Source organism: Mustela erminea, chromosome 14 (assembly GCF_009829155.1).
Source record: "Mustela erminea isolate mMusErm1 chromosome 14, mMusErm1.Pri, whole genome shotgun sequence".
NCBI classification, from domain to species: Eukaryota; Metazoa; Chordata; class Mammalia; order Carnivora; family Mustelidae; genus Mustela; species Mustela erminea.
The window spans coordinates 84407225-84528604 of record NC_045627.1 but is presented as its reverse complement, the minus strand read 5'-3'; the positions used below and the strand labels follow the sequence as shown (position 1 = coordinate 84528604).

Below are 121380 nucleotides of genomic sequence, written 5' to 3'. Positions count from 1 at the left end.
TACCCTTCCCCCCTGCTCATGATCTCTCTCTCTCACTCTCTCTCTCAAATAAGTAAATGAAATCTTGAAAGAAAGAAAGAAAGAGAGAGAGAGAAAGAAAGAAAGAGAAAGAAAGAAAGAGAAAGGAAGGCAGGCAGGCAGGCAGGCAGACAGACACAGGGCAGGGTCTGGCACCCTGAGGACCCAGCTAGGGCTGGCTAAGCATGTCTTACCTAGGATCTAAGAACTATTCGAGAGTTGTGAGCTGAGCAAAGCAGGAAAATGAATCTCTGCCCAAGTCTGAGCTGGGGCTTCTGTCTTTGTCACCATTCAATGTTATAAAAGCCACGTTCTCAAAGCCCTCCTGTTGGGCAATCATCTAAAGGTCCTGGTGTTCTATATTTAAACTTCAAAACAGAAGTCAGCTCAAGATGAATTTTCTAGAAGCTCCTTTGCAAGACTGGGATCTTATAGTTGGTCTTGTGTGGCCCCGTTTGTCTCTTCACACTCAGAGAAACTCTAGGTTGGAGTCTGCAAAAGGGAAGACTCATAACAGAAAAGGTGCATCTGTTTGTGGGCGATGTCTCTAGAGGGACATAGGACACTCTTGATGGGCATAATCTCTGCAGAAGGGGACTGGTGACCCAGGGTGAGAGGGATCCTCTCCTCGTTGGCAAACCCTTTCATGCTCTGGAGTGATCCTCCTCATTTACAGGAGTTTATTGCTGTTATTATTATTATTATATGTTGTATGCTGAACAAAAGAAAGAACTTTGGGCCAAGATGATGCAGTAAGATTCTGCTTCCAATACCCTGACAGCTTCACTTCTGCATATGTTTGGAGCTGAACAAAAATAAGGGTGCCTGGGTGGCTCAGTCAGTTAAGCATCTGTCTTAAGCTTAGATCATGATCCCAGGGTCCTGGGATAGAGCCCTGTGTTGGGTTCCCTGCTCAGTGGGGAGTCTGTTTCTCCTTCTCCCTCTGCCTCTCCCCAGGCTTGTGCTCCCTCTCTCTCTTTCTCACTCTCTCTCTCTGTTTCAAATAAAGAAATAAAGTCTTTTTTTAAAGAAGAACTGAACAAAAATAAAAGAATAATACATCACCGCTTGTAGGGTGTAGCAAAGGCAGCATGCGGAGGAAAACTTATAGCCTTAGCTACAAATTAGTTCAGGGTTCAACTCAAGTGTCTAGAAAGAACTTTGGAGTAAACCTTTTTAAGAAAGAAGAGAATCACACACATAAGAACAGAGTTAACAAAATAGTGAACAAAATATTTTATTGTTATACTTGAGAAATACATGAATAGGGTTTTGAACTTCATTACAATTTTTTACTGCCATAAATAATTTCTTCACTAAATGTGTCATACACGCTTTGTTAATAATTGTGTGGTTATCTGTTTAATATCTGTCTTCCCTGAGACACTATGTATTCTATGCTTGTCTATCCCCACAGTCTGACCCTTGATAGGTGTTCATTAAATATTGCGACTTGGATTAGCGAGTGGAATTCCAGCCCTGCCATCGACGGTGTCCCTGAGCAAGTTATTTTGCTGACCTGAACTTCCTCTTCATGATCTGTCAAATGGGGAGAACAAAGCCCCCCTCACAGAGCTGTGGGGAGAAACAAATTATGTAATGTACTTGAAGTTCCAGTGCCATTGCCGGCACAGGGTGAATAGCCAATAAATGGAGGGAGGTATAATTATGAGTCAGAGAACTGGCTCAGTCATAAGAGTGTAATCAGCCTGCCCTACAGCCCCCAGATCTCCGAAGGGCGTACTCTGCATTGCTGGAAAGGACCAAAGAGGCAGGCTTGAGTGGGAAGGGAAAATCTGGCAAAAGGGAATCCTGAGAAGGGGTCAACCAGATGACCAGTGCCTGGGACAAGCCTGGACCATGATGAGGAGGATGGTACACCCATCCCTGCCTGGCTCGCTCTGAACTCTTTGCTAGAATTCTCTTCCCCCAGACTTTAGCATGGTTCTATTCTTTTAACATATGGGTCCTGACTTGATGTTGCCTCCTGCTCTGGCCATTTGCCTGTTTGCACTGAGATCCAGCCCCTTCCCTCCCCTGCCCTGCTATATATCACAGAGCCCTGGGGGAAAATGAGTTTTCCAGGCTTGCTTGCCCACTGGCTCATGGTTAGGTTCGGCTACTGGGAGGTGTTGGCAAGGGATTGGAAGGCAGGAGAAAAGGAGAAGCCAGCATCGTTCTAGTCTTTGTTCCTTGGTTCTGCTTCATGGTTGATCTCCAGCGGCTGTTTAGCTCCCTGCAGTTCAGCCCTTCCCAGATTTGTGTCCACAGGCTCTGGGACATCCCTTCTCATTGTCTCCACTGGGGTTGGTAGTAGCTGCGTGTTACTGCTCGTCTCTGGTTAGCCTCATCATCGTGTCTGTGCTTGCTGCCTACCCAGCACCTTTGTAACTAGTTGTCCATAGTAAAATCCTTCTCTTGGGCTCTCTGATGGGGAATCTGCTTTCTCAATGGGCTTGCTGTTAAATATCTAGTGTTAAATACCTGGGATTCTGTGACTTTGCTTTGCAATTACTATTGTAATTCAGCCAACTTGGAAATAACCCCAATTTTTGAATTTCCTTGTCCAGAGTCATCAGATGGGTTAATAAAGGTCAGAAATCACTAATCCCTTAGAGTGCTCTGTTCTGCTCAAAGGCAGTCAGTCCTGGGAGGTCACTGCTCTCTATTAAGTGTTCAAGTGTGTGTAGTCCTCAGGAAGAAATGGAACCGAGAGGCCATCTCCCAGATTCAACAACGGCCAGAGAACACGGGCAGTGTAGAATCCATCCCAAATACCAATAAACACATAATTACAGTGTCAGAGGTGAGCAGAACTCAGCCAAGCTGGTGGGAACCTACAGTTCTAGACTGTCTCTAGGAAGACGTAAGAGACCTTTATTCATGGGTGCTGGTACCGGTATTACAGTAGAGGACTAAACCAACAAATCTAGTTCTTGCTTCTATGTTTCTATTTTAGTGGGAGACAGGCAGTAAATAAGTAAAAATCAACTCAACATTATAGCTATTGATGGAAATCAGCAGGTGCGTTGATAGAGTAGGGGAAGCCTTTCTTGAACAGGGTGTTTAGGGAAGACCCTTTGAGGGGGTGGCCTTGAAGCGGGCATCTGATGGAGAGTGACAGGCAGTGGTGCCCAGAGCCCTCCTCAGATGGCCTGGTCACCTCCAGTCTCTTCCACTGGACTATGAGCTCCCTGAGGGAAGATAGGAATTATTCGTGTGGGTATCCCGACCTAGCACAGGGCTTGGCACAGGGTAGCTGCCCAACAAATGTGAGCTGACTGTTAGGTATAGGAGATCTAGGATAAACATTTGAAAACTTCTATAAACCAGCTAGAAGAATCCCTTTATAAAGGAAATAGCCATCCTCTACTCCACAAAGGCTAGTAGTTAGCCTTTGATGGCACGGGGTTACCATCCTAAAAGCACTCGCTTCCTTGTCTCAGGAACCTTGGCAGAACCCATGGGCTGATTTGCACTCCGAGAAGAAGAATGCCCTTCTCTGAGATGCGCCATCAAAACCGTGACAGCAGCCGGAATCAGCGGGACAGCTCCGTGTTTATTGGTTTGGTAGCAACGTCCCAGCGGCATTTTCCGCCAGCTGGCTTCATGCAGCTGTCCTCAGATGGGTCAGAAGTGTGTTTACGTGCCTGGGCAATTCCATCATTTGGCTAATGCCTCGTGAGGGAAGTGGACATTTGGAGGAGTCAGGAAAACAAGCTTTTAAAATACGCAAATAATAACAATGTCTTGTTTCCGTATTTACTTACGCTTTGTCAGCATGGGTTTCCGAGAATTTAGAAACTGCTCATTTCTCCCGTGTGTTCTTCAGGAGGTCTTATCTCCACTGGGCATAACAGAACTCTCCTCTGCTACAGCAAAAACTAGAAAGTAATCTCTAGCTGCTGTTAGTAAAGAAAGTCATGGACAGTTTAGGACAGAATATAAAGAATTACAAACGTGCAGGATCAAACAGGTCCCTTCTCAAAACACGCCCATTATCAACCGGCACTGTTTGGTCAAACCCAATCTTTGCACGCCAGCCATTTCCTGATTCCTACAGGAGCCCCTGCTGGCCACGCGGGTGCCCCGGTGCTGGGGTGAGAGCCCTGGTCAGCAGCACATGGCCCATCGGGGATCCTCCTGCAGGAGGGACCGTTGCTGCCCACCTCGCGGTGGGCGACCGTAGCCGTCCACACTGGCCCCCCAGCATCTAACACTCTCTGGGCTTGTCCACTAGAGCAGCAAGTGAACCTGACCTTGTTAGGTCATAGAAGAGGCTGTCTTTGTAAAAACTAAAAAGAGAGAATCTGGGACAGTTGCTTTTCTTACTTTTCCCCAGTTTCCTCTTTTTTGCCTTGAAACCACCACCAAACAATCTCTTGGCGAGACTTGCAACCTGCCTTTTCTTGTCCCTAAACTTAGCTGGAGTTTCTCTCCTTCAAGAGCTTTATGAACAAGGCCCTACGCATGAAAGTTAAGCAAAATCTGTCCTTCTAGGCAGAGTCAGGAATTCCCTTCACTTCCACACTGAGCTTGGCCATTGCTGTGTGCTCAGTATTTTGCAAAACCGTCTTTGCTTCTCAGTGTTCTTCAGCAGGTGTCCTGGTTAGGGCTTCCCAGCTACTGTGACTCCATTGCTGTCACAGAGAAACTGAGGCCCAGCAAGTCTGATTCCTCATCCAGTCCTGCTCCCCCCCTTCTTCATCCCCTACGGCCATAGATACATGTCACCGTGTTGTTATTGCACTTCAAGTCCCTAGTGAGCCCAGCGCTCTGGGCTTCCAGCTTTACCTGTCCCAGTTCCTCTGTGGCCCAGGACCGCTGTGGAGCTGCTGGCACGGTGGCAGATGGGCCCGTGTGCTGCCATCACCCAGGGCCATGGGAGGCCAGGGACCGGGTGCCCATTGTCTGTACCAGCTGACACGGAGTAATCGGCGCTATGAATGGCTTTGAGCTCCTGTGTAAGAAAATGCAGGGGGAAAAAAATCTAAAATTGAAACGAGGGTCTCAAGTTTATGTGGTTAGTTGGGAACAGAGCTGAGGGGAGAGGCCAGGACCCCACCTCTGGGTTTAGGGTCGCTCCCGTGCGTCAGGACACCTCTTGGAGTTCCCTTCAAGCTGCCTTCTGCCATCTTGCTTTACTTTGCATGAAAAAGCGTTGGTCACATATATGCTTTCTTCATTTTGCTTTTGAAACTCGAAGGTAGAATTATTAAAAAATTTTTTTTTTACAGCCATCGATTTACAGAAGAGTGTTTAAAAAGTAATCACTGGTGAGATCATGATGTTCAGGGTGAAGAGAAAAACCCAGTGCCCCTCAGAATTTGCTTTTACCTGCAGCTGGCTGACGCCCCGGTGTGTGTGTTTGGGGGTGCGGGCTTTCTTCTTGCAGAAAAGCTCTCCACGCAGCTTCTGGAGGGTACCCCACTGGGAGCCCACCTGTCATAGAAGCCAGACCCTCCCTGGGACATCCCGTACCCAGGCCCCAGTCTCTGGGGTCTTCTGATGGTTTTCCCGGCATGCAGCCCCTGTCCCACGGCCCTGAGATCCGACATCCGTAACTGCAGGCGACCACACCCCCCTTCTCCTTTCCAGGCAACACTTTTGTTTCGTTTTCTGAGATGGCAAATTGTGGGATTAAGCGGACTGCTGGTTTGGGAAGCAAAGGAAGGTTAAGAATATGTTAAAAACACTGAACCAAGTTCAAATGGTGCCACCAACTTCAAAACCAAGCCAGGGGTGCAGTGGGCGCATCATAAACGTTTGTGCAGTGTATGAATGAAAATACCCAATCCTTGAACTACAGGCAGGAAAAATGATCACACGACAGCTGAATTCAGAATTCTCTATTGGAACTTGTTCTTGCTCTAAGAAAAGTGCATGTGCCAATGTTAATGTTTAATATCTAGGAACCTCCAAGTTTCAGCCCGAGGCTAACTAGAAATATCAGTGACTCTGGAGAGATTTGTTGAAGTGACAGCAGAAAAAGGATAGGAAGGGCTTCTGCCCGCGGGTTTGAGAGGAAATCCCAAGACGCTTCGTGAAATGCTATTAGTGATGTTATTTCAAAAGACTTTTTTTCCTTATTTAATTTTTGGTGCCATTTTGTTTCCTTCTTTATCTTGTCAGGCTGCTGCTCCCGTCTCCCATCGTTCCTTCCTGTATTCTGAGTCTGTTTCAGTCCTCCAGGAGCTAAACCATACGGCGCGTCTCCCGCTGGGACCTGAAACCTGGGGGTGGGGTGGGGGCGCACCAGGGAGGTTGAAGGAGGAGAGCAAGAGAGACCGGAAAACCCCAGAGGGGAAGGAGAAAAGGAAGAGGCTCTTCCTACTTGCTCCACTCACTCTCCCGCCCCACCACTTGGGTCACGGGGTCCCTAGCCATGCACAGAGTCACATGACCTTTCCACACCCTAAGGCACTGGTGCGCGCTGCATTCCTGGGTGGCTGCCTCAGTTTCCCTGCTCAGCACTCCAGGTCTTAGCTCAGTCCCAAAACGTGTCCGGAGCTGCTGGAACCCTGACGGGTGACTTGGCATCACTTAGGTCCTTCCCACTGCCCCTGGCCAGCCTGGACAAAGCAGCCTCCTGCATTGCAGAGTTCTTTCCTAAAGTCCCTTTAATTGCCTTTTCGACCCCAGCAGGCTATCCTTGAGTTCTGAGGTCCTGTGCATCTCAAAGCTTGGCCCATTGTGTGTGTGTGTGTGTGTGTGCACGTGTGCACGTGTGCATGGCTCCCAACCAGTCTGGGGCTCACATGCACACCCGGAAAACCACAGCACCGCTCAAACCTGCTTCTCAGAGCTTCTGGGAGCTGCGAACAGCACTGGGTCAGTGTCTGCCTCGGAGGCTAAGCTCAGACCCCCAAAACCAGCCTGCAGCTCCTCTGCCCTCTGGATCAGGCCATCTAGCTCCCAGCGGGCTCTCCTTGGGAGAGTGAGAATAGCCGTTCATGAACGGGTTGGTGGCCGGTCCTCTGAGACGGAGGCTACAACAGGTGTATCCCACACTTTATGCCCTGGCACAAGGCCTGGAACCCAGCGATGGGGGCCTCTTCCTTTAACAACAAAAGGACCAGGTGCAAGTGGATAGAACTCCTTGGAGTGGACGGATACTAGAGGCCTAGGTGCTTCTGGAAACATCTAGGGAGGAACTGTAGGGGGTCCAAGCCAGAATCCGAATCGGAAAGCCCTGTGCTACATTAATTACCCCACTTGGAGATGAGAGCTGTGCTTCCCAGGAAGCTTTTAACATCATGGTCCCAGCCGACTCGGGGCTGCACACAGGGGAGTGGAGCTCGTCAATTATACATGGCCCAGACCTGCGGGTCGGGGGGGTCAGCTCAGCCCTGAGTGGTCGGGAGTGGAGGCTGAGCCTCGGACCACGATCCCCTGGGAGAGGGAATGGGAAGTGGCTCATCCCCAGGCTGCCCCTCCCCGCTTCGCCCCACCTTGGCTGTGCCTCCCCTCCCCCTCGGGAATGACTCAGAGTGAAGAAGAAATCATTTGAGTGGTTGAAGGTTAAAAGGGAAAATAACCGTTGGGAGATCTGTGCATAACGGGGCTGGTTAACGCGAGAGAGCGGAGCGGGGAGTGCTGGTTTCTCCGGGTTTGCTGGTCCCCCCTGCAGGGGCTGGACCCCAGGGTTGGATGTGCACAAGGCTCGTGCTGGAAAAGCCACAGAGGTCTCCTCTATGCTGTCAGTTTGTGGACCAGGTTGCAGGGAAGGGGAATGTGACACCCCCCACCGCCACAGGTCACACGACCGGAGCGTGGAGGGGCAAAACATGTGGAAGAGAGGCGGGGCCCAGAGGAGCTGCTTCCGGACAGCCGGGTGGCCAGGGGGCGGGGGTTGGGTGGAGAGAGAAAACACTTGCTCCTCCACATTTCGTGGCATCGCAAAACCCGGGGGCCTGAGCGGCTGCTGCTTGCTCCCTGCCAGCCAGACCGTTAAGAGCAATGAAGCCCCCAGGCCTTGCCTCCCGTTCCCCCCACACCTCCCAGTCTGCCTTGAGGGTTTGGAGAAGGAAAGAGGCAGCAGAGAAGTGAGCGAGGAAGCAGACAGGTTGAGGGCAGCAGGGAGTGGAGTTGGGCAAGGGGACCGGATGGGACAGGCCTCAGCAGAGAGGGACAGGCAGCCTCAGCAAGGGGCAGGCTCCGACAGGTCTCAGCGATTTTCTCTCCCTGGGCTGGGCTGCCGCATCCAGACAATGAAGGGTGTCGGGCCCCCTGGCGTCTCAGACTTGCCTGGGGCAGATGCTCATGGACTCTGTCTTCTCTGGTGGGTTCCAGGTGGTTCTTAGTCACCAATCCCAACGCACCCTGCCCCTGGGAACTGGGGAGCTCAGTCCCGACCCTATTCCCAACCTCAAGTCCCCCAGCCCCAAGAGGAGAAAAAGGGGCCCCACATCAGGTCTCTAGACCAGCATCAGAATGGTGATGTGCTTTCCGTCCACTCTGGGGATTGGTCTCAATTTTATGTATTTTTATTGTTATGTATTTTTATTTGTTTATTTGACAGGGATTGAGCGAGAGAGAACAAGCAGGGGAGGGACAGGCAGAGGGAGAAGCAGGCTCCCCACTGAACAGGGAGCCCAACCAGGGCTCCATCCTAGGATCCCAGGATCATGACCTGAGCCAAAGGCAGATGCTTAACCCACTGAGCCTCTCTTCTCCTCTCCGGCCCAGCCCTCTGCGCCTCGCTGGGGGCAGGGACAGAGCCCAGCAAAGCAGCACTCAGCTGAGGAGACTGAGGACCCCCAGGACCCGCCTGGCCGCCGTGGTCCTGAGGCCGCCCCTGTAGGAGTTTCCTCCTGGTCCTGCATGAGGCCAGGGTCCATGCCCTTGCATGCCCCAACCATATGCCAAGGCCACAGCCAAATCCCAGGCACAGGAGCCCTGCCTGGTGAGGGGACGAGGAAGGTGGCTAGGGGCAGGTAGGCTAGAGGAGGGCGCAGGCTGATGGCTGGTCAGCGCTAGAAGGAGCAGAGGCTTGGGGGCTGACTGTCGGGGAATATCCCGGGGTCGCACAGGGACAGGGAACACTGGGGCAGTTGATCATTCCAGGGCCGGAGCAGCTCGGGCGGGCTGTTGAACACGCACGGTGAACGTGGTGCCGCATGGGTGAAAAGGCGGTGGGGAAAGAGCTCCGAAGCCCAGTGTGGGCTTTGCATCCAGTTCACCCTCCGAGGCTGCCTCTGGGGCTCCAAATCCTCATACTCTGGAAACTGAACAAGGAGTTTTCTCAGGCTCCTTCTGGAGGTTCTAACCGGGGCTGGCCGGCATCCCCTGCCCTCCTCGAGCACGTGCTGGTGGAGGAGGCTCCCTCTTGGACGCTGGCCCGAGGGCTGGGAGGGCATGCCTCGCCCCACGAGCTCACTCCAGGGGAGAGGGAAGACCGTGACCATGACGGTGCTCAGCTCAGAGGTGGGAGAAAGCCAGGGCCTCTAGCTAGGAGATCACACAGCCAAGCTCAAAACTAGGATAGATTTGGTGTCTGGCAAGAATACTGTCTTAAGGGGTAATTTTTCTCCTGTTATAAATCCATTAGGAAATTAAAAATCTAGGCTGTGACTTTAAAATACGGAATGCAATTTTCGTCGGAGCCCCCAGGTATATATATATTTTTCTGTAAATGCAGAAATCGAATGACTCTAAATCTCCTCACTGGGGTAACGTTCCCAGAGCCGGCCACCACGCCGTCCCCATCCACGCACTTGAAGCTGGGTCACGTGCTCAGAAACGTTGACGGAAAATCTGACAGCATTTGCCCTGGGCCGGAACGGATACCTGGGCTCATGAGTGTTGCAGAAAACCTACTGCGTGCCAGGACCCCCCACCTGCAGAGCCGGGGGCAAGGAGGAGGGGACGGAAGTGAGGGCGGCCAGCAGGTGGCTGAGGTGGGCTCACGTCCCACAGCTCACAGCTGGTCTGCGAGACGGAGACCCTTTGACAAAGGTGCGGGTCCAACATTCAAAGTCGGGTTCAACCAGGTCTAGTTAGTCTCCGACGAGCGGAGTTAATGTGCAACCAGGTTGAGTTAGTGTCCAACCAGGGAAGAGGGTGTATAACCAGGTCAAGCTAGTGTAGGAAAAGGGCGAGTTAAGGTGTCATACGATGTAAATGTCACAATATTCCACCATCTAGGGACTGGACTTGTAGCGAAGCTGGGTCTTGGACAAACTTGAGGCCGGAGCTCCTAAGTGAAGTAGCATCTGCCCAGCCAAGCACCTTGCTCTGTGGTTCTTCCCTTGACGTCCGCACACCTCCGGAGGCCTTGGGTGACAAGCGGGAGCACATGTGCCATCAGACAGTGGCCGGAAGAGCCAGAGAAAGTGCCCTGGAGGGGCCCGCAGCCAGGGAGCTGAGAGCCCCCCAGACCAGCTCAGACACCAGATGGAGCAGACATGGCCGTGTGGACAGGGGCTCATAATGATGATCTTAAATCAAGACAACTATAGTTGTCACACTGGAAGACTCCAAGAAGCACATAAAAGTGGTATCACGGCTTTTGACCAAAGTGGTTGAAATTCTAAAAACTTATGTCCTGAGGATGAATATCGTTGACCTGGAAATTTTCGATTCAATTTCACACACATTTTCTAAGAATGCTGGGTGGGTGTGGCTGTGTGGTATGTGTGGTGCATGTGAAGTCTGTGTCTGGTGTGCATGTACTGTGTGTGATGTGTGTGTGTGGTATGTGTGCACAATGTGTGTATATGGTACATGTGTAGTACATATGAGATATGTGTGGTGTGCATGTGGTGTGTGTGGCATGTATGAAACATGTGGGCGTGTGTGATATGTGTGTGGTATATGTGGTGTGTGATGTATGCATATGGTATGTGTGTGGTACATATGAGATGTGTGTGGTATGTGAGGTGTGTGTGCTATGTGTGTGTGATGTGTGCCTATGCTATGAGTGTGGTATATCATGCATGTGTATGGTGTGTGAAATGTGTGCAAAGTATGCATATGGTATGTGTAGTATATGTGGTGTGTGAGGTATGCATAGGTTGTGTGTGGTGTGTGTGTGATATGTGAATATGGTGTGTGTGTTGTGTGTGTCGTGTCTGAGGTTTGTGGTATGTTTGTGATGTGTGAGGTGTTCATATGGTATGTGTGGTGTGTTTGTGGTGTGTGAGGTGTCTGTGGTGTGTGAGGTGTGTGTGGTGTGCATATGGTTTGTGTGGTGTGTGTGGTATGTGGTATGTATGTGGTATCTGAGGTGAGTGGGGGTGTGTGAAGTGTGTGTTCCGTGTGTAGTATGTGGTGTGGCATCTGAGGTGTGTGAGACGTGTGTGGGGGTGTGAAGTGTGTGTGCTGTGTGAGTTGTGTATATGGTGTGAGTGTGCTGTGTGTGTGGTTGCCGACCTCAGAGAAGGGACAAGGGCCCTGGAAACAGGAAAGGCAGAAGCAATTGAACCTGCTGTTTCGACTCTCCTCAGATCAGATAACAGTTTCCTCAAAATATTTTCACACAACTTGGTTGCATTTAAACCCTATCAACAAAGAGACAGCTCCTTGGCAAAGATCCCAACATGGCATTGGAGGTTTAAGAGCGTTAGAAGGAGCTTGTAGATGTGGTTCCCGAACAGAAAGATCTGTCATATAATCAATGAGGCATTAGGAGACTGAATTCTTGGTCCCAGCTCTGCCCCTGACTAGCTTTGTGACCTTGTACAACAACCTCACTGGTTTTCATTTTCTGCAAAATCTGCAAGGTTTGGGGCTCTGAAGCCAAGTCTGCAACAGAATCGTCCAGAATGCCTTCTCCTAACATGCAGGGCGAAGTCACCCGGCAGATCTACGGATTCAGAGCCCTTGGGAACCAGATGCTTAGATTTTTCTAGCTCCTGAAACAAACAAGCCCCCAGGTCCCTCTGGGTCAGCGCGATCATGTCTGTTCTCAGTCATGTCACGTCTGCGCATGTGCCCCACCCGCAACCCTCCAGCGGTAAGTCGGCCACTCTGACTCCTATCTAGTTGCCTCTGCCATGGTCACTGTCATCTTCAGGCTCACTGGGGCATCGTCTCCATCACGGTGAGCGGGAAGGCAGAGAGCCCGGAGGATCCATGGAGTGTGGATCCCTCTCACGGGGCCACAGTCCCAGCAGCCACATGGCCCCCCTTCTGCAGGGAGCGGAGGAGCCTGGTCCGGTCATCAGCGGCAGGGGCCGCCACAGCGGGCAGCATCCTGACATTCCTTCCAGCAGCCAGCTCCTGAGCGGTGGTCCCTTTGGCTCCCGCAGTCATCGGGACAGACCTCTCCGCAGCGCGGGTCCAATCCGCCTCCTGTCACCTTTGCATCAGTGTCCCCCCGCCCCGCCCACCCCCGATGCCACACGCTCCCTGCAGCGATGCTACACTGTATGCATCATTCTTGTTGTCCCCCAAAGCACCCCACTCACTGTTTTGTGAAGATTAGGTGCTCAAATGCTAACTGACTACATGACTTATAGATATGATTTTTAACAAACCCGTTAGCCCTGGGCAGGGAAAGCGGGAGCCCTGGGATCTGCAGACCCGCATTCCATCTCATTCTCTCTCTCTCGAAATGGCAGTCCCTCCCCAAGCCCCGGTTTCAGTGAAATCGGCCCACAGTGGGACCAAGCTCGTAAAGCCATGGCAAGGACACACGAGGGACTGCTTGTGACGTGCTGAGTGGACTGTCTGGGTGAACAACGCTGTTCATCTTGGGTTCGTGCCTTCTCGAGACGGGCTCAGCAGAGGTCACAGCCACAGGCAGCCGGGACCTGGACAGATGGGCTCCATTTACAACGGCCTGGAAGTTTGGCACCAAGGAAAATAATACCTAGAATGTTCGATACTTTATCCGGGCAGTCCTGCTGACTCTTGAAGTCCGGGTGGTATAATGTCACTTTGTAATTCCTTACATTTATACGGTACTTTGTGGCACTCATCGGCTTTTGACTTCCGTGGTCCTGATTCAGGGCTCTGCTAACTCCTCTGCAAAGGGCCAGACAATATGTAAAGAAATGAATGCACCCACGCTCCAGGAAAACCTTATTTCCAAGACAGGCAGCAGGCCGGATAGGGCTGCTCGGGGCTCCACGGCAGGTTCAAGCCCAGGCATCATTCTGGTATCATGGGACTCTTCTTGCTGGAGCTGATTGGACTGGATGACCGTCATCTAAGACCAGGGACCAGTCCGATTATTTCCCTGGAGAGATGGGATGACACGATGGACCCCCGAGGCTCAATCTTCTTGTTCGCCCGGTCCCAGCGCCTCACGGCGCCTGGCAGACAAACGGTGGGCACTTTAGAGAAATTTATGAAACAAAGAGATAGACCAAGCGACCTAGAGGCTAGTCCGTATGTGGTGGAAATTGCAAGATCACAGACACTTACAGCAGATCAAAAAAAATAAAAAATAAAAAGAGAGAGAGAGAGAGAGAGAGAATGGGAGAGAAAGAATGGGAGAGAAAGAAGAGAGAAGGGGAGGGCAGAGAGATCGCATGGTCCAGGGAAGTGAGGGAGAGAGAGCGAGAGAGAGAGACCATGATTGCTAACGACTTCCCAGCCTCACCTGAGTTCTGCTCACCCATACGTCCGCTCTCCCTCTGAGCTCTGTGTGGGTTTGTGCTCCAGACAAGGCACTGGTACGGCGAGGATTAGGATTCCGGCCTCTCGAGCTGTCCCAGGACATGGTCTACTAATCAACAGTTCCCAACCCCTTTTATCCACCAAAAGCCATACTGAAAACCCGGGGTCCCCCAGGAGAGAAAAAGAAGCCGGGCTTCTTGAGAGCGCGTTGCTGAGTCCCGGGTGTCCCCGTGCTCTGCTGGGCTCCTCGCCCCACCTCTCCCCTGCATTCACTTTCCTGTCCTTAGGGGTTGCCCCTTCTGCCTGGAGAACTCCTGGGGGTCAGAAAGCACCCCAGGCTGCCGTGGGCTTGGTTTCCTCTGCATCTGTGAATGGAGTGTCTTGCACAGGCAGTACATTAGCACACACGTATGCACGCACACACATACACCCACGCACACGCACACATACCCCACCACCATCGTTTCCTGTTTTTCTCACTCTCGAGCCTATGCACTCCCGGGTCTCCTCCTCACACCCCTAACATCTCCAATGCAAGTCTTCTGGATAATTCCGCAATAGTCCGGCAACGGTCCCAGTTCCCCTCATTTCCTCCTATTGTTTGAAGGGAAGGCATTTGATGCTGGGTGTGTGTGTGTGTGTGTGTGTGTGTGTGTGTGTGTGTGTGGAAACGGCTGCAAGTTTCTCCGTTTGCAGGGTTATCGGTGACAGGAAGGCGATTTTAAATTCTAATTCCTGGGGAAGAAACAGGGATGGGAAGCAATCCCGTGTCTTTTCCTGCTGCCATTTGTAACACACGGAGCACGTATTTGCCAAATGCCCACCGTATTCAGCCCTTTACTGGGCACCGAGAAATCCTCAGGAGACAACAAAGGCAACGAGACCTGGACCCAAGTCCGGGGGGCAGCTGCCCGTCTGCAGGTGTCAGGGGAGAGGAAGGAAAAACAAGCCACATTTGTCAAGTCCTTGCAGCGTGTGTGGGACTGCCCCAGTGAGCCCCTTCCTCCACGCCACCTGGACGGTGGGTTCCATCTTACAGATGAGGCCGTCGCAGCTCTGTCAGAACCTGACGCAGTGGGGAAGCTCAGATCCGGGTCCAGGTCTGCCATGACTGGCTCACCCGACCAGGCTGACTTTGGAAATAAATAAAACCAGCAAAGGAAATAACCCCGCGCACTGGACAGGAGCTGGGAGAGGGGCAGCAGCGGGACCCGCGGGCACACGGAAGGAGTCAGCGTCGCCGAGAGAGAGGACAGGGCTTCGGGGCAGAGGAAGCCCCTGGGCGAGAAGTGTCTGGGTGGGAGGCACTCATCCCCACCCAGTGGCTTCCAAAGAGACGTCCCAGCACGGGGGTGGGGGAGGCTGAGCAGATCCCAACTTGAATTGGGGGCCTTCTCTATGGCCTGAAGGGGTCCTTGACCCAATACACGCAGCTCCCTCTCCCCAGCCCTCCCCACCCCGAGCCTCACCCTCCCTCCTTCCCCCTTCAGGCAAAGCTGGTAGAGTCTGTGTGATGCTGGGCCTCCCTGTGTCTGGAATGACCTTGTAGGTGAATCTGTTTCCCCAGGAGCAAAAAATTACATCTTTTACAATGTGACAAGGGGAGAGTTCTCTCTCTCAAATATGTGGGGCCCTGAATAATATATCCCAATGGGAAAGGGCTGTTAAAACGTCTCAGGTGGCTGGAATCCCAGCTTGGACCACACACAGCTCAGATAGCGGGAGGAGGCAGGGGGTAGCTCGTCTCCGTGGGCACCGTGCCCTGGTCCCACCAGCCCTGCATCAGGGCCTGCCTGGACCAGGAATTTGGGGACCTGGGGTCCAGCTCAGGCTCTAACATGAACTGTGTGTGCAGGACCAGCTGCCTCTACTGCCCTCTGTTTCCCTCTGGTTTAGCGGGGCCACGGGCAGGACAGCGGTTGCCTGTTAGAGTCACTGACGCTCCAGGCCCCGAGACTCAGACTCAGTTTGCTGGAGGTGGGACCTGGTGTCGGCGCATCTAAAAATCTCTGCCAGCAGATTCTGATGCCCAACCTGGGACTACAGGACCCTAGGAGTGTCCACCGGGTCTCACATGGGGTCATGGGTCTTAGCCTCTGAAAAGAGAAACCAACGTCTCTGAAAATCAGGATTGTTTTCACGTCTGACCGTCTGTTTCTTTATCTTTTTTTTTTGTTTGTTTGTTTGTTTCTTTATCTTGATGATAACGATAATCAGAGAATCTGTAGGCAGATTCCTGAGATCATGGCTAATGCTTGCCTATAATTACGGAGTACCTGAGACAGAAGCGCAGGGCAGAGAGTTATGCTGTCCCATGCAGTAGCCACTAGCCATGGGGGCCAATTTAAATTCAAACTGATAAAAATGAACTAAAATGAAAAATTCTATTCCTCAAGTGTCCAATACCCACATGTGACTGGTGACTGCTGCTTTGAACAGGGTGGGTTACGGATGTGTCTGTCGTCACAGAAAGTTCTACTGGCCAGTGCCGATCGACAGACAAGACTGTGGCCCCACCTTGTCACTTTATTGATGGGGACACTGAGGCCCACTGAGGCTCAGGGCTTCCTCATGGTCGCAGAGCTGAGTGAGGCGGGGGCCCTGGGATCCTGACATTCAGGGCGGCCTCCTCCCCTTGAAGAGAATTCGGGAAAGCCTCAAGGCTTTTGAGACTGAATGTTTCCAGACTCACATCTTTTCTTTCCGACTCCCTGCCTCACCCACTAAAATATAACGCTCAATGTCTGGCCACCTCTGCCAACGTCTAGCACACACTGAGAGCTCACATGTTTGTGACTGACTACCTGAAGACCAGGAAGGTGGCCGGAACTGGGCAGGGAGCAGGCACAGAAGGCGCTGCAGGAGAAATCTTTTAAAAAGCAGGTGGTGGCTGAGCAGGAGGAAAAGAACGGCGGGAGCTGTAGGAGGCGAACCAGGACGGGAACCACAAGTGCCTGATGCTGCCAAGAGCCCCAGATAGGGACCAGAGTGTAAGGGGACGCTGTGGGACAGTCCGTGGCAGGGAGCCTGTGAGGCCAAAGCTCTTGGCTTGGTTCGGGTGGGCCGTGTTTGCTCAGACAACCAGACAGTGCTGGGCTGCATTCTGTCCTTCAGGACCTGCTATGCCACGGTGTGTCCCAGAGGACATCTGTGCCCTTGTCCTGGGCCCTGGCGGCCAGCAGCCCACCCAGCAGCTGAAGGATGCCCACTGTGCCGGGTGTGGGAAACCGTGCTCCCCTGCGGCTTCTTTCTCTGCAGAGCCGGGGTCTCAGACGGCAGAGGGCACCGGCTCCTTCTGGAGCCCCGGCCCCTCGGTCAGCAGACTGGCCTCCCTGGGGCAGCAGACTGGTGTCTGGGGCTACTTCGGAAGCTGCTGCCATCAGGGGGACTAGGAAAATCATTCTTCCTCTGTGGCTTCCAGCTCTTGGCCACAGGACGTCAGTGCTCTGAAGTATCTTTTCAGGAGGTGTTGATTTTATGAAATATGGATCAGAGCCAGGTCTGTTATCTGAAGAGATGCCTGGTCTGGGTTGCTCAGAAGCAACGGGGCCCTGGGGGTACATCCTCCTCCTCAAGGCCCGGCCAGCCCTCCTCCCGGGGCCCCATGTCCTGAGCCCCGTCTGTCTGCAGGTGGAGGTTAAAGTTCAAATAGAAGACATTTTGAGGTTAATGCTGAAAGGTTCTTAAGAAATATTCTGTTTTCTTTTTTGCAAATTCTGCGTGGAACGCGTGACTATTAGGGTTTTGTAACTGGGGGCTGAGGTAGGGACAATTAAAACAGTCACTTAAAATATTCCGGTTGTCCCCCAGGGCGCTGACAGTGGTGTGCTGATGCCATTAGTGGGGAAGTCAGGGTTTCAGCTGGGAGAGAGAAGGCACAACTTCGTGTGCTGTGCTCTGGTCTGCAAGGTGGCCCAGAAGATCTCATGGTGGCAGGAAGTTGTCTTCACCCCTGCGACACCATTGCGATGTTACAAAATGTGTCTACTCCCCATCTATCCCTAGAGGTAGGTGGGAAGAGGGGATCACGTTGCTCTCTGAGAAGCAAGCCCTCTCCGTCCTCAGGAACATAGCCCCAAGTGCTGGCACGTGACAGAGGGACTAGGATTTGGACCTGGACATCTGGCTCTCAATCGCACGGGGTTCTGCTCCAACATGCCACAGAAGTCATTCTTTGGGAAGCCTTCCACCTCTTTGAGACTGTTTTCCTATCTGGCAACTGGGTTTGTTGGGGTAGATGAGTAGTCCGTCAACGTGGGTCATTGCCTCAAAGCTGGACGGGGGTCCCCAGGGGTGGAGAGGGGATTGGGGGGCACGTAAGAGTCTGGTACTGGGGTCACACTGTCTGGCCACAAGCCCGGCTCCGAAAACCCTCTGTGCTGGCAGTGCTGGTGGTGGAAAATTGCTAAAGCTCCCCCAACCATAGCACCATAGAATCTGCGGAATGGGAGTGATGGCATTCTCTTCCTGCCCAGCCCCCCTCCGATGGCTAGAATGGAGAAGGAGCATCCGTATACAGGATTTAGACCAGTGCCTGGTATGAGCAAATAGGAGCATAATCCCCAAGCACTACTTGTCAGACTCTCCAGGAGCTGAGTGGATATGAAAACATGCCCCGAGATTTCTTCTAGAGAGACCGCAGGAATCTGGAGGGTGCGGCGGCCCACCATGTTCTGTGTTTTGCCAATTTAGCTGGGATGGTTGATTTTTAATTCCCCTGGGCCACAGGGTGCCCAGCTACCTGATTAAACACGATTTCTGGGTATGTCTGTGCGGTGTTTCTAGAAGAGATTAGCGTTTGAATCTGTAGACTGGGCAGAGCAGGTGACCCGCGCCGGGGCTGGCGGGCATCATCCCAACCATTGAGGACCTGAATAGAACCAAGATGTGGAGAAAGGCTGCGTTTTGTTTCTCTGCCTGACTGCTGAGCTGGGAAATTAATCTCCTGCCCTTGGACGAGGACATACGGCATTGGCATTCCTTGTTCTCGGGCCTTCGGACTTGGACTGGAATTTACACCACCGGCTTCCCTGGGTCTCCAGCGGGCAGATGACAGATCGTGGGACTTCTCAGCCTCCATCACGAGCCAGATGCTCATAATAAATCACAGTGTCTCTCTTCCTGTATCTGTACCTCTACCTGCACCTGTATCCAGCCTTTTACTCTGTCCTCCCCTGGTTTGTTTCTCCTGGCACCTGTCACCAGTGCGCTACACGCTTACATGTTTCTCTGCTTGTTGCCTGCAGTGGCCCTAGAATTACTCTCTCTGAGGGCAGGGTTCGGTCTTCTTCACTTACCCAGCTGTCACTTGAGGTCCTCGGTCTGTGCTGGTTTAGAGCAGGGGCTAAGTATTTTTTTAAATGAGTGAACGGCTACATTCACAGATGACAGAATGCTTCCTCATCAGTGAGTTCTACTGGTTTTCACCAGCCTCCCTGAGGCTGCTCTCAGTCAGCCTGATTCTGTAGAAGAGAGAGACAGAAACACAGGAAGTTGATTGGTTCCCCAAGGTCGCTGGGTCCGGATGCTGGCAGGTGCAGCTAATGGCTGGCTCGTAGTTCAGGGCTCTATCCTTGACCCCACGCTGGTGTCCTGGTGGGAGGGCTTCCTGTTCACCAGCTTTGCAAACGGGCCAGAGCCAGGACTCAAGGAGCAGATGACCTGCTCTAACCCCATAGCCCAGGGCGCTAGCTGTTCTTCCCCACCCCCGTCCGGGGCTGACTTTCCATTGCTTCTCGAATCTCCCTGGTCTAGCACAGCATCGATTGTACGATGCGTTGGTTAAGATATTACATTTGGGGGGTGTAATTATTTCAAAGGCAATTAGGTATTCGATATTTCTTATTCTGCCTGCCAGTAAGAATTAATAGAAAACCTTTCAATCAGGAACAACTGCAAAACATTTTCTGACCCCAAAGATAATCAATATTACCCAGCAGAGCATTCTTCTGTCTTCAGGAGGTACTTTTAAAACCAGAGGGGACTGTTCTATTTCTATCTTTCAAAAGAAACAGAAATCTATATGGCTTTTTCTTACTGCCCATCTCCATGTCAGCTCCAGGGTGCTGGGCAGGGTCCTTGAGGACTCTGGGTGGGACAGTGGGTGATGTTCATGTGGTTGGGAACACTAGTTACCACTTTATCCTGAGCCTCTGACCAGGTTTTCTGGGGTCTGTGGTGGGAATGAGACCTTGAACCTTGCCACTATGTGGTGTGTCCTGCAAGTCCCCGCGGAGCCCGGGCACCTGGCGCCCTCTCAGGAGGCGAAGGGAGTTGAGGGAACTTGGAAGGGGAGATGAACCATGAGAGACTATGGACTCTGAAAAACAATCTGAGGGTTTTGAAAGGGTGGGGGGTGGGAGGTTGGGGGAGCCAGGTGGTGGGTATTATGGAGGGCATGTATGGTATGGAGCACTGGGTGTGGTGCATAAACAAGGAATTCTGTTACGCTGAAAATAAATTAATTAAAAAAAAGGGGGTACCTCTGGAGCAGTTGGTGGGATCTTTACTCCCCTTTGCCACTCAAGTTCAGTTCCAGGGCTGGCCTCGGCCTCAGTTTCCCTGCTGTCACAAGGACTGATGTTCTGCCTGCTCGGTAAGGGCCCTGATGTCCTATTCAGCTCTTGCTAGGCTCCTCTCCAGGGTGGGAGCTGTAGATAGGGACACTCAGAACAAAGGTTTGTTATTGGCTCCTGTGCCCTCTATCCCCTCACCCCCCATTTCTCTGTGTTCTGCTCTCATCTGCAGGAATTATGAAGGGGACTCAAATGATGGCAATCAGTAGAACAGGACAATTTTTCATATGCTAATAGGAACAGCTGATCTCAGACCTCCATTTCCATACAACAGGGTAAGGAACACTACAGGGCAATGAGGTCATGGGGGTGATGTAGAGAATGTTCTAGAACAAAGACATCCTTTGCATTGGATTCTTGGATATGAAGAGCCCATTTTCACTGGAACCAATGTAATATCTACACTTGGGAGCCTCTACCCTTTGAGAGAGGGTGACTGTCCCATGCCTTGGATTCATTTGCAATGCTGGCCGCATAGGCTGCTGTCTTGGGGACACTGTGGGAGTTCTGAAAGCTGATGGAAACATTAACACACAAATCCTCTCAGGAAGGGAGAGGAGGGACCTCAGATCTTTGCAGGTTTGATGTCAGGGACAGATGGCGAGAATGTCTCTATGACCAGCTGAACACGGGGCTGCTGGGAATCTAACCGATCGCTCCCAGTTTCAGTTTGTGAAACTGGGACTCGAGAGGGCTGCAGCTCAGCTGAGCCAGCACAGAAATCCTTGGAGAAACAACCCAGCTGAGCAGAACCCAAAGGCGTCCTAGTGAATCCGTGGAAGAGAAAAATGCGAGGAAGCTGCAAGGGACGGGGAGCGAACGTTCATCTCTAATGACAGACCCAAGTCCCCTCCTCCGGCGCCCCCCCCCCATCTGAATGCTCTGCTTCCGATTCCTCTGAAGAACCAGGTTCCTCCTGCCTGCCTGCCGCCATCTCACAGCAACCCCCCCACCCACCGCCATGTTACAGTTGGGGAAACTGAGGTGCAGAGCCATAAGGTGACCCTGTCACGGTCATCCAGTCAGGGAACGGCAGAACCACAGCATCAGCTCAGGTACAGGTGATTCCATGGCCTTCCCCGGGCAGAGACGCCAAAGAGATCTTGGCAGGACTCCACCCAGGTCTCCGTGAGGGCCTGGAACATTCGGTGGTCCGTTTGGCAAACATTTAATGAGCATTCAGGGTATGGTAGGTGGCCGCCTCGGGCTGCGAGGCTCCTCTGAGTAGCACGCATGGGACCAAATGTCCCAGTTTTGTGATCTGTTCTATCCTCAGTAGTCCCCACACTGGTCCTTCGTGGACTTCAAGCTTCTGAGCTCTCCCCTGTTGATCATTGGTGACGAGGATAAGGAAGGGATGGCTGGAGGACGTGGTCCTGTTTCTAATCAAGCAAGTTCTCCAATGACCACGTGTTGACAAATCAGGCGTGGTGTCATCTCCGAGGGCAGAGAGGGGATGGCGCTGTGCTTCTGGTGGGTGCCCTAATGTGTTGGATGTCTGATGGCCTTCCAGCCTGTGACAGCTCTCAGTGGCTGGACGGACAGACTGAACCATGGGTGGTTTCCCATACCTGTTGAAGGATCTTTGAAAGGGTGAGGGGTGGCCTGGACAGGAGAGTCCTCAATTCCTACCAGACTCTAGTCCTGCCTGCTCCTGACTCCGGAAGACCCCTTCTGGAGAGCCCTTCAGAGTAACCTCACGCTTTTCCACCAGGCCACATCTCTCTGTCTCACCATCCATCTGTCCATCCATCTCTCCATCCATCCACCCATCTACCAGCACATTTTCTATTTGTTCTCCACTGGCCCCAGCTCTGGGCAGGCACAGACAAGATACTGTCCCAAAGAAGAAGAGGGGCCCACTCTTCTGTCTCCCTTGACAGCCTTTAGTTGTGAATTTTCCAAACCCGAGATTGGGAGCCACGAACCAATCATAAAAAGTGAATTCAAACTCAACTGGCTGTCTCAGGGGATCTAAAATCAGGCCAGAGACAAATGCTACCTTCAGCTGATTCTTGGAGGCCGTGACTGGTCAGCTGAGCAGTCATTACAACACAGTGGACAGCACTGTCCTTCTCTCTTCTCCCTGGAGCCTGGCACCACACAGCCGGCCATTAAAGGACAAAATCCAGACTGTCTGCTCACCTGGCACCTCTCCTCTCCGCATCCGAGCCCCTCCTGGAACTGGCCCCCCCAGTCTTTCACACAGTCTTCCCACTTGTTACTTCGGGGTTGCTTTTCTTTTTGCCCAGGAAGGAAGACAATCAGCATAATGGCTCCCTTGTGCTGAATGTGACACCAGAAAGAGGCCACCAGAGCCGCTTGCAAGCTCCCCTCTTTGCTCTCAGCCCGGTGTTTGTAACGAGAGGCCCAGCTCACCTCTTCGGCCCCCCAGCACAGACGGGTTTGGGGCGGGGAGACCATGTCTGCTCTGATGCCAGACAACCTGTAGCTCAGCCTCCTGTGGGCTGGCTGCGCAGGGCACATGGCCAACATCTCAGGCCCCGGATGCTCTCATCTAGGAGGGGGATCACCCCATATCTCAGAATCAAATAAGATAAGGAACTTGAAAAGTGCTTTGCTCCCAGGGGAGTGCAGGAAGCTATTCTAGGCCTGGAGGGACCAAGCCTTGAAATCTTCAGGTCAGGAGGAAGCATCGGGTGAGGACTCTGACCATCCATTCTTCTTTAGTTTTCTTAAAATAAAGGCTCATCACAAAAATCTTCTGCAAAATGAATCGAGAGGAAATATCTAGCTCCAACTGCCCTGGAGGGAGAGTGGCCTGAGGGGCATCTTTCTGGCCACAACTTGTCCCTTGTCCCTAGTGCCCCGTGTGCAGCGTGCGGGCCCACCTTTCCCCCTGAGGCTCTCCTGCATAAAAGGAAGGTCAGAAAGCAAGCACGATTTGTGCAGACGTTCAGCAAACTTCCCTGAGCACCTACTGTGCTGTTGCCTGTGCTCGGGGCTGGGGGTGTGACCGTGGATGCGGGAGGGGCCAGCGGGGGGCGGGCACCTGGGCTACGGGCTGGCGCAGACCACCCCTCAGCAGCTGGGCCACCAAAAGAGCCTTGTAACCTCTCTGAGCCTCAGTTTCTTGGTCTGCGAAATGGGAACAATGAAGAGTACATATTAAGACGGCGATTCTGAGGGCGAGAGATGTGGAATGTGTGTAGAGCGTTTAGACAGCAGTCAAGAAACGACAGATGCCGATGATGGGAATGGCAGTGACCATGGTGAAGATGAAGACAAAGGTCCTCCCCTCGGGGAAATCCTCGGACACTCCAGAAGCACAGAGGGGGGCCCTGAATTTCACTAGGGGCCCGGGGAGCAGGCCCCCGGGGGAGGGGGCTCTTGGTTGTGTGATGGGAAGAGAACCGCCAGCCTGCCATTGCTGTAGTTGCCACAACCCTCAGATCTCAGGGGTTTAACATGTATGATTTATTCTTGTTCACACACAGGACTTGGATGTCCAGACTCAAGCTGTCCTCAGTCCCTGGGGCTGCTGTCACTCGGGGTCCACCAGCCCAGCAGCAAGTACATGGAGCGCCCACCGCTCTTCCAGGCTTCAGCCAGAAATTCTATCCTGCTGCCTGTGCCTTGGCCAGAAACTCATCCTGTGCCCAGTCTAACTGCAAGGGGTGCTGGGAGACGCGGGGGGGCACGTGCACACTCAGTTAACAATGAATGTTTGGCTCCCAAAGGGTGGGGATGGAGAGAGCCTCCTCGACTGGAGGGGCAATATATTCAAAGGCCCAGGGACCAGAGGGAGAGGGTGTCTGGGAAACTGTGAGCCCCTCAGAGGTGCTGCAGTAACGAGAGCCAGAAAGGAAGGAGGGGTTGGGGGCGGGGTGGTGGTCAGGGTGGGATTGTGGGTCAGGCTAGAGAGGTCTGGCTGCAGAGATCAGAGGGCTAGAGACCTGAGCAGGAATCTGCACGAGGGGAGTAGAGGCCTGAGTCGGGAGGCAGGGCGACGGGGCTAAAGAGGAGGGGACCGATCCTTGGGCTGTCAACAAGTGGAATCCAGAGACCAGCTAAAACTTGGGGAGAGGGGCAGGAGTCCGGGCAATTCCCTGGGCGCTTGGGTGATTGCCATTCCCCGAGATGGGTATCAGGGAGGCAGCTTTGCGGGGAGATGAGGGGCTCAGTGGTGCATCTGCCCAGGATGCAGTGGGAGACATCATTCTAGGGTTTGGGAGAGAGACCGGGGCTCAAGAGTGGATGACACACAGAACAGCCCTCCCCAGCAGAGCCCTGCTAGGCACGGCTCGGAGGGGGCTGAGCAGCCAGCCAGTCCTGCGAGAACGGAGGGAGGCTGACAGATGAGAAAGCACCGTCTGTTATCTCAGCCCCTGACGTTCTGATCAATTTCCAGTCTGCAAATTTCCAATGGGGGGGGGGCACTGGCTGGAGGGAGGACAAAAAGTTGAGGTGCCAATTATGGCAAGGGGAAGTACACTCTTAAAGCAGGGGATAACTGGGGGGCGCAAGCCCAGCCCCCACGTCAGTATCCGGCTTTGTCATTGGTGAGGTAATTGACACATGATTAACCCCCCTGGCCTCTGGTCCTTGGGATGCGGACTGCAGTGTATGATGAAGGACTCCCTCCCGAAAGTGGCTGTCTCCGCCTGTCCTCCTCAGCAAACGGGAGCTATTCACAGAAGCATCATAAAAAGCCTCGTGCATTATTAAGTAGCCGAGGTACTTTTCCTGTGCCCTGAAGTCCTCTGCCGATTTCTTGCTTGCACTCCAGCATTTCAAAGGCTCTTTTCAAGTCAGCAGACACCCACCCTTTGGCCTCTAGGGCTGAAGTCCTGCAGCCCTGAACAGGGAGGCTGCTTCAGGACGGCTCAGAGGTGGGCGTTTACAACGCAATCAGAGCTTGCATTTGATTCTAGCCATTTTGCAGGTGGGTTAATGGAGGCGGAGAGGCCTTAAGCCAATTGCCTGGTTCACAGAGCAGAGGGAAGCTTGGGACAAAGTGCTGCTCTGGCTTCTGTAAATCGTGGCTGCAGGTCCTCTGCGAAGGGAAGGAGGGAAGATAGAAGCCTTGCTAGAGGACTCCACCAGAATAATCCCGGCCAGACGTGGGAAATACAGCCACACTTGTCTGAGCCTCTCTGCCCGGTAGAAAGGCCTGGGTGCCTTTTATGAAACAGAGGACTATTCAACAATAAATATTTCTCACACGGGGCCAGAGAAGTTACCCGGTTGGCTCCTGCTCAGCCTGGCTGAGTCAGCAGGAAATTAGCCAAGGTGTAGAAAGCCTTGTGTTCTGTGGTTTGGGGGTGTTATTTTTAAAATAGCAGGCTGAAAAGCAACAACAACTGAAAAACACACAGGAACGCCACCACCTCTGTGGGTCCCAGATCCCGGAGAAAACGGGTCAGGACCCTGAGGTGCCGGGAATGTGCTGTGGGTGGAAGGCTGGGGGCCTGAGGGGGGCAAGCTAGGGACTTGGAAAGGTGTCCAAGATAGAGCTTCCTCAACCTCAGTTTCTTATCTGTGGAATGGGTTGAAGAATATCTACTCCTCGGGGCTGGAGGGAGGCTGAGATTTTCTGGGAAGTAAGGAGGGTTTTAAGGGGCGGGCATTAGCCTGGGATTCACTCCTCCTGGTTCCACTTTCTAGCTGAGTCTAAACAAGGCCTGTCCCCTTTCGGAGGTCATGGCTTCACTTGTAAATGGTGCGTTAGTACTTCCCATAGGGATCTTACTATTTTTTTAAAAAACTATTTATTCATTTACTAGAGAGAGAGAGAGAGAGAGAGTCCATGAGGCGGGAGGAGCAAACAGAGAGGGAGAAGCAGGCTTCCCGCTGAGCAGGGAGCCCAATGTGGGGCTCGATCCCAGGACCCGGAGATCATGACCTGAGCCGAGGGAGACGCTTAACACACTGAGCCAGCAAGGGATGGGGCTCAAAGAACTGGACCAACATGAAAGCCGGTAAATTGCAAAGCCCTAGGCATAATCACGGCAGTGGTTTTGGTGCTGCCCAGACGGTAAGCTCTTTGCCCCGAGCAGGTCCTGACCGGGTGTGCAGCTGCAGCTGGGACCTTGCCTATCTGTGGGGGACTTTTACCTCAGACTGGGGACAGTTTCTCGGTTGGGGCTTCACAGAAAGGGATTGGTTCTGTCGGTCCCTTCACATAATTAACATTCCAAATGAGAATGATACAGTCATTTCTATAAATATTTGATTCCTCGAATCTTCAAATATCAGCTCAGTTCTCCGGCTGAAGTGAAAGAAGGAATAATTGTTTTTACAATGTCCCAAGCCAGGGAGGCAGCTCTGGGTCCCAGTCACAGCCTGAAAATGAATGCCTCAGTTTGGTCGCCGAGATGTGTGATGTAAACATCCGTGTCAGTGTCCGTGGCTCGTGGGGAGACTCGTGGGGAGAGGAGAGGCTCAGCTCCTTTGGGGGCAGACATTGAAGGCACTGGCTCCTCAGCCCTGAGCCCCTGAGAGACAGGAGGGAAGCCTCATGCAAAGGTTTGCTTCTAGGTGAGCTCCCCATCTAGGACTCGTGGAGGCCCAGCCCCCCAGTGTTGGAAGAGGATGACTCTAGGCTTCATGGCCAGTGCAGCCCCGCTGGTGGTCACCTGTGGGGGGCAGGCAAGGACCAGGACTCAGGATGCGTGGCACCCCCTTCTCTTGGTGCAAAGACAGTGGGTCTTCCTGGCTCTGGAATGAGGGGTATCAGGCCTGGAGGCCTCTTGGCCCAGGAGAAGTTCCTTCTTGCTTCTTGGCTTGGGTCCCAGGCTCCTCCCTCCTAGATCTCCCTTCCGAGGGGCCAACCGGAGGCCAGATCCATCACATTTACCGTGGGGCGGCTGGTGGGGACCAGGTAATAAAAGGAATAAACAAGAGATGGCGAATGGCTCAGAACATGGTCATCTGTAAAGGCTCACAGCCCTGGTCGGCTGTGCTGACGGTGTGTAAGTGTGTGAATCAGGAGCAGAGTGACTGGTGGTCCCTCAGGCTCCTGGAAGAGACCCCCATCTGAGCGCTCTAGCCCTTCCACTGCTTATCTGCTACGGTAGGACTCTTGGGTGACATCAGACCCATTTCTGGGTTGGGGACACCTCGAACAGAGCACTGATTCCAGGGGCAAAGGGCCTTACCTTATCTCCTGCTCTGCCACTGGCAAAGCTGTGTGCCTTTGGCCAACTACATGAGCCTTAGTGCTCTCACCTGTGAAATGGGGCAATATCCTCTTACCTCACCCAGACTGTCACAGCTTAGCTGGTGTCTGGAAGTCACTGGCACAGAGTTAGATAGGTGGTGGTCCACGGACATCAAGTAAATAAAATCTAAAAAAAAAAAAAAAAAAGAGGAAGAAGAAGTAGGTGACAAAGCCACCTGCTGTCTCTTCTTCGATCTGGGAGGGGAGAGGTGGGCCAGGAGGAAGAAGGCTTTCACTGGTCATTCAGTGAAGGTAGAGGCCCCTGGGGCCCTTCCCAGGGCCAGCTTGCAGCTGAGGGGGAGGTGTGAGCAACATGTGGGGTCTTGAGTCTTGAGGGGGTGGTGGGAGGGCAATTCAGAGAAGAAGGTCAGGTAGGTGCCCAGGTAAGGGGTACCATCAAGGTAGACTTAGAACCCAAGCTTTTTCAGGGGCTCTCGTAGCTGCTCTGGGCTGTCTTTCCTTACCCCCAGCCCCTCCCCAACCCGAGACAGCACACCCACAGTCACAGATGGGGACACTGCGGGGTTGGAAGGTGACTCAGAGCTCCTCTGTCTGACCACAGGGGCTGTTAGGGATGCATGGATTTGGCCTTAAATACAGCTTACTGAGTTGCTTCTGCTTTGTGCTTACTGAGAAAGATTTAAAATTTATGCCAGTGAGGGGCGCTTGGGTGGCTCAGCAGGTTAAGCATCTGCCTTGGGCTCAGGTCATGATCTCTGGGTCTGGGATGGAGCCCCCGAATTGGGCTTCCTGCTCAGCAGGGAGTCTGCTTCTCCGGTTCCCTCTGCCTCCCCTCCCCCACCCTTGTTTGTGTGCACTTATGCCTCTCTCTCTCCCTCCCTCTCAAATAAATAAATAAAATCTTAAAAAACAAAAAACTTACACCAGTAAGAAAGCCCACTGAGCCCTGTCCTTAATTCTGATACTTGCTAACCTCCTTGTTAACAAAGACAAAAACCCATCAGTACCGGGCTGGGATTGAACCACTTTGTTTTCTTTTAATTATATTTGCCTTTTCCTGGGTGGCTCAGACGTTAAGTGGCTGCCTTCAGCTCAGGTCATGATCCCAGGGTCCTGGGATGGAGCCTTGCCTGGGCTCCCTACTCAGCAGGAAGCCTGCTTCTCCCTCTCCCACTCCCCCTGCTTGTGTTCTGTCTCTCACTCTCTCTGTGTCAAATAAATAAATAAAATCTTTTAAAAAATAAAGAAAAATAATTATATTTACTTTTTGATAATTTTGTATGGCAAATGATAGCGGCTTTTCCATTTATGAGGAAACGAAATCAGCCCTTTAAAACATGCATTTTAAAACTCTTTTTATTGTGGACATTTCCAAACTCAGACCGGAAGCTGAGATGGGTGCCTGACGTCTCAGCTGCCGGCATCAGTCATCGTGGGCCCGTGGCCAATGTCATTTCTCTATTCCCCCGACTCTCCCCTCACTTCATTATCAAAGCAACTCCCAACTTGGTCTGTATATGTTTCGGGATGAAAATTGCTTCTCAGGGAGTGTATTGAAAGAGCGCAATAAGTAAATCATCGAACAGGGAGATCCAGATAAAGCGGAAACTGAGAGTGGTCAGAATACCCAGGGGCTGGGACCCTTGTTGGGCCAACTTCTTCCTGAGCGCATGAGACACGTGGCCCCCATGGGCCCCGGACCCAGGCCAGGCCCAGGCATGGCACCTGGTTCTTCCCAGCTGTTTCCTTTCTGACTGGGGGCTTCCAGAGTGCAGGGCTGTGGTTCCCGGACCCACTCAGGAAGTGTTTGCTGAAGAAATGGTGCCCAGGAGAAACCAGATGGGTGGTTGGCTGAATTTAAAATAACCCCCATCACCTTTGGCCCCAGTGTCCTGCTTATGACTATGTAGGTCACATGGCCAAAACGACCTTGCAGATGTAGTTAAAGTCAGCCTTAAGATAGGGATATTATCCAGCATTACTACCCTCCTGGATTCTCCGTGGACACAGTGTAACCACAGGCACCCTTAAAAGAAAGCAGAAGAGAAAGGCAGGGGAGTCCAAGAGAGAGTAGGAGGTGTTGTTGCTGTTTTGAAGGGCACAGGATGCCCTGTGAGAAGACAAGCTGGTGGCCCCAAAAGGAGAGAGAGAAGGCCCGTTGATACCCATCAAGGAAATGGGCACCTCCGTGACCACAAAGAAATGAGTCCTGCCAACAACCGGAATGAGCTTGGAGGTGGTTTCTTCCCCGGGACCTCTGCACGAGAGCCCGGCCGCCCTGCGTCTTGGCTTCATTCTCACGAGACCCGTAGCAGGCAGCCCGCTCGACTCTGACCTCTAGAGCTCCGAGGCAACAGACGAATGTTGTCTTAAACTGTTAAGTGTGGGGTAATTTGTTCCACAGCAGAAGACTGATAACAGGTAGGGAACCCTTTCCGTCACTTCTCATGGATGCGTCATCAAGATTTGTATGACCCTTTGGTGAGGGTCCAAGTCCACAGTCCCAAGAGATAATCCCGTTCCACCCTCTGTGTCAGGAGCAGGGATGTGAGGCCCAGAGAGGGGAAGAAGGGCCCCCCCAGGGTCTCAGAGCAAACCAGGAGGGTCACCCGAAGCGCAGGACCTAAGCCTGGGGACTTGCAGCCCATCTACCAAGTACCCGAGCGCACCACAGTGCTCACACCCTCCTAGCAACCCAGACCACCACAGCTGCAGACACACGCTCTCTGGGCTGTGAGCAGGGCTTTGATTTTGCGAAGACGACAGAAGTTCGTTTTCTCCCAGTGCTGGAGGCTGGAAAGTCGAAGATCAACGTGCCCGTCGGGTGGATTTCACACGGAGGACTCTTCTCGTGGCTTGTGTGTGGTTGCGTTTCTGCTGGGTGCTCACATGACCTCTTCTCTGCACTTGGAGAGGGAGAGCTCTCCCTTTTCTTATCAAGCCACCAACCCCATAGGATTAAAGCAACAGGAAAAGCAAGTCTAACTGGTCACCCCTGGAGGATGCTGGAGAAGGAAGCCATGCTTTGACAACGGTCACTGAAAGAATTATGCGTTTATTAAAATTGCCTTCTCTTTGCAAACTGCACCACAAGCTGAAACAGTTACAGACAAGGAAAACTTCACTTTTTACAGAAGTATTCCATCCGGCCAATGAAGACAGAATCGTGGGTTTTGAATATTATAATTTTGGATTTAGAAGCATTGTTAGCTATTAACATCACAAGAAGAAAGACAACCACAAGTCATGTGCTCCTGGCCACCACCATCCGGCAAGCCTTCTTGCCAAAAATATCTATCCTGAGTCTGACCAAGCCTGTATGATATCTTCTTTTATTTTTTTAATATTTATTTATTTATTTAAGAGAGAGAGAGAGTGTGTGTGTATGTGCACAGGGATGGGAGTGGGTGGGGAGAGGGAGTCTAGGGGGAGGGGCAGAGGGAGAGGGAGAGAGAGAATCCCCAGCAGGCTTGCCACTGAGCACGGAACCTGATGCAGGGTTCGATCTCACGACACTGAGATCATGAGCTGAGCTGAAATCAAGAGTTGGATGCTTCGGGCACCTGCGTGGCTTAGTCAGTTAAGCATCTACCTATGGCTCAGGTCATGATCCCAGGGTCCTGGGATTGAGCCCCGTGTTGGGTTCCCTGCTCAGCGAGAAGCCCATTTCTTCCGCTCCCTTTGCTTGCTCTCTCTCTCTCTCCTTCTCTATCAAAATAAGTAAATAAGATCTTTAAAAAACAAACAGTTGACAATCACCCAGGCACCCCTGTACCTTGTCTTCTTTACCCATTCATCCATCAGTGGCCACTTGGCTTGCTCCCATGTCTTGCCTGTTGTAAATACTGTTGCAATGAACATGGGGAGACCACACCTTTTCAAATTAGAGTTTACACTGGTTTTCAAATAAATACTCAGAAGTGGAATTGCTGGATGGCAGGGCGGATCTATTTTTAATTCTTTGAAGAACCTCCATACTGTTTTCCACAGTGGCTACACCAATTTCCATTCCCACCGACAGTGCAAGAGGGTTCCCCATTCTCCACATCCTCCCCAACCCTTGTTATTTCTGGTCATTTTGATACTAGCCATCCTGACAGGTGTGAGGCGATATCTCATTGTGTTTTGATTTGCCTTTCTCCAGTGATTAGGGATGTTGAGCATCTGTATGTCTTCGTTGAGAAATATATTTATTCAGAACTTTTGCCCATTTTAAAATCACATCGGCTTTTTCTCCTCTGCTATTGAGTTGTATGAGTTCTTCATATGTTTTGAATATGAATCCCTTATCAGATATATGATTTGCAAATATTTTCTTCCATTCAGTAGGTTGCCTTTCATTTTGTTGATGATTTCTCTCATTGTGCAGAAGCTTTTTAGTTTGACATAGTCCCACTTGCTTATTTCTTGTCTTTGGAGTCAGATCCAACAAGTCATCACCAAGACCAATGCTCAGGAGCTTACCATCTTTATTTTCTTCTGGGAATTTTGTGGTTTCAGGTCTTCCATTCAAGTCTATAATTCATTTTGAGTTCATTTTTGGGTAGGGTGGAAGATAGTGGTCTAGTTCCATTCTTTCACGTGTGGCTGTGCAGTTTCCCCCACACCATTTACTCAAGTGACACATTGGGTTCTAATGTCATCGGAGCAACTTCTAAGGAGCTGCCTTCTCTCTAGTTTCCACCCAAGACCATATATGGCCCTAGAAATGGCCACTGGTGTTTTCTGATGCTGGCATGACAGAGCCGCTATGTCTGTAGTCCATGGGAAGCCACTTTGGGGAGCAGTGTGTGCATGGAGCCCATGGGTGTGCAAGAGCCAGGAGGGGAGGTGGGCCTGGAGAAGAAGCAGGACTACAACTGCATGGCCTTGGACCATGGCCTTAGACCCTGACGGACCATGAGGCCATGAGCCACCTTGCAGGTGGAATGGAGGCATCGCAGCTACGTGACCATGGGGCTGGCCTGATCAGATTTGTGTGTTGGAAAGGTCCTGGCTGCATATACAGAAAGAGCCAGTTATTGGAGGGCAGGGAGAGTAGCTAGAGGCTACGGCAGTGGTCCCAAGGGAGAGATGAGATGGGTCCAGACTAGCAGTTCTCAAATTTCAAGGGGTGGAGGTTGGGGGGAGCATGTTAAATATACAGATTCCTAGATACCATGCCAGAGATGCAGATTTCTGGACCCTACTTAGACCGATGGAAATGGAGTATCTGGTATTGAAGCCCAGGAATCTGACTTTTTAAAAATATGTATTTAATTGCGAGGGAGAGAGAGATAGAGTGTGCACACACGAGTAGTGGGGAGGGGCAGAGGGAGAGAATCTCAAGCAGACTCCCCACTGAGTGCAGAGCCTGATGCACGGCTTGATCCCACAGCCCATGAGATCACAACCCCCTCAGGAATCACGAGTTATATTCTTAACCGACTGAGCCACAGATGTGCCCCAGGATTTTGAAATTTTTAAACCTCCCAGGCTTCTAAGATGAGCCAGGCTCAAGAAGAGGAGGGTGGCTAATCAGAGGTAAAAGAGCTAAGGATGACACTGGGGCTTCTGCATCAGGCATCTGGGCAGGTGTGTGGTAGGGACATTCACAGAAATGGCTGTTGCAGAGCTTGGAGTGGGTCTGGGCTGGACCCGGCAGGGAAGCTGGGCAGGGAGGGAGTGCAAATCACGATCAGCCGCTCAGAGCCTCCGCATGTGGGTGTCATTCCCATTATCCTCCCCAGCACTGCTTTGTAACATTTGACTGCATTAAATGCTCAGCCAGGAAAATGAAATTTATTTAGAAGGTGCAGGTATTTCACATCTAGGGCAGGCAACGCTGCTCTAAATTTACCAAGTCAACAGCTCATTTTTGCTGTTGGGTGCATTGTAGATCTTGTGACAGGAACAAGTGAACATGCTGCCGGCTATAAACTTTCACCTTATTGGCAAAATGTCTATTATGCAGCTAAAAACATCTAGCTAATAGGCGCTGCCCTTCAACAATTGGTAGCAACAGAGTCTCAGGAGGTGATAGCAATGACATTATGTCTCTTTCATCACGAGCATGTTCTTTGTATCGCCAATTACTGGCCCTACCTTCGCTCCTGGCCCCAGATACTGCCGAATAAAGAGGCACTTCCCGTGGTGCTGTCGTCGCTCAAATCACCTGGGGTCCTCAACTGATTTTCCTTCCCAGGTTTCTGCCTATGCTTTTAGGATTTCCAGTCTTCATTGTGGGGAAGACATCTGATTCTAGGAAATAGTGAAAATCAGAGGAAGTTAAGTCTGGGGGGACTAGGCACTACCAAGCCGGGAGATTCCAGCTGGGTCATTCACCAGACATTTTCTGGGTGTGTCTGCCAGGCCAGGCTCTGAGCCGGGGAGCTGGGAATGTTGACACTCATAAGACCTTGTTCCTGTCCTCCCAGGACGTATAACCCTCTGGATCAGGCTTCTCAGGTGGGAACTCGGAGACAGAGCTGTAATGCCTTCAGGCTGCGGAAGCATCTTAGGAGTAAGGGAGATGCCCCGGGGGGAACTGAGGGGCAGTCGGCAGTTCTCAGGTGCATTCACAGGTTCCAGTATTTGTTTCAAGCCGACCATGTTCTTCTCTTCATGCAGGTTTCAATGCAGAGCTGAAGTCTGCAGCTTTAAGAGAACCACAATTTATTATTACTCTAAATCCGGTAGAGGTTTTGGATCGCGTGTAGGAAATTTTCACGAGAACCTAAATTTCACGTCGATTTGTGATGGATTAGCATACCAAAATTGGCGTAAAGTGCACTTAATGGCTGCATTACTGCAGAAGGGATCTGTCTAACCAGAGCATTTCTAAATTTATGAAATTGAAATGCACTTCAGGTTACCGAGCAGTCTAAATTTGTCAAAGTCATGGGGCTAGAGGCTGGTCGTGGCTGGTGGCAGAGATCCGAAGCCAGGTCTACTGAAACACATTCGAAGGGCCTATGCACTGGTCCCCCTGGGTCCCTCGCACCCAGGTGCAGCCCCTCCCCTCACAGGCAATTCCCAGCAGCTCTCCACGCCCATACAGTCAGTACCCTTGGAAACCACCTCAAATGTGGGAACAAGGTGAAATTGAATTGAAACTTCTTCCCCATCTCTGCTCAAGTGCTAATTGAAAATGAAGGCATTACCTGGTATCTAGGGCTTTAGGCAGCTGACATGGGTTTTCTTTCAGGAGCTTTGGTGTCCTAGTAGGAGGCACTGGGGAGACCCCACATGCTCCAGTCTTGGTGCTCTGACAGTGGGATGACCAGTGGCCAGCTTGCTGTTGTTGAGCCAGGGCCTAGAATGAGCAGGGCTCAAGGCCCGGCCTTGTCTCCTTTCCTCCCGAGTGGTCTGCTGTCCCCACTTTGAAATTACTGGGCCGGTTCCCAGAACGGTGATTCGCATTCCTCCGTCCCCAGACAAGGGACTTCCTACAGCAGTTCCTCTTGAATCCATAGCTCTGGAAAATACCAGGCTGCAGCTCTCGAGGTCTTTCTCCCTCCATCTGGAGACACCGGAGGCCAGAGAAGGGCTCCAGATCTCATGGACAGCTGGTGGCAGGAGCAGACGCTGAGTCTTCGGAGCCTCAGTATTTCCCAAGTGCTTACTTAGCACATCCCTGGCGCAGAGAGGGACCCAAGCTGTGTTCCCCCCTCCGCTTGGTTCTCACTTCACTTTCCCATCGGGCGTGCCTTCCAGTAACTTGAATTCCTCGGCATTAGCTCACACTCATGGTAGAGGAGGAGACTGTGGTCCTTTTCCCATGTTGTTTGGTTTCTGAGCCTCTGTTTCCTTGCCTGAGAAAAGAGGAGAAGTGATATTGGCTCATGAGGCTGTTGTGAGGGTCACGTGATACGGTCTGGGAGCGTGCTGAGCAGAGTGTTTTCACACGGTGGGGCTCCGTAGGTCCCCACCCAGAGGAGGGGATGGAGACTCAGTGGCTCCAACATTCACTCCGGTGTGTGGCACAGAGCAGGTGTTCGTGGGACGCCCACTGAATGAGTGAGGGAATGAATGGATGTGACTTGGTCACCATGGCAGGTGACCATGGCCTTCCGGTTCCTGATGCCTCTGGGCTGTCTTGTACATACAGAGAGAGTCTTTATTTTAGAAATACTTTTTCACTGATTCAGTTTATCAGTTAAAACAATTACTATGTGATTCTTAGGCACAAAATTATTTTAAATAATGTAGATTTCTAATCACAATGAATATTTTGGAGCTCTTACGATGTCCCAAGAATTGTGCTTAGTGTTTTTCAAACATTTTGTCATAAATTTTCCCACTTGCCCACCGAGGGAGTGTGTCAGTCAGCTACTGTTGTGGTAAGGCAGCGTAACATCCTCTGGCATTCAACGGCTTACAATGAGTGTGTCCCTGCCCTTGCTCATGTGTGTGTAGGTTGGTGGAGGCCATTCGGTGTCCGGCTGTAGGTGGGGTGAATTCAGGTCTGCTCTATGTATGCTCGTCCTGGAGCCATGCTGGAAGAGTCAGCAGCTTCTTGGGACATTTTCTCATTATGAGCCCCCAGAGCACAAGACAGCAAGCCCAGCCCCATAACATGTTTCAGTCCCCTTACTCAGTAACATTCTCTAAAATCTCATTGACTATATAGCAATTCATATGGCCGAGCCCCAATTCAAGGAATGGGGAAATACTCTGCGTGCTCTTTTGAGGCTATGACAAGGGTATAGAAGTGTTAATACCCCCACGGGATCAGTAATGTGACTGACCACTAGTAGGTGCTATCATCAGTCCCAACTCCAGCCCTGAAAGGGACATGCACTCAGCTAGTAAGTGTCAAGGTATGGTTTGAACCAGGGCAATTTAACTCCTGAATTATGGAGGGGTGTGCGCATGAGGGAGGGGATATTTGTTTTCTAAAATGATCTTCATTTTTCCACCCATTGGTTGCCGGTGTCACGTTGGCACCAGCCTCTCTCACACATCCGGCTGTCTATCCATCCGCTCATTCACACACGTCTGGCATTTGGGTGCTCTCTCAACCCTCCAGAATAACTGGCGACGTGCAATTCTTGGGTAATTTTGTGAAATGAACGTTAAGGGCGAAAATTGCCCTCCAGTTAATCTCAGGCACATGTATAAATACCTTTGGAAAGTCCCTGGTGGAATGCGTATCAAAGCGGTACCGTGATTTTATTTCAAAACAATTTGCTCCGTGTCAACCGTGATTTCTGACACCCGAATTTGAAAGGGATCCGGTGGGCCCAGCGCCATCTCCATAACGGGGTCATGTGTTCAGTTGGAAGGAGGAGAGGAAAGACCGAGGTATGTGTGGCCGTGGAATAATGTTCCACACAGCCTTACAGGAGGGGATTTCCTCCTCCGTGTTTCCATAGAACCTTCCCTGTGTTTGTTTAAACCCATTGCACACTCTGGTCTGACAGCTGCCTGGCCCAGGGCCTCCCTGTATAACTAACCCTCTTTAACAGCACCCTGCACTGTGTCCCCTGATGCAATTACTTGAGTATATAAACTTCACTGAAAGGCAGGCTTTTCTTGGGAGCTAATAAATAAGCCCCAAAGCCACAACGTGTATAAGACCTTGAAAAATGGCATCATCATCTATTGGGAATTGTGAACCCTGCAAAAAGCACCTCATTGTATTTTCAGAAAAAGGTTTTTGTTTAAAAAAATAATAACGAACACAAGTCACCAAGCGGAGTCTATATGGAGAAACCAATGCCCTCGGAGATTCGGAGGTTGGTCTCTTGCATCAATCTTTCTTCGTAGATTTTATGTGAGGGGCATTTATTTTGCAGGAAAACAAGACACAGTTTTGAAGAACTCCCTTCTCATCCAGCTTCCCATCTGCAGTTATAATCCTCTGATTGTGACCTCTGCATTAGTTGCCATGGCTGCTGAGCACAAGTTTACGACCTCAGGGCACGCTATGGTTTCTGGGGAGTGAGATGAATCCTCGGGCAGTATAGATCAGATTTTCAGAATCAGAGGAAAGTGGGAAAAGGCAGGCTCAGAAAGCCCCCTCGGCAGAGGGCCACCACTCTGCAGCACTTAGGAAACACTTTCAGCTTCACTTCTGGCTGCGCTAAGCACGAGGATGCTGGACCGTGGCCATGGGGACATGGGCAGGCAAAAGGCTGTGTGATTGAAGACAAAGATTTTTTTTTCTGTCCCTTGGACCCGTTTCCTGAGAGGCTGGGCTTGGTGCTCCAAGCGCCCCTCGAGCTGAGTTTTCCAAAATCCAGTGTCTTTTCTTTAACTGGTGGTATCTTCGGTCAAGCGGCAGGGAGTGGACCACGGTGCCATTTCCTTAGCCTCGGACAGCCCAGGTGGTTTTCGGGAGCGGGCGCCTCCGGGCCACTGCGGCAGGGCTCCCGGTCCCGTGGAGCCCCCCCCCCCCCCCCCCCCCCCCCCCCCCCGCAGAAGCAAACAGGCTGGGCCAAAGAGCCCGGCAGAGCCTTCGCGGGCTGCAAAAACACAACAGAGGGCGCAGAACCCACCAGCGCCGTGGCCTTGCATATCAATGTATGGGCTGGCTGCAGACCGCCAAGTTCGCTAAAAATGTCTCTGGCAGAGCGTCACTGGCGGACTTTAGGGGTTTCGGTTTGCTTCCCATTTAGAATCACCGCATCGCTCAAACCTTGTTTACTTGGAAGGGGAGGGGGCGGGGACCAAACCCACCGCGCGGCGCACACGCCTTGATCTCACATTCCAGACTCGAGCTGATGTGTGTCAGCGCGACATGGGGCGGGGGGAGGGTTCTCCTCGGAGGTTTCATTCGCCATCTGCACGTCACTCCCAAACTTTTCCTCCCTGCGCTCGGGGAGTCAGGTTGACGCGCCCTGGATGCGGGGCTCGAGGCGCGGGGCTGAGCGCGCTCCCGCGGAGCCGGAGCCGCAGAGGTTCCGGGGTTGGACTCGGGTTTCTCAGGTACAAGTTGGGTGCCAGGCGCCGGGGTGGGGGCGGCAAGGAGCGGCGGGTGGAGGTCTGGCTCCGGGCTCCGGCGCCCCTCCGCGTTCCGGCCGGGCAGCGCGGGCGGCGGCGGGGCTGGGCGTAGGGAGTCCGGGCCGGCGGAGGCTGCGCGCAGCCTCACTCCCCGCGGCGCTCCAGGCGCGGAGGCGGCGGCGGCGGCCCAGGCAGACAATGAACTTGCGAGCGCGCCGAGCCGAGGCAGGTTTGAGCCCCGCGTCCCTCGGCCAAGCCTCCCCTCGGCCCTCCGCCGTCAGCAGCGGGGACGGCCCCTCGCCGCCGGTCCCGACCACCTCCGGGCGCCCCATGCGCCGGGGACCCCGCAGAAAGGGCTGCCCGGAGGCGGCGCCGGGGCTCGAATGCCCCCTCTCTGGCTCGAGAGAATGCAGCCGGAGCGCGGGGACAGGGGACCAGGAGAAGGGGTGGTGGCGCTGCGGACAGCCGGACGCCGGCGGGGGGCGCACGCCGCGGGGCACGCGCGGGCCGGCTGCCCAGAGGAACAGCCCCAGGAGTCGGAATCTGGGCGTCCCCACGCCGCCCCGCTCTGGAAGCTGCAGGCGGAGGACGGACGGACAGACACACCAGTGCTTTCACCGTGTGAGCGCGCGCTGGGGGGAGGTGGAGGGGGTCGGGAATTCCCCCAGCCAGATGCTTAGCTCCCCCGCGCACTTCGGGGAAGTTTCCAGGCGTAGCCCCGGGCAGGTAAGCGGGCATCCGCTTCTCTCTCCCCGAGTCCGGCTGGGAGCCGCCTGCCGACCTCCCGCTCCAGTCCCGCGACCGCGTTGGATGGCGGAGCCGGGGTGGGGGCGGCGGGGGCAGGCACCGACGCCTGTGGGACCCGGTTCCGGGAGGGGACACCTCGGGGGCGGGCGTGGGAGGAGACGGGGGCGCGGCCGGGCCCGGAGCGGCCTGAACTTTTGCTCCCCGCCCCCTCCTCCTTCCTCTCGGCCCTCCGCCCCTGCTCCCGCCCAGCTGCGGGCCGTGGCTCCGGAGGCGGCGGGACTCGGGAGTTGCCGGCGCTTCTCGGCGGTGGCGTCCCCCGCCGGCTGGGCGCGACGAGCGGAGCGCGGCAGGTCTGAGCGGCGCTGCGCGGCGGCGGCTGCGGGGAGCCGGGGAGGCAGCGGCCGCGGTGCGGGGGCGACGCTGGCGATCGTGCTGGAGCGCAAGGGGGTCGGGGTGTGTGTGCGGGAGGCGAGGACGCGTGGCGCAATTGACCCTCGTGGAGGCCCCGGGGATGGCGGGATGGAGGCATCCGGGTGAAGGAAACCTCGCCTTTGGGTAATGAATGAAGAGCTGTGAAAGCGCCTTCCGACTCCTCCGGGCGAATGGATTGGCCAGCGTGCGCGCGCGTGTGTGCGTGTGTGTTTAGGATTCGGAGCCGCCTGGGTCCTGGGCGCGGCTGCTGGGCCGCCCCGTCGCGGCCCTGGTGCCCACGTTGCCCGCCCGCCCCGCGCCCCGGCTCGGCCCTTCCGACTGGAGAGGCCCGCGGAGACACGGAAGGCTGGGCTCGGTTGCCGGCCGTTGGCGGCTGGACGTCTGCGCCTCGCGGAGGGAGGTTCGAGAAGCAGGCAGCAAGACTGAGGCTGAGGCTGGCTCCTGGGGGCAGGGGGCATTTTCCCGTTCCCGGCGTACCCTGGGTGAGCTAAGGGCACGGAGTTTGGGGAATGAAGTGGTATTCTCAGGAAGCCCCAGGACGCCCCGCGAAGGCATTTGGCGCGCCGTTCAGTGAAATTGAGCAGGGGGGCTGTGGTTCTAGGCTCCTCCGTAGTGCCCCCAGCCCCTCTTTCTTTATCAGCTGCGGTTGCTGTGAGGGCAGCCACCCAGCAACCGAGCAGAAAGCCACCTTGAGGGCATCTGCATCCCCTGCGGGGCCCGGGAGAAAACTGAGGTCTGGAGATTGGCCTGAAGTTCCTCTAGGACCTTCCCACACGGCTCTCCATCCCAGCTTTCCTGCCCCCAACCCCTTGCAGAATCGTCCCTTACAGAACATGGTACTTATTAATTTTACAAACTGTATGTTGAATCAGGATGTTTTAATTGGTACCTAAATGTGTACCAGTCATAGATGATCTTGCTTAAAATACCATGTGAATAAAAAAATCTTTTTATTAGGTAGTTGTTGTTGTTTTTTATCAAGTAAGTTTTTCTCTACAATGCTCGTGGAAGATTGGCAGGAAAATGTTCTTCTTGCTTCTTCCTGGTCTCCTTCTCAGTGTGTATTCGAGCCAGAAGTGGAGCTGCAAGTCTGGCCTTCCCTTCAAGGTCTAGCTCCCCAGGAGAACCTTCTCTAAGGGCCCTGGGAAGGAAATTCAACACTGTCTGTCTTTTCAGATCATTGCATGACTGCAGTGAGCTGGCTTGTGGCTGAAGCAAGCAGCATTAATTCATCCAGGATGGGGGGTGGTGGGTAAGGGGAGCAGGTCTGTCCAGAGTGGGTTACATCTAGGCCTTGCTTTTCTTTGATAACTAGAGCTTGTGACGCCTGAACCGCGGTCTTGGCCGGGGATCCTAGCACTGTCACTGTGGCGTCTTTCTGGGCTGCTTTCTGTACCCTTCTCTCCTCTGTTGCTGCTGGCCCTGGCCAGAAGAGAGGCTTTTGGTTTTCCAGTGCCAGAAAGAGAGAAGATTAATCTCTGCATCTGGAAGAGGCAGTGTTTGCAGGAGAGGTTGGGAAGGGAATTGTGATTATTTGGTGTTGGGAGAAGAGCATTAAAAAAACTCTTAAGTTAACCGGCTGGGCCATGGGAACCCCACGCCCTTTGAAACTGCGCTGTCAGAAGCTTTAGATTAGTACTGGGTTGTGATTAGACTGTGGCTGTCCAAGGCCATCTAGGGCCCAGCCAGAAATTGCCCTTGCAAGGGTAGGGGGAGAGGGGGAGGGGAGGGAAATTCTGGAGGTACCCTGAATAGGTGAACCCATGCCCCACATACAAGGGGAAACTGACTCAGGCTCAGCCCATCAGAGAAAAACAGACTTGCAGGTCTTGTAAATTTTCAAGAGAATTCTCAAGCATGGATATTCAAGTGTGGGCTCCAATTCTAGAAGTGGAGTAAAAGGTTTGGGGGGTGCAGTGCCAGGAGGCTTGAAGCTTGACATCTGGCCCTGTGTCTGTATTAATGGGAGGAGTGCCCCATGGTCAGGGCGATGGGATACATGATAGGACACACGGCTCACACCTCCAAGGGCTCAGGGACTAAGAATTGGCAGGTGCCCACATGCCTGCAGCCACATGCCAGGCTCCTTCCTGTGCTTGTGGGTCGTGCATTCAGTCAGTAGCTACTTGATGCATTCCCTTCACGTGGAAGGAGACCCTGTGCTCCAACTTCTCGTATAATTTCACTGACCAAACAGATCCTGCAGCGGAGCATCTGGGGTTGGTACAGTGATAAGACAGGCCTAGTCCCAGCCCTCGCAGGAGGGGAGCAGACAAATGCCTGCACCAGCTTGTCAGATGCTTGTCAAGTGCTGGAGGGATTGGGTTGTTGGGGATGAGTCTTCTCTTAGCAGATGTGGAAATTGAGGCTCAGGGTAGTTGGGTGACTTGCCCAAGGTCACACAGCCTGCAAGTAGAAAGTCCGCCTGGGTCACTGAACCGCAGCCGTTGGGGCCTGTCCTCTTCTCCCACGTGCTGTGCTGGAGACTCTCGGAGGCTCCCAGGGGCACGTACAGTCCTTGTAGGCAGCTCTCACTTTTCCTGCCCTCTTGTTTGGACCCCAACCCGTTGGGGCCTCAGTAGGTCCAGGATGGCAAAGATGCCGTTGGCAACCATGTGTCGGAGAGAGGAATTTGCTTAAATTCTCTTAAGTGGAAACTGTGTTTAAAAGTAGTAGCTGGCCCGGGAGTGTCACTTACGTGAGCAGCCAACCAGCGGGCACCTCTTTAGCCGTGTGTCATTTAGAAGTGATGCTTTCAGTCATTGTTGAGAATAATGCCACTGGTCCTCCCTTCCGGTCTGTGTGCTGGGAGGCTCGGGAGTGAGGTTCGCTGACTTCCACGAGTGTTTTGTTCTGTCGTGTGAAGCAGGGGATTGTGTTCTCACTTAGCCGGCCAGGTGTTTGGGAGACGGAATGTTTTGACGCGCACGGTGTATTTATTGTTCTCAAGTGCTAAGGTCTGGTTTCCTTCCTTTACAGTAGGGCCTGGGGAGAAGATGACCCGTGTTTTCACAGCATGAAACAAAGCCTAAAGGTGGCTTTTACCTAGTTAGTGTATCCCATCTAGATAGCTGGGAAGAAGAGTAAAGGTTTTGTGTTAATTTGGGCCAATACAGATTTTTTTCTTTTTAACCTGTGGGGGTTGGGGAGGGAGACATTTGGCCATGACAGCTGTCATTTGCTGGGTCCCTACTGGTTCCCAGCTGGCCCTGTGCCAGGCAGGTCAGGCAGGTGTCCCCCTTTGTGTCAATTAGAGGGCGGGGAGGCCGTCGGAGGTCACCCAGACCGAGTTTTCAGGCATCCAGGTGTATGGGAGGAAGGAGGAGAAAATGATAGGGAGGAGGGAGGGAACGGAGGGCGGGTGGAGACCAACAATTGTGGCTTCCCCAGAAGGGGAGGCGGGTGTGAATCAGTAGGCGGTTAAGTTACGGGGAGGTGGCCGTGGAAAGCAGGTTCTCGGTCTCTGCTTGTTTCAAAGGGGCACAAGGGAACCTGGAGCCGCATCCCTTTCATCCGTGACAGCGATGTGCAGCTTGGAGGCATGACCTCAGGTGTGGGCCCCGGGCCAGGTGCACGGGGCGGAGAGGCAGCGCTCGGCCCCAAGGCAGCACCCAGTTACGGGGCGAGGCAGCCCTTACACAAGTCGGTTACGTAACGCTGCTGAGAGCGAGGCAGGACCTGGGTAGCGGCTCTGAGCTTGGCCTTCATGCCCCAGCCCGATGGCTGCCGTCCTGTGCGTACGTTGACACCTGCCACGAGCTTGGAGCAGCGCCCAGCACGCAGGAGGCACTCAGAGACGTTGGCTCCTGGGGCATTCTCAAGCTCTAGAGCTCCTAACCCGGCGCAGAGAGTGTGTCCGTCTCCCTCAAGCTGCACGTACAGCTCTGCATGAAGACTGTAGATCTGTCTCATTCTGGGGTCGGGGCATGATTTCTAGCAAATTCTACCTCAGAGGGCTTCTCTGACGCCTTGTAAGGCCAGGAGCCCCGGGACAGCTAGATCCTATTTGGCAGGTTGCTTCCCCTCCTGGGGCTGTTTCTTCATGTGTGTGAGGACGGGCCGGATAAACAGCTGCTTTGCGACCCTTTGAGCTCACATCATGGGCAGGCCGCGGGTCCGTTCGGCTGTGTTCCCACTTGTCACAATGAAGCAGGGGGCAGGTCGGGCGGGTGTCGCCAGAAACGTGCTGGGGTAGCTTGCTCTTCAGTGTTAACATCTTGAGCCCCCCTCTAAGCTTGAAAGAGTCCTGAGCAGTCTTGCTGGGGCCCCCTTGCTGGGGCAGGCTCTCCCCGACACCCGTGTTACATTTCTAGAAGCCGTTCTGGTCCAGGCCTTTCGGGTCTCAGAAGAAAATGTGTTGGCAGATCCTCAGAAGCGGAAGCAGGGTGTCATTATAGTGGAAACCTGGACGCTTTCCAGAATTGTGTTTGGGATGAAAATATTGAAGCAGGCAGCCTAGTCACCCAGGTGCCTGGAAAATACCCCAACGTGGGCAAATGATTAGATGCAGACCAGGCGCAATTATTTTCTCCTGCAAATGTGCTGGAACTCGGTTGTTCCACATTTTCTCTTGAAATGAAGTGTGCTCCTACCCATCTGCTTGCTCCTTGCGGCAGGAATGTCAGTGGTGATCTGGGTGCAGGTAGGCAAGGCCCCCAGGGGTAGTGGTTTGGTCTCTCCCGAGGCAGCCCTGGGTCTCCCTTGTAGGGACCAAGAGCCTGGGCCTGTGGCAACTTTGCAGTGAGCTTGGGACCTGCATTCCAGACTCCGAGAGGTCTGGGAAGGTGGATTATTGTGTCCTCCCCTTGCTGAAAGGGGCTGGTGGCTCTGTCTGCTCCCCGTGAGACGTTCAGCCAGCTCCTTCATATTTGCAGTGAACCAAGAGTTTGGTGCCTCCGCGCTGACGTTCTCTTAGCCTGGGTGTTGAATCCCTTGGAGACCCTAGGAGGGGGACAGTGCAGGTGGTGGGCAAGCCCTGGCACCACCCTGACCAGGGCAGTAGTCCCTCCTCTATTTCTTTGTTCCATTACTGTGACCCCGGGCAAGGGGCTTAAACTCCTTGTGCCTCAGTTTGCTCATCAACTAAAAGGGATTAATAATTTCTACGTTGTGTTGTGTTTTGAGTATTAGGAGTCGTACAACTTAGGGCTCAAGGGGTCTCCCCAAGTTGAGCCCCTCTTCCTGGCATGAAAGAATCCCCAGGTCGGCAGCATATTACAGGAGCTCTGAGACCTCTGGGGAGAGAGGGGGAGGAGGAAGATGGGTGGAGTTAAAAATGTGGCATTTGTCTCCGAGTGAAGCAGGTGTTGGAGAAGGTGGCCAGACTGGTGGGCAAGTGGGCGACAGTCCTGAACTGGAGAGCACTGGGCACTTGGGCCCACGGCCCCCCAACCCCCTCGCCTCCCTAGGCACAGGCAGAGCTGGAAAAGTGCAGCTTTCCTCCTGCACGGGAAGCCAGCAGGTGCAGTGCCTCCTCTGGGTGGGAGAAGGTGTGACTGGGCTCCTCACGTCCGGGTCCTCCTTCCACACTTCTGGGACGGTGTGGACACCACCAGGCGGAGACCCACGGGCAGAGAGCCCCCCACGTGGAAGGAGACCTCAGGAGCGGCCGGAAGAGTCCCTTGCTGCCGGCAAATAGTAAGCGCTGAGCCCGGGGCCTGGCCCTTGGTGGGGGGGGCATATGGGGCCCATGAGGACAGGGTGGGGGGCATTGAGGTTAGACAGCAAGGCCTGTCAGCTCTGTGTCGTTTTCTGCAGCGTCTGGGACTGATCGCCACAGTGAGATAAAGATTAGCCATGGATTCCACGGCTGCGTCTAACTGGAAGGTCGTTCACCTGGAGTGGAGGTGTGGGCTGACCAAGCGCCCGGCCACGAGAACCTTGTCTGCCTCCTCTTGGTACCCCCGTGGGGCCCCATGGCCCCAGTCACCTTCAGGAAACCTTTGCTAGTAACACGTCCCGTGTCTGCCTCATCTCCCCTGTGTCCCTCTCTCCCCCATCCAAGTGTTTCTTTCCTCCTCTGAGCTTCTGCATTCTACTCTGCTGAGCTCAGGCTTGAACTCTTCCCACTCGTGTCCTGGGTGCGGTCTGCCTGCCCCAGCCCGGTGAGCCTCTCAAGGGGGGTGTCTGGGAGGCCCCGCTCCTAGCCAGGCCCGCGCAGAGTCGGGAGAGACTGCCGTTCCTTGAAGGGATGCATCAATCTAAAAGGATTCTTTCAAAAGCCCATTTTTTCCTGGACTGTTATGGACGTTACGTGGGCCCCTGGGTGTGCACCCAGAAGACATAAAAGAATCCCCCCAGTTTGGTAGCAAGGTAACAGGAGTTAATGCTTGCCACTAAATTTTTGAAGGTGTCAAGGCCTAATGTAATAACCTTGGATTTCCTGGCATTAGGTTTTGGGCCATTAAACACTTTGTGTGTGTGTGTGTGTGTGTGTGTGTGTGTGTGTGTGTGTGTGTTGAGAGTCTTGGGGAGAAGTGTTATGGAAATTCGGTTGGTGTTTCAGAAATATAAACAGGAGCCATCTACTCAGGGAAGAAATGTGGGGGCTGTTAGTGTTTCTTATAGCTGGCATAAATAGCTTCATTTTACGTTCCATGTGCCTTTGTTTGGAATGTAAATATTTGCATTAAAAATATAAAGTATATCCTGGCGTATATTTATTGGGACCATAATTTCCAAACCCCAGATCAGACTATTGGTCTACAGAGAATTATTTCCTCTGATTTGTGAACCTGTTTGTATAAAAAGTCTTCTAAACGCACGTACAGAAGACCATATTTGCTCGTGCACGTAAGGGATCTCCAGGATTTTAAGAGAGCGGGGTTGCCCTGGGGAACAGGGACACAGTACTGGTGCTTCCCAGTGCCCATTTCAGATCATGCTGTCTGTTCCGCTGCCGCCACACTGAGGATGGCCGAGTGTTGGCTCAGGTCCCATGAGATCGTCTGTGGCTGCTCTGTCCTCAGGTTCCCCGACATCCAGGTCGGGGGTGGCTGCAGCTGGCTCACTCTGGGTCCCATAATCGGATGCTGGAATTCAGAACTGCTGTTGCTTTAGGACGATGTGGAGAAGAATGGGAGCTTGGTGTCTCTTCTGTGGTCTGGTGGAGGAAGTGGGAAGTTCTCATTTCTGGTTCACGGTTGAACTCTGAAGAATGTTATCTTCTACTAGATTCTTGGGGACAGTTTGACTTCCTCATTTGACTGGGAAGACCAGCTGTGCTTTGTCAGAGTCTTGCTGGAGACGGAGTATTACCACTTAGCTGGTCTCTGCCCTCTTCTCCCGGGTGAGAGGGTCGGGGCTGCAGTTGGACTGGGCCAGGACCTGTGTTCCTCCTGGTGGTGTGTATGTGTGTGTGTGTTGGACGGTGAGGGGAGTTCTCCAAACCCTCTGTGGCAGCCCTGGATGGAAACCCTGTCTCCCAGAGTCTCAAGAAATTGAGAAGTGGAGGTCAGATGGCCTGTTAGCAACAGCCGGCTGGGCAATAGGCCAGCCCAAATCGAGGTTTGACCCCCACTATTCCACTGTCACGGGGTGGCGGATGGAGGAGAAGGGGGCATAGGCATTCCTGGCCCCGGTTCCCTGGCACCAGGGTCCGTTTCTGTCTGCTTCCCAGCCATCCAGGGTCTTTCCCTTGGGTGAGGCCCCCTCCTTCTTGGACACGGCACCTGTTACCTTAGCTCTGGACTTGGCTGAGGGAGCAGGAATCCTCTGTCTTGCCTTCCCCATCTCCACCTTGACTATTCCTATAGTCAGGCTTAGCGTCCTGACTATAGGAATGTCAGGCATCCCTGTGGAGGGGAACTTTTCCTTTCTTGGGCTCCCTGGATGCTGAGCCCCATGTGAGGGAGGAGTGAGGGCGGGAGGTAGTCTGAGGGGAGAGGCGGGCAGAGCTGGGATTCAAGCCCCCACACTGCCCCGATGGGCCGTCCGGTTGGCTCTTAACTCTGACCCATCCGTGAACATTCTTGATCCTTTTATCCCATTACTTATTGTCCGGGCTTAGAAACAGTGAGCCTGTAGGAAGGACCCCTTCCTGTGTGTCTGGGTGTTCTTGTACTGTGGGAAGCTCATGGTGGCCTTTTCTGCGGTCCTCTTTAGCCTGACCCACCGTGATGCGACCCTCCTGGTCCTCTGTTGCAGTTCTTAATAAAGATCATGTGATCCTGGGATGGCCCTGTGCAGCTCCATTGTGGGCCAGTAATCCAAGGGCACTGTTCCGAAAGTCAGAGGAAATAGTTGCTTTTAGGACATGTTGAACTTGCCTCGGCACGTTATCAGTTGGGATAAATAAGAGAAAGAGGGACGCTCTGATTAACGAGAGCGGGGGCAGCCCGGCATTTGTGTCGCCTTAACTTTAGAGAGCTATTTGCACTCACTGTCGCTGTCTCTGCGAGAAGTGAAATGCGAGGGCTGGACGGGAGGCAAGAGTGGGTGCTCGATGTGACCTCCTCAGAAGTCCCTTCCAGGCAGAGCAACCCACCCCCGCCCCCACCCCCGCCACCTGCCCACAGGTAGACTGTGGCAAACCCAAGGATCCTTTACGTGGGACAAAATTTGGCTCCGAGAATAAAAATGCTGTACTAAAAGCTAGGTGAAATTTGGGTTGCCATTTGGGTGGCAGAAAGGAAATTTGCTCTTGGCCGTTAAAACTGAAACAAATTGGTAAAGAGAAATGCAGGCCTGCCCACGTTTGAGTCAGCAGTGTTTTCGGTTTGTGGAGGCTGCCCACTGAAAATCAGCTCTGTACCTTTGGGAGCAGCCGCAAAGCTGCAGAACTCCTTCGGGAGGGGGGTGTGTGTTTGCACGTGCGTGTGGAAGTGTGTGCATGCGTGCGCGGGCGTGTATATTTATCTTACAAGGTTCTCATCTGATTTATTTTTAAAAATTACGCAACAGACTCTTTTCTGGTCCATTCAACCTATTCTTTTTTTAAATGGCTTTATTGAGATGTTGTTCGCATACCACACGTTTAAATTAAATCCGCCCATTCAAAGTATATAATTCAGTAGTTTTGAGTATATTTACAGATATGTGCAAGCAGCACCACATTTAGTTTCGGAACATTTTATCAACTCAGATGGAAAGCCTGGACCCGTTAGCTCACAGCCCCCTCCAAGCTCAGGCTCAGCGCCCCGCCCCGCCCCGCAGCCCCGAGCAGGGAGGAATCTACTTTCTGTCTCTGTCAGTTTCTGTCTTCTGGACTTATTATGACTGGAATTGGATAACGTGTGTTTTTGGTGGCTGGCTTCTTGCACTCAACATCGTTGACCCATGTGATGGTGTATCCCTCCGTACTGCCGTCCTTTTGATGGCTGAATCGTATTTGTCCTTTTGATGGTCGGATCGTATTCCATTGTTTCGATTGAGCACATTCTACAGACATTTTTATGGACATTGTCTCCATCTTTGGCACCTTTGACTAATGCTGCTGTGTTATATAGAGCTCTCAATATATTCACAAGAAGGTGTTTGTGTGGACACGCATCCATTTCTAGGGTTATAGTTTATGAGTTATTTTTACTTTTTTTTTTTTTTTAATTTGCTCTTACTAATAAGATTCCTTTACTTTTTAAATTTTTTCCCCTGGCTTTCATGAAGGCTTTGTTCTCAGGTGGGTTTCAGCTGCATCACTCTGCCCCCTCTGAATTGTCTGAATTGTACAGCTTGGAAGGGCCTTCAGGGAATAGCCCCACTTTGTAGATGGGAAACTGAGGCCCCCAAGAGACTGCACAGGGTCAGGATCGAATCCTGGTTTTCAGAGTCTGTCCACTTGCCCTGAGCGTTCTTCCTAAGCTCTTAGTAAAGCCCCGGGGTGTCCTCTTGCCTGGTTTGGGACGGACCCTTGGTGACCACCTTACCCGAGCCCGCTGTTGTGACCCCTACAGACCTGACAGGGGCCGGAGAGTGGCTCATCCCCCCACAGCTGCCAGACCAGAACCACAGCTGGTGGTGCCAGTGCCTTCTCGTTCTTTTTCCCTGCGGCAACAGGAGGCCGACGCTTATCCGGGGAATAATTAAATTAGGAACCAATTCGGAGAATGAAATTTTATCTGATCTGGCTGAGCCCATAAACAAGGGGCTGTGGCTGTGACTTCAGGGTACATTATGAAGTTGTTTTTAAAGCATTACATTGGGCCAGAGCATTGCCTGCACCGTGCGGGCCTGTGGGGGCACCTCCTGGGGCCTGAGGGCGGCTGGCGCAGCTGGGGTTTCATCCTGGAGTGTCTAGCCATGTTACCAGACCGGGTTTTCATGTTCTTGATTCCAGGTGCCATTTTAGTTCTGATGCCTTGGTGGAAGTGCGTTAGGGCTGCGGAAAGTCCATCTGTCGAGATCCTCGTGGACACATTTCATGTCGGTGTCACTGACACTGTCAGGCACCTCTACCCTGTAGTGAGAAGTGAACTTTGCAGGCAGCTCATGGGCTCTAAAGCAGGGTGCTCCATCAGAACCCCCTTTTCAAAAGCTTTTTGAAAGAAAGACAGTCTCTGGTCCTCTATCAGGCCTTTGAGGGTGGGCCCTGGGCATCTGTGCGTGTGCATGTGTGTGTCTGCGTGTGCCTGTATGTGTGGGTGACAAGGTAAGCTCATTAGCTGAGAACCATTGATGGGACTTAGCAGTGATTGTAATCATTCTTCTAAGGAGAATTTTGAGCTCTTCCGTGGCAAAGGGGTGGACAGATAATCTGCACCGTGATCCTCCGGAATGAGCCTTTTTGGTCCTCAGTCTGTGTTGGGACTTGGGTAGTGACTGTCTTTGAGTTTCTTGACCAGATTTCCCGGATGTGACCACCTTACGTTTTCCATCACTCTGCGGCTCTGTGGGATTGTAGGTCCACTTTCCTTCCTTGTGAACTGACCCCCCACCACCTCCACAGCGGCCCAGCCCGAGACCCCGTGGTCTCCCGTGGTGCTTAGCTTCCTTTCCATCTGCGGCTAAAGGTTGTTTATCCCTCTAAGACAGGAAGTGTGTCTTACTCAAGGTTATCTCTCCAGGGCCTAGCCTCTAAGAAGGATGGTTGGATGGATGGATGGATGGATGGACAGACACATGGGTGAAGGGAAGAAAGGCAGGAGTACATCGGATAATCGAAAACCTTGACCCATAGCGTGGGGATGGCAAAGGTCTTACGGGTTCCCTCGTTCGTTTTCCTGTCTCGCCCACAGCCCTTTTACAGCTGGGGAAGCCGAAACCCGCGGGGCTGAAGCGACTTGGCCCCTGATCTCTCAGTGCCATTAGTGAATATTTGGGAGTCTGACCGTTCACCTTCTCCAGTTCTTCTGACTCAAGCTCTGTACCTCCTCTTTTAGAGTCACTCTCCTGGCTGAGGACTTGCTTTGTGCCTGACACTGTCCTAGGAGCTGGGAATGCAGCAGGAGCTGGACAGATTGGGCCCATGTGCTCATGGAGCCTGTATTCTCCTGGGGATAGACAGACAGTGGACAGGTTCACAAGTATCAGAGCACAGAGAGTAGGAAGTGCCCGCGCAGGACAGTGGCTGACTGGGAGATCAGGGAAGGCCTTTCCAAAGAGGGGACATCTAGGTTGATCCTTGAATAAGAAGGCACGGTCAGCTGAAGTGTCAGAAGATTGTCCCAGGCAGAGGGAGCAGCGAGTGCTAAGACCCCAGGAGGGGACCAGTTGTTGGGACCGGAGAGCTGGTCAGAGGACCTGGTTTCTAGCATGCTTGGGTTGACATGCATGTGTTCCTCCAAATTACCATCTACAGCTGGACCTTCTCACTCACTGTGCATCTCGGGGTGAACATTTGTCTGATGCTGGCTGGCCCCAGCTGCTAGAGAGTTTCAGAAACACGGCTAGCAGAAAACCGGGAGAAACCCCATCCTCCTAATCCTCTCACTTAGGGTTTGGCTTGTGAGCAGAGGTTTTTTTTTAAGATTTTATTTATTTATTTGATAGAGCAAGAGACACAAGCAGGTAGAGCAGCAGAGGGAGCGGGAGAAGCAGGCTCCCCACTGAGCAGGGAGCCTGATGTGGGGCTTGATCCCAGGACCCTGGGATCATGACCCGAGCTGAAGGCAAATGCTTAACCAACTGAGCCACCCAGGCGCCCCAACAGAGGTTATTTTTATGTAAACATATGCTCGAGGCTTCGGTGGGATGACCACAGTCATCCACACAAGATGAAAATAGTACCATGATATCCCCAAGGTGCCCGTGTAGCTGATGACTTGTATATGTGACAGCTCTAAGCAGCCCTCTTGTGGGAGGTGTGGGGGGAGACCCTTTGGTGGGACAATGGGGCAGAGCAAATTCCTGGGCTGGTGCGGCCCCTTCCTTGAGCGTTGCTTTCCTGCCTGGCCTTGACCGAGACCCAGGCCTCCCTCAGGACTTGACTTCCGTCTTCCACTCTCAGATGGAGGCTCTGCCTCCCTTCCTGTGCTGCCCTCCTGAGGTCCCTTCCCATCACCGGTTGCAACTTTGTCCCTTGGGGAGCCCTGCCATTCTTTGTCCCTTTCTTGCAGTCCTCTCCGTCCCCAGCCCAGGTCCTGCCATCATCCAGGTGCCCGTGAGCTCCGTGAATGGCCTCTTTGGTGCTCTGGCCCCAGATCTCCTGCTTCCTCTCTTTCAGGATGCTCTGGGCCTCGCGCACACCCGGAGCCCTCCATGCAGCCTGTGGTCAGTCCCTGCTAGCGACAGGTGGATGACAGTTTTTCTTTTGTGGGAACCATGCCCGAGACCCCACGGGCCACCCTGATACGTAGTAAGGCCTCAACAGACGATTTCTATCAAGTATTTTCACAGACTTTACATCTCTCTCTGGTCCTCCCTGGACATCTTTAAGGGTGTCACGTTGCAAAGTTTTCCTATAAATGTTTACGAGTAGTTGTAGTAGATGTCCAGCTGCATTTTATATTGTTTGTGATTAGTTTTTAAACTCTGGAAAAAACCTATATTTCCCTGAGTTTTAGTAAATGGAAAAATAACAGAAATGATTTTTTTCCCCTGAAGAGCTTGATTTAGAATCATTCCAGATGTGCACTCAGCGTCTCTTCCCAAGTCCGCGTGGGGCTGTCCCGCCTGGAAACTGACTGTATTGACATGCTGAAAACTTGCCAAGAATCCTCCTCATCTTTTGGCATTCCTAGATGCTACCTCATAACTTTGTTGTAGCTTTTTATTTTGAAATAATTTTAGACTCACGAGAAGTTGCAAAAAATAGCACCGAGTTCCTGTGTACCCTTGACCCAGCTTCCCGTAACGCTACTGTCTTGTGTAACCATGTCATCAAATCAGTGTTATCAAACCCAGGGGATCGATGTTGGTAAAACACTGTCACTAAGCTGCAGACGAATTCTGCTGCCACTTACTTTTATTAGATGTAGGGATCCACTGCACTTGAGGATTTCATAAACTTCAGTGTTACCATTCATCTTTTAGACCGTTCTTGGATCTCTTCCAACTGGCCATCAATTAATAATATTTTCCATCGGTCGGCTGATACCAGAAAACCCACGATGTGTGCATTTCACGTCTGCCATGTGCCCACACGGTGCTCTGTGGGACCATCACCCACCTGTAGGCAGGCTTCGTTCCTAGATCTGAGAGATTCTCAGCTCTAAGGGGCCCTAATAAACAGGGTGTGATAGAGCAAGGAATCAGGAAGCTTGAGTTCAGATAACAGTAACCAGTCGTTGGGTGCTTGTGCTAGCCTTTGTCTACACTGTGTTTACTCTCAGCAGCCTTTGATATAGACACGCCTAACTCCCCCACTTACAGATGGAAAAACTGAGGCCCGAGAGGTTCACCCTGCCCACGTGCTGGCAGCTGGTGAAAGGTAGAGTGGAACTCGAACCCAGCTAGTGTGACTTAAGAGGTTGCATGCTCTTACCTTACAGTGGGGCCTTCCTTGTTCAGACTTTGACACTTCTGGTCCCAGTTCTCACTGAGTGCTCTGTGTTTTGGGGCTTGACCTCTCTGAACCTCTTTTAACTGAGGTTCAGGTATGAAGCATGGCGTGTGGCTGAGAACTTGCGTCATGGCCCTTCAGTCCCTCCCTCTCTCCCTCCCTCCCTTCCATGTCTGTTCAGTTTCCGAGTCCAGTCGGTTTTACCAGTAAAGAACCAGGAGGTACTTTTAAGCTTGGGAAGATTCCCGCTGCCTAGTTTGGTTTGATGGGAGCCTCAATTCCAACTGAATTATGCTCTAGTGTATTTTAATTAAACCGTCTACAAGCCAATCTCTTAAAAATGCGAAATCCCCGCGCAGCACGCTGTGTGTGAGCCCCGCACGCTCAGCTGTGGGTCAGAGTGATGCTCGTAATAACCAGAAGGCGTGTGTGAGGCTGCTCACTGTCAGCCTCTCGGGCCGCATTAATTGTGAAGTGCCACCAACACGAGATAACGGGGGCATTATCAGCAGATACGTAATTGATTTTGCATTCTCCACCAAGGAAGGTTAAAATGAAGCTTGTTTGTAAATGTGTTTAAACCTCGCCGTCCTGAGGATGGCTGTGGAAACTGCCGGAGCGGGGCCGTTGGCGGAGGCCTTCGTTTCCTTTGCAGGCTATGGAAGGAGCCCACCGCTCAGCTAAGGCGGAGATTTTCCCATTTAAAGGGGCCAAGAGAGTGTAAGCTCCGGCCGCAAATTTCTCAGAAGGAGCCTCCCGTTGAGTGCCCGGTGGCTGGACTGTGGGATGAGTGTGTGATCGCATTCGTGTGATGAATTAAAGGGCCCGTATTGTTTAAAGCGTCGGGCAAAGCTGGATGAGGAGCAGGGGCGGCCGCAGATCGGAGTTATGACCAACGGGCTCCTGGAAGTGCCTCGGGATGACCTCACTGCTGCTGGGGACATCCAGGTGCCAATTCCCAGCACCCTGGGAAAGGTCCTTGCTCAGACCCACGATGAGCTTAAACCCGGGACATAAGGCTGTTTCCAGGTATTTGCTCTTTTGTGGTTACTTGAACCAGGGATAAGAGTAGCTCTCTGGTGTGATTTCTCTTTCCTTTGAATCCTCATTCCAGAACTCGTGAGAGATCTCCGCAAGCAGGCGTATAATTTGCAGGGCCCAGTGGCCCAGCGCGACATGAAACTGTGGGCGCATTTCTTAACGATTGCTGAGAATTTCAGAATGGAGACAGCAGAGCATTAAAGCCAGTGCAAGGCCCTTCTGGGCCTGAGGCCTGGGGGACCGCATGGGTTGCAGCCTGGGGAGCTGGCCCTGGGTTTCTTGTAGGGTGTGCACCCTAGACCCACTCAACTTAGAGCCACTGATGTATGAACGGCCGGTTGGGAGCGGCTGGAGGGCCCGGTCGTGGCTGCATCACCTCCGTGGGCTCTGTGGGGTCTGGCGGGGTGCCCGACCCCTGTGCATGCTTGGGAGGGACTTGCTGAGCTGGGCTGGTTCCCCGAGCGATTGTTCTGGTCTGCGGGTGGGATCTCCTGTGGCTTTCCTGGGTTCCAAGTGTCCGAATCTGGAAACATCTACTGCTGTGCTTTTCAGAAGAGACAGGCACACGGAGCCAAAGTCCTCTAAGGAAACTTACGGTCAGCTTACGGAATGGAAAACCTCAATGTAAAGTCCTTCTAGATTGTGTGTGTGTGCATGTGTGTGTGTGTGTGCGTGCACGTGTGTGTGTGTGTGAGAGAGTGTGTGTCTAAAGCCAAGATCCTGCTAATTTTTCACCGCACAGTATAAAAGCCTGACAAACGGTGATTAGCCAGTGAGGCTTAATGGATAAAATGTCTTTGTGGCCCTGTGTCTCAGTCCCTAGAGGGGCCTATCTATTCCCTTTTCATCTCTGGTCTCCACTGCTTGGGCCCTGCCCTCCTGGCTGTGGGGGAGGCCCCTGGAGAGAGGCCGGGCTTTCAGGGCCACCAGGACCAGTCACTCTGGTCGCTCCTCCATATGTGAAGGAGGGGGTCGGCCCGGTGCACCTCAGCTAGGGAACTCCAGCACTCGGGGACGGGGACGGAGTGTCGTCCCCGGCAGCAGCAGCAGTGAGGGCTTGGATGGGCCAGCTCTCCTTTGTGTGAAGTCTTTGTTCTCTCCCAGCACAGCCAGCCTGGACTCGCGCGCGCTCAGTGGGTGCCTTTTTCTCTTAGGAGCCGGTAGAGACGCAGAAAGTAGCATCCCGGGGCTGGCTGCCAAAGAGAGCTCTAGCAAAGGGGAAGCTGGCCTTCGCAGGTTTTAAATTGGAACCGGGGCTCTGGGATGAGGGTTAAAGTGATTTTGTACCGGGAGGGAGCGTAGGAGTTGGTGCTGGGCTCAGAGTATGTAGGGATAGCTACAGGATAGCTGCCCAGGTCACTCTTTAGAGCCTTATCCTGGGGAGGTGCTGTGTGCTGGGTTTTCCTCCTTTTGTCCTCGAGCTGTACAGAGGTCGTTGGAGACGTGAGCTCAGAGCAGCTGGAGCTGTGCTGTCCTTTGTCATTACAAGGCCACGGGTCTGAGTGGGGCTGTGAGCTCAAGGAAAGAAGAAGGAACCGTCTCTCCTGCCTCCTGGCTGGGGAGAGGTAGCAAAGCCAGGAGTCCCGTCCTTCTGGAGCCATAGCTGCCCTGGTCCAGCCCGAGAACCTGTGTTGTGCCCGAGGCTCTGGGATCAGGTCCTCCTGCCCAAGGGAGCCCTTGGCCTGCGTGTAACTTCTTCAGTCAGTAACAAGAAGAGCGCCTTCGTTTGAGAGCAAAAGCTGGTTTTCTTTCTTTTCCCTGTGAAGACATCCATGGTCATTGTTTTTATTTCGAAAAGAAAAATAATTAGAGAAAAACCCACAATATTTTTATTTCCTGGTGTGGGAGTCTGAGATCACTTCAGCCATACTTCTGGGTTAAAGCTGTTGGGGAAGGAGATCTCAGTGCACAAAGTAAAAAATGTGAGAGAGAGAGAGAGGGAGAGAGAGAGGAAAAGATGGCTGTGCTAGGTTCGTCTTTCCCCTCTGCACACCCTATAACTTCCACAGGGTGGGGACCTTACTTGTCCCGGCCCGGGGCCCACTCCACACTTAGCGCCACACTTGCTTAGTGGAACCTGATAATGGATGAATGAACCAGAGACTGGGTTCCTGTTAGGCCTTTCTTGGACCGTGGCTTCAAATGGAAGGAAATTGTCAAGATACAAGAAAATCATCCTGTCCTGTTGGAGACATCATGGTCAGTACTTCACAGAACTCAGTCAGTCTGCCCGTTGGCTCCAAGAGGTAGACGACATGAGACTTGTTTCATGGAGGGGCAGGCCAAGCACAGAGAGGTTCAGTAACTTGCCTGGGGTCCATCAGCTGGGAGGGGCTGGGCTGAGAGTTGGTTCTAGGACGTGCGCATGGCTGGGCTGCAGAAGATGGGAGGGAGGGAGAGAAGTAACGTTCATGCCCAGCCAGATGCTGGGGACGCCTTGGTGTTCCCACTCCGTGAGCCCTAACCCACAGGACACAGGCAAGGACGTGGACGTTGGCTGCTGGCGGATCAGAGGTGGCTCGGATACGTCCGGGCCCTGCAGACTTGGAGCTCAGAGTCTAGTGGACGGACTAGACATAAACACGTAGTCAAATGGTCGTTGAACTGCAGTGGTGATGAGTGTGTCACAGGGGAGACCTTGGGGCGGAAGTGGTGCATGAGCACGCTTGTTGATGTATTGGGTCTTCTAGCCCCGGGTACAGGGGGTGTCGGAGACTTCCAGGCCATGATGGGTGAAGCTGGAGGGGAGTGGGCAGAAGGAAGTTTGGGGCCCAGAGCGGAGGGAGGGGAGGCCCCAGCGGGCCCCTGGAGGGGCAGAGTCTGCAGTTGGCGAGTGTGAGGGCAGGGGGGCACACAGACCCCAGTGAGGTGCTGGGACGTGTGGTTCTCTCTGTAAGGTTCAGAGAGCGTGGAGCCCTTGTGCCTGGAGAGAGCAGCCACTCCGGGCTTGAGTCCCTGTTGGGGGGGTGGTCCGCGCTGCGCAGCGCCTCCTGCCTCCTGCCGAGAGGGAAGCTGGCCTTCCTTCGGGGATAGTTAGGTTTCCTGGGAACTCCTTGTCTTCTTGCTCCATTGGGAGATTTCAGAAACTCTCTGGACGTAACTTGCAGACAGGAAAATTTCCAAGGCCAAGGTGAGGACTCCGTGTCTTCCCTCCCTGGGAGGCACTGGCCCCCTTAGCCATGAAGTGGGATGGGAGACTGGGGACCCAGTGGCGAGGTCCCTGCCCTGACGGTGCGGTGGGAAGGCTTGGGCCTGCTGTGGACGGTGCAGCCTCTGCCCCAAAAAGTCTTCTATGGAAAGAGGCTGAAAAAACATGTGAGCCAGCCCTTCCGAAGCTCGCACCTCGGACCTCACCCCTCCCGTGTGCCTGGCCGGGCCACCGAGCTGAGCAGGCCCCCGGTGCGGCCGAGGAGGGCCCAGGGCTTGAGGCCTCCTGGCCACGTCCACCCCGGAGGAGCGATTTAAGTCCCTGGAAACCCATCAGACCTGGCAACGGGAGGTCATTAGCCATCTGACTGCGAGCTGGATCATAAAATAAACCCTAAGTGGTTACGAGCGCTGTTGACCCTTCTAAGATGCCAGCAGAACAGGCCTTGGTTTGGCGCCTCTGAAAGGAAGTGGGGTCCCTGTGACGGGAGCACAGTCCCCTTCCTCGGGGCAACAGGGCTGGAGTGCCTTGGGGCGTCTGCACCGTGTCTGGCTGCCTGCGGGCCCGTGGCTTCTCTCCTGGTTCGGTACGGGGCAGAGACTGAACACCACCCACCCTAACTTTCTTTCTCTATGAACTCTTTCTTCCTTGGAGTGTGATACACACTAGCGAGACCCCCCAGACACATGTAGCCCTAGGGAGTTGCACGAACAGAACAGAACTCACCGGGGCACCCTTAGCCGAGGGCAAAAATAAGAGCAGCGCTCCAAGCCCCGGCTTCATTCTGCTCCCTAACCAAGCCCCCAGCCGGGGGATCCACTGTCCTGACCTCCGCAGCCTCGGCTGGTCTCCCCTCTTCTCGGGCTGGCCATGAACAGGGTCCTGTGGTGCATTCTCCTCCTTCTGAACTCGTGTGCACAACACCGTGTGTGAGCTTCTTTCCGGGTGTGGCTCGAGCTGTCATTGGTTCTGTTTTGCGGCTGAGTCAGATTTACCCCCTAGACTGTGGGGAGACACTGCCCTTTCCGGTCTGGGGCTTTACATCTAGCTCTACGAGCTTTCTAGCGCATCTTCGATGAGCCTCTGGACATGGAGCTGTGGGCCATCTCCCTGGTGGTAGGATTGTGGGTTTTTGGGAATGAGCATGCTCGGCCGTCGCAGACGCTGCCAGTTTTCCAGATGATCGTACGGAATACTACTCTCACCCAAGTGCGCACAAGTTTCCTGAAGGAAGGGCCTGGAACAAGCATACCATGAGACCCACTCCCCTGTGCCCCCTGCCCCAAACAGGAAGGCCCTGGGACAGTAGCCGCTGGTCCTTCTGCAGGACTGTGTGACCTGGAGGAATGGGAACCGGTAGTGAGAAGGTCTCTCTGATGCCTGCAGAGACACCCCTGTCCCTCCGGGGTGCTGCTTCCCACAGTCACGTGCCACGGGAAGCCTGTCTTTGTACCTGAACTTGGGGATGGGGATTTGTTGGTCCCTGAAAAGAGCACAGAATCCAGCATTTTAGTTGGCACCCTTTGGCTGTCTGCTTGCCTTGGGATAAAGCCTGGGAGGTCTGTCTCCTTAGGAGTGCGGGTGGGCATGGTTTATTTGCCCATCCATCCGGTCCCAGAACCGGCTGGTTCCGTGCAGGCCCTTCTTTTGTGCAGCTTGAACCAGCGGAATCTTCCCGTCCCGTGTTCAGGGTGGGCAAGGACCTCTTCCTTTCCCCATGGCTGCTGTTCAGTGTGACCTGGGGTCCAAGCAGGGGGTAGAGGCAGCTGGCGTTTCCTGAGGGTCCCCGTGTGTTGACAAGAACTCTGAGCACGAGTGGGCCGGTCTCCTGTTGCTGATTGAAAACTGAAGGGGAGAGGAGATACGGCAGGGTCCCCAAGGCACCGTCCCCGATGCAGAGCCCTGCTGGGGCCCTGGGTGAGTTCTGAGGGTTGTGCTCTGTCCTGGTTCCACCCGTTCCTGATTTACAACAGCGATGGCTGGATGTGGGAGGCGCGGAAGGAAGCAAAGTCTGTGGCTGTTATAGCTTGAGGCCTCAAAGTCCCCTGGGCTATGGGGCGCCGGGGTGGCTCAGGGGTGAAAGCCTCTGTCTTCGGCTCAGGTCATGATCCCATGTGCGATCGAGCCCCACATCTGGCTCTCTGCTCAGGGGAGCCTGCCTCTCTCTCTCTCTGCCTGCCTCTCTGCCTACTTGTCATCTCTGTCTATCTAATAAAATCTTAAAAAAAAAAATCCCTTGGGGTGACTGCCTGCCTGCCTCCCCCTGTCCCCAGTATATCTACCCAGTAGTAGATCTGGGGCAGGGCTGGGCACCTGTGTTTTTATCTAGTGCCGTAGGTGAGTCTGAAGACCTGTTGTGGGGAACAGTGGCTTCCCAGTGCCTTGCTGGGAGGCCGGGTAAGGCACAGACTGAAGGAGGTCTGAAACAGCCTCATATTAAGGAGCTCAGGGTCCTGGACAGCCCTGTACAGTAGAACTTTCTGTGATGATAGAGATACACTGTATCTGCTCTGCTCACACGGTTATACAGCCACACATGGCCAGTGGGCACAGGATAGGTGGCCAGTGTCACCAAGAAGCTGTTTTTAATTTTAATTAATTTAAATTTTAAAAGGGATTCAGTTCAGTTATTGGAAAACCTTTTTAGGAATGTTTGGAGCAACTCGGGCATGTAACGCTCCTTTTTAACTGTACGTTTTATGAACTCTGAATATAGAGCAGGTCCTTCTGGGGAAAAGTTAGCATCCAAATTGAGATGTGACTTAAGTGTAAAATACACACTGATTCTGAAGACTTGGTATGAGAAATACCGCAAACAGTTTGGTTAATTGCTCTGATAGCGCGTACATGCTGAAGCGGTAATGTTTTGGATATGTCAGGTTGACTAAAATATGTGAGAATGAACTTCATCTGGAACATTGAAGCGTGGGCGTGTGGCTCACATTCTCTTTCTGTAGGACACGCTGCTCTGAGGATTCTCTCTCTTCCTTGCTGGGAGAGGAGCCAGCGGCCAGGTCACGGGAGGAGGTGAGGGCTGCCCGCCATCTCCTGCTGTTTTGCTCACCTGAAAGCGGGGTTTGTGGCTGATTACACACCCGGCCCTACACATGGCCTCAAAGGTCCCTTTTCGAAGGAGGGGCGAGCCCTTGGTGCGCTGCTCGAGTGCCCCGCTCTTCCTGGGCTGCCTTTGGAAATGTCGCTCTGATGCGTGCCCTGAAAGGTAGTACTCCGGACACAGAGCCACACGTGTGTGTCCCAGAAAGTGGGATGGATTTCATTTCGGCCTGGTCTTGGCGCCTGTGTTTCTGGAGGCGGGTGGGTGGCCCCTTGAGGAGGCCGGGCTGGTGTGGCGGGCTGGGGCGCGCGGGGGAGCACCGGTGTGCCGGCGGGCCCTGCGGCTCAGCAGCGCGTTCTCACCCCCGCTCCCAGCCTGTCTGTCTTACTGCCTCCTTTGTGGGATTCTGGATGCCTCTGCACCTGGCCTGGGAGCCCCCCACACAGGGCTTGTGGGGTTCACTGCGGTGGCCCTAGCTCGACACGTGGGCCTGGTCCGCACAGGGGTTTGGTGGACTTTGTCAGATGGGTTAATTCGGAGCTTGTGTCTGAAGGTCCAGTAGGGTCCTTGGAAGTGGGGGATTGGCCTCCCTTAAGTGAGACCCCAGTGGGTGGGCGTGGGGGCCCTGATGTGGGAGTGGTTAGGAAACTCAGACAAACACTGTGCCTTATTCTAAAATTCTAAGTGCAGGTTTCCTTTTTTTTTTTTTTTCTTCTGTCTAAAAACTATTTCAACAGCATCATACCCACTACCCACTGAAGGGAGAAGCTTCCCACCTGTGCAGAGTTCGGTTTGTCCGCGGGTCCTTCCTCTGCCGTTTGTTCCCGACAGCACCCTGGGCCACCTCGGCATTCTCTCGTCCCCCCAGGAAACAGGTGGGGTCGTGTGTCCAAAGTCGGAATGGTCCCGTGCTAGTGGGAAAGCAGAGGGAGAGAAACCTGGGGCTCTCTGAGGGGAGGATCAGGGACTGGTTCAGCAGGGACCAGCTGGCCGGCTGGGGAGGGCCTCAGGCTGGGCTCTGTCTCGGGTGTCCCTCAGTGGATGCTTGTGGATGACATGAGTCCTGGGTCCTGGGTCCTCTGTCCTCTGCTTGGCTGTTTAAAGCCAGTGACTCAAGTTTCTACATCTGAAACCATGAACTTCCTGGGAAATACCTGCTCTCTTCAGTTGCTACCAGTCCATAGGCTCTGCTCTCTGCTGGTTCGAGGGTCTCCTTATGTACGTGGACTTTGATGGTGACATCACAGAGTGGAGTCGGGGCAGCGGGTGACTTGCCAGGGCCCCTGGGCCCCCGACGGCAGTCTCCTGAGGACCAGACTCAGTGACTCGTGCCGTGTGACACCGTTCACACAGCCTCCTCCCCTTGTCATCCGTTCCAGCGGCTGATGGGGGTCTGGAAAATAGCAGGGATGAACTTGAACTTCGCTAGACTCGTGTCTCTTGGCTGTATTGATGGTGTGTGTGGCGTTGTTTTGTATGAGATCTGAGCTTGTGGGATTCGGTCGACCCCAATTCTTCCTACATTTGGGAGTTTTAAGGGATGTGGGAAATCAAATGGGATTTTGGTTTGTGGGAGTTTGCACCTTTGCCGGGTGAAACTCAGCCCCAGGTCTCCACGGGAGGGGCCTCTGGGGCATGGTGCTGGGCCCCAGATGTCTGTGTGGGGCACATAGATGTGTGCACAGAGATGTCTGTGTGGGGACGGGCCGCCTCCCCATCTCTGAGAGGCGGAGCAGCCCCCCCCCAGCTCCGCCCTGACTGGTCATGTCCCACCAATGTCTGACTGCAGCTGAGCCCAGAGAGGGACTTGCTCCTACCTGTTTGGATACTTCCTTCCTAGCTTGGATTATCTCTCTGCTATGCTTTCTTTGTGGGCTTGAGGCCCAGAATCAGACCTGCCACTCCAAGATAAAAATGATCCTGCTTTAATCATTTGAATTTGTGTTTTTAATGAAAACTTTGCAGTTATTCACAAGGTCTTATTTTTTTTAAAGATCTGTTTCCTCTGTCTTTCTGGCTTTTTTTTTTTTTTTTTTGGTATTTAAGACTATGGCCATCAAGGCATTGATATGAAAGCAGAATTTTTTTTTTATAAGAGAACAGCAATTCTGTTTCAACTGACTTAGAAGACATTAAAATGTATGTGTTTTGATCTTCTTTTCCTGGATTAGAATATGAAGGATCCGTTGTTGCAACAGACAGCAAAGCAAAGTAATTCATTCTGATGCATTTCAGCGAGCCAGCCTTCTAGAAGAGGCCAGAAGGAGGCACGGAGCTGAGCGAGACCGAACAGAACAGACCAGAGACCTACCTGATGTGTCAGCAAAACCCAGACCCAGAGAGCAGGAATGCTAATAGGAATGGGAATAGTAGTAACGGGGGCGATGTGCTGTCATCTAGTCGAGGACTTAGGGGTGTGCCCGGCTCCTTGCTCAGCACCGTCCGTGGATTCTCTCAGTCCTCCCTTCACTTCGGTTAGACTAGACATTGTCATTATCATCTCCGGTTCCCAGATGGAACTGAGGTGGGCTTGGGGTCAGGCCTTGGAGCCAGAACCAGAGCCCCAGCCAGCAGGATGGGCCCTGTGCTTGTGACCACCACCCGGCTCCCGGAGCGGGGGGCATGCGGAGCCGCTCATCCGTGGAGCCTCTCGCTTGCCACCCTTGGCTCTGCCTGTGGCCCCTGGAGCAGGTGAGGACAGGAGGCAGTGACTCCCGGAATCATCCAGATGCTCCTTTTTTGCTTCCATTATTCTAAGAACTCAGGCGAAGGTTCTGGGAGCTTGGACGTTCAGTATCTGGCTAATTGCTTCATTTTCCAAGTTTAGATGCAACTTTTAAGGAAATTTGAAAACTTGGGGCTCCTGAGTGGCTCAGTTGGTTAAGCGATGCCTTCGGCTCAGGTCATGATCTTGGAGTCCTGGGATCGGGTCCCACATCTGGCTCCCTGCTCAGCGGGGAGTCTTGCTTCTCCCTCTGACCCTCCTCCTGTCTCATGCTCTCTCTCATTCTCTCTCTCTCTTTCAAATAAATAAATAAAACCTTAAAAAAAAGTGGAAAACCTGACTCTACTTGGGGGAAATGATGTTACCATATATCTAATTTTGTCTCCCCAAATTCCCGACAGCCGAGGCTTCCAGTTCGGAGCTCAGCTGCCCAACACGTAACATCCTCCCACGGCCCTCCTTGTCAGACTCGAAAATCACCTTAGGTTTTGGGGCAGCCTGACCGACCTTTACCTGTTAGACGAGAGCTTCAAACCAGATGGTGTCACAGGAGTCCAGCGCTGTGCTGGTGGCTTCTGCGCCTGACGGGAGGGCAGGTGTTAGAAGGTCCCCACGGACATCGGCTCTGGTCTGCCTCGCTCCGCCCGGCCCAGCCCCGGTGACAGAGCAGCTGGGGCTGAACGAGATGATGCCATTTCCCTGATGTGAATGGAAATGACCAGCCAGAGCATATCCATAAAAGATAAGCATCTCAGAGCTTCATGCTACCTCTGAACAATGTTCCTAATTTCTTCTTTGAAATCTCCCAAGAGGATTTTAAAGAGGCTTGAAGTAGGCTGCTCGCAGGAGTCCTGGCACAGTGGCAGGTCCTCGTGTGAGTGCGGAATGTGGGGTTCGGACAGCTGCTGTCCCGTCGCACGGGCTGGGGGCCTATGGGCCCAGTGACGCTCGGAAAAGGCCAGCCGGTGACTCTGGGATGTGCAAACAGCTCCTCTGCGCCAGCTGCAAAGCCCCTTTGTGGAGTGGCAGGCGGGGGGTGGGGGCGAATGAGGCAAAAGCAGGGGGCTGAAGCCGAGGTGTGTGCTAACTCAGGCTCTGTGTCCAGAAGGCCCTGGAGCCTGGGGGGGCCGGGGGAGCCGCCCTGAGGAGGGAGGTGACCTGCAGTCTAGGGAGGGTGCCGCCCTGTCCCAGCTGAAGCGGCTGTCTCTTCTCCAGGTAGTGAAGTGAGCGCATTTGGCCATCCCCCGCACCTCGAGGGTTTGTTCCCCTCCTGCAGTTTAGCCTCGGGTTTTATGGGTTTTACGACTATGACGGCAGAAAGGGTGTGAAAACCTCAGAAACACTGAGTCAGCCACAGACGGTCCAGCCAGGTCCTAACTGTTTGTCCTCAGAAGGTGGAAGGTCATCCCGGTGCAGGGACATTTAGAAAAAAAGATCAGCCCCCATCGCTGTGTGAAAGTGTCCAGTCGTTTCTCCCAGGCGGCCTGGTGACAGGAGGCGTGGGTGAGGCCTGGGAACGGAGGCAGAGGCAGGGACAGACATGGCCTGGCGGCCAGGGTGGGAGAGAGCCCCGGGTTCGAGCCCCAGGTCGTGTGAAGCACCCCGGGTTCAACCCCCGTGCCCGTCTCTCTGCCAGAGCCAGTCCCCGCTCACAGGCCCTGCCTGCCCCAGCCCTGTCCCGTGCCACCAAGAATCCTTTAACCCCGAGCTAGTTTCCCCCACCCGTAAAACCCAGTAAGTCCCCCAAATTCATGAAATGGAGGAGCGCATTGAATTATAGAGGGGATTGGTATTTTCTCTCTTCCGAAGTAGAGAAGGGGGGAGGGGACGGGCCACAGAAGAAAGAAAGAAAGAAAGAAAGAAGGACAAAGAAAGGTAATCCGGATCTTTAGTCCACTCTCCCTACTTGACGTTTTTGAAACCTTTCCAAGCCCTTTATAGGAAGGGAATGAAAGCGACCCGGAGGGAGCAGGGGTCTTTCTTTCTTTCCTTTTGTTGTGAACGCAGTCCTGGGATTTGTGGCATTGTGCAGAGAGATGGTGGCATCCAAGTGTGTGCAGAAATTTGCCTGAAAGGGGGTTGTAAGAACTGAAGATGGGTAAAAACGGAACGGAAAAAACAAACCCCTGGCCGCAGATAAGAATCATATAATTTACTAAGACGTATCATTTTGTGTGTTCTTAAGCATGAAAGCTAATTTAGAAAAACGAGGGTTGTACTTGACATTGGAGGGAATGAGATGCAGTCGCAGGCCCCAGTGGCCTTGGCTTCTGCTCCCTAGGAACTGGGGCAGTGGGGGCGGCTCTTGGAGGCGTTAGGAACCTGATGCCGAGGGGGCCTGGGCCAGCCCACGGTGCTGTGGTGGAAACCTGTGCCCGCAGCCAGCCCAGCAGACACCAGGAAGTGGGTTGACATAAGGACTCATCCTAGAGAGGCAGAATTTCACCGTGCAGAAATTTGAGTTCTATTTTAAACACCACCACCCCCTGCATTTATTGGGAATTCTCTATTTGCGATGTGCTGTATTTTTATGTGTTTCCTGCCTCCTGCCTCCCTTTCTCATATTCTTCCTTTAGGAAATAGTGGTACGAGTGAATGAAGAGGCATTCTAGCTGCCGTGGAGATCCGGTACATGGTCAGGGTCGGGGCAGCCCAGGAAGCACACACAGATGGGAGCTGGTAGGGGTTGGACGGATGAGCGTGGGGTCCGACTTGGTATGGGGTCGATGGGGGTCCTCGGCGGACATCTGAAGGGTGACCGGAGTTCGTGAGCCAGTGGTGTTGGGGAAGGGGGTAGGTAGCCTGGGGAGCTGAGGGGTGGCAGTGGGATAAATGGTAGAGGGGTGGAGGGGGCACCCAGGGCCTCTGTTTCTCCCTTTGTCTTCCTATAGCATGGTGGGAGAGTGCGTGATGTCCCCCATTTACAGCCCAGTGGCCCAGAGCTCCGAGGTTAGGTGGCCTGCCCCAAGTCATCAGCTGGTGTGGTTATTTCAGGATCTGGTGGTGTCCCTGGGCTGCAGGTGCCACCAAGCCCCGTGCTCTGCTTAGCCCCCCATGCCTTCCTGTGGGCTCCAGGTCCAGTGCTCGGGCTTTGATTCCACAGCCTCTCCTGGGCTTTTGCAGAGATGAGGAAAGCATCACGTAGGCCCTCGCGCTGTGTAGAAGAAAAATTCTTACTGACTGTGAGCAGCCTCGAGGTCTGAACAAGTGTGTGTTTTAGCCAAATATTTATTTTGCTGAAACAGAGACCAGAAGACATCTTGATAGCGAGTCAGCCATAAGGACTTCGTTAAAGTCATTTTTTTTTTTTTAAAGTTGAGACTTTTTTTTTCTCTCTGCAGACAAGTCCTGACCTTTATAACGAGGCCTGAAGGCTTCCCAGATCTATATGAAAAAGATTCCACTCTTCTCTGGGTCATTTGACCAGGTTGCTTTGTTTACAACCTTTGTTGTTGGGGTCCAGAGACCTGAGGGTCCAGAAGCGTCTCGCAGCCCGGCTGGCTGATTTCCTGCGCAGTGTAGTTCCCTTCTGTTTCCCTGTCCTGCTTTCCCTGCTTGCGGAGAAGAGGCCTCTCTCCCAGGCGAGCAGCAGCCCCTGTTCGCCAGCCAGACGGGCAGGGAGGTGGCTTGCGAGAAACGGAGGTGTTCTAGGAGGACGTAACCTGTGCGATGACACTTCAAGTTTTGAAACTTGGAGGGTTTTTGAAAAATAGAGGCCGCTCAACACTTCGAGAGTGTCTCCGCTTCATGGAGAAGGGAATTCCTTGTCCGTGGCTTGGCCGTACCCACGTTCCGTGTCTGGGGGAGATACTCGTCTAGATAACCCCTGCTTGGCCTGTTTCTTTTACTGAGTTGGGTCTGTGGATACGAGAGTGCGGGGAGGTTACCTGAAACGGGGTCTGTTTTCGTCAACGTCTAAAGGAGGCTTTGAAACCACTAACTTATGACTTGATTCCTTCTGGGGGGTCTCTCCGTCCATCCGAAAAGCAGGGCTCGTCTCCGGGGGTCCTGGTGGCACTGGGGTCTTCGTCATCGTGTCACCACGGGCAGGGCTCCCGTGCAGGCCTATTTCGGTCTGTTCAGGCCTGGCCCAGACGAAGCCGTTGCAACCTTCCTCCTTCCTGCCTCGCAGCCGGACTTGGCTGGGTCTTCACACACAGTCTGGCATCCCTCCGCGCCGAGCCGGGATCCCCGCCGCAGTGGACGGAGGGAGAGGAGGAGGGAAGCAAGGAAGGTGGCTTGGTTGCTGCTCCCTGGGCGCCGGGTGCCAGCAGCTAGCACCCCGCGCGGATTACCCCCGAGTGCCTGGGGCGGTGCGGTAGCCGCGGCCGGCGTCCATTCTCCAGGTGAGCAGACTGACGTCCAGAGGGGGAACAGCGTGCCCAGGGGCGCACAGCGACCAGATGGGCATGTGTGTGTGCTCACATACTTTTTCGTCTTTTTTCTCTGCCGCTACGTTCTTCTTTCCACGAGGCCCATGGGCCCATTCGATGCCTGTGTGCTCCTATGACGCGGGGTCCTGGGTCTTCATCGTCGAAGTCTCATTTGGCATCAGCAAACAGCACAAGGCAGTGTCCTCCAGGGTCTCCTTTTGCTCAGGGACCCCTGGTGCTCTTTTGGCCAGTGCGCCGGCAGGATTGTAAATTATAAATGAGCGTACCCGCTCCGGGGTTTCCACAGCAGTGGTGGGAAGGCGGGGCGCACTCCGAGGCCCACGTCATTCTGAGATGGAGATGGGATTTTTTTGTTTTGTTTTGTTTTAAATGACAGTGGAGCATTATGGTCAGTCCAGTGGGAAGACGCTGTCCATGCAGAGGTAACTTGGGAAATGCCGAGATGAAGTGGGGCTTGCGTGTAACGGCCCATTGGTGCTGTGCACAAAGCCCTTTGTGCCGCCAGGCCCTGCCTTGAGGGGCCCTGTGGCCTCTGTGCCGTCCCTGCAGGCCACCCGAGCTGGGGATGGGGACAAGAGTGCACTCTTTTCCCACAGAAGGGGAAACCAAGGCTCAGAGACAAGAACCCCTATCTTGGGGGTCTTGGCCCGGTCCATTTTCCACTGGTCATGCCATTTTATTCCATAGTTATGATTTTTTATTTCATCTTTACTATCTTTGTGGTGACAAAAGGAATGCTTGTTCTATGTGAGGAGACTTGGAAGGCAGATGGAGACGTGTAAGTGGAGAGCAAATCCTTCCCACAGTGCACCCCCCGGCTGGCGTGAGTGTGTGTGTGCAGAGACAGGCAATGTGGGTTCAGATTGTTTTTGAACCCAGCTCTGTGTCTTATTTGCTGAGTGATTTAGGATAGGAGACATCACTGCCCAGAGTCTTAGTTTTCTTATCTGCAAAATGGGGCAATTACATGTACCTTTAGCACAACCTCGTCATCAAGGGAGATGGGAGGCAGCACAGTGCCCGCCACAGAACAGGTGCCCGTTCCTGTGGGTTCTCCTCCCCCTGCCCGATGGCAGTGCTTCTCAAACTCACCTCCAGGGCACCCTGAAGGCAGAAGACTATTCCCAGTGGGGTGCCCCAGCTGGCGCCAAGCAGTGTGCAGACGGCAAGGCAAGCTGTGACTCTGGGCAGATTCTGTAGCACTTAGTGATAAATCTGAGCTTAACTTTACTTAAAAACAATGCTTTTTATGTTGGAAATGTTTATATATTTTGAACATGGGGGCTTCAAATTGTCTTGTAGCTTCCTGTAACCCTTGGCGCACCTGCCCACACCCCTGGGGGCTGGTGTACCCCCATATCCCTGGGGGGCTTGTGAACATCCCCACACCAGTGGGGTCCGTACACCCAAGCTGGGGTTGGTGCTGGAGTGGTCCTTGCCTCTTGCCACAGCTAGTAAGGGCCAGGCCCATGGGCCGACAGTGAATGTTTATTGCCTGCAAACAACACCCTGGAGAAATCCATCTCACCTTGTCCTAAAACACTCCCTCGGACATGGTGATCCCATCAGATGGTTCACTCGTCTCATCAAAAAGAAATAAATTCCAAAGAAGTGTTTTCAGGAGGTTCTTTGTATTCAAGGGTTAAGCAGATTCTTATTTTGCTTATCTTTGAAAATAAAACAATGTTTAAAACTATTCAGATCAGCAAAGCCATCTGGTGGGGAGTACGCAGCTGCTCTCCATTCAATTGTGCCGCCTTTAATTTATTCATTGAAGGGTGCCGCTGTACATCTGCAAAAATCCTTATTTGCACTTGGTTTTGAACATGTGAGCTATGTGTCTATGCGAGACCTCCCTCTTCTTCGCCCGAACTGAAGGACATCTGGGTTGGCTCTCCCCTCTTCCTGAATTCCGGTCCGAGCCGGCGGGAGGGTGCTGGGGACTCAGCTGGGGCAGAGCCACCTGGCTCCTTTAGGCCCTGAGATGTCATCTCTGTGCCTTATACTTGGAGCTGCGGCTACTTTTCATTCACTTTGCTGTTTGTGTTAAGGGAACACTGTTGAGTGGCAGCTAGAACCTGGCAGGTGCTGGAACCCTTGAAAGTGTGCAAAAAGAAGAGTTAATAGTATATCGCATAGCTGGGTTCCTGATTACTGCACCATGTGCTGTGTCTGCTTTGGGAAGAAGAGGATGAGGGTCTGAGTGGTGCCGGGGTTTGCCTCCAGTCAGTGGCTGATTAAGGGGCTCAGCAAGTGCTCTGCCCAGGCCTACTGATCCCCAGGTCTGCTGTCTCTCTACTCTATGTCATAGGGAGGAGGAGGGATGCAGCATCCCGTTCTCCGGGCTGCAGTTTCCCCATCTGTGAAGTGAAAATGCTAATCAAGCTTTCTTCTTAGATTGCCATGATGTATAAACAGGGTGATTTGAAAAGTTCCAGCCTGGTGTCTGGGCAAAAGGAAGCCCTACTAAGTTGGAGCTCATGTCACTGGTATTGTTGTCACTAAGTGGCTAAAGTTCTGTTCTGGGTTTGCTTCTTCACTTATTAACTTAAAAAAAAAAAAGAAGACTTAGTGTGTACCCATCCAGTGCCAGGCACAGTAGATACCGAAGCTTGTGTGGGAGCTCTGCACTGATTGGAATTCGGGGCTGAGCATCCCTGACTCTGCCCTGAAGAGCTTACAGGGAGACAGGGTGGTGGGTTGGCCGATGGCTGCTCTTAGAGAATCTGGCGGCCTCAGTTTCTAAGCAGGTTTCTCCCAGAGCCGCTATCTTACCTGACGGTGCGGTGTGGGAGCGAGGTCATGAGCTCTGCAGCCAAACAGGCCTGCAGTTGCATTTTGGTCCTGCTGCTGGCTAGCCATGGTGGGGCTCTAAGTATGCGTTCATTCCAACTGTGCCTCAATCTCCCCTATGTAACACAGAGGTCGCAGTGCTGACCTCAAAAGATTACCATCAAGAAGGGAACCCACGTTAGGGCACCTGGGTGGCTCAGTTGGTTGAGCGTCTGATCTTGATTTTGGCTCAGGTCGTGATCTCAGGGTTGTGAGTTTGAGCCCCGTATTGGGCTCCGCGCTCAGTGCAGAGTCTGCTTGAGATTCTCTCCCTCTCCCTCTGCCTCTCCCCACCCACACTTTCTGTTTCTTTAAAAAAAAAAAAAAAGAAAAAGAAAAGAAGGGACCTCACATGGTGCATTCATCTTCTGGGGTCCCTGAAAACCGTATTTTGGGTCTGCACAAAGGGTGATATTTAAGTTTGCGTTTTGAATGCCTTAAGACAGACTAAACTTCTTTTCCTTGAAATTCTTTACCTTAGGCAACTGTCATTGCTTTCTTGCCAAGGGGCATTAGGCGCTCAGGTTTCCCAGCAGGTTGTGGAAGCTTGTCTCCAGTAGGTTCTACCTTAGTAGAAAACCGCTGTCGGTAGATCTATGAGTCTGAGTGGGAAATCTAGTACCTAAATCTAGTGTGGATTTGCATTACCCCTGGCAGTAAGAAAATGAACCATCGGAAATCGTTTCCCCCCCCAACTGGTTTCAGAAAAAGAAAATTGTCAGCCGTGTCACAAAGACCTTGCACATCTTGTACACATTGAAGTCATCGTGTGATGCAGCAGCATGAGCATCAGAGTCTCCTGTCCACCGTTCCCTTCTGAGAAATTCCTCTTGTGCTGCACGTGGCAGAGAGACAGGGCTGTCTGGCTCTGACCCTATCGGAAAGCCATCAGCTCAGAGGAATATTAAAAAGATCCCATTCGGGACGCCAGGGTGGCTCAGTTGGTTAAACCTTTGTCTTCAGCTCAGGTCATGGTCTCAAGGTCCTGGGATCGAGCCCCACATCGGGCTCTCTGCTCAGCAGGGAGCCTGCTTCCTTCTTTCTCTCTGCTGCCTCTCTGCCTGCTTGTGATCTCTCTGTGCATGTGTGTCAAATAAATAAATAAAATCTTAAAAAAAAAAAAAAAAGATCCCATTCTTTCCCCTCCTCCCCCAGCCTTCAACCGGCAGAGATCCGTGGGTCTGCGTCCCTGTCGTGAGGCGCCTCTCTGCTCCGCAAAGCGGAGCTGGTTCTCCTGGGGTCTGCAGACTCTTGGGGCTGGTGGGAGTGGAGCGTGGGGGGCTGGGGACAGCCCTTGAAATGGGATATGTGATTCTGAGTGTGGCCATGTTTCTGGAGATGGTGTTCTAGACGTCGATGGAATGTTCCAGAAGTCCTGTATTTCACATGTTTGTTGCCTCAGCAAATGCAATCGTTGCTTGATAAATATGTGCTTAAGGGTGTGGGCTAAGGAGAAAACACTTTTGTGTCTTTTGAGCTAATTGTGCAGCTTTTTAAATTTTGCCTAGCGTAAAGGAGGTATGCCCCAGCTTCTTAGTGCTTGCTACAAGACCACTGGCTTCTTAGCAGCCGTAGAAGACATAAAAATGATGCCAGTGGGTCTGTATCAGGGAAATGGTCCCTTCAAATCCTACACCTGTGAGTGTCTGGGCTGAAAGAGGTCGTGCCGGCTCCGACAAGGAAACAGGCCCAGACTTACGGTGACTTGCCGTGGGTGACCAGCGAGGTTAGTGACCAGGACGGGAGGGAGAACATGCTGGGGGGCACCCGCTCAGGGGCCCCTGCACTAGCTTGCTGCCTCATTGGGAAGGTAGCACTTGTGTGGCTATAAAATTTCAAAGCACAGAGTAGAGGTTCCAGTCTTTTCCCTTTGATGCGCAAGAACAAAAGGGGCTTCCGTCTGCCTCCCCGCCCTATGGGGCCCTTTCCATTCCTCCCTGCTGTCTTAGCTTCGGCGTTCTGTGAAGGGACCAGCCCCCCCCACCCCCCCACCGTCCGCTGCCCCACACTTGGCACCAGGCCAGCCTCTGCAAACCTGGTCCCTATCCCGCCGCCCCCCCCCGCCACTCCCTGTCCTCCCGTGGTGCCCGTCATACTTTGCAGCTACAGAAGAGGCGCCTGCAGGATGAATACGGTCTGAATTACAGAGTCTGAAATGAGACCATTTAAGACTCGAGGCCGACAAGGTCACTGAAGGAGGTACCTGCCTTTCCCCACCATGGCCACCTCCCACACGTCCAGGGCCACCTGTCCTGTATCTCTGTGCAAATCTGTTCTTTAGAAGAGAGTTTCTGAAGGGATGGGAAGGGGCTGGGAGGAACGTCCAGACTGTCCGAGGCCAGGCTAGGGTGATGGTGGGCAGGGCTCCCCGTTGATGAGGTGCGAGGCGGGGTTGGGGGAGACAGGGGTCAGGGCGCTGGCTCTTTACGAGGAGCTGCGTGTCCTTGGGGAAGTACAGAATCCCACTGGGCCTCGGTTTTTTGGTCTGTGAAATGCCTGGAGGAGCAGGTACCTGCGGTTTGGATTCCCTGGAGTCCGTCCGGGTGGTGACCCGGGGCCCGACTGCCCACCGTCCTTCTTGTGGTGTTCCAGGTCTCTCATAGCCTGAAGGACTTCACAGTCAAAGTCCCCAGGAATCCTCCACCAGTTCCTTTCAGCTCTGACCTCCCATCTGTAAAGCCGTTAGCTGAGCCCAGCCCTTTAGACCTTTGGCAACAGGCCCGTTTCTGGAAGACTGACCCTTCGTGGTAAGCACTGAGCAGGTTATGGATGGAGGAGCCTTGTGAAGGGGCTGAGCTTTTCCCAAGTTGCACCTCCAGCTGTCTTAGACTCCCCAGGGCTCCCCATCTTGGTGTCCAGGGCACCCGAATAATCCCAGTCGGGTCTGCTTGTTAGCATCTCATTTCTGCCGTAAAACTGGGCTGTTCCCTCCTCCTTCTCTGTGCCGCCGCTTGCTGTCCCTGCTTCTTTGCATTCATTGTTTCAGATTAGTTGCAGACAGGAAAATAGGACACCTGTGCCTAGCATTCTGTATACATCGTAGGCAAGTCGGCCTGGAGCAAGGGCCTGAGAGCTTCTCCTAGAAGAATGCAAAGAACACCCATACTAGGTCTGCCAGGTGCCAAATGCCGGATGAAGCTTTTTATATCTCCTCTCTCATTTCCCCTTCACATCCACATGAGGTGACACAGATAGTTTTGCTCCCATTTTACAAATGAAGGAATAAAGTCATAGGATGGTCAAGTCATTTTCCTGAGATCACACAGCTGGCAGGGAGAGGAGTCGATGGAAATGCAGGTCTGCCTCACTCCAAAGCCTGTCAACACTTTGGATTGGTCAGAAAACATCCCAACTTTCTACCGAGTTGGGAATCATCCGGCCTCTAGACCAGATGCAAGGGAGGCTGGCTGTATCCTTAGGAGATCTGATCACAGAGGAAATGCCTCTTTCTTCCCTATTTCGTGGGACGTAAGTCTAGTTACATACCGTAAGGCATGGGAAATAGTTATTATTAACAACTATGTTGATAATGAATTTACAATATAGTCAAGGATGCTTTAAAACTAGTTTTTAAAAACTGCCCGTGTTCTCGCTGACACACATTATGGGCACACCAGGAAGACCCTGCAGGTCGCACAGTTTGAAACCCCTGTTTTAGACAAAGCACAGATGAGGTGTCTCTGTCATCGCGGAAGGGGCATCCTGGCAAGGACATCCTAAGGACTAGGCTCTAGGAAGGGCTTTGCTCAAGGAAGCACTGAGGAAATCACAGCGGACCGAGAGCGAGGCAGGGAGAAAGGTGTCTTTATCAGGAAGTGGGGAGAATGGGGTCAGTAGTCCAGATAACAAAGAACAGCTGAGGTTGTCATAAACCCACATTTTGCCAGAAAGTGACCTGGTGCATGACATTTGGGCAGTTATGTCTTGTTCGAGAACAGCTGCCATCTGGGTTTCCAGCACTGTTTTGGCATATCTGCTTTTGGCATTAGCCAAGGGGTTCTATTAGGCAAAAGCATTGATTCAGTTGGGTCTGGGTCTTTGGATGAATTGCTTTGGCCTGAATCGCTCATGATTCACTTTGCTCATATAAACACACCTTTTGGAACTTAAAAACAGAAAACTATACTGGTTTAACTTAGTAACACCTAGTGCTTATAACCTGTGGAAGAGTGTATCGGTTAGCTTCTATCACGTACCAAACCCCCCACCCGCAAGCGCTGCGAAGCCACCATGTTGTTCCCATGGTGATGGCAGAGGTGTAGAGGGTGAGTGGGTACATGTGATGAGTCTCAAGGCCTGGGCTTGGGACTAGCACGTTGTCACTTCTGCCTCATTCCATCGGCTGAAGCCAGTCTCTACACTCAAGCTAAGGGGCGGAGACTTGTATCCCTGTCTTGTTGAAGCGGCTGCACAGTCATTCACGTGAAGGAAGGCAGACTACAGGGCAGGTTGATAAAGGAACAAATAATGCAATCTACCATAAAGCAGTAATCAACTGCTCCTCACCAGATAATTCTCGTGGTCTAGGACTATGTCTATATAAAAAGAGCCAACATTTAAAAAAAAATAAGATTTTATTTATTTATTTGAGACAGAGCGAAAATGAGTGAAAGAGAGAGAGAGCATGAGCAGGGGGTGGGGGTAGGGTAGAGAGAGGAAGAAGCAGCTTCTCCACTGAGCAGAGACTCCAATGTGGGGCCTGATCCCAGGACCCTGGGATCATGACCTGAGACAAAGGCAGATGCCTGACCATCTGAGCCTCCCAGATGCCCCCAAAAGAGCTAAGATTTATTGAGCACTTACTATGGGCCACTCTTCTAAGCACTTTATATGAATTGATCCCTTAATGCTCACAGCAGTGCTCTGGTGTAGGTCCTGCAAGCGTTCCCCATTCACATGCAGGGAAACAGGACGGGAGGATTTGAACGATTTGCTCAATGTCAAAGCTGCATCTCCCACCTCCGGCACCTAGGCTCCAGTTTTGTGTGTGATCTTTTACTGTCAGGGGTTTCTTTTGAGAATCCAGAGGCCCAGATCACTTCGGGGACTTGCCTAAAGTCTCCAGGTGGACACCGCTTTGGTGTCCTGGCCCACAGACCTGCTGACTGGCTTCCTTCCTCTGACTATAGCCAGTGAGGATCATTGAGGCTTGTTTTTTTATTCTGGTGATTGACTGCATTGTGATCAAAAGCATAAAACTCCAGCTATAAGGTTGAAACTGGTCATCTGTTGTTTGTACAGGACTCTCCAGGCTTGCTGTTTCTCACTCTCGGGGACAATCTTCTATCTTTGAGTTAAATATGAGACATGTTCCTTCTTATACTTGTTGATGAATGTTCCTTGAAGAAATGTATTTCCATATGCGTAGCCCAAAGAGAAATGTCAGCAGTTAGACATGCTAATCAGAAGAGAGCCTTGTGTTTTAGTAAAGGTCACTTAAGACCCATCAAATTTTTTTTCCCTTAAAACATTCAAGTCAAATAATGTAATTAGCTATTTTTTTTCCTTTCTCCTCCCCGAGGGCAGATGTAAATGGTCTACCTAAATGAAGCTATTTATTTAAATCCATCCAGATTTCTTTTGAAGTTTTGTACATCTTTCTTCTGCTGTATCAGCTCATAGCTACAATAATTTAATAAGTTTTTCCTAGGGTGAAATTGGATGCCCTTTATTGATCTTACACCGAGGGGGCATTCAATTACTTACTCTAAAGTGGTATTTCTGGGTCTCTCAATTACAATTTTGTTATAAATGGCTTGCTAATGATACTTGGGGTGCATAGGTTAATAGGGGGCATCCTAGCCAAGGCTGGGTAATTGAACGCTTTCTATTTTGGGATCAGTCATCTGATCTCGCACAGGGGTCCGGGTTCCCACACTTGCTGTCTGCCTCTGTCGGGCACAGTGCTGAGCCGGGGCTGGGAAGCGAGCTCACTGAAATGTACACCTGAGTACTTTGGTTTAGTACTCGCACAGGCGTGCCAGGGGTCCTGACTCATCTGAGTCGACAGGCACCAAAGTGGGAACATTCCAGACAGGTAAAGCGCAAGGGATGTGTGCTGCTTGTTTTTTTTTAAGGAGCACTACCTGAGTGTTCGGTTCCCGTGGCACTGTTCTCAGGATGGTCTGCGGCGTTCGGGAAAGGCCAGTTCAGGAGTATAACAGCAGTCCCTTTTCCCTTCAACACAGTCACATTGATTCAATTTTTCTTCACTGGATTATGTTGGTTAATACGTCTTGTAAAGGTCCTTTTGAGAGAATACGTGGCGTGCATGTTTTGCACTTGGACAAACGTCAGCCCGGACTCCTACCTTCCAGACCCTACAGGATCTGGCTTCTGATTCCTAGCCCCCATCAGTCCCAAAGCCCAGGGTTCTATCCTCCTGGGGGGGGTGCTGGGGTTTACTCCCCAGCTTCTGTCCTTCACAGGGTCTTTACTTCTCCTGAGCCCCATGTGGCTGGCTTCCTTCTCATCATTCAGACGTTACCCACCTCCCCCAACTACTGTTCTCTGGACATCCTGCTGCCGGACCCCCTTTCCTGTTCGGATGCAAGTCTCACCTGGGGATGGAGGTCAGTGTACAGAGCACCCCCTGACTACAGCCCCTGACTAGATCTGGGTCTAGTGCTGCATTAGAGAAGGCCTGTCATCGCGGTTTCCTTGTACTTTCCCTTTGTGTTTCCTTCACAGCCTTCATCGGTGCCTGACATTGTCGTGGTCATTGGCTCTTGCCCTGTAGCCCCTAACTCCTGGGAACATACAAGCTCCAGGTGGGGAAAAGCCCCTCTGTCCTGGTTTCTTCTGTACAACTCCCATCCATTCAGCCATGGCTTGGTTTGGAAGCCTCAAAACCCCAGGCCCTGCACTGACAAGGGCCACAGCCGTGTGTGGGATATGGTCATAGGACTTATTTTTAATCGATATCATCAAGGGGTGTTTCATACTAGATACTGGTCATATGTTTCAGTAAAACTTGTAGGGTAATTTTATATTGTTTCCCCATGACAACAAACTCCAACTCTCCAGACACCAGCTGAATTGCCCTACAATTCAGTTTAGTTCTGATCGTAACTACCCAGAGCTTGCACAGACCCCACAAGTTAAGGGTTCAGACCCCCAGGATTACCCCACTTCAGATGCCAGTTACAAGCCTCGGGGTCTGAAGGCTACCCAAGCTTCTGTCTGATCTAGCTGCCAATTCCAAGGTTCCCACAAGGCCCTCCTTAGGCCTGATAATTCCTTAGACCCATGCTGAGAACTCAGGAAAATGCCTTATTTACTATTATCAGTTTGTTATAAAGGATACAACTATGGAAGAGCCAGAGGGAAGACATGCCTGGGGCAAGACCTGGGGGGGAGGGGCGCGGAGCCACCCTCCCAGCACCTCCACAAGTTCACCAGCTAGAGGGCTCTCTGAATCCTGTCCTTTTGGGGGGTTTTTATAGAGGTTCTGTTACATAGGCATGATTGATAAATCATTGGCCTTGACAATTCACTCACTGGCCTCCCTGGAGGTTGGGGATGTGGGGCTCTAAGTTCCAACTGTCTAATGGAGGCTTGGGCTTTCTGGCCATGAGCCCCATCCTGAAGCTATGGGGGGGGTTCCCCACAAGAGTCATCTCATTAGCATAAATTCAGCTGTGGTTGAATGGGGCTTGTTATGAATAACAAGATGCTCCTCTCACTCCTTCACTGAGGAAATTCCAAGGGTTTTAGAAGCTATTTGCTGGGAACTGGGGACAAAGACCACATGTTGATTTTGTATTCTGTTCCCCTCTGTCTTCCATTGGCTTTGGGTCTCCATGACCCAACCGCACCTCCAGCACTACCTGCCCCAGGCTTGCCCCCTCAGAAGGGATCTGCCCAACAGAAGAACAAACAAGTGAATGAGTTGTCACCCCAGGTCTCAGCTCCCTGTTCTGTGTTAAGAAGTGAGACGAGTAGGTCTGGCCGGAGGGTGCAGCCTGCCCCGGGGAACGAATGTTTGGGCTCACCACGTCCCGGAGCCTCCCTGTTGAGCCTGTCAACTTCCCCAACGACCCAGTTAGTTGGCTTGTAAGAAGAAACCTTTGTTTTTGTTTAGGAATATTTTGCCCATTCTGTTGGGTCCAGATTTTGTACATTCTTGTGTTGGAGCTTCAAAGACTCTGTTTTTTTTCTTTTTAAAAAAATCTAATTAGACTTTCTGCAGCCAGAGGCACAGAAGGGTGTGAACACACTCCCCACTGAGATCCTGGTTGGAGCCTCCTTTTAGCCCCGTTTGGCCTTGTCTTCAACATGTAAAAAAAAATGTTTTCTTGGCTTAGCGATAGGATTTCCAAGTAGGGGATCTTGCCCTTTTGTTTCTTTGGTTTGGAAGAATTGTTTGTACCAAGTGATGGGTCAGAGGTGGTTGAGTGAGTGGGAGGCAGGGATTGGAGCCTTGAGGTTCCTGTCACGTCCCTGCAACTTCTCTCAGAGATGAGCGGGCGGCAGAGCCCCGGGTGTTGGCCTCGTTCCAGAATAGTTTGCTCCCGAACACCCCCACTCCTCTGCTCTTCCCAGAACTGCCTTGACCCCAATCTCGGCCTCCCTTAACTAGCATTTTTCAAGCTGGTGCCTTGTGACATTAGTGAGAATTCCATGGCCAATTATGTTGTGGAAATGTTGCATCTTTTAGCTTTGTCCTGTGGACTCACAGGGATCATCAGCATATTCAAGGCCCCCAAAGTCCTGTTGTAAAGAAGTCTGATTGTGTTCATCTTACCTTTGCCTTGACTAATTTAAGCACAGAGCACATATCAACAAGATGCAGAACATTGAGAGGGAGACATTTTAGGAAGCGCTACTTGGCTTTTTCTTGGTCAGCCTATTTTGATAAAGCAGGGGCCTTTCTGTCCAAGAGAAGGGAAGGTTCCTGCTGGTGAGTCCTCATTGTTCAGCCTTCCAACCAATACGAGCAGGCTTTAATGCAGAGTTGGTTAATCCTACCTTCTCTGGGGACCAATAGGATCGTTTGAGGGCTGTGTGTGTGTGCCAAGTTGGAGGTGAGTCTACGGCCTTTGGGTAACTCTCAAGCCCTAAGGAAAAATAATGGGATAAGATCTCCCATCTTTGATTCCACTTTGAACATTCTTGGCATTCACTGACAATTAAAAAACATAATCTTAATGGTCACTGATGATGCTGTTATGAATGTTGCCTACCTTTTAGGGGATGCAAATAAGTATGGGTAGACATTAAGCAAACTCTTTATGTGCGTTAGCTAATTTAATACTGGCTTCAAGCTTGTAAGTGAGGTTCTCTTGCCCTGATTTTACTGGGGAGGGAGGCAAAGCTCAGAGACGTTATATGGCCCCCTGGAGGTCCCACAGCTAGTTAGTGGTGGTCTGCCGTTATTGGAAATGAAGTCTCCTTTTTTGCTGTTTTTACAGCATCTACAAAGAAGTGTCATCATTTGGGCAACAATACATTTTCTAACCACAGAATTCTGTTAATGGATTTTTAAGAATCATGTTTTCCCCAGGATGATGAAAGTGAAAAATGATTTCAGGGTCTGAGTGTTATGTTACTCAGGGGAATACAGCACGTTGGGTTTAATTGCTTAATAACTTAAAGTCAAACGGTTTTTTTTTTTTTTTTTATATGATGCACTCTACTGAAGGAGAGAATCATTTCAGTGTTTCTAAATTTTCATTAACTTTTGCCTCCTAAACCGATAATAAAGGTTAGTTCTCGGTAACAGACTATGGGTGCTATTGGGAGAGAGGAAACATATTTTCTCTGCATACTCCTCTCCTCACTGGGCTGCTTCTTGGATATTTTGTGGATTTAAAAGCACGGATACTTAAGTTCATCTCTCAACTTAAAGTCACTGACCGTGCACGCATCTGGGAACGACTACGAAGTCTTGAGATTCGGAGATCGGTACTTAGCTGTGGTGTGGCTGGGCATTAGAGGATCTAGGGGCTGTGCAAAAATAAGGTGTTTGACGGGGAGCTCCAAAAGCTCTCCTTTTATCCCACGTGATTTTCTGTGACTGAAACCTAGGAGTGGAAAAGAGAACTTCTCTCCTGGGAAAGTGATCCCAGGGTTATGGCTATCATCACATCATGTAATAAAACCTCTTTTCTTTGTTGTTCAGGTAATCTGACATTTTAAAGATTTTGCACCCCCCCCCCCCCCGAGGAGGAAACATTTTAAAGGAGTGTGGGATGTAGAAGAAATCTTCATGGGGCTCTCCAAGGATGGCGTGCCGACCCGTGCCTCACTGAGACCATGAGCCCTTCCGATCTCCTGAGTGTCTCCATGTCCTCCAGTGAGAAATCTTATACTTCATTTTGTGCCATGGGAAAAACCTGAAGGACAGACAGACTCGCTCCCACACTTTGGGGACTTTTCCAAGCTTGCAGGGCTGCTTACAGAACATGACAGTAGGAGAGCACCTCTTTCTGTTGTCTTTTGGAGTTGAACCAAAGAAGGCCCTTCCTCTTTCTCCAGGGCTTTGGTGCCTGCTCATTTTTATATTCTATTTGTGTCTGTTGCTTGTGCCTTAAGACCATCTTATCTAATCAAAGGACATCCTTAAAGTTTTTCCAGCACTACTTGCACGCATCCGGGCTCCCCAGGGGCTCGCCCATGGCTCTGGGGGCCAGCCGTCCAAGGGCATTACCATGAGGCACTGTATTAATTGCTGCATCCAGTTGTTGCCCAACAACGAGCACAAACAGCAGGTCGGCTGCGGAGGGGGCCCCCTTCACGGTCACCCGGAGTGCCCCGCCTGCAAAGGAGAGAACAAAATTGTGCTCCGCGTAGACGGTAAGCAGATGAACTTGCTTGCTGTCCTCGAGGTGAGGGCCGAGGGGAATGAGAGCTGGGGCAGGTTTCTGCGCTTCAAGAAGGGGAAGCGATGCAGCCTCATGTTTGGATTGATGATCATGACCTTGGTGATGGCATCTTACATCCTTTCTGGAGCCCACCAAGAGCTTCTGATCTCCTCGCCTTTCCATTACGGAGCCTTCCCCAGCAATCCCAGCTTGATGGATGGCGAGAACCCGAGTGACACGAAAGAACATCACCACCAGCCCTCTGTAAATAATATTTCATATGTGAAAGACTACCCAAGCATTAAATTAATTATTAACAGCATCACCGCCAGGATTGAGTTCACGACCAGGCAGCTCCCAGACAGAGAAGATCTCAAGAAGCAGGAATTGCACGTGAGTAGCCTTGTGCTAATCTGGATTGATTGACGGATGGATTGATTTTTAAAAAATAGATGCTTCCTTTTGCTGTCACCATCTTTGGGAAACACAGTGAAGAAAAATGACCAAAAAATTTCTGAGGTGTGCAATGAGGGTAGTTTGACAGCCTCACAATTGCAAGGGCACTGGGTGAGGGCTGTGTGTTCACGATGTTTACACCAAGGAGGAAATTCGAGGTATTGGATGCGAAGCTAGACACACCCAAGAGCCACCGCATCTCAGAATTCCATTGCAGGGACTTGACTCGCTGCCATGGTGGTTCAGCTTGTTTTTGTAGATCACCATCATCCTATTTCTATTGTGCCCTAATTAGCATTTTTGTCTCTAATGGTCATTTAAATACACAACTAGGGAAGAGATTCCAACTGTGAAATTTAATTAGATTGCGGTGCGTGCCGGCGTGTGCGTGTAGGCTGGATTTTGAGGAAGCTTTTGTCTTGTCTCTCCAGATTCTAGTTTTATTTTGGGCTAAGGAAGAACACGGCCTCGGCCATGCACCACGTTTGGCTTTATTTCAGTGTTTCCCCTTGTCAAATAATACGTCACATGTGGACACCGTAGCGGGGCTCAGGGCACGACCGCGGCGTGGTGAGAACGTGTGTTTGCTAACTCCCCGCCTTCGTCTGTCTCTCCCTCTTTTCTCTGTCGCTGCAGATGTTTTCGGTAATCCCCAATAAATTTCTTCCAAATAGCAAGAGCCCCTGTTGGTACGAGGAGTTCACGGGCCGCAACACCACCGACCCGTACCTGACCAACTCCTACGTGCTCTACTCCAAGCGCTTCCGCTCCACCTTCGACGCCCTGCGCAAGGCCTTCTGGGGCCACCTGTCGCACGCCAGCGGGAAGCACTTCCGCCTCCGCTGCCTGCCGCGCTTCTACATCATCGGGCAGCCCAAGTGCGGCACCACCGACCTCTACGACCGCCTCCGGCTGCACCCGGAAGTCAAGTTCTCCGCCATCAAGGAGCCGCACTGGTGGACCCGGAAGCGCTTTGGTGAGCGCGACGGGCGGGGCCTGCGTGTGGGCGGGGCCTGCGTGTGGGCGGGGCGAGCCTTCCTGGCCCCGCCTCCTGTCTCTGTCCTCAGTTTTTCAGCCTTGCTTCGCCCCTGTCGATGGGGGGTGGGCGTGAAGGTGGTGGGGGGAGGAGAGCAGGCAGGATGCTCAGGGACGCAGGGGAGGCAGGGCAGGAGGTGAGGAAATACCCCGAGAGGCAGAGACAGGCAGTTAGCTAGTTCCCGGCTCCCCGCACAAATACCCACCGGGCTGGATGCAACTCCCAGCCGTCCGGAGAGCATTTATTGAGTGCCAGCTGTGCAGGGCAAGGGGAAGGGTGCAGAATAGTGGTTGTTCTTGCCCTGAAGAGCTTTGGTACACCTGCCAGTGGTGAGTGGGAAGTGCCAGATGCCAGGTGGGCGTTTTTCTGGGGCTGTCCCCACCCCAGCTCTGTAGTGTTGTCCTCAGGGCTCCCCACCCCAGAGGGACACTGCAGGAAGAAAGTTTGCCACATGGGGTGAGTTTCAAGCTTCTGGCTGGCTCCTTTGAGAGCTGTGAGTCTTTGGGCCTCATTTTTTGTCCGACCTGCTCTGTCCCTCTGCTTTAAGCTCAGAAGGAAAATCACATGGACATGATTCTGGGTGACCATGGACATGGCCCCCACCTAGCCTGAGCCACCCCACAGCCCTCGGATCACTGTTTCCTCTTCTTAACCTTTTCCCTTCTGCCAGGAGACGTTCGGTCACTTTGACAAATGCCAGAGCTTGGGGCGGGACTCGAGGGCGTGTTTCACGTAAAGGACTGGCTGCTTAGAAGGGAATTTTAGAAGTTTTCCTTCGTGGAGCTTAAGTTGAGACCAAGTCCTGCTTGTTTCCTGACAAATTGACTTAATCAATTTGATGTTTTGATGTTCTTCCTGGAGTGAACGAACAGAAGGGTAAATGTGTCTTTTGTGGTTTGGCCGAGGCAGCTGTGGGAGCCTCGGCGTCATGTAGCGTGCTCTCCCTGCACAGGTCACCATTTGCCCTAATGAGAACCAGCTTCCTACTGGCGCAGGGGCGTGGTTGTTGGATCCTTTACTCAGAGTCTCCTTGAACCTCTTGCTCTTGTGCCCATGGGACATTTTCTCTCCACTTTCCGTTAACCTTGGTAGCTGTGGTTTGGGGGCAGTGTGTTGTTAATAGAGTTGCACGTGAAATTGACCCACTTTTAAGCCAAGGGGCAAATTTCAGCTGCAATGACCAATGGCAGAATAACTAGTGGGTTCAACCACGTGTCCCAGGATTCCGGGATGATTACCCTTGTTTGGATGGACAGACAAGCTGCTTGATCAAACAGGCCAGAGATAGAAGCTCAGATAAAAACTCTCTTTTCTGGGGAACTTGGAGGGCTATTCTGCTAAGCATCTGCCTTCGGCTCAGATCATGATCCTAGGGTCCTAGGATCGAGCCCTGCATCAGGCTCCCCACTTAGTAAGGGAGGCTTCTTCTTCCTCTGCCCCTCCCCTGCTCATTCTCTCCCTCTCTCTCAAATAAACAAATTAAAAAAAAATAATAACCCTCCCATTCCTGTTTGATACACTGTGTGCGTTGCTGTTCAGCCACGCCCCCCCCCCCAAGTGCACCTGTCAGCCAACCCCAAGCCTGGCCCTCCAAACAGATGCATTGATCGTTCTCTAACAGGTGTGCCATCCTGGAAGCTGCCACTTGCAGCTGAATGCTGGTCCCCACCCCCTGAGTGAGCAGGTGAGAGGACGGCCAGTTTGCAAATATTCTCACTGCGAGCCCCTTCTGGCAGCTCCCATGGGTAGAGCCTTGGCTGCTGCAGCTGGGCCCCTGGGGCCTTGACATCCCTCTCGGCCCCTCCCCAGGAGGCCACCCCCCAGCAGTGGCCACTTCGTCCTCAGTAACTCCTGCTTCTTGGTTCTCGTAGGGATTGTCCGCCTGAGAGATGGGCTTCGGGACCGCTACCCCGTGGAAGATTACCTGGACCTCTTTGACCTGGCCGCACACCAGATTCATCAAGGCCTGCAGGCCAGCTCTGCGAAGGAGGAGAGCAGGATGACTAGGATCCTTATCGGTACGGCTTCTGGGGGGTGTCCCCAGAGGGGCTGCTCCGGCCTGGGGCCAGCTGTGCGTTGTGATCTCTTGGAGAATCTGATGCAGTTTGCATCGAATTTCCTAATGAGGGTCAGCGTCCCCCAACGAATCCTTCATACCTGGGCACTTTTCAAAGGGAACCATCTAGTACCTTCTCAGTGGGCCTTTAAAATGCCACAGAGCTGTGTACCCTGAGCAATGTCAGATATCATGAAATTGGGAAGCCAGATGCTGGGAGAGGGGGCCCACTCCCACGGGGCGCCCTCTGCTCTGGGGCTGGCCCAGCTTTTGCTCTGGCCCCGGGGACAGTTGCAGGATGCCTGCCCGCTTCCTAACCTGGCCATCGCTCTTAACACTATGTAAAACGTTTACATTACTGACATAGTTTCTGTAAAACAGAAATGTTTAATGGACTTTTTTAGTTCTGTGGAGGCTCCCTTGTACCTGAAATGGTTTTTTCTAAAAACTGACATTTTTAAAAATTTAAGTTAAGCACACATGGCTGGGTTTCTTTTTATGATGTACTAATCTAAGTTTGGATGGAGGATCATAAGCACAGTTAACCAAGGAGTCATTGATTTATTGCTGTGGCTTTTGGAATCCTTGGCCCCAGGACCCTGGGAAGACAGAGGCCATCTCTCCAGAAACAGATATAGCCCTAATGCATTGTTGGTGACTAATTGCTGTTGAAAAAGCCGAGCCATTGTCAGGTTAATGCCTTTAGACATTCACAATGAGGTGGCTTGATTAATAATCTTTTTTTCTCTTTTTTTAGTTCACAAGAACGTTTTATAAAAAACCTACCTAATTTGTCTTGGATTCAGCTTAGGAGAAGACATTTACCCACTTAGACCTTCTGAAAGAGTGAAGTCTGGCCACATATGTTCCTTAAATTTATTACCTGAGGCAGTAATCTGCTGTTTAATTTTCCTAAATCTATTATATTTTGATTCTCCAAATTTGATGACTCTGTTAGCAACCAAGAGGAATTGTAATCAACCATCTGAAAGATGGCTCTTTGCTCTTGACTCTTCCTGTCCTAGGAGAGAGGCTTACATGCCTAAGTCCTGATTTATTTGTTGTTTTGTTTTTTTAAGGCAAAGAAATGAAGTTGTGAGAGGCGGATGAGGTCCTATATCACCCCGGCCCTGATGTGAATTGGCTACTAGTTACTTTCTTGCACCCTTGGGTCCACACACCCCAGATCACAAGTCTAATTAATAGTTGTTATATTCATATATTTGCGTCATGTGACTCCCACACCGTATGCCTCTGGGAGAATCTTGTGTTCTTATGAAAGAGCTAAAAATATACATCTTAGGGCTAGGAAATTGAGCCCAAGATAATGAATGAAAAAGGAAAGCCTTAGTTTGGTTTTCTAATTTTACTTACTTCTAGATTTAAAAAGGAAAATTAGAGAAAAAATTTGCCACTCTGGTATTTACCTAAAGCAGAGTTTGGGAAGTTTTATGTAGAGGAGACGCGTGGGGAGAGCTGGCACCTAGCCACCAGCCTGCTCTGGGCCACGTGACGGGAGTTGTCTGCGTGTTCCTGAGTTCAGCCTGCACATCTGTGCAATGGGCTGGTTGGACCAGCTCCATTCTGGCTCTTCCCAGGCCTGGAATGTGATTCAGCTCTGCTTCTGCTTCCTCTGATGAGCTCTTCGGGAGAGCAGGAGGATCTTCTTCTCAGCTCAGGGGTCAGAGAGAGCCTTTCCTCAGTGGTCTGGGCTAATGGCTGGGTGACAAAGGATTCGAGGGGCCGGGTTCTTGGGGGTGGGGCTCTAGACACACTGAAATGTCCCTGCCTGTGCTCTCATGGTGCCCCGCTCTGCCTGTCCACGTGTTCGCCTGGGGAGCTGGTTGTGTACGGAGTTGCCGCTTCCCTCTAGATTATAAGGTTGGAGAGGAGAGGGGGTTGGCTGTCTTATTTCCCTCCTATCCCTAGTGGCAAGCACAGTACCAGGCACCTAGTAGACACCAGATGAATGCATTTGAAATGAACAGAGGATGAGTGGATAGATGGATGGACAGATGGATGGACTTGTGGATGGACAAGTGTTTCTGTGGTTGTAGAAGTAGTCCATTTATGATATTTGACAGAATTTTGTCAATTTCGTTTCAGATAGTTCTCTTGTTCTAATATTCTTGTATTCACTGTGAGTAGAATTTTCAAAGGACTTCTGATAGACTTGTCTCTTCTGTATCTTAAGGTATTATCTTTCAAAAAAGAGAAGAAAGGAAAGACCAGAACAGAAATGCTCACCTCGATGTGATTGCACATCCAACAGAATAGACAGGGCTGGCCAACTCCCTGCTTTATTGTGATGCACTCATCACTGATCAAAGACACTAGTCTTTTGGCTCAGATTTTCCCTGAATAAGTGACTTTGAGATGTATCAAATGCCCATGTAAAATGTCGGGAAATTGAATTTGTATGTAATTGATTGATTTGCTTTTCTTTCTAAACCTCTGATGAGTCTTCTGAAAAAAAAAAAAAAAAAGTCAGGGAATTGGTTCAAGTATCTGAGTGAGAGATGTTGAAATGTGTGGATCTTGGTCGCATGACCGCCCTCGACTGCGTATCACATTTCATCCTTCATTCATACAGACCACAATGAGAAAGGGCTGGACCCATTCCCTGTCCACTCAGTCAGCATGGATTGAGTGCCAGCTGTGTGCAGGGTGACGGGGCCTGTGGGCACGTAGGACACAGCACCTCTAGACGGAGGTCCTGTGAGTCTTCCTGTAAAATCTTCCTCTTGCTTGGTCTAGAGCATGCCTGGGGCCAGCTGTGGGTTGTGATCTCTTGGAGAATCTGATGCAGTTTGCATTGAATTTCCTAATGACGGTCAGCTTCCTCCAACGACTCCTTCATCCCTGATGCTTTATCAAAGGGAACCATCTAGTACCTTCTCAGTGGGCCTTCAAAATGTCGCAGAGCTGTGTACCCTGAGCAATGTCAGATATCATGAAATTGGGAGGCCAGATGCTGGGAGAGGGTTTTTTGTTTTTTGTTTTGTTTTGTTTGTTTTTTGTTTTTTTGTTTTTTTTTTTTTAAACATCTCCTGGAGAGGAACTGGGAAGAAACAGGTGCTCACTGTTGCCCACATCACCTGGATTTCCAGACAGAGAGCGCTGGGTGGGAGCAGGGGAGGTCGCTGGGGCAGAGAGGCCTTGCCAGCCACCTCTTGCTGAAGTCCCATGTGCTCCCAGTGGAGCCTGGTTTTGTCCCTCGCACAGGCTGCCCGTGGGAGCCCCTCACGCAGCGCTGCTCATTCTCAGGGTTCTCTGCTTCCAGGGGAGGCCAGCGCTTCCACCATGTGGGACAACAACGCCTGGACCTTCTTCTACGACAACAGCACGGACGGTGAGCCGCCCTTCCTGACCCAGGACTTCATCCACGCCTTTCAGCCCGACGCCAAGCTGATCGTCATGCTCAGGGACCCTGTAGAGAGGTGAGCAGTTTGGGTTTCTTGTATTTGGGGCGAACAGGCAGTTTTAAAGGACAGCCTGCCTTCTCATCACAAACAAGATCTTCCTTTTTTTTTTTTTTTTTTTTAAATAAACAAGCTTAACTTGCAATGTTACTGCTATTTCCTATGTAAATGTTATTGTTGGTGCGATCTCCACTGGCTCTAAACAAATTGAGGATCGTTTTCTTAGACCTTCTGACTGTGGTCTATGCGCCTTCAGCCTCTGGCCCGTTTGACCTGGGGACATGGGACCCTCCTTGGGGACTGTCAGGGCGTGTGAAACCCCCTTGGAATCAGGGACGTCAGGGTTTGCCGAGGGGTTTGGCTCCCATGATTCCTCATGCCCCCACCTAGGCTAGGCCTTTAACCCTGTCAGCTCTGAGTGTTCTGTCTCTAGCTTTCCTGGGAAGACCGAAAGGAGGAGATGACGGGCAGGGCCGCTTTGCTGTAAGAAAGGCACAGCTCGTGTGAGACTGGACAGCGTGGGGGTGGCCGGGCCATCACTGGCAAAGCTTGAGCCATAATGAAGCCGGTGGGGATGGCGGAAGATGGGGGCTTCCAGGACCTGAAAATCACTTAGCGGGACGGTCTGTGTGGTACAGTCCCATCAGAGAGGGGGGCCCTCAGGCCACTCCAGGACCCTCAAGCGGGAGTCCCCACCCAAGATGAGCGGTCCAACTCTGTGACAACACTCCTCCTGCTTTGAAATCAAGTCTGTCTTTTGGGAGCATCTTGCTGGATCCGTTTCTTCCCTGTAGAGCCGCAGAGACCCAAGGGTCACTCTCCCCAAGTGGGAGAGGCTGCCGGGTATTGAAGCAGACCCAGCCCTCTGTGTCTCGCTTTTCTACCTACCTCTTGTTAGGGGTGAATTGTGCCCTTCCTAAGGATGCGTTGAAGTTCTAGCCCCACCTCTCGTACGGGTGCGTGTGATCTTGTTTGAAAACAGGGTCTATGTAGATGGACTCATGTCAAGATGAGGTCCTACCAGATTAGGGTGGCCCCAAAGCCGGGGGTTGGTGTCCTTGTGAGAAGAGGATATTTGGACACAGGGAGAGTGTCATGTGATGACAGGGGCAGGATTGGAGGGACATGTCTGCAGGCCAAGGTATGCCTAGTGTTGCCAGCTGGCACTGGGAGCTGGAGACAGGCCTGGAACAGACCCTCCTGCAGAACCCCCAGGAGGAACTCCCCACCCGGATTTCAGACTTGCATTTTTCAGAAGTGCCAGAGACTAAATTCCTGCAGTTACAGGAATTTAGTGGTAGTCTGTGACAGTGGCCCCAGGAACCTAAGGGACCCTGAATACCTTCCTTGGATGGGTGCGCATTTCCTTCCACACGTCCTTGCCAATGGCAACAGTAAGACGTGTTGTGGGAATCTGAGGAGGTACTGGAACGCTACAACGAGAACTGTTATAAAAAGCACCTATAGTCTCCCATCTGATAGCTGTTATTTATATCGGGTATATTTTCTTCCAGACTGCTTACCTGTGCAGCTAAGTGCAATGTGTGTGTGTGTGTGTGTGTGAGAGAGAGAGAGAGAGAGAGAGAGTGTGTGTGTGTGTGTGTGTGAGTGTGTGACACACAATAGTAAGCACATACAGTCTCACATGTCACTTCATTTGTTTCACGCCGTCGCCCCCCAGAAGGACAGGCCTTCACGTCCCCGCCCTGCTTGTTCTCCCTGAATTTCTCTCTCTGTCCCTTTGGTAGAGCTCTCAAAATGGCCCTTGCGGCTGTGAATGTGATCTGGTCAGAGGGGAGCTGGATTATCGGCCCCATCTCCGTCCCGGCAGCCCTCTTGGTGCTATGCCACAAGACACATCTATGTGCCCCAGATGGTTCCGCTCTGGTTCTGCCCCTCTCTCAGCCTCAGGAATCCATCTGGTGCGGTGCTGAAGCAGCCGCCGCCCTCGGCACAGCTCGCCTCATCCTACCTGCTAGTTCCCACACTTTGGAGGCAGGAGTTTGGCCCTTCTGCTCACGGAGTGGGTTGGTCCCCCTCAGGCTAAGAACAGTTGACACAAACCAGTGGTGCTCTCGCGTAGACGTGATTATGTAACTGTCAGCCTTGAAAGGAAAGGCTCAGTGACTAAGTGACCCCTCGCCGCCCACTGAGGTGTTTTCACAGCTGCTCTGCCTCCCTCCCCTAGACAGCCCCCAGCTGTAGTTCACAAGGTTGGAACATTCTCTCAAGAGTGCGCTTTCTGCTCACTGAATGTCTTCCTGTCACATCTCCCTGGTTCCTCGTTCTGAGGAAGGTCACTCTGCGCCTCTACCTCAGGGGGCCCAGACAGTGAAAACTGTGACATTTTGTCACTCCCTGGGCGTAGAGCAGTGGGAACCAGTCTCTGGGCTCTCTCGGTGTGTGTCAGTCCTGTTCTAGGCTGCAGGCATGGGGTGCTCATGGCTGGTTACAAGACAGGAATGGCTGTGGTTGTTATGGTCTGTGGATCCAGCTGGAGCAAGAGGGAATGAGCTTCAGGTAGGGAAAAGTCATTCTGGAGGAGGTAAAGCCAGACTAGGTTTTGAAGGATGAGTAAGAGATTTCCAAGTCAACAAAGAAGGTACGTGGTTGAGAGGAAGAAGCATTCTGAGCAGGGAGATCAGTGAGGACAAAGGTAAAGACCACAGGCTCTCTTGTTGGAGAGCGGAGTCACCTTCCCTACATGTGTCCCTCCCTTTCTGCAGTCCCGATTCTACCTCTGAGAACACAACGGCCATAGGCGAGCCTTTGAATGGGGAGGGCCATGGTGCCACCCAGGTTCAGACAGTGAGCCAGAGGCACGACCTACCCAACTTGCCTCTCAGACCCAGCCAAAAGCCTGCCTTCCTTTAGAAGGCTCAAGGGCCATAAGATGTCACCAAGTAGTCACCCCTTTGTTTGCTTGCTTGCTTTCTGGGTCAAATACTCCATTTATTATAGGACCCAAAAGTGAAGATTTCTTGCCTTTCTCACCTTCAGTGGTGAAAGTTCATCAACTCAGACATTATTTTGAGCCCTGACCACACACTGGGCATGGTGCTGGGTGCTGTGCACGCACATGTCCATGAAGGCCCACCCAGGGCTTACCCTCTGGGAACAGGTACTTCTACATAGAAGTGAGGCCCTCCCTCTCTCACAGTGGACATGGTGCCGAGGAGGGGGTGGTGGGATGCCGTGGTGGCAGTTGCCTCAGGAGGCTGAGCCGGTTGTTAGGGTGCCTGCTGCATTAGCCATCAACTGCTATGTAGCAAATCACCCCAAAACTTAGCAGCTTAAAACACTACACACTCAGGATTACACCATTTCTGTGGCTCAGAATCTGGCACAGTTTACTGTTTCCTCTTCTTCAGGATCTCTCCCAGGCTTGCAGTCAGGGCTTCCGCACGGTGGGGTCTCATCCAAAGGCTTGACTGGGGAAGGCTCTGCTTCCAAGCTCCCATGCTCTAAAGCTCACTGGCCAAATTCAGTTCCTCAGTGGCTGTTGGAAGGAGGGCCTCCATTCTTTGCCAGCCGTTGGCTAGAGGCTGCCCTCAGTACCTTGCTTCTGGGCCTTGCCAGCATAGCTGCTTGCTTCTTCAGAGCCAGCAAGGGAGAGAAACAGTGGGCAGGTCGGAAGTCACAACCTTGTGTCATCTCACCACTGGAGTATCAGCCTATGACCTTGACCGTGTTCGGTTGATTTGAAGCACGTCATGAGGGCCAGGCCACACTTAAGGGGAGGAGATGGCGGGGTGTGCATGCCAAGGAACAGGGATGGTTGCCTACCACACCTGCTCCCCATTTCTCTGTCTGATCATCCAGGAGCCTAGGCCCCAGTGGTGTGACCAGGAGCAGAGAGGCTACAAGTACGTCACCGTGTCGAGGCAGAGCCTGCACATGCACAGTTGGCGGGGGGTGGGAGGCATTCATGCATACAATGTCTGTGTGGGTTACTGACAGCAACAGCCGTTCCATTGCTTTTTAAACATTGACTTAAAAAAGTATGCAACAATAGGAATTTCTGTTTTGAAACCCATGACTCATGGCCTATCTTAAATGTCTGGCTTATTAGCCATCCCAGCCAGAAAGGAAGATAGACACTCAATGTTTAGGTTTTTTGAAGAAACAAACACTTAGAACCCCCGTTCCCATTGGTCTAACTGGGTTACAGGCCATCAGCCTGCTTGGGTCATTCCATGACCTTGCTCTTCTGCAGGGGAAGGTTGCAGGGGTTGCTTTCTGCCAGTGGGATTAGGCTAAACTGTTCTTGCCATCTACAGATTGGCAGGGGTGGGGTGGAATTTGTTTCTAGTTTCAGATTCACATTTAACCTTTTTTCTAGAATTGATCCAACGTAGAGGGTTGTTAAAGTGTTGGGATTGCGCACAGAATCAAACCAATCACTTTTAACTTTCCAGAGAGAGATGTAAATGGTACGTTTGTTGTTCCCCCTTCTGGAGGACAAGAAGAGTGGAAGACGGGTTCTCGTGGCCAGGAGGGCCGGCCAGGTTTCACACTGCAAGTCTCTCTACGTAAGAGCTAATGACAGCTTAAAAAGTGAAACATTTCTAGGCCAAATGGGCCTAGTTAATTAAAAAGCAGAATTTTTCTTCCTTTAGTTCGACGCTAAAGTGGGAAAGACTGTTCTTTTCACCACACCTCCCGGTAGCTTCCCGCCTCTTCGTGTGTGAGTGGTTGACGGAGTTGGCCTCGTAATTCAGAGGCCACCGTCATTCACCGGGACAAATGGCCGGAAGGTGCTGACATAGTTCATTCAGGGGACACTTGGAGTGGGGTCGCACGCCATCTGTTAAGGATTTTACCGTGTCTGTATTTTGGGTTTAAGTCTGTGCATCGTCTTACTGCCGGGGAGGGCAGTGACCAGCGCAGGATGCTGGGTGTTGCTCACGTTTTAGGATGATGGTCAAATCGGGAAGGAGAACCGAGCTCAGTTAAGAACGAGAACTTTATTTTGACCTGCGCACCTTGAACCTTGGCTCCTGGGGCATTGTTTCCTTCATCTGCTTGTAGAAACTGACTTTTTAACAACCCACCGGCCTGGGTCAGTAATTAATCTATGATGATGCGCGAGGAAAGGAGGGGGTGAAGCACTTAATACAGTGTATCCGTTTGCACGCGCTTGGTCATTCGGACAAAGTAACGAGCGATGCTAAGCCTTTGGACAGGAATCCTGGTTTCATGGATTTTACTCCATCTGCAAAGTGGGTGGTAGGACGTATGGGTAATAAATGGCAAACCAGGGTCACCTTGATAGAATCATAGCCTTGGGGGACAGGAGGTCCCAGCTCTGCCACTGACCTTGGGGCAGCTACTTAACCTCTCTGTGTCTCATTTCCTTTTTGGTGAAATGGGGGGAAATAGTCCTGCTCTTAGGGTTGTAAGAGTACCTTAATATATGTAACGTATTTAAACAGTGCTGGAAAATGCAAAACATTATGTAATTGGTAGCTATTATTACTAGGTCACAGTAGTAGTAAATACTAACAGTAATGTGAGTGAGTGCGCATTTGCTCACTATACACAGTTATTGGACACCTTTGAAGGGCTGGCAGTGAGACGATCACTGAGGGACAAAATCCTTGTCTGGCCTCCTGGAGCCCATGTCTAATGGAAGGGGTGGGGACAGCCCTCAATTAAGTGACCTTGGCATTAACTCCAGGCTGCCTCTGTGTTAAGCCCTGTCCAGGCATTGCCTCATTTGCGCTTGGCAAGCCGGTGTGTGGGCTCGGTGGGGCTCAGTCGCCTACCCACGGTCACCTGGTTAGTAGTGTCCAGGCTGGGGTTGAGCCCCTGTCGGTTTGACTGAGGACTTGAGCTGTCTTCCCTATCAGAGGCTGGTCCTTGGGACGCAGAGGTGGAGACAGCCGTGTGTGTAGGAGGTTTATGGGGCCCGTCGTGGGACAAGCTGGGGCGGGGGTGGGTGCCGACAGCGTGAAGGGGTGGGCCGTGACGCAGTCGCACAGAGGTCTCCCTGACGCCAGCAGGAGCCATGTGGCTGGGACCGCCCTTCTGAGATAGCGCCGCCCAGGCCTGTCCTGTCCGGCAGCCACTGTTTACTGTCTGTCCTGGGGAGGCCTGTGCGGAGCAGGTCTTTCCTGCTGATGGCAGACGCTGCATGGGACCGTGAGCCACCAGCAGGATGACTCCCCACTCCGGCAAGGCTCTGTGAACCACAAGGACCCCCGTCTCCCTGGGTGGCTAAGCGTGGACTCCACACTGGCGAGCGCAGGATACCAATCCCAGGGCGACTTTGAGCTCAGATGATAGGAAGCCGCGCCCACCCACGCTTCTGAGTCCCTGTAGACCTCTTACCCGCAGCAGGAATTTCTCTTGAAGTTCAGCCTGTGCTGAAAATCTTCTCCAAACAGCTCAATGTCTCTGTGTCCCTGGAAGCACTGATGTCGTGCCGTGGACACTCCCTGCAGCGGGAGAGGTGAGCTGGCACGCTGGCGTCCCATGACAGGCTCTCTAGCACGTGTTTGCACCAGGATTAGAGGGCTTGCTGTTCCCTAGCAGGGGTGCATCAGTTAGTAACATCTGTGACCTTTTTTTTTTTTAAGATTTTATTTATTCATTTGACACAGAGAGAGAGCGAGAGAGAGTGAGTGCAAACGGGGAGGGGCAGGTAGAGGGAGAGGGAAAAGCAAGACCGACGCGGGGCTCCATCCCAGGCCCCTGGGATCATGACCTGAGCCGAAGGCAGACGCTTAACCCACTGAGCCACCCAGGCGCCCAACATCCATGATCTTAAAGGGAAATTCAGGGAGCTCTGGGCAAGGGTTGGAGTTGTGGTGGGGTGGAAGCCACGGAGCATAGAGGTCGTGAGGACGCAGATTGATTCCACGCCCTGCAGCGGCTGTCTGCAGGAGACTAGAGTGTCTCTCAGTGGCCTGTTTCCTGGAAATTTGAGGCATTTTGCGTCTCAGAAGCTGTCTGTCTGGGTGTCATTGGCATGTCTTTAATGAGCCCTAAAAGTGGTGTGAGGTCACGCTCATAGGGCTGAACTGGGAGCCACCCCAGGACCAGGGAGTCAGCCTCTGCCATCGGAGCAGGAAGGTGAGTGGGCCAGGACTGGCCAGGGCGGTGCGGGGGAGGCTGCTCAGTCCACTCCCGGACCTCCAGGTCACTTCAGAAACCTTGGATTTGTGAGGTTGGCAAGTTAAAGCTGTTTGGGGGTGTGTGGCCATGGCTGTGCTCCATGGTAGTGTCCCCCAGCCTGGGATCCAGGCCTGACTTGGCCGCTGCTTTAACCAGGGGTAGCCCAGCGATCCTGGGCGCTTCCTTTTCTTCCCTGCCAGAGACACCTGCTGTCAGGATCACCAGGAAACTGTGTGAAAGTGCTTCGTGAACATGCCAGGCTTGTAGACCAAGGGGATTTCTAATCTCATCTCTGAGAGGTTCTACGCTTGGTTCCATGAACTTTGACCAAGTACCCAGACTGGATGCTCTAGAAGAAACAAAGGTGAACCCAGAACCCTCCTCAAGGGAAAGGGATGACCCAGCCCCAACATAAGCCCCATGGGCTGGAGGTGCTGCGTCCACGTGGACACTTTTAGGCCCAAGCCTGGATGTTCTTCTCTGGCAGAAAATGAGCCCCAGCAGCGTCACCCATGTGTACGGCTTCAGGTGACTCTCGACTTTTCCTCCAAGGGAGCCGGCCTGGTCAGTCCTGCTTGGTTGTTCCTCGTGATGGGAAAGTCACAGCTCATGATTCAGTGAGACAGAAGGGCCTCCTTCCTGGCCATGTTAAATGGCCTTTATTTCCCTGTAGGAAAAATATACGTAATCATTATTGATGGCACCATATCAGAGGTCAGGAACTTATTGATTTGAACGTGGGTGCGGGCAAATGGAGAATGATGAAGGGATGCTCTGGGTTTCACTTTTGTAATCACCCTTCAGGTGGCTGCAGGAAGACGGGGATGTCACGGGGTGGGGGGCTGAAGGAGGACGAGAGCGCCCACGTTTGGAGGCTCCTGGCTGAGGGACTAGGGCCGTTCCCATGTGTGTCATTGAGAAGCCGGCTGGCGGGGGCTCTGGGTGCACAGCGACGTCTGGGCCAGGACAGCCTGCGTTGAGCCCCGCCCCCCAGGAGCCGTCAGCTGCTCCCCACTGTCCCCACCTCGGGGTCTGCCCCCAGTCGTTTCTCACAAACCAGCTCTCCAGATGTCTGGTGCGTGGAGCAGTAGCTGGTAGGATTGGCGCCGCGCGGGCTCTCGAGACGCAGCTGATGCAGTCGAAACTTCCCTGTGCCTTGTGGGCCTGGGATCGCCGTGACCTCTCCTGTGAGCCTCCCTGGGCACTGGCAGGTTAAAACCAAAAGCAACTTTCTGGGTTGATGCGGGTCTCCTGGAATTGGCTGGTGGTGGGGCTTGTGCAGCTGTGTGTGTCTGCTAAAAACGACTGAATTGTTGGTGTGTGGATTACTTCTCCATTTTAAAATGGTACAAACAAAACCATGACAAGAGGAGAACAAACCAGCCTCCCTGAACTAGAGGCATTGGGGCTGGAACCCGCCTGGGTCTCCTGGTCGCAGGGAGGCCAACCGACAAGCACGTCATCATTGAAGAGCTAAAACCCTTAAAATCCAATGAGCTGTTGCTGTAGCCAAGGACCGCTTATGCAGGTGCTCAGAGGTCACTCTGGGAGCTCTGAGATTCTAGAAAATACCTGAACACCTGTTTGTCGCTGCTGTCATTGTCAGATGCCCAGTGGGGTGCTCCGCAACCACATCGGCTTTCCCCGGGCAGCGAAGCTCCTTGTGTTGATCCCGAGCATTTGTTTGTTTGTGGCTCTGTGACGCGTCGTGATTGCTTTTCTGTTTGCTGCCACTTACTAACTGGTTCTCAGCATTCCGAATCCCCGTGTACTTCCTACATTCGGAACATCAGAATAAAACCCCAAATTCTCTGGCTCTGGTGGCTCGTACCCTGCTCTCGTCAGCTGTTGGTTTGGCTCCATCCCTAAACTCTGAGGCCAGGGGCCGGGGCTTCGTTACCTTGCGAGGCTCCCTGGTCTCTCCCAAAGCCAGTCTTCTCCTCTGGAGACAGGGTGAGGACACTCAGCTTGTGTCTGGGGGCTGAGGGGGATGCAGGTCGTGAACACAGAATGAGGATATGCATGTAGTACCCCATGCAGGGCTTGGTGAGGGGCGGCGGGACCAGGGATGGAAGCCATGAGGATGGAGGCAGCTGAAGGCCACAGCTCTTGTGCGAGCCTGGCCCACGAGACCAGCCCACGGAGTAGGGGCTGCCCCCGTTGTTGCGGCGCTCGGTCCCCCCACCTCTGCTCACGTGGATTCGGAGTGACACCCTGTCAGTGTCGTTGAAGAGAATGACCACTGGCCTTGGTGTCACTGTCTCGATCTTACATGGTGGGGCCTTCAATGGTGGCCCCGACGGCCTCTTGTCTGTCCCCCTGAGAGAGACGTGGTCCCTTCCAGAGGCACCAGGTTGAGGGAGCCACCCCCCCACCCCCGCACACACATTCTCCCCCACTCCCTCTCGCAGCGGTGCTGGCTCCCAGGACCCCCATACTGCCCAGGCAGGAGCTGAGCGCACCTCCATGAGGGCCGACTCCCCTCGTGGGGCTGAACCCCACGCCTAGCAGCCTTTTCAAATAAGCCTAGCACAGAAGGCGTGGAATGTATTTGGACTTATATTGGGAATTGTTCTTGGAAACAGTCGTGGACAAATGTAACACCCATCTGTTTACACCCATCTGTTTGGGATGGTTGAGGAGGAAGGAAATGAGGTGGTTCAGCAAGAGGGGGCTCGGCAGCCCCTAAGCCGTAGGGGGCTGGCTGGGCGGCAGGGTCAGCCCGGCGTGCACTCAGCCCCGCCAGCCTTGACTGCCCCTGGGCTGGGGCCACTCACTTCACGCCAGACTGTCCCAACTGGAGACTTTTTCCCTTGCCTCAAACCAGTTCCCGAACCTTCTACCCACTGGTCAGGCCATCCTTCAGGAGCAGCGTTCAGGTCTGCTTCCAGCCCCGGACAGCCTTGTAGCCCTTGAAACCTATTCTTCCTTCTGAGTCTTGCTTCTTCGGATGGAACAGCTCCCCCCACACCCCCAATTCGGTACCTAGCACTGAAGCAGGCAAGCATCCTTTGGGGTCCCGACCTGCCAGGAGGAGCAGAGTGACACCCTTCCTCATTCTCCGTGCCATACCTTGGTTAACGCATCCTGAGATTTGCACAAGCGTCCGGCAGCTCTGTGGTGATTCATTACGAGGCCAGCTTACATCTGCTGTGTGTTTTCCCCGCTGGCTTCTCCCCCTACTTATCATTCTACAGTTGACTTGAAACACCAGAATGTGGATGTTTAGATTTATCTCTTGTTACCTGAGTGTGTCTGCTCCAGCTTTTGGATCCTTTTTCTTGATACATTTGCTGCCCTTTTCAGCATTTTTCTTAATGGCTTTAAACTATCCAAGTGGCTTTCAGTCATCCTTGGTCACTACCTGGTCCTTTCTCCCCCGAGAGTAGCTACGGGGAAATCATTGCTTTCAGTATTGCTTCTGTTCTTGTGAAGCATGAGTCTCATTCTTCAGGGGTATAAACAGTGCTCCCCTGAGAGTGAGAGCTCGTGCTTTTCCTCTGCCTTCCTTCTTGCGTCTCTGCGGGAAAGTGACCTGTGCCCTTATCCAGCTGCACGCTCAGGACTCTGCCAGGGTCTCAGGGCAGGGGAGCGGTGCTGGCAGAAATGACCCCTCAGTCTTCCTGGCAATGGGGGGTTAGGACCAGCATGCATTGCCTGGGGCTATTGCAACAAATTCCCATAAAGCTGGTGGCTTCAAGCAACAGAAATGTATTCTCTGGCAGTGCTGGGTGGGCTGTCTAAAGGCCAGGTGTCAGCAGGGTAGTGTCCTTCTGGGGCTTCTGTGGAAGGGACTGTCCCAGACCTGTGTCCAGCTGCTGGTGGTGGCTCACAGCCCTGGGTGGTCCCCAGCTTGTGGTATCACACCATCCTCTCCCTCCGTGTGCATGTGGCCTTCTCCCCGGCCTCTCTGTCTCCTTTGTCAGGACGCTGGTCACTGGGTTTACAACGCGCCCCGTATCCACGATGGTCTCATCTCAGGGTCTTCAACGTAATCTCGTTTGCAAAGACCCTGTTTCCAAATAAGATCCCATTCACAGGTACTGGGGATGTATTTTGGGGGGATCTACAGAATCCACATAGGAGGGGCGGCCGTTCCTTGTGATGAACAAAGTCTGCGCAGATGTTTTTGGCCAAGTGGGGCATGAAGGACACCGGCTTATAGATCTACATCCTGGCGCGCGCGGGTCCGGGGAATCCTGAGCACATTCTGTGGGCAGATCTGGGGTTCCTGGAGAGTCTGAGGGACCAGGGACAGCCCCGCTCTGCTCTACTGAGAAAGTAAGCCTGGCTTGGTTGTGATAGGCTTTGACCCTGACTCCCAGAAATGGGGGTCCTGAGTTCACTTCACCTCACCTCAAACATGAAAACTCATAGTCCTCTCCCTCCCAGGGCTGGCCTGGCCTGGTTGGAACATCAGGCACGTTCCAGTCTGCGCCCTGCGATTACTTCCTGATCTCTACAGAATTGTATGGAGTCAGCAGATTCTTCATGAAGTTACTTGGTGTTTAAAATTGAGGCAGGTTTCGGGGTTCTTGTTTTATTCATGAGCCAAACGTCCACAAGAAATGTTATAACTACAGAATCAACTCTTCATATGGAAAGCTTGACCCAGTGGTTGAGTTTTTAGATAGCAAGTTATGCGATAGAATTCTGATTCCCCTAAAGAATGTGGGTAGTCCTGTAGGAGTCCTGGGGAAGAACTTTGGTCTTGGATTTCCTATTAAACACAGATTTTGATGACAGTTTCAAAGGTGTCTGTACTTTTCCTGGACAGAGTTTCTTGACCTAGGCCGTAATATCAGCGGGACTGATATAAAAGGTGTGAGCCGGGAAGGGCACCCTGTCAGACTCATGGCCACGTGGCACATGTGGCAGGTACAACTGAATTGCTCTTTGAGGTACGTGCAAATCTGATTTGGGCATTTACCCATCAGCCTCGAGATTAAGACTATGACCGGCCTGTAGCAGTGGGTGCGACGGACAGACAGGTGGCATTGGGGGACACTGTAACGGATGGATATAGTATCATCCTGCGTGATGTGCTCAGGTTGGCATGGATCTGTGGGGCAGGAACTCACCAGTCACTGAGCATCATTAATGATGATCTGGAAGCAGGGCCTTTTGAAGAATTCAGCCAAATGGGTGAAAGTCTGCGAAACTCCCATTCCAGGGTGTGTGTCGATTCTAGGCCATCTGTGGGCAGATCCCAGGCATCTCCAGACTTCTCACAGGTATCCTCTGGGGACACTGGCTGTGGGTGGATTCTAAAGGGTCGTGTCAAAGGCCTCGTGCCAAATGGCCAAGGTGAGAAGTTCTGGTCCCCACGAAGCCACGCTTGTTGAGGGTGCATCTGCATACCCTCCTGTCAGAGGGAGGGGCACTGGAGGAACATTTGCAGCTGGTGTCTGCCGTGGGGTCCTGTGGTTTCTGACCAGTGGGTGTGCTGCGTTCCGGGGTCGGTCCCTACCGTGGGGCATGGTGGGCAGGACAGATGTGTGGACAGATGTGTGCCGCTCAGACACTCGGTACAGAGGAAGAGGCACTGACTTGCCTCTACGGGCAAGAGTGCAGCCATGTTGGAGAAGTCGGGGGGTAGGAAGTATGGCATCATGGGAGGGAGAACTTGAGTCCTTGGAGCCAGGGGGCCACCCCACATCAGCCCCGTGTTCCCACAAGCAGGCCGAGGTTGGTGTGTGAGGGGAGGGTGCGGTGGGGAGGTCCCATCGGAGTGGGCATCGGAAAGGCACCAGGCAGAAATGAAGAAGGGATTTTTGAAAAACAAAAAGATGAAGAGCTTAGCCTCTTGGCAAGCAGAGCAGGAAAAGGTTTGGGTATTCATAACCCAGTTCCGTTAAAGAAAGGAGTTACTGGGTGACGTGGGATCCCAGTTCTGTCAGGCTGCTGTGTCCCATCTCGCCTGCTGCTGTGGGTGCTTGGAATCCTCCGAAGGAGGCGACTGGAAAAGTGCCACCACTGTAGGTCGGTGACCTGACTCCATCGGATGCAATCTGATGCCTTGTGTGTTTTCAAAAATATAAAATGTGTGGATATGTGCTTGAATAGGCACAGGAAATTTCCGGCAGGGTATTTCAGCAGCCGATAATGAAGGTCCCCTTTGGGGAGCAGGACTCCCAGTTATGGCCACTGGAGACACTGGGCAGGAGGACGTCTCATGGGGGCTGTGTTTATTATGCTGCTGTAACTCATCTCGTCTTGCTGGTTGTTCATGTGATATATGAAAAGAAAAACCCCGTGCTTAAAAAAAAGTCCATCTGTAATGCAGAGTCCAGTAAAATATATTTGCAGAGGATTTATTGAAGGAAGGAAGGTTAGAAGGAAAGAGAAAGCAAGCAAGCAAGCAAGGAGACCCTTATCCTGCCACTTGTTCAAGGCTGGAAGGCAGGCTTTATTCAGGACCAGTTGTGGGGGGTCGGGACACAGCATGGGGACAAAGACTGGCTTCAACTCAGTCACAGCAGGGAAAAGTGGGGACTTATAGCCAAGGAGGAGGGGTCGGGGGTTTGGAAATTACTCAGGACACATCAGGGTAAGAAGGTCGGTGTTTTGACCAACCCAACCTAGCAGGATTCTGGCTAAAGGTGGGCTGGGGGGATCAGACATCTCCTGGGTGTCAGTGGGGGACCAGAAATTCACCACCCAGTAAGGGTGATCAGTTATCAGAGTATGATCAGATATCAGAGGGTGGGGAATTTTGGCTAAACCAACCTCACTGGATTCTTGCTGAAATTGGGCAATTCAGGAATGGACGTGGTCATCTACAAGGTGAGACCTAACTGGGAAGAGGTTTAGAGGATCCCCAGTAAAGCTTGGTCAAGGAGCGGCACTGCCGGATCCTGGAAGACATGGCACATCCGTGCGGAGGGATCCATGTGAATGGACCCGTGAATGTGGACAAGCAGGGTTATGGTGACTACATGCACATGTGCGAGTGTTTTTATATTGTGTTAAAAAATAGGTCCCTAAAATCTAGAAAGATAACATCTCATAATTTTTTTTTTTTTTTTTTAATGTTTGGAATGCCTGTGGAATGGGCAGGAGTTTCGCGAGGAACCGTAATGTAAAAGCGACAGATGCTCTCGTTGCTTCAGATGGAGGAGAGAGAATGGGAGGAGCATAACATTTCCAGGGCCTGTCTTCGCTCTCGCACAGTTTCTAAGCTCACTGGGACAGGCAAAGCAGGGCTGCGCACTCAAGAGGCTGGAAAGAGGGCACCTGGGTGTCTCAGTCATTAAGCATCTGCCTTCAGCTCAGGTCGTGGTCCCAGGGTCCTGGGATCGAGCCCCACATCGGACTCCCTGCTCAGCAGGAAGCCTGCTTCTCCCTCTCCCACTCCCCCTGCTTGTGTTCCCTCTCTCGGTGTGTCTCTTTCTGTCAAATAAATATATAAAATCTTAAAAAAAAAAAAAAAAGAGAGACTGAAAAGAAGAAAGTACCGGTGGCTTGTTTGGGGCCAGTATAGATGAGTCTGAGTTCAGGAGAGCCTGGGTGGCCGTGGCAGGGGTGGGGAGGTGTGAGGGGGTACAGGAAGGTTCCCTATCCGCAAGGGAACAACGAGAAGTGGCAGGGTCCTGATGCATGAGACGAGGTCATGTGATTGCATGTTGATTGTCATTGTCACGCAAGGAGCATGATTTCCCAGTCCTGGGCGGTAAAAATATCCTTTTATTTTATTCACAGGTTGTACTCTGACTATCTCTACTTCGCAAGTTCGAATAAATCTGCCGATGACTTCCATGAAAAAGTGACAGAAGCTCTGCAGCTGTTTGAAAATTGCATGCTCGATTATTCCTTGCGTGCCTGCGTCTACAACAACACGCTCAACAATGCCATGCCTGTGCGTATCCTGGAAGCGCCCCCCCCCCCCCCAGCACAGGCGCCTCGGTGCTTATTATGCAGGCGGCATGGTGGATGGGATGGGAGCACAGAGACACAGAGAAGCGTCTGAATGTGCAGATGCCTCTCCCCGTGCCTCTGAGCGGTGGCTAATGCACAGGCAAATACACGGACGTAAAAACTAAAAGGGATGGGCCCTTCGAGCGGGCACCAGGTGTCCTTCTCAGCTGATCTCCCCAGTACAGTACTCTCCTCTCTCCTCCCTCTGAGGGAATGAGGGTGCATTTAGGAAGATTACCATGTACTGAGGCTCAGAAAACGCACTGTGCAATTAGGATTGGAGACACGGGGACCCACTCTCAAATGGCCTTGAGCACGTTCTCCAGTGGTGGATGGTTCTGGTGGTTTAAAATATTGCCAACCGGTGACTCTCAGTGTTTCTTCAGTGGGGCCTAAACAGAAAAATGTTTTCCCTTGATTTTTCTTTTCTTTTCTCTTGTTCATCTTCTGGATGATAGCTATACGTTTGTGCCTTCTTTTACACAAAAGAAGCTGCTGGTGGCGAATTCAGCACACTTTGGCTCAGGGTGGTTTTCTATGCACAGCTCCCAGGTCACGTGAGTGCCTTTGCAGTAGATTAGTGTGGCAGGAAAGCCTTCCACGGTGAGGCCAGTGCCGCCCCTGCCCCAGGGTGTGCTGCTCTGTGGAGCATATCATGTGGTAAGGCAGACATGAGCTGGAGGTGGAGGCTGGGAACCCCCTGGGCACAGGGAGTTCAAGGTCAGGGGGGTTCACTCCTTCTTTCTTGTTATCAAGGCTGTCCTCTCTGGAAGGCAGGGTACTAGTTCCAGTAGGATGCATCGGGCAGCGAGTTGGATTGATGCGCTCCTGCCGGAGTTTTTAGCTTGTCAGAGGAGCTGCACGCAAGGGCACAGATCTGCACAGAATCTGGCCAGGGGTGTAGGGTAGAGGAGTAGCCTGTGGAGTCAGATGGTGCAGTTCCCAGCCCGAGTGTTTATTAGCTGCGTGACTCTGAACAGGTGTTTCAGCTTCTCTGAGACTCAGTGGCTTCCTCATAAAACGGAGTAGTAGTACCGTTGCTTCACCCGGCAGCTGTAAGGATCAGAGCAATCGTTCGTTCACATAGAGAACAGAAATAAATAATCCTTTTCTTCCAGCCATCGTAGAGTCATTGGTTGGGGCCCTGTAAATTAGACTGACGAAAGACAGATGTGCAAGGGAAAAAAAAACCCACAAGTTGATTAACGCGTGTGTTGCAAATACACTTGTCTCTGATGAGTAACTCAGAGGAATGGTTAGAACTCAGGCTTATATAATATCTTAACAGGAGAATGATACATTTGTAGCAAGGTGACCAGACAAAGGGAAAGGACTTTGAGTTTCTAGGGCAGCAGATGGTGGGAAGGCAAATAAATGTATGAGGGAGGTAATGGCTGGTAAGGGCAAACTTTAGTGAGGTTTGTTATGTCAGATCCTTAGTGCTGTCTTAAGGCTGGCAGAGGTCTAGAGCTGTCTCCAGTGACAAACTTTGGTCCATCCTGGTGGAGGGGGGGAAGGGCCCCCTTTCAAGTTAATGTACTGCTTGTAGGCCAACAGGGTGAGGGCAGAGAGCTCTTCTTATATCTGCGTTTCTTAGTTGCCTTCAGCTCAAAATAATCCTGTTACCAAAATGGCATATTTCAGGCAGCGTATTCTATCCTGCCATCCTTCATGTGCATTTGTCATCTTGCTGTGTCTGGGCCTGGCACCTGGGCTGGGACTGTAGCTGTGGCAGGACAGGTGTGTCGCCGGGTCCTGGGTGAGTGACATAGAGGCTGGGGTAAGAGCAGAGGCTATCTGGACACAGATAGCATCAGGGGGACTTCCCAGGAGAGGTAATGTTTGAGCTGAGGTCTAAAGGACGAGTCGTCCAGGGACATGGAGATAGATGTGCAGGAGAGGGGAGCAGGCTGTACAAAGGCCGAGGGGTGAGCTTGGAGGGTGTTTGCTGCAGCCACCACAGTATGTGGTTGTGTGGATGGTGGGGTGATGGCAAAAGGGAAGTGAGCCTGCATCCCCAGGAACCTGGTGAACCTTGGAAGTCTGGACACATCCTGAGGGAGACGGGTCCCCAGGGAGGGCTTAAGGACAGGATCGATGTAGCCGTTTTGCATTTGAGAAAGATGCTCGGTGTCCTGGGTCGCCAGGGGTGGGAGGGGGATTGTCTCCCAGAGACAGAACGGTCAGGGTGGGATGGGATGGGGTTTCTGGAAGAGAATTGGTGGTGGAGACAGGGTATGAAAAAATGGAAGTTTCTAGAAGCAATTAGGAGGAATAGTGGAAAAGATGTGTAGGTGGATTGGATGAACCGGTGAGATCAGAGGGGGAAACCGTGTGTTTTCTGGCTGGGGTGCCAAGTACAGTTTTTGCTTCAAAATGGCTCTCTTAGCTGTTGCTTTTTAATCCTGATTATTTATGACCACAAGGGTCATCCATGCAGGGCCTGCTGGAGAGAAGAGCCGCTTTCTGGAGATATTTCCTAAAAATTCAAGGGCGTGGCACGAAATGGGGACTGGCCTCACTTACAGCTGAGGCTCGATTCGTCTCCAAAGGCATATCTTGGGTGCCCATCCCGTGCTTAGTACCGTGCCCGGTGCTGGAGGACACCCGAGCCAGGGCACGGCCTGGAAGAGAGGGAGGGCACGAGGCAGGATAGGGTGGGCTGAGGTGACTTACCCAGCTAGCATGGTTCAGAGAGGTGCTGGAGCCATCCTCTCCCAGAGCTGTGTGGCACGCTTGTCAAGAGACAGACTGGTTACTCAGAGTCCAGTAATTTGGAACAAAGAGAGGCCCACGGGGGCTGCACGGCCTGGCAGCAGCAAGAAGTGCAGGCCGGGAAGTGAAGTCCCAGTCCAGGTGGATTCTTGGTTTCGTTATTGTATCGTAGAATGTCAGGTATGTGGAAGCAGGGAGGGAAAACAACTCAAGAAACCATCAGGTGAGGGGCCGCCGGGAACTGTGTGTGTGACTGTCCGCATGGATCCTAGTGAGGATTAACGAGGGGGCTGGAGAGGTTGGGAGAGCGGGCCTCGGCGGGCCCAGCCAGCTCATCTCCCGCCGGCGCTGGCTTCAGTGCGCACCGATGGCCCGAAGACTTGGATTTTGCCACACGTATAGAGCTTTTGCCATGAACGCGTGTTCCCGTTCTTACTGTCTCTTTTACCCGCTGAGGTCTTGCTTTTCCACATCCCTGGCGGTGTGACTACTGAGCTCTGTCTTCAGGTGATCCCGCAGACACTCTGAAAGGGAGGCATCGGTGTGGGCTTTCCCTCCCGGCCTTGGATGAGGAAGTGCTTGTGCCGGCTGGATTTGGAAGGGCAAGGCCAGGCAGGGCTGGAGGGGGCTCCTTCCCGGGGGCTCATTTCAGGGGCTTCATGTTGTGTGTCTCTCATGGAGTAGTGAACATCTGACATAAACGGGGTGAAAAGAATGAACACCCGTGCCGCCGGGCACTCTGTCTCTCCTGGAGCCGGCCGGGCCTCCAGCCCCTCGGCACCCTTGCCGGGGAAAACAGGACGGCGGGATCCAACCTTTGTTCGCTCCCGACGCTGCACTAAGGCACCCTCTTGAGCTCTCGTGGTACTCCATGTTCTACCCTCCACGCTGCCCTGAAATCTGTGCCCGTGTTACAGGTGAGGACACTGAGGCTCCCAGACGAGGACACTGAGGCTCCCAGACATTAACTCCCAACCCAGGCACTTAGAGCTGGTAACAGGCCTCATGTTCGTCCCAGGTCCTGTGGCCTTTCAGACTCATGGCGTTTCCACCTTAGCTGGTTAGCTTCCAAGGTCTAAACTGGCCTTTTGCGCTTAGTCTCAGTTTTGCTGAGGATGACGAGGTGGTGGCTTAAGCAGTCAGAGAGAGATGCCCAGTGATAGGATGGGTAGACAGGACAAGGGTGGCGGGTATCGCGGGTCACAGACTGGCTTTACTCTTCAGCCCCTGGCCAGCTCCTGCAGGAAGGGCTGGTGGCTCCAGACATTGGTTTCTTCAGCAGCTCAGCTCCACATCCCCTGCGAGGTCCAGGCTCCAGGCGGCCAGGGCCCATGTTGGTGACATAGCAGCATGTCTCCATTGGCTCATGGGCCACCTGGCATGCCGTGTGCACGTGACTGTTTGCAGAATGAGCAAGTGAACAAGCGAGGAGTTTTCGCCACTAGCAGATGGCAGATGGGCTGGGTGGGGAGTCCCACCTGAACCCCTGATTGGGAACAGAGAGGCTCGGCATAGTGCCTGTCTGGGAAGAGCCTGTATCCACCTCTCCTTGGCTCTGTCCCTGTGGGGGAGGAAGCCCTGGTGGCGGGGACCCTGGCACCAGCTCCTCCTGCTGGTGGGTGCTCCCAGCTGAACTCGGCTGGCCCTTACCCTCCCTGGGCTTCCCTTTCTCCATCAAGAGTTGGCTGGGCAGATCACCTCAAAGGCTTTTCTTAGTTCCGAGATTTTGTCATTTTTTAAAGAAAATTTTATTTATTTATTTGTCAGAGAGAGAGAGAGTGAGAGAGAGAATGCACAAGCCGGCAGAGAGGCAGGCAGAGACAGAGAGAGAAGCAAGCTCCCCGCTGAGCAAGAAGCCTGATGTGGGACTCGATCCCAGGACTCTGGGATCAAGAACTCAGCTGAAGGCAGTTGCTTAACCAACTGAGCCACCCAGGCATTCCGAGATTTTGTCATTTTAGATCTATCAGACACTTCCCCTAAATACCCTTTTTATCTTCATTCTGTTTTGATTCTCTGGCCTCTGCGGGGGAAAAGGCAAAGAAGAACTCTGAGGGGGCCTGTCGTAGGTGTGTCTTAGTGGCGTCCCGTTGTAGTGGTGATGCTGCATGAACCAGAACGTATCACTCGGGGCGGCCAGGGCTTCCCTGGAGTGGTAAGGGGGTGGGGCGGCCTGAAGAGGGGGATGTCTAGGGGACCAGGGAGCCTGCCGCTGTGGGAGCCAGCCCACCTCCCTTCCCCTGCAGAACCCCCTCCCCCACCAGGGCCTTTGCCACCCGTGAGGGAAGACCCTGCCGCAGGAGGGCCTCAGCCAGCAGGTCTTTGTCCTCCCGGGAGCGGCTGTGCGGGCTCTGTCCCCGACGGGCACAAGCAGGCTTGCTGAGAAATAGTCTGTCACATGTGGCCAGGTCAGGTGTGGGTTCCTGGTGATGCTATAGGGCCCCACCTTGTCGCAAACATCAGCCTTTCATTCTAGAAAATTCTCAGGTCCCAAAGGTAGGTTCTCTGGAAGAGATGACCTCGTGAGGCCGGTCGTCCCTGAGGGGGCTTGGCCATGGGGCTGACAGGAAGTGGAAATGCTCTGGGAGGCCGACGACTTGAGGAGACCTGCTCATAATGGTTTGTCTGTGTTGAGGCAACGCACACAGGATCTCTGAGGCTGGCACACACTCAGGTTCTCTCTGGCTTTGGCCCAGCTTGGGGTCTTCGTTACGGGCTGGCGCACAAGGAGGCGACATCCGGGGAGCTGGCGGCACCTAATGGGTTTTGGAGACACTTATCCCCTCTCACTGTTCTTCCGCTGCATCCTCCCACAGGACTGGAAAAATAACGAAGTGGGGGAAGCATAGTGGGAGAGGGATCGAGGCAGTCGGAGCCCGGCCGGCCTCGTGCGGCAGGGATGACGGAGGAGCCCGGGCCTTCAGCTTCAGGAGCCGAGGCCCAGAGGGGCCGGCTGGGGGCTGAGCACAAGCCAGACCAAGAGCTTGCCACGCTGGGACCGTGGGGGGGCAGGGCGTGGGGACCGTTTTCACTGGTGGCAGCTGAGGGCTGGCTGCTCGGACACTAGATGGGAGCACCAGTGAGGAGGCCGTGACCGCGGGGCCTGATTGGGGTGGCTGGCGTGAGGCTAGGCAGAGGCCATGGAGGGAACCAGTTGGGAAGGTCGCCGAGGCAGAGCAGTAGACAGGAAGTGGAGCAGGGTCCGGAGGACTTGGGGAGGGCGGGGAGCAGGAGGAGGTGCGCAGGAGAAGGGGCGGCAGGGTGGAGGGGGAGAGGGCTGTTCCCTCCGCAACTGTGAAGTTCACGGGAGTGTGCCAAGACCGCTCTCCTTTCTGACGTGTTTGTAAGTCGGGCGTCCCCGAAACCACTTCTGGGGTTCAGTCCCTGGAAGGAATCACGGGCACACTGAAGACGGGTGCTCGTGGTTACAGCAGGGAGGGGGACCCATTACAACCCATGCAGGGAAGCACGTGGTCTGCAACAAGCATTCCAGCCAGGGAAGCCCAGCCAGGCCTCAATGGCCACACTGTGTCCTGGGGCACGGTCACCTACTATCTTTACTGTCCAGCCCCTACCACAGGTCAGATTGATCCTGTGTCGCCAGGAGCCCCTGTCGTCACTCATGCTGTTTACTGTCAGGTGGCCCGATGTCCCAGGTGAGCAAAGATACTTATCAGGCAGGATATCCGAGGTGACCCAGAGGTTACCTCCCAGGAGCCAAGGACAGGGGCCAGATTTCCCTCTGGGTGGGGTTAATTGCCAGGTAGGTGTGAGCAAAGGCACAAGCGCATGGGGACCCGGACATGTGACTGCCTAGAACAGGCTGTGTTTGGCCATCCGAACCCTGGTCACAGGGTTCGGATGGCCCCAGGCGCATGGCCTTTCCCTCACCTGGCTTGTGCCTGAGGCATCTTCATGGCCATTGTGTGCTGGGTGTAGGAGCAGGAGCGGCCAGGTTTCGGTGCAGAGAGAGAACGTTTGCCTGTTCTGTGTGCGGGCTCGACCTCTTCCTGCCTCTGAGTCTTCACTCCTAAGTGTGCCCCGCTGCCAGCTATGGGGTCGTTGTGAGGGTTCCGTGTGACCCTGAGCAGGAAGCATTTGTGTGGGGAGCTCAGAACCCTGCGTGAGGACCCAAGAACGCTTGGGGCTCAAAATCCGTCCTTTGAAGGCAGCTGTTCACTTGGATAACTTGGCATTGGCTCATACCTGTGCCCGAGCACTGTGGGGAAAGTGAGGGGGGACGGACCCCCACGTAACGCCTGCCTCCTCCTTTGGTTCTAGGTGAGGCTCCAGGTCGGTCTGTATGCCGTGTACCTCCTGGACTGGCTCGCCGTCTTTAACAAAGAACAGTTTCTCATCCTCCGACTGGAAGACCACGCGTCCAACGTCAAGTACACCATGCACAGGGTCTTCCAGTTCCTCAACCTCGGTAGGAATGTCACGGGGGAGAGCGTGGGGCAGGCACAGGCCGTGCACCCCGTGCGGCCGAGGTGCTCACTGAGTCACAGGCAGACTCCGTGTGCCGGGCCGGGCCTAGCTAGCTCAGTAGCTGTTTGCCAAGTGCAGGGCCTGCAGCTGGGGTAGAGGGGGGTCCCTCACTGGGGAGCTCTCAGTCCAGCAGAGCGAGATGGGAAAGCCACAGCTCGGGTCATCGAGTAACTGGTAGAACAAAGCAGTGGAAGGGTAGCACGCTTGCCATAGGTTCACATACGTGACTTGGGGTCCCAGCTGCTGAAGGAGGGAATGGAAGGCTTCCTGGAAGGCATGGTCTGTGAGCTGGGCCTTGAGGACGGGTGAGAGGTCAGTGTGTGGCTGGAACAGTCCTGCAGAGGCCACAAGCCTCGAAGAAGGGAATGGACAGGTCATCGCATTGTCCCAGGTTTTTGGGGACCCCTGGAGTCGGGGCCGCGTAGTTGAGCAGCACGTCTAGGAAGGTTAGCTGCTCCTGGCCATGGTGATGGCCGGCAGGATGGGAGTGTGGACACGGAGTGCTGCCCATGTGGGTGGCCCCCGTGAACCACTCACTGAAGATCTAGAACAAAGTGCACGTTCTTCCCCAGGACTCGCCCCGTGGCCCCATCTAATAATCTGGCCTGGGAATTCTGTTGTTGGAATATTTCTTGGAGTACATTGGCCCGCCACTAGTCTTGGAGTCCTTCTGTCGTGGGTGAGCTGGTGGCATGACGCAGGTGATCACTTTTCCCTGTGACGGCCCAGAACCATTTTTCTTTGATTTGACCCCTGGTAGATCCTGCTGCATTGATGAGCTTGTCTTTAGTCCCTGAGACAGGAAAGGCCTGTTCTGTTCCTTCTATTATGGACATCCCAAGGACACTGGAATAGGGTTTTCTGTGTAAAGGCTCAGGACTTTGGCCAAATCCCGAGGGCCTGAGCAGTGATCTGGTTGGTTAAGCCACGGAGAGGCCTGTGTTCTAGAGGGTTGGGGATAGAGGTGGCTTGTTCCCGGGCCTCTCTCCCCACCGGTCGCCTTGTGGCAGGTGGGCCCCTTGCAGCTCCTGGGGTCTCTGGGCACAGGTGGCCTCCTCCCGGCCCCCGTGGCTACCATACAGCATGATACGCAAGGTGAACTATGGAGCAGCCACAGGCCCTTTGCATCAGCAGCCTGAAGCGGGAACGACACTGGCAGAATTTGGGCAGGCTGGTTAGCAGGAAAATCTAAGTACAGGGACCATGCCAGGTGGGTCAGACAGTTATCCAGGGACAGGCTGACAGCCACGAGAGCCAGCCCTTTGTGGCTCTGTGGCCACGAAAGCAGGCGGGGAGGCTCGGGTGAGGCTGCATCCCCTGGTTCCCGCCGCACGTCTGAGGGCAGGGGCGCAGCCCCCGGCCGGACAGTCCCTGCTTCTTCACAAGGGCCCTTCCGCGTTCTGCCCTCAGTGGCTCCAGGGTGGGTTCAGCCGGAGAGTTTTCATCCCCCAGCGCTTCGGGGAGCTCCTGTCTCAGCACGAAGTGGGCCTGGGAGTTTTGCAGGGTTCCTTCCTGCCGTGCCTCTGGCCTCATGGGAGTGTTTCTGTGTTCTAGGGCCCTTGGGGGAGAAACAGGAGACCCTGATGACGAAGAGCCCCGCGTCCAACGCGCGGCGACCCGAGGACCGGAACCTGGGGCCCATGTGGCCAGTCACCCAGAGGATCCTGCAGGACTTCTACGGGCCCTTCAACACCAGGCTGGCCCAGGTGCTCGCCGACGAGGCGTTCGCCTGGAGGAAGACCTGAGGCCGAGCTCCCTCGGCGGGTTCCACTGCGCCACCATGGGAGCGTGTCTTCGGGGGCGGGCAGGGGGGCCCTTTCACTCACAGCCTGGAGAAAACCCTGGGATTCCTCTTCCCCTCCCTAGACACGTGTGTAGTATAAGCATTTGTTGTGTGGGATAACCTGGCGACTGACCCTCACAGAGCTCCTCTGTCCGAAGCCACTGGAAACCCCGCTTGGGAAACCGTTCCCTCCCGCACCAGAGCGGCCAGGATGTGGGGATGAGGTGGGCGGTGCCAGGTGAGGGGCCACGGGGGAGGCACGGCAGGGGACTGACTATGCTGGGAGCCCCATTGAGCACGCCAAATGTCATGTCACCATGCCGGAGGTCATGTCACCAGGCCGGAGGCTGTGTCGCCATGCCAAAGGTCACACATCACCATGCTGGAGGTCACGCCACCACATCAAAGGTCACGTCACCACGGTAGAGGTCACACTGCCACAATAGAGGTCATGCCACCACAGTAGAAGTCACACCGCCACAGTAGAGGTCATGTCCCCATGCTAGAGGTCACATCAGAGCAGTGCCAGCATTTATACTTGGTTCAGTTGTGAACACTGTTCGGGTCAGTACCTTCATTTGGGCAGAGAATGGAGGCTCTTTCCTTTTTTTCCGTTTACTCCAAAGTCCACCTTTATTCTCTTCAGTTGTAAACCCTGTTCACTTCACTTTTGTGAGAGAGAAAACAATTTTTGGCAGCACATTTGTTTCTCGGACCATCTCCCATTCTGTCCTTGCATTACTGAGGTTAAACTAGAAATGAATGTTTGAAACCACTTTCTGCATTTTGTTAGCCATAGCTCTCTTTTCTGCCTCTTTACGTGTTTCCTCCAGGGTTTATTCTGTTAATAATCAGATCACAAATTTAGTTTATAGTTGGGAAGTTTTTGCTGTTAATGCCAGACTGAGCAACTTCCAGGAATTGAACTCTTTGTGGGAAGTCTGGGTATCTTGGGCCTTCTGCACACAGTCAAGGTCACCGCCAGGCCTGGAGGGTGTTTCAAGTTTTAGTTCTGGCCACAGACACACTCTGTTGCTCTGTCTTCCTCCCCGGGAATGAGCTCATTATCCACATTCTCCACCACATGCGGCCAGAGGCCTATGTTCACGGACTGCAGGATGCTCGTGCTCTGTTTCAGAAACACGGAGAGTGAGCTGTACATGGGCCGAGCATAGTATGCTGGGATTCTTAATAGAACTTTCTGGGCCACTTGGCAGCTTGGTTTACCAACGGATGCAGTAAAGGTCTCGTCATGTCTTGGAAGTGATGGGGAGAGATTGAAGAGACCCTGGAGCCCACTTGGCACACAGCCCCAGGCGCAACCTCACTGAAGCTTTGGCCTGGTGTGTTTTCAAGGGAGGTTTCCTGCGAACCAGAGCTCTCTGGTCAAGGTCGCTCAATGCCAAAGTCAGAAAGTGCAGCTGCCTTCTGTCGGGCCATGGCAGACACGCGGATTCGCTCTGCTCTCCAGCCCTGGCGCCACCATCTTCCTGCCACCAGGAGGCGGGATGCGCGGGCCGTCGGCACGGGGTGGCCGAGCTCTTCCTGCGCCGGAAGGGGCCGTGCGTCCTCCACACCCGCTGTGTGGGACAGTCCCCGTTTGCCTCGCACATGGAGCGGAGCCCACGGGGGAGTCTGGCCGGAGCCCGGCGGGGGCGGGGCGCTCTCACGGGAGCGTGCGTGCGTGCGTGTGTATTTATTTGCAGGAGGGGGTGTGCGTGTGCGTCTGCTGTGCGTGTGCGTGCGTGTGCGTGGTGCCTTTCCTGGGTGGGCTGCCTTCCGGGTCTGTTGCTGATGAGACGCCTCCGCCCCAGACACAACCTTCTCGTGGATTCGTTTCTCTGCCGACGAACTTGTCTCGTCCAGTCCACGTTTTGCTCTCCCACTCCGGCCTCGACGACGGCGACGGATTTTCCTACGCACTCCTATGCATGTGAACAACATGTAGTGTAATTCTGCTTCTTACAGAAGTATTACCGGAGGTATGATTTCCAATGTTATTTGGTTTATCCTGCAAATCTTTCTGTACGCGCAGGCCCAGCCCTTTGTGCCAATCCGTGCCATCCGGTTTCTCCCCCGGGGCCTTTCTCCGGAGGCCGTATCTGTCGCCTCTGCTTTCTCACGTCCAGGCCCGGTTCTCCGTGGCGGCCCTCGAGCCTGTCGTCCCAAACCAAAGTGAAAGGGAGCATTTCTCATGACCTGGTATTGAAGTGACTTTGTGTCCCCAACGTTGCGTATGGAACCGTGTTCAGTTGTACACCGCTGGTAGCGGAAGGTATGTTAAGTGAGCCCAGTCACGCTGTACTTGTGTTCATATTTCACATTAAATGTGGACCCTGTGACTGTCGCGGGGGTGCCTGCCATTCCTCGCCCTCCTGATCGCCTGTGGCCGGTTCTCCGTGGCATCTGCTGCGTACAAATGAGTCTCAGAGATCATTTGGGGTCTCACCTGCGGGCTCTGCGCACTGGGTGAGGGCACCTCCTGCATATGGTGATGCAAGAGAGGAGGTCACAGAAGGGAGGGCCCTGACGTGACTCCCCGCTCAGCAGCCTGCCGTGGGTGCGTTGAGGTGCCAGGGCCCGCCCCCATACAAGCTCATGTGGGCATCAGCCTGTGCACGTGAAGATGGGGTGACCGACCCCAGGCCCTGCTCCTCCCAGACACTGCTTTCCCTCATTCCTGGGGCCGGGGCCTGGGCCCGGGGGCAGTTAGTTGGAGACTCCTGCTGGCATTGGCTGTGTGTCACTGTCACTAGACCCTCCAGGTCCCCTGGATGCACTGGGCTGGAGGAGATGGGATGGTCTTCAGTTTGGGGTTCTGGAGGCCTGGGCTCTCCTGAGGCCAGTGTGGCCCATGGCTTGGTCCCCTAGTTCTGAAAAGATCCTCTGGAGAGAGTCTCTCTCCCAGCACTGCCCCCCAGAGTGGTGTGGTGTGCTGTGTGAAGGGGGCCAGTGAGTCCAGACCTGGAAAGAGGAAGACCCCATCTCTTGATGAGGGAGCCAGGAACCGCTTGGCTCTGCAGAGAAAATGGACCTGATAGGAGAAAGGGGGCGGGTGGCCAATGAGGGGCAGGAGGGACAGGTGAGTCTGGAGGTTGGTTGAGTTCCTATCCCAGGAGCCTTTCCAGAACCCCTCTCCTGTGTGGACACCCACCCCTACTCAGGAACCAGCTTGCAGGGAACATATACTTATGGAGACTGTGTACGCCTTCGTGTAAATCTCCCTTTGGAATGACCTCTTCCCAGAGGCCGCTGTTTGGGAACTGAAGCAAAGGCAGTGCTCTGGAGGAGTTTCTGGCCTCCGCGAGCAGGGAGGGAGAGGTCTTGGGTGCGGGCCGGCGGCTGCTTTCCTGTTGCTCCAGAAATCCCAGCCCGGGGGTAGCTCCCCTGCCTGTGGGTGGGGCAGAGCCTGTTAAGACTCACAGGAAGAATCACCTTCTCAGAACCTTCTAGGGCCAGGCTTCTGCCAACCTGCCAGGAGAGGGCAGGCCCACAGGTGGGGACCCAGCAGCCGGAGCCGCAGTGGCCCTGGGGACCTGGGTTAGCCACTCTCTGTTGCTGGAGCACATTATGCCACACTTAGGCTTAAAACAACACAAGCTGGTTATCGGGGAGTGCTGGAGATCAGAAATCCACAGTCAGGCTCATGGGGCTGGGGCCAAGGTGTGGGCTTTGTTCTTTCTGAAGATGGTTGGGGGTGGGGTCTGCTTCTCTGGCTTTTCCAGCCTCTGGAGGCCCCCCTTACCGTCGTTGGTGGCCACTGACCCTGTCCTCAGTGTAGCATCTTCACATCTCTCTCTGACTCTAGTTCTCTGGTCATGTCACCCTTCTCTTGACTGTCCCCCTCCCCCCCCTCAGAAAGACTGGTGACTACTCTGGGCCTACCCACATGAGGCAGGATCTTCTCCGTCTCCAGGGCACGTCTGTGAAGGCCTTCTGGCCACGTGAGGTGACTTATTTACAGGGATTAGGGTGCGGACACCTTTGGGGGGTGACTGTTCAGCTGCCCACAGGAGTGGGTCCAGCCAGCCAGTCAGGCCATCAAGGGAGTTGTGCCCCTGGCCTGTCCCTTGCAGCTGTTCCCTGGGGGGGCCTAAAGAGATGTGAATGGGCTGGCGGCTGCCCAGCAGAGCACCAGGCTTCATGACAGGTCTGTCCCAAGATGGTGGTGCATCTTTCTGTCCAGCAGGGTCCTGCGGCTGGGGTGAGTGGGGCAGGCGGAGGCCACGTAGGGCCAAAGACACACTTTTCTTCCAAGGTCACATCGCAAGTCATTCTTCGGTGTGTTTCTCCAAGTGAGCCCAGGGGGCCCTGGCACCGGATAAAACTATTTCTCCCTCTCTGAGCAGAAGTGATTTCTGAGTGCTTGCAAGTTCTTTTTTCTTTACAGTTGCTTTCTCGGTTCCCTAGGAGACCACAGCAGCCACGTGGGCAGTTGTGAGTTTCTGAAGTTCAGCTGTTTCTGAGTTAGTCATACTTCAAGGGGAGCAGCTTCTAAAGGCTACAAAAATAGTTTGCTTGGTTTCTGGTCCCTGAGAGAGCCTGGGGGGCCGTGACCTCTGTGGTTTCATGCTCCGGAGGCAGCCCGCGGAGGATGACCTCCAGACTCTCTCCTCGGCCATGCCTCCTGGCCCCACGCTGGACTTAAGTCCACGACCTCTATTTTGTCTCTGCTCCCAAAGCCCCGCCGGGGCAGTCGGGACCCCGTCCCCAGCCTTCCTGCCCTGCCGCCCCCGCTGCCAGCCTGCATCCCCTCCTCTGCTGACCTGCTCCAGTGCCAGGGCTCTGAGGGCTGTGTCTGCCCTGGGCTCTGCGGGCCGTGCACATGGCCAGCACCCCCCCCCCCACCCCGCCCAGAGCTGCAGGCCAGGGCTGAATGCTGAGGTGGAACCTGTGTCTCTTTGTGTGGCTGGGGTGACACCTGGCCCTCCTGAGAGCGGCTGCATCCTCACGCCATGGGCCCCTGACAGGACTCAGGCCCGCCCTCACGCCCTTCACCGTTGCACTTAGCGCTGGCCAAGGAGTCACTGGTCCATTCACTGCCGGACAGTGTTTGCTGGCCGCCCCGGGGGTGGGGCACAGAGGGGAATATGAGGGCCCCCCCCCGACAGTGGGGGATTCCTTACTGGAGGCACAGCATGCGGAGAGCAGGGAGGCACTGGTGCTCCTGTGGCTTTCTGGCAGGCACCCTCGCTCTGCCTACTCTGAAAGGCCCCTTAAAGTAGGCTCTAGAAGCAGGGAGGTCTATTGGAGGCTGACTCCTGGGCCTCCCTGAGAGGCATGGCTTTCCCAAGACCACATGGTGGCAGACAGCGGGGACCCAGTGAAGCCAGGAAAGGCCGGGTCTGGGGTATCATGATGGGAAAGACCTGGCTTCTCCCAGGTCGCCATTCCTCACCATTCTGCCACCAAAGTGATGGGCCGACTGGCACCCACCGGACTCTGCCTCCAAGGAGGGACAGTGTGGGATGGGGACAATGAAATGAACGTAACTTTGTTCTGCCAACAGCTCTGGCCGCAGAGTCACCTGACTTCCCACCTACAGGCTGAGGGAGGCCTGGGGGCTGGCTCGAGGGGCCAGCAGAGTCATTGAAGTGGGCTGCCCACCCCCGGGCTCAGCCCCGCACCGGTGTCTCAAAGGCACCCAGGGACACACATCAGCTAGAAAGTGTGCACAGAGTCAAAATTTAATTTTTTAGCCAATGTTTCCTGAACACCCAGTCGGTGCAAGGCCCTGGGCCGGACGTTGGGGTGGGCTGCACTGGGGGCGGCTTGTTTGCTCATTTGCTGATTCCTTCACCCGTTCATTCACCAAGTGTTTTCGGGAGCACTGCCGCGTGCCGGGCCCTGGAGGCTCCCAGGAGAGCAGACCCAGTCCCTGTCCGCGTGGACCCGGGATCTCATGCCGCAGATCCATACGGACCAGAGCATCACCTCCGCGATCTCGAACATCAGCAGCCCCGGGTGCCGCCTGCTCCTGCCATGACCCCCTTCCCTCCCAAGGCCACTCCATTCCCTGTGGGGCCTCCCGCTCGGTGGCAGAGACCCAGCCTCCCCCAGATGGCATGGGCCCCGATGCCAGCAGCTCTGAGCTCACGGGAGCTGGCAAAACAGAAAAGATCACACAGGTTCATCTTTAACAGTAGAAGAAACACATTTCCACAAAGATCTCCTGACCGGATTCTGCGTACAGTAATTCAGTATTAGAATATCCCCGTTTTGGTAATACAGGTCCACTTGTGAGAAGGTAGAATTCCTCTGGGGGTGGGTAAACTTCCACTTAGCGAGCTTCAAAGCGAATGCCCTGTATCCCGTCTCCTGCGGAACGTAAAGACGGTTCCTCACTCATCTCTGGGCCCCGCGGCCCTCCTGAAGTGCTCACCCTTGGGAAGCGCTACACTCCAGCCCCCAGAGCAGTCTCTTCCTGGCTCCGCCTCTGCTTTCTGACCTTGAAATATTGGGGGGTGTCCTACGCTCAGTCCTCAGCCCTCTTAGCTAGCTTCACCCCTGTCCATGGAACCAACAGTCATCTCCGCATGGATGACCCCCAGACCTCAGCCCTGTGCTCTGGACTGGGGCGAGTCTTGCTGGGTCACAGCATCTCCAAACTAACAGAACGACCTGGCGACCCAGAGCCCTTGGGGTGTGACCCTGCCCCACTGGGCTGTCTCCCCGCTGGGTCCCACCTCAGTCTCAGTGGCCAGCCCGTGTAGATCAAATCTTCATGCTCCTGTCCAGTCGCTGCTGAGTCTCCCACTGATGCTGGAGCCCACCTGGCCTGCACTCCAGCTCTTACAATCTGTCCTGCACAGAAGGCTCCGCCCCTTGGCCACCTCCTTCAGGTCCTCCCTCGTGCCCACCCTCCTGGACCAGCTCGTCTAAACAACCACTCCCTACCCCTCGCTGAGCCACTGCCTCTTACTCCTCTCCTCTTGCCCACTTCCCAGAAGCCACCGTTCTGCTGCCTCTGCCCCCCAATCCCGACCACTACTTGCCACCATCCCTGTATGAATCATGGTTTCAGTTTCTGTATTTCATGATGCTTTGACTTCTTAAGAACTCGTTGAACCCCCAGGGCGCAGCTGTGTCCTAGAGATGGCAAACAACTCCCTTCAGCGTAAGCCTCTGATGTGCAAAGCAGCCAATCCAAGCTCCCTACTCCAGACCACCTCCTTTACGGGTCACCCCGGGGCTGGGTGCCAGACAACAAGGACAGCCCTTAGCCCAGAGTCCAGCCAAGTCAGGTCATCAAACTGGCCGGTCCCAGCCCTGTGTAGCCTAATCGCCCTCTGCACCCATTTCTTCCCTGGAAAGCACAATAGAGACTCTTGGCTCCTGGCCCTCCCTGCTTGTCCCCCACACGGCCCTGTGTGGCATGGCATACCCCCTCCTCTGGGGAGCTGTGAGTGAGAGACTGTGTCTTCAGGGGCACTTGTCTCCTGGCCTTGCGCCTCACTCTGTCTGAATAATAATGAAACCTACATGAAAGGGCACCCGGTAACATAGATGGTTGCACATCGACTTGGTTTTGGCTCAGGTCACCATCTCAGGGTCCTGGGATTGAGCCAGAACCTGCTAGTTTCTCCCTCCCCCTCTGCCCCTCCCTGTGCTTGCTCTGTCAAGTAAATAAATCTTTTTTTTGAAAACCACCTATGTGTAAAAATCCCACCTCCAATGGTGGGACCCCCTCAAGCTCCCTGCCCCCCACCCCCATTGCAGCTCTTTCCCTGAAATCTGCAGCCAAAGCGACCTTTTACAACATCCCAACCATGTCCCTCTCCGCCTGGAAACCCTCCTCAGGCGCCCAGCTTGCTTCGTATAAAATGTGGGAGCCCTGCCAATACCCCTGGGCCCTCTTTGACCCAACCAGCAGACTGGCCTCTGAGCCCCCAGCCACCCCCACTCACCTGGCCCCCTTCTGGTCCAGCGCTGACCTCACTGCTGCCCCTCAGACACGTGGAACCCTGCCCCCTTCAGCCCCCTCCACCACCAAATGCCCTTTCTGTGCCGGACCAGGGCTCGCCCTTCCGGGCCTTGGCAAGCCTGCCGACTTCACCTCCCGGACATGGGTGTTGGGAGGGGATGGGCTGGCCCGGCGGGTCTGTATTCTGGCAGCTTCTGTAACTGCAGATTAAACAGGCAAGTTGGATCAGTGGGAAATCCTACCGAACCATATAAACATTTTTAAATATTTTGGTTGTGCTTACAGTATGTAAGGTATGTCGGGTTGTGTGTCTTTAGTAAAAGGGCCAGAGCCTCTCCTGCCCGCGCTGTGCTGCAGATAGGAGCTCGGGCGGGGGCTTCCAGGAGATGCCGATGAATCAGTGCTGGTTTCCGGTTTGGGTTCCCCAAGGGGCGCGGGACCTGGGAGGCGGCTGCCGGGCCGTCTGCGGGCAGAGTCCTTCCTCACTTCTGTGCTTGTTCTCAGATTAGCTCCCTCGTCTGTGCCAGGACTTCCTGCAAGCTTCCGGGCTGCGGTGCAGAGAGCAGCTTGTGTTTCCTTCGTGCACGTGTTTATGCGCAGCAGGGGCTCCCCGGGGGGCCGGGTGCTGGGGACCCTCGAAATCCTTTCGGGAGGTGCCCCTGTCCAAACCGGTGGCATGGTCCCACCAAGATGTCCCTTGCCCTCACGCGCTCCGAGTCCTTCTCGAAGGTCCAAGTGACGCTGACTGGCGGCTCCGGCCCGGCCGCCGCCGCTGCTCGGGCACGCGCAGAATTTACAAATCTGTCCGCGTGCGTGTCCGGGGCGGTGACAGTGACGGACGGAGACCGCGTCCCCGACTGTCTTGGGAATCTTCAATAATTTTTAAGAGTATAAACAAGTCTTAATCCGACACAGTTTGAGAAGGGCTGCTTTTTCTGTTTAATGAAATAGTGCGTTTCTGAGGTCCGACCCGGATTCGGAAATAAACATGACTGGTTGATGGTAAACAAAACCTCCCCGAGAGCACTTTGTGGAAGGCCCAGGAGCCCTGAGCATCGGCCAGGATAGGGGCCGGGGGGTGGGGTGGCGGAGGGACTCAGAGACAGACGTCTGTCCACTGGGGAGGTGGGATAGGTGGCGTTGGCCAGAGGAATCTGGGTACCAGCTGATCACTGAGCAT

General features: G+C 53.2%; 1 protein-coding gene and 1 long non-coding RNA gene across 2 annotated transcripts; one reads left to right on the top strand and one right to left on the bottom strand.

Moving 5' to 3' along the window:
• Positions 1 to 12713: 12713 nt before the first annotated feature.
• Positions 12714 to 13911, bottom strand: LOC116573268. The gene is made up of 2 exons (XR_004278683.1): positions 13568 to 13911; positions 12714 to 13277 (listed from the first exon to the last, which is right to left on the bottom strand). It is a non-coding gene; the product is annotated as an uncharacterized LOC116573268 (long non-coding RNA).
• Positions 13912 to 37989: 24078 nt separating this feature from the next.
• Positions 37990 to 114696, top strand: CHST15 (carbohydrate sulfotransferase 15). Its single transcript, XM_032312219.1, has 9 exons — positions 37990 to 38214; positions 61266 to 61403; positions 80603 to 81677; positions 82377 to 82716; positions 84648 to 84794; positions 88116 to 88272; positions 103075 to 103231; positions 110287 to 110434; positions 112048 to 114696. The coding sequence occupies exons 3-9, from the start codon at positions 81132 to 81134 to the stop codon at positions 112236 to 112238; spliced, it is 1686 nt and encodes a 561-aa protein (XP_032168110.1). The 5' UTR covers positions 37990 to 38214; positions 61266 to 61403; positions 80603 to 81131; the 3' UTR covers positions 112239 to 114696.
• The last annotated feature ends 6684 nt before the right edge of the window (positions 114697 to 121380 follow it).

Coding starts and splice junctions, on each gene's coding strand:
- CHST15 (XM_032312219.1), top strand. CDS start 81,132: ATGAGGCACTGTATTAATTGCTGCATCCAGTTGTTGCCCAACAACGAG. Junction 84,795..88,115: donor GATGACTAGGATCCTTATCG/GTACGGCTTCTG, acceptor CTCTGCTTCCAG/GGGAGGCCAGCGCTTCCACC. Junction 88,273..103,074: donor CTCAGGGACCCTGTAGAGAG/GTGAGCAGTTTG, acceptor TTTTATTCACAG/GTTGTACTCTGACTATCTCT.